The 144,179-nt window shown below is 39.2% G+C and overlaps 1 protein-coding gene across 2 annotated transcripts; it reads left to right on the top strand.

Moving 5' to 3' along the window:
- Positions 1-30,974: 30,974 nt before the first annotated feature.
- On the top strand, positions 30,975-97,854 carry LOC149236762 (uncharacterized). Of its 2 annotated transcripts, XM_089461620.1 has the most exons (4): positions 30,975-31,128; positions 33,164-33,472; positions 97,091-97,157; positions 97,497-97,635. In XM_089461620.1, the coding sequence occupies exons 1-3, from the start codon at positions 31,025-31,027 to the stop codon at positions 97,107-97,109; spliced, it is 432 nt and encodes a 143-aa protein (XP_089317746.1). In that variant the 5' UTR covers positions 30,975-31,024; the 3' UTR covers positions 97,110-97,157; positions 97,497-97,635. The 2 variants fall into 2 exon arrangements, with proteins under 2 accessions (XP_089317746.1, XP_089317745.1); XM_089461619.1 differs by lacking the exon at positions 97,091-97,157 and having other exon boundaries at positions 97,497-97,854.
- Positions 97,855-144,179: the final 46,325 nt, after the last annotated feature.

Below are 144,179 nucleotides of genomic sequence, written 5' to 3'. Positions count from 1 at the left end.
GCTCAACCACTTGAGATAACCCCAATTGACACACACACACATGTACACATAAACATGATGAATTTTTATAATTTATATGTTTAGGTTAAATATATATTAGGGTGAGTAATATGCTTAAGGTATATTACAATCTCCTATTTGAGACCTTTTACAAACATAAAGTAGCTCCATAGGGTCTTCCTTATCCCTTGTGGTTGGTAATATTTTCATGGAACATTTTGAGACCATGTCCTTAAACTCTTGGCATCTTAAGCTAAAATGTTGGTTTTAATTTGCTGATGATACTTTTGTTATTTGGTCTCATGCCCATTCCTCCCTCATTTCCTTTTCCAACCATATTAACAACATTTCACCCCATATTCAATTTATTATGGGAATGGAAAAGTATAGTTCTTTGCCCTTTCTAGATATCCTCATCTCTTACCTTCATAATGGCTCCATCACACACCAATTTTATAGTTCAAAGACCCATATTGACTAGTACCTTCATGCCCAATCCCATCATCATCTAGACCAAAATACCATTGTTGTAAAAACTCTCACTACTTGAGCCCTTTGAATATCCATACCTTAATTATTGGAGAAGGAAAATGGCCCTTGTGGCCAATGGTTACTCTATCTCTAAAATCAACAAAGCTTTCTTCTCTACCCACAATCCTAAATCAAAAAATTATCCTTCCTCTCTAGCTCGAGCTCCCCTTACTTTGCCATATATCCAATGCTGTAATGATCATATTTTTAAAATTTTCTCTAAAAAGAATAACAAAAGACACTTTAAACCCTACAAAACTCTTAAATAATTATTTTTAACTGCCAAGGATAAGTCATACATTGTGCTTGGCATGAGAGTTTATCAAATTCCTTGCTTCCATGGAAAATCATACATTAGCCAAACTAGAAAATCAATTAAACCTCATCTTAAATAACACATTCTTACAACAACCCACAACCATATATATTAATTAGTTATTCCCAAGCACTCCTATAAATCAAAACACCTCATTTTCTTTGGTCAAACTAAAATTCTTGTCTCAACACCCTATTGTTTTTTTTGCATCATTTGAGAGGCTCTTCAAATTCAAAAACACCCTAATAATTTCAATGAATAAGACAGATATAAACTAAATTGTCCTTGAAACCCCATCATTCATCACCTTAATCACTCAATCTTTCCTATTTATATTTTTATTTGGCTTTTCTCTTCTCCCTTCTTATCCTATAGGGGATTGTTATGTTGGCATTATGGCTAAAGTGTTGTCCTTGATGGCAACCCATTCAGGTGATAGATCACAGTACTTCAAGTCAGCAGCAGAGATTGATGATCAGCTATCAAATATTGAAGAAAATAAGGGGTACGCAGGTACACCTTACATAAGGTGCGTACACGCAGGTCGGAGTTACATAGAGTGCGTACATACCCGCAGGTCAGCCGTTCAGGAGGTGCGTACCCCCAGTGCACACATTTCAAGGCAAAGAAATTCACATGTGGGGTTTTCTTATGTTTTACTCTTGGTATTTAGCCGACGGTATTGGGTTATTATGGTGTCGGCTCGTGGTATTGATCCATGTTTTAAGGAAGAGCTTTCCTATATAAAGCAAAGGAGATCATTTGGCTTGAGCATGTTTTTGGTTGAATATCTTATGAGGGCTAGATTTGGTCTAGATCTAAAGAAGGCGAATCTACTGATGGACCGAGATCTCTTCGGCGCATGTTCAGATCTGTAGATCTGACTGTCTGGGTTATTCTTGAAGTCTTGAAATCATCTATGCCCGAAGGTACGCAGGTACAGTGAGAGAAAAGTGTGTACATACGCAGGAACGAAGCATTTCAGGTGCGCCGGTACGCAGGCACAGAAGGATTTCAGGTGCACCGGTACGTAGGCACAGAAGGGTTTCAGGTGCGCCGGTACGCAGGCACAGAAGGGTTTCAGGTGCGCCGGTACGCAGGCACAGAAGGGTTGCAGGTGCGCCGGTACGCAGGCACAGAAGGGTTGCAGATGCGGAGGTCCGCAGGCAGTTCAATGGACTCAGAGCGAGGTACGCAGGCTAGCAGTTGAGCAGGGTGCGTACATAAGCAGGCTAGCAATTGAGCAGGGTGCGTACTGTAAGCAGGCAAGCAGTTGAGCAGGGTGAGTACTGTAAGCAGGCCAACAGTTGAGCAGGGTGCTTACGTAAGTAGGCGAGCAGTTGAGCAGGGTGCTTACTTCTCTTAAAATCTTTATTTATCATTGTTGTGTTCTGGGTTTGGTCCTATTATTGTTGATTTGGTTACTACAGTTGACAGGGTGATTCTCTTATACTTGATGATTATTTGATGCTTATGGATCCAGTTTGAAAATTTATGAAAAGTGGTCCTTGTAAGAAAAGAAGTAGGGGGTTGTAGCTCCCTTCCAGGAGAGACTGGAAAACGAGAGAGAGAGTTGTAGCTCTCTGCAGGTTGTAGCCTACGTACTGGTAAAGGACTGCACCAGTACAAAACCATTGTAAAAGGAGTTTCTAATTTGAAAGAAGATAGAGACATATTGCAGCAGGTGGTTTTCACCCACATTGGGTTTCCACCTTACATCTTGTGTTCTTTGGTGTGACTATCTGTTTTCTTTTGTTCATGCTCATTATTTTATGGTACTGACATGCAAAAACAATTCAAAGAACAAATAAAGAAGATTTATTAAAAGAATTAGATAATACTGATTCACCCCCCCTCTCAGTATTATTTCCAACAATTGGTATCAGAGCAGGTCCTTCAGAGAAGCTTGATCGCTTGAAGGTAGATCGTTCATCATGAGCAACTACGAGAGAGAAGCATCAATCAGGCCACCAGTTTTTGATGGGACAAGCTTCAATTATTGGAAGGCAAGAGTTACTGCCTATCTTCAATCTCTTGGTACAGAAGTTTGGGACATTGTAGAGACAGGCTACGCTTTTCCTTCAGCTACTCCTACAGATGCAGCTGAGAAAAAGAAGTATGAAACAAATGCGAAAGCAGTCAGTACTCTATTAGGATGTATATCTCAATTCAGAATTCATGAAGGTAATGCACTATAAATCCACAAAAGAGATATGGGACAAAATTGTCACGAGCTATGAAGGAGATGAACAGGTAAAGCGTGCTAAACTTCAAACTCTCAGAATTCAGTATGAGACTCTCAAAATGTATAATGATGAAAGTGTGGCTAACTATTTTCTTCGGGTAGATGAGGTTGTTAACTGTATGAAAAATTTGGGTGAAGAAATAAAAGAGGCTATTGTGGTTGAAAAAGTTCTAAGATCATTGTCCCCCAAGTTTGAATCTAAAGTATCTGCAATAGAAGAAAAGGAAAATCTACGAATTCTTACTATGTCTCAGCTACATGGAATTCTAACTGCTTATGAAATGAGAAAGGGAGGTCCATCAGATAGAAGAGAAGCTGCTTTCAAGGCATCAGGCAAAGGAGATTATTATGAAGCGAGCCACGCCCCAGAAGAAGAGGAAGAAGAATCAATTTTTGTCAGAAATCTTCAAAGGGGTTCTGGAAGGTTCAGAGGTAAGTTACCTTTTAAATGCTTTGCTTGTGGAAGAGTAGGTCATTATGCTGCAAAATGTCCTTATAAGGATAAAGGAAAGGAACCTGCTAGATGGAACAAGAAACAGAATGCAAATAAGAAAAGCTACTACACTCATGAAGATAGTGATGGTCTATCAAACAGTGATGAAGATGAACAAGGTAATGAATATAAGTTGTTAATGGCATTTGAAGATGATGATTATATGGATGCTATAGATGTGGATAACCTTTATGATGAAATTACTAGACTCAAGAGATGTATAGAAGAAAAGAACATGATCATTGATACTCTACAATTTCAAATTGATGAAAAGGAAAAACATCTTGAAAAATTAGAAGGTGAAATTGTTGGTCTTAGAAAAGAGATTGAGAAAACAAAAGCTATTAATCTCAAGTTTGTCAAAGGATCTGAAACTTTGGATGAGATTATCAATGTGCAGCGGTCTCCACTAAACAAGACAGGTCTGGGCTATAATGGAGAAACTTCTCAAGCATCCACCTCAAAAAATTATCTTGATGCAGCAAGAAGAAATGAGCAAAAGTACAATGAAGATCATCAGGTAAAGCAGGGACGAATTACAAACAGAAACTATCAGGGGCAATCCATCTTAAGGGTGAACAAAAGCTACAACCAGCCACAGGTAAAATCTTCTCAATTTGGTTCAAGAATAGATGACAATAGAAATTACAATCAATTGGCTGGTAGATTCGATAACCGTAGAAGTTTCTTCAATGGACAATGCTTTTCTTGCCATAACTTTGGTCACAAAGCAGCTCAATGTGTTGCATATAAAACGATCATGACTAGGGAAGCTCAAAAACAAAGAAGTATGACGGGGATTACAAAAAGGACCTATAACAACTTTTCGGTTCTTGAAAATGAAGTTGAATGTTCTATTTGCAATAACTTTGGTCATGAAGATTCTGAATGCAGGAGCAGGTTTCAGCAGAAAAAGGAACAAGCCTCAAGCACCAAAACATGGAGAATAAAGGAACCTCAAACAGAAAGATGTGGGATAGCATTTTATGCAGATGGACAGGAAAATCTATGGTACATTGACAGTGAATGTTCGAAGCATATGACAGGTGATAAAGAAAAACTTGAGTCTTATTCTACTCTAGAAAAGGGAAAGAAAGTCTCTTTTGGAAATGATACTCCTGCAACTATAAAAGGAAAAGGCATTGCTCAGTTAAAAGAAAAGGTCAAGGCTGGAAATGTTTTGTATGTTGATGGATTGAAGCATAATCTTCTAAGTGTCAGCCAGATGTGTGATCAAAGAACCGAGGTTATATTCAGATCAAATGGATGTCTTGTTCGTGATCTTGATACAGGTAAAACAGTGATCAAAGGCAAAAGAACTCCAAATAATCTGTACATATTTGAAGAAGGACAACAACAATGCTATCTAAGCAAGGATGATGAGCACTGGTTATGGCATCGGAGGTTGGGACATCTAAGCTTTTCACAAATAAGGAAAGCATGCAAATATCAGGCAGTTCGCGATCTTCCAGATATCAAAATTCCTGACAACACCATATGCAAATCATGTCAGTTTGGAAAACAAACCAGAACTAACTTTCCAGAGAAAGAAGGATCAGCTAGCATGCCTCTTGAGCTAGTACATACAGATACATGCGGTCCTTTCAGGAAAAGAACACCTCGAGGAGAAGAATACTTGATATTATTCATTGACGATTTCTCCAGGTTTGTCTGGTTAGGACTTATGAAGCACAAAGATGAAGCATTCGAAAAATTCAAATCCTTCAAAGCCTTGGTTGAAAATGAATCAGGTCACAAAATTAAGTGCCTCAGATCCGACAGAGGTGGGGAATTTACTTCAAATGAATTTTTCGATTTCTGTGAAGAACATGGGATAAGAAGAGAATTCTCTACAGCAAGAACTCCTCAGCAAAATGGAGTTGTGGAAAGAATGAACAGAACAGTCCAACAAATGGCTCGTGCTATGCTTGATGAGTCAGGAACTCCCGCAACTTTCTGGGGTGAAGCTGCACATGCTGCAGTTTTTATTCTCAACAAAACAAATGTCCGGGTGAACAGCACTCAAACTCCTCATGAGCTCTGGAGTGGTAGGACTCCTTCAGTAAAGCACTTCAAAATCTTTGGGAGCAAATGCTATATCAAGAATACTGATGAGCAGCTTGGCAAACTTGAACCTAGAGCAGATGAAGGCATTCTTCTTGGTTACTCTCCACATAGCAAAGCATACAAATGCTACAATAAAAGACTTGGCAGAATTGTTGACAGCATTGATGTAGTGGTTGATGAGAAGGGATACATTCCTAGGCAAGTACATCATGAAGACATCGAAGAAGATGAAGGCTACCCCCAACGACAGAATGATGAAGAAGAAGAACCTCAAGAAGAACCAGAGGAACAAACAAGAATAGAAGAAAAGACTCCATCCAGATATGTTCAGAAGAACCATCCAGAATCTCAGATTATGGGGCAGAAAGAAGCAGGTGTACAAACAAGAAGAACAGTTGCAGAAGCTTCAAGCTATTTGGCATTACTCTCCTCTACTGAACCACAAAATGTGAAAGAGGCATGCAAAGATGAATGTTGGGTGAAAGCAATGGATGAAGAACTTGAGCAGATCGAAAAGAACAACACTTGGGAGCTGGTTCCTAGACCAAAAGATAAGAATGTTATCGGGACAAAATGGGTCTTCAAAAACAAATTGAATGAAAATGGAGAAGTAATTAGAAACAAAGCCAGACTTGTTTGTAAAGGGTATGCGCAGCAAGAAGGAATAGACTTTGAAGAAACCTTTGCTCCTGTTGCAAGACTTGAGGCCATCCGAATGTTCCTTGCTCTCTCAAGTTTTCAAAACTTCAAAGTATTTCAAATGGACGTGAAATCAGCCTTTCTGAATGGAGACTTGGAAGAAGAAGTGTACATTGAACAGCCAGATGGGTTCATTCTTGGAAATGATCCAAATCTTGTATGCAGATTGAAAAAGGCTCTCTATGGTCTCAAACAAGCTCCAAGGGCTTGGTACTACCGTTTGGACAAATATCTTCATCAACAAGGCTTTTCAAAAGGATCGGCAGATAGCAATCTTTATATAAAAGTTGAAAATGACAAATTGCTAATACTTGTTGTGTATGTAGATGACATTATTTTTGGGAGCAATGAAGAAGCTATGAGTCAAAACTTTGCCTTGGTCATGCAGAAAGAATTTGAAATGTCCTTGCTAGGAGAACTGACATATTTCCTTGGTTTGCAAATCCAACAAAAAGAAGGAGGAATCTTTTTATCTCAAACCAAGTATCTCAAACAGATTTTGAAGAAATATGGTATGGAAGATGCAAAACCAGTATGTACACCCATGGTCACAGGATGTAGCCTCAGTGCAAATGATGAATCTGCAGCAGTACATCAACCAACCTACAGATCTATGATTGGAAGTTTACTTTATTTGACAGGTACCCGCCCAGACATCATGCATGCAGTTGGAATAGTTGGAAGATTTCAGGCAAATCCGAAGGAGACTCATCTTCAGGCAGTGAAGAGAATTTTCAAATATCTTCAAGGGACTCAAAATTATGGCTTATGGTATCCTAGAGATACAGATCTTACACTTCATGCTTATACAGATGCAGATTGGGCCGGAAGCGTGGATGACAGGAAAAGCACAAGTGGTGGTGCGTTCTTTATGGGTTCCAGACTGGTATCTTGGTTCAGCAAGAAACAGAGTTCGATTGCCTTGTCTACAGCTGAAGCGGAATATGTTGCTGCTGCATCTTGTTGCACCCAACTCCTTTGGATGATGCAGACTTTGCAGGATTTTCAAATCACTTGTACACCACCAATCCCCATCTTATGTGATAACACAAGTGCAATCAGCATCTCAAAGAATCCTGTTATGCATTCAAAAACCAAGCACATACCAATCAAGTATCATTTTCTCCGGGAACAAGTGCTTGAACAGAAGGTCAAGTTGGAGTATGTTCCTTCTAAGGAACAAGTTGTTGATATTCTCACCAAACCATTGCCCAGGGACACTTTTGAATACCTCAGGCAAAAGCTGGGGGTTGTTGATGCATCATCTTATTGCTGAACCTCTTCTGATTGATGGTACAGGTTCAGGGGAAGCATATAATGCATTGTTGGCATTATGGAGGATGTGCAGAAGGAGATCTTGGAAGTAGCTGCAATATGTCTCTATCTCTTTCATGGTGGATTATGGTTCTTCGTTGCAGATCTGGTTCATATTTAGGGGGAGCATGTTCTTAGGGGGAGCATAACCCTTTGCCCTTGATGTCAAAGGGGGAGAATGAAGCTGAAGCTTTGAGGTTGCCATCAAGTCCAAAGGGGGAGATTGTTGGCATTATGGCTAAAGTGTTGTCCTTGATGGCAACCCATTCAGGTGATAGATCACAGTACTTCAAGTCAGCAGCAGAGATTGATGATCAGCTATCAAATATTGAAGAAAATAAGGGGTACGCAGGTACACCTTACATAAGGTGCGTACACGCAGGTCGGAGTTACATAGAGTGCGTACATACCCGCAGGTCAGCCGTTCAGGAGGTGCGTACCCCCAGTGCACACATTTCAAGGCAAAGAAATTCACATGTGGGGTTTTCTTATGTTTTACTCTTGGTATTTAGCCGACGGTATTGGGTTATTATGGTGTCGGCTCGTGGTATTGATCCATGTTTTAAGGAAGAGCTTTCCTATATAAAGCAAAGGAGATCATTTGGCTTGAGCATGTTTTTGGTTGAATATCTTATGAGGGCTAGATCTGGTCTAGATCTAAAGAAGGCGAATCTACTGATGGACCGAGATCTCTTCGGCGCATGTTCAGATCTGTAGATCTGACTGTCTGGGTTATTTCTGAAGTCTTGAAATCATCTATGCCCGAAGGTACGCATGTACAGTGAGAGAAAAGTGCGTACATACGCAGGAACGAAGCGTTTCAGGTGCGCCAGTACGCAGGCACAGAAGGGTTTCAGGTGCGCCGGTACGCAGGCACAGAAGGGTTTCAGGTGCGCCGGTACGCAGGCACAGAAGGGTTTCAGGTGCGCGGTACGCAGGCACAGAAGGGTTTCAGGTGCGCCGGTACGCAAGCACAGAAGGGTTGCAGGTGCGGAGGTCCGCAGGCAGTTCAATGGACTCAGAGCGAGGTACGCAGGCTAGCAATTGAGCAGGGTGCGTACATAAGCAGGCTAGCAGTTGAGCAGGGTGCGTACTGTAAGCAGGCAAGCAGTTGAGCAGGGTGAGTACTGTAAGCAGGCCAGCAATTGAGCAGGGTGCTTACGTAAGCAGGCGAGCAGTTGAGCAGGGTGCTTACTTCTCTTAAAATCTTTATTTATCATTGTTGTGTTCTGGGTTTGGTCCTATTATTGTTGATCTGGTTACTACAGTTGACTGGGTGATTCTCTTATACTTGATGATTATTTGATGCTTATGGATCCAGTTTGAAAATTTATGAAAAGTGGTCCTTGTAAGAAAAGAAGTAGGGGGTTGTAGCTCCCTTCCAGGAGAGACTGGAAAACGAGAGAGAGAGTTGTAGCTCTCTGCAGGTTGCAGCCTGCGTACTGGTAAAGGACTGCACCAGTACAAAACCATTGTAAAAGGAGTTTCTAATTTGAAAGAAGATAGAGACATATTGCAGCAGGTGGTTTTCACCCACATTGGGTTTCCACCTTACATCTTGTGTTCTTTGGTGTGACTATCTGTTTTCTTTTGTTCATGCTCATTATTTTATGGTACTGACATGCAAAAACAATTCAAAGAACAAATAAAGAAGATTTATTAAAAGAATTAGATAATACTGATTCACCCCCCCTCTCAGTATTATTTCCAACATGTTATATTTAATAAAAAAAGCTTCCCTAATAGTCCCATTCACCCCATTTTGGTCTTATTTTCCACCTAATATAATCATTCTTTATTACTATTATTTTTATCACTTTATTTATTTATTTTTATTAGATCCCTTAGGCCTTATCAACCTTTTATTTTTGGTCTCCTGATAACTTTTAATTCCATTCATTGTAATGTCTTTATTTTAATTGTATAATCATCTTCATTAATTAAATTTCAAATTTATAATCATTTTCACTAAACTAATTTATTAGTTAATCAATTATTCAATTCATTAACATCCCTTTTCACCAATGATAATTGTTTTTCCTTAAACTTTATATTACATCTTAGCACTCTATTTTGAGCAGTCGAGCTTTAGTTATCCTTGATGATGAGTGGAGTACCCACTCAAAACATTGGACATTTCAAAACCTCCTACACAATATACTTCCAAATAGTTGAAGCCTCTAGGGATAAGGAAGATCCCATGGTTGTACCTTCTATTTGTACAAGATATCAAAAGGGGGACAAAGTTTACCATTAAACTATTATAAATCGGCCATTGATGGACAAATAGTGGAAAGCATAGATTTGCTATGCCGAGGTTGACATAATAACAAGGAGGCCCTATTATCCACTAAACATTAATGACCGATATTTGAATTGGGGTGGAAGATGGGAGAACTACTTTGATAAGTCGATGCCAATCAAAGGTGATGGTTTGGGATAGATGTGGTTAAGCACTTCCATTTTCCTTATAAGGATAAGGTCTAGTGAACATTATGTCACTATAGGTGTAATGGGTTCCCTCGTGTCTAGATGATTGGGTCTTGGTTGTGAAGTAGATCCAATTAGAGGGTGAGTTACACATTTGTAGGGTAACTACTAAGGTTTAGGCTTGGGGGGCCTCACGAAGGGGACTTGTTGCACTACTATAAATGGTGAATTACTGTGTCCTTGTTGGGTGATATTTTCCCCTTATGTGGGATTAACACTTGGATTACTTGCTAATGAATTAAATGTGTTGAATTCAAATATTTCACGTAGTGATAGGTGATGCTAAGCCCTATGTTGGGACGTGGAATTGGCATCATTTTTACCTTCATTTGTCCATCTTTTTCACCATATTTACCCCTATAGTCATACTATGTTACTCCATTAATTTAATTTTTGACTAATGTATGCAAATCTCTTATGTCATCATATATTATGAAGTTCTGCTTGTATTTTGATAAGAGGTTGAATGTTTCGAGCGATTTTAGTAATAATGTTGACAAAGTAGTTATTTCAAGATAGTCTAGATGGTTAGAGTGCTGTTGTTTGTATGTTATGTTGTTTCTCTAGGTTTTGTGCACCTAATACTCCAAGATGAGACTCTATTGATACTGCTACTATGGTGTTGATAACTTGTTTCTGTAACACCCTCCTCCCACATTTACCCAAGTTAATCGGTCCGTTGGGGTAAACATGTGACGAGAGGTTACTACAATCTGATTCAACCTCCTAGGTCACCTTAAGGAAGTGGAACTGACACAACACAACCAATTTGACCTTCTGCACACACCACAAAACCTACAGGAGCCAACCAATCCTTCAAGATGATAAACCCTTACAAAAAATTGACATTTCACTACCCTAGAGCCTCAGTCCTTCCCATGACATGAGCATGCATGCGAATGGGGCCCTCTAGTTTCTCTCACAGCATGGACATGCAAGCGAATGGGGTTTTTTTTAGCTATTTTTTAGCATGTTACCCCAGATTCTATGCCACTTTCTCACGGTCAGGACTCAGGCCACTGCCCAAAACTCCATGAAAATTTTAGGAATGAAAAGTAACATCGAAACAATGATACAAATGAAAATGCTTGATTGGAACCCTACTAGCCATGACAAACATTTCGTAAAAAATGTCAAAAATATGCATTCTATAGGTCATAACAACAAATTTGAGCATAGGGGTCTCATACTTATTTTTGGGTGTGTGTTATATTATTTCCACGACTAGCCCTGCCTTCGTTGCGTCGGCCGTAGTAGGGGGGTCACGGGGGGGTGGAAGCCCCCTCTATCGAGGGGTTTGCAAGGGGGCGGTAGCCCCCATGAACAGGGTTAGGGGTAGCGCCCCGAGATTTTTTCTTTTGACCCTATATTAGGTGGGCGAACCTACCTATGGTTTTGTGTAACAAATAAAATATATAAATAATATAAATATAATGTAAATGATAATAATCATAAATAATTATTAGTTAATTAGTAATTAGGTTGAAGAGGCATGTCTAAATGAGACATGACTCTTCATGAAGAGACACTTGCTTGGTATATAAGCAAGCCTCTCGTTCTCATTTGTAAATCATTATCATTCTTATTCACATATTTAATATAATATTTATATCCTAAATGGATATCTTGACATTCCAAGTCTGTTGGAGTAATTAATTTGTAGAAGGAACTTTGTTCGCTTCATGTGGTATCAGAGCAGTTCGGTCCTCTAGGTTGTTTAACCGGTGCACAAAGCTCGTTCTCCGATCCAAGTCTTTGGCTATTGACTCTTCGTCAAATTTATTGCTGTTGCAGTTCAAGCTTTTCGCTAAATATTTGGGAGTTTCTCCTTTTCTCCGTTTTTCTAGGCCTTTGGCCATATATATATATATATATATATAACCAAAAACAAAAAAAAAAGTAAAAGAAAAAACAAAACGGATACAAAATCTCATACCAAGTATATTTAAAACTTTTTACGTGGAGAAGCCGTGGTTTTAAAAACAACCCATGGTAATAGCCCATGGTATTTTAAAATTTAAAGAAAAACAGGGATACAAAAGCTCTGACGTGAAAGGTAAATATTACTTTTTACAATTTAAAAACAACCCATGGTATTTTAAAAGTTAAAGAAAAAACAGGGATACAAAAGCTCTTACGTGAAAGGTAAATATTACTTTTTATAGGAGGTTTTAAAAACAACCCGTGGTAATAGCCCATGGTATTTTAAAAGTAAAATAAAAAACAAAAGGGATACAAAATCTCATACCAAGTGATATTTAAAACTTTTTACGTGGAGAAGCCCGTGGTTTTAGAAACAACCCATGGTAATTGCCCATGGTATTTTAAAAGTAAAAGATACTTTGATAACATTGGAGAAAAAAGGTGTGATATAAATAATTTTAATCGTTCAAATCTAAAGATTGTTACCGTACCAAGAGTCACGTCTCATCCAGATTCTCAAAAAAAAAAAAACAAAAAATTATTATAATTATAAAAAAGGATACTATATAAGCCTTATATAGTTACATATAAAAGGAAAAGTGGGTCTCAAAAAAGTATATATAAATTTTATATAATTATAATTTTATAATATATATAAATTAAAATTATATAATATATATAATTTATAATTATATATAAAAAAAAAATTATTATTATATAAAACAAATTTATTAAAAGAGTGAACAAAAAAGAAGAAGAAAAGGAGAATATTTGAAAAATATATATAGAAGAAATAAGTGATATTTTATAATAAAAATAGCTCCAGTTGACATATTGTTTACGTAAAAACATCAAGGAAAAATGGAGACTAGTAATGAAAGGTTTCCTGAAACCCGTAGTACGTGTGTTTGCACACTATTTAACATCAAAGGATCACTCGCAGGAAGAGACATCATAATCTCTATCAGTCCTACTGAAAGAAGTAATTATGTTAGTCCTAAATGTGCTAATCAATTGGTGATTCCTGGATCAAATATAGTTGAAACAATTTTTTTTGGCAAACAATACGATATAAGCAATTTACACCTAAATATTGGAGATTATACTTTTACCTCTCAATTCACCGTGCAAACCCTATCTTTTAACGACAGTGACATTATTTTGGGATCACCATGGATGAAAACTCTAGGTTCCTTTATTCTAAATACTAAGGAAAAGTTTTTAACATTTTCTTACAAGAAGAAGAAAATAACGCTCCAAGATGTTACACTGAAACCTAATTCAGTAACGCCAGAAGATATATCAGATATTTCAAAAGTAATTTCTCAAGGAGGTAAAAAATTATTACAAAATATGCAAAATGAAATTGACAAAATCACTATTGACAAAAATGAAGAAGTTTATCGACTTAAAAACCATAGTGAAAATTGCTGACACAAATTAAGAAACTTAAGAAGGATAAGAAGTCATTAGAAAACCAGGTACAACAACCTATCAAGAAGGAAGCATCAAATGTAGGAATTCAATTTCATGACAAAACAACAAATATCGATTCAGTGAATGTCACAACTCAGGAAGAAGACAAGCAAGTTGAAGAAAAGACGCGTGTGGATGTTGCAGTTCAAACAATGAACATCCCCAATGAATGTTTCATAACCAACTCAACAACATCTTCTCCAGAAGAAAATATAAAAATTGTCGCATGCCTAGTAAGGAGAAATCAAACCAAAAAAGTTCCATATCGGCATCCGAATCATGAGAATAGACGAATCAACCATGCTACATATTTGAACCAGTCAGAACCGAAACAACAAACTGATGTTCCAGATAATAGTGATGTAATCTCAATCTAGTCTTATGCTAACAAGTCGTTACAAAATTCCAGTAATCAGGATCCCTTCTCAGTGTGACAATTTTGTTTGTCACTAAGAAGATCATATCAACTTGTATCGACGAGGATGACTATTCCGAGACAGAAAGACTTTCGAAGCCGAAAAAGAGATCAAGCCTTTTTTCATCGACAAGCTTTGAGGACAAAGCTTTTTGAGGAAGGAGGCAATGTAACAAATAAAATATATAAATAATATAAATATAATGTAAATGATAATAATCATAAATAATTATTAGTTAATTAGTAATTAGGTTGAAGAGGCATGTCTAAATGAGACATGACTCTTCATGAAGAGACACTTGCTTGGTATATAAGCAAGCCTCTCATTCTCATTTGTAAATCATTATCATTCTTATTCACATATTTAATATAATATTTATATCCTAAATGGATATCTTGACATTCCAAGTCTTTTGGAGTAATTAATTTGTAGAAGGAACTTTGTTCGCTTCATTTTGTACACGGGCTTCGCACATGGTTTTGGCCATGATGGTTTTCTTCCCATGGTATTTTGTAGATCCGATCAAGGGAACTACGGTTATGTTCTAATCCAAGGTTAATGGATTGGGGTTTATGAATGCTTCAGCATGTATATATATGTATTGTAACATTGAAAGGAATATAATCAAAAATCAATATGGTAGTCTTGATTTTGGGATCCATGAGAAAATATCTATGTATTTGTTTTGTGTTTCTTGCCATTGTATATTTTCTATTTTTTTTTAATTCGTTTGCAAGTAATTTTTGTATAGGGTTAAAACCTACACTTATCTCAGAATCGCTCAAAAGCATTGATATCTCATAACATTAGCTGCATTATCATCTATTAGGCCATATATTCATTGTACATTCATTTACAAATCAAAACATGATGAGCGCCATACATAATCATTGTCATAAAACATGCTCATAACCAGCATATAACCAACAAAAATAATAAGGATACATCAATCATAAATGCCTCATATGAACCAATAATTTTTATCATACAATACCAAGGAAAGGAACTCTTATTAATGAATGTAAAAACCAACCTGGTGTGGGACTATCATGTTCCACCCAACCGTAGATTAGATGAACCAAATATTGCTTTCAACCAATCACCCCCGTGCCATATTCCAAGCATGAATGTGGGACTTATAACCAAAATCAACTAGGTCTTCCCGAGGCTACACCACCTCACCCTCAACAATGGAACTGGGCTTTACCTCAGTCCCCACTGGATCACTAAGGCCATAAACAATAAACATATAATACCAGGCTTTACCGTAATCCTCACTGGATCACTAGGCCAAAAAAAATCATGGATGCCACCAAATATCTCCACCTACACCATGAGGAATTTGTCCTCCCAAACTCTCGACTTTACCATGCATCCCGCCATTATCATTCAAGGGATTCCTAGGCCTACGAGGCCTCCACCCTCTGGGATTTACCATGTATCCCATCCCGGGATTCCTAGGCCCAATCAAGGGTACTCACCACTGAGATTTACCGTGTATCCTGCCATTCATCAATCAAGGGATTCTTAGGCTCAATCAAGGTGTTCACATTCAGGATTTACCATGTATCCCATCCTGAGATTCCTAGGCCTTTTGAATAATCCTGGGACCACCCCACTCAAATTTTAGTCCATCTGGTAATCCAACTCAACCAAAAATATGAGAACCCATCACATCATGACTATCTGGAAATGGCACAACTAGGCTTAAAAACACTGTCACACCTGGCAAAACCCATGCCTATGACAACAAGAGAACTAAGAACACACATTTATAACCATGCATGCCAAATATAGCAAGGAAATCACACGTGCAAATTGATACCTGCAAATAATCCCGCTATAGCTGCTAGATCCTACTCTTCCTTGCTTGATCTTTGCTTCCTCTTGCCTTCTTTGGCTTTCTTGATCCAATGCTGAAGTGATCCAAGAAAACTCTAAGTGTCCAAGAGTGAGAGAGAGATATAATAGAGAGAGCTCCAAAATTGAACTGACTAAAAGCCATGAACTGATCCTCATAAGCCTTTTTATTAATGTGGCCTCTATTTTCTTCATTTTCCATTATTTTCCTTCATTTCCAACCTCACATGCAACCTATGATCTTTCACCTTCCTTTTCTCCTAGTTTCCATTATTTTCATAAATAAAATGTCAATTAATGCCATTTTGCCTTTCCAAAACCTTTGCCATTGCATTTTCCATAATAAACCAAATGAACACCCATACTAGGATGTCTTGACCAACATTTAGCTTGGAATAAGTGTCCCATAAACATGGTTATTATTTTGCCTTTATTAACTTTTATTACATGGAATTTTCACTAGGGTTGTTACAAAACCCTCCCCCTCGGGGGAACATCACCCTCGGTGTTCAATGACACCTACAACCAACAAGACTGTTGAAAGCAAAACATACTGCCTATGGAGCTTTATAACTTAACTCGATGCAGTATTTACAATGATCAACTTGCTAAGATGCAAAACAACATGGAAACATAACTATATGACAACCATAATGACATGACACCTATACCACTTATTGGAGCTTTATAACACAACTCATGGCAATATTTACATCCATATACATATGTACATATATCAAAAACATCATAACAAACATATATCAAGGACATTCACTCAACCAACGAATAGAGAAGCATACATAGCCCGCATTTGATCCGCCATCTTCCATGTAGCTTCATTGGGCCCAAAGTGCTTCCACTACACTTTAACCTTCTCGATTACTCATTTCCATAGAATGAGTGTCTTTCTCTACAATATACACTGTGATTCAAACTGAAATTCTTCTTCTGGCTCCACTTGCAACACACACCAGTCAATCACATGATCAACATCTTTAACATACTTCTTAAGAAATGACACATGGAAACCATCATGGAATTTCATTATTGGAGGTAGTGCAAGTCGATAGGCTACTGGTCCAATCCTTTCGGGAATCTTGAAAGGTCCACAAAAACAAGGTGTCATCTTGGCACATGACCCAATCTGCAAGGAACTCTTCTTGGGCTTAATGCGCAAGTACACTTGTCCCCCAACCTGAAACTCCTTAGACAACCTGTTCCAATCTACATATCTTTTCTACCTATGCTATGCTTCCTTTAGATTCTTATTGATTACCTGTATTTCTTGTTCCATCTCTGCTAACATATTTAGTCCAGTCAACACCATGTTCACTAGATCACTCTAATTGATGGGAGTATTACAACTACACCCATAGAGTGCCTCGAACAGACTCATCCTCAAGACTCCTGGTAACCATTATTATAAGAAAACTCAGCCAATGGAAGATACTCCTCCCATATCCTCTGTTGGTGCATCACATACATCCTCAACATGTCCTCCAATATCTAGTTGACCCTCTCTATTTGTCCATTTTTCTGTGAATGATAAGTTGTGCTGAAGGCCAACTCTGTATCTAAACTTGCAAACAACTCTTTCTAGAATCTAGAAGTGAACTTAGCATCCCTTTTTGACACAATATTTTTTCAGAACACAATGCAATCTGACCACATCTATGATGAACACCTACGCCACATCACTAATTGAATACGTAGTCTTCACTGGAATGAATTGTACTACCTTAGTAAGCTTGTCCACCATAATCATGATGGAATCATGTTGTCTAGATGTCCTAGGAAAACCTGTAATGAAATCCATGGAAATTTCCTCCCATTTCCACTCTGGAATCAACATCGGTTATAGTAATCCACTTGGGTTCTTACACTCTTCCTTCACCTAGCCACAAACTCTGCTACATCCTTCTTCAGGTTTGGCCAATAAAAGAACTTCACTCCGGTCAATGTCTTCTGATATCTTGGGTGTCCTGAATACGGTTTCGCATGAAACTCCCTTAAGACAATCTTCTTGAGTTCACTACTGTCTAGCACATATATCTTGTCCCTAAATTTGATCAAGCCATTTGTTGAGAGATGATAGTCCGCATCCTATGCACTTGTACATGTACTCTGTTGTAACTTGTGCCTGAGCTCCATGTACCTGTTATCCTATTGACCTACCTGTAAGATTTGATCCTGTATATCTATCCCATAAGAACTCATAAATGCAATGTGATTTACCTATACCCGCCTGCTAAGAGCATTTGAAACCTTGTTCTCTTTACCCGTTCTCAAAGTCAAACTCACTAATCGTGACCAACCATCTAGCTTGCCTGGCATTAATATTCAACTAGTCAAACAAATATCTCAACCCACTGCGATCACTCATCAATACAAACCTTCTGCCAAGAAGATAATACCTCCACATCTTCAACACATGAATGATCACTGTTAAATCAAGATCATGAGTCAGATAGTTTTTCTCGTGGTCATTCAGTTTCCACAACTCATAACATACTACTTGTCCCTCCTGCATAAAGACTCCACCAAGTCATCTCTTCCAAGCATCTGTACACACTACAAACTCTTTGTTCAGGTCTGCAATATTTAACACTGGAGCATTTGTCAACAACTGCTTCAACTGTTCAAAACTTGTTGCACACTCCTCTATTCATTCAAATTTCTTACCTTGCCTCTGCAGTGGTGTAACAGGATATGCAATCCAGGAAAACTTCATGATGAACCCCTATAATAACCTGCTAACCCCATAAATGATCTTACATCTTCCACATTTCTAGGAGCTACCCACTCCATGATAACATTTATCTTCTCTGGATCCACTGTTATGCCTTCCTTGGAAACAACATGTCCCAAGCAATGCACCTCTGTCTGAAAGAAACTGCATTCACTGAGCTTAAAATACAACTGATGCTCTCTCAACAATCTCAATACTGCTGCTAAATGGTCGACACGATCTTCCTAATTCTTAGAATATATAAAGATGTGATCAATGAATACAATAACAAACTTGTCCAGATAAGGACGCGAGAGACTATTCATCAAGGACATAAAGGTAGTTAGAGCATTAGTCAAACCAAACGGAACTACAACAAACTCATAAAGCCCATACATGTTTTGGAAATTTGTCTTGTAAATGTCCTCTTCCTTGATGTGTACCTGGTGATATCTGAATCTCAGACCAGTCTTTGAGAACATTGTTGCTCCCTTCAACTAATCGAACAAGTCATTAATCCTCGACAACTGATACTTGTTCTTTATGGTCACCTTGTTCAATTGCATGTAATCAACGCATAACCAGAGAGTACCATCCTTCTTGTTCACAAACAATGTCTGTGCACCCCAAGGTGATACAATTGGCCTAATGTATCCCTTGTCAAGCATTTCCTTCAATTGCAACTTCAGCTCTACTAACTCTGGAGTGCTCATCTTGTAAGGTGCCTTTGATGTTGGTGTTTCCCCTAGTAACAACTCAATTCCTCTGCATCCTCATCCTCCTTACCTTTGTCACTAGAGATATGTACTACAAATAATACACACCCTTTTCTACGACTACGTTTTGCCTGCATAACTGTCACCATCCTAACTAATGTTGCCTTCATCTTACCATGTAAGATTCTTTGCTCTCCATTATCATCCAAACAATCAATGGATTTGTCATAAAAATCCACCTTGGTCCTATGCAGATACAACCAGTCCATACCCCGCAACATACGGTATGATCCCAATGACAATACATTCAAATGTTCTGATGTGGGCATACCATTCAATTCAAATGCACAAGCTCTTACCCAATGATGAACTCTCTTCTTTGTACATGTATCCAACTGTACAAACTAAGATTTTTCATGCACTTCGTTATTAAAACCACACTTATCCACCAAGTCAAGACTAATATAACTATAATTAGATTTAGGGTCAATCAAAATAGAAAAAACTTGATCACAAAGCTTACTGTCCATCTCAATGATAGATGCATGGTGATCTGCCTGCCCGTTATCCAGCATTGCATAGATATGAGGAATGCTCTACCTAACATCCCCAACAGTCTTCACCTCATGTGCACTGTAAATCGGAGGTCTACCACCTTGATACTGCAAACAATATCTCTGGAGATGCTCTTTACCACATATCCAACACACCAATCGTTGGGTACCATCACCTCTATTCTTATTTTGTGACCCATTTCCCTGTATAGCTACGTTGAACTTCTTGTATGCTGAAAAATTCTCTTCTCGTCTTCATTCTGAGGCCTTGTTGTTTTCGGTTGTCATTTACCTTTACCTTTTTCTTTTCCTTTCCAACCTTGCTAAGATTTTTTCTTACGTTTTGATTGCTCATAATAGTGCTTCAATTTCCCAATAACTTCCTCCAATCACCGAGGCTCATCATACTCAATCCAATACTTAAATGCTAATGGCAATCCACTGACAAATCTATGAAATGTAGCTTGTTCATCTTTAAGACATGGTACATACCTCAATATCTCCAAGGAATTGGTTGTATACACCTCATCTGTCATCGATCCCATTTTTAGCTCATAGAATTCCTCGGCTTTGTTGTCGTAGTACCTCTCTGACAAATAATTCTTCCTGAAAAGTCTCTTGAGTTCATTCCAACTCAACTCTTTTGTCCTGGTGTCTTTGACCCACTTCACATCTTTCCACCAGATGTCTGCTTTACCTTTCAAGTTGAAGATAACCCTTCATAATATTTATGTAATTATGCAACTCAAAGAACTTCTTCATCCCAACTAACCAAGCCTTTGCATCCCCAGGTTTCTTCAAATCTCCATCAAAGGTAGGTGGCTTAGCTTTCTTAAACTCATCAGGAAAATATCCCTTGTCAGTCATGTAAGGATGATAACGATGACGACCATAGTGCCTGTCAGAACCAAAACTAGAATAGTACCTGTGTTCATTACCTCTCTGATCCAGAGTATCCAAGAACCTGCCATCTCTAACAGTGTCATCCCTATCTGACCTGTGCCCACCACGAGATCTATTGCCATATGCCCCATTAGTCCTATTCTCCTGTCCATGGCTGATCTGAAGTGACCCCTATCTCTCCAAGTCTGAAAAACTCTGAAGGATTGTTTCATTGACTTTTTCTTGTTTCTCATGTGCCTGCATGATTATATCATTATCTCCCTTGCAACTTCTTAATTCTTCCATCAAACTCCTTAATGTGTCTGCTATGTCAAAGAAAGCCCAACACCACACTGCTCATCTGATCCATAGGGAGAGTCTCGAGAACTGTAGTCTACCATCTTGCTAGTCATATTTAATCTCTTTCTTGCCAAACATACCACGCCAGCTAAACCAAAATATAAACATGATCAACATACCTCAATATAGTTCGGAGAGGATATCTCCTCTGTAAGATCCACTAGATTAGCACAATACATGTATAAACATAGTCATAACAACATATATATATATATATATATATATATATATATATATATATATATATATATATATATATCATCCTAACCATATTCCAGTCATCAATGCCAACCACGACCAACACCATGTATATGCAACAAGTACATAGACCACAAGTATAAGTAACACATATGCAACTGACATGAATGCATGACCAACGCACACTGCCCATCCAGTCCAAGGGGTGAACCATGCTCTGATACCACTCTGTAACACCCTCCTCTCACATTTACCCAAGTTAACCGGTCCACTGGGGTAAACATTTGACGAGAGGCTACTACAATCTAATTCAACCTCCTAGGTCACCTTAAGGAAGTGGAAATCACACAACACAACCAATCTGACCTTTTGCACACACCACAAAACCTACAGGAGCCAACCAATCCTTCTAGATGATCAACCCTTGTAACAAATTGACATTTCACTTCCCTAGAGCCTCAGCCACTCCCATGACATGGGCATGCATGTGATTGGGGCCCTCCAGTCGCTCTCACAACATGGGCATGCAAGCCACTGTGGTTTTTTTTAGCTAGTTCAGAATTCTATGCCACTTTTTCAGGGCCAAGACTCAGGCCACTGCCCAAAACTCCATGAAAATTTCAAGAATGAAAAGTAGCATCGAAACAATGATACAAATGCAAATGCTTGAACAAAGACTTGACTGGTCCCCTACTAGCCATGACAACAATTTTGTCAAACATGTCCCAAATATGCATTCTACAGGTCATAACAACATATATGAGCATAGGGGTCTCATACTTATTTGAGAATCACTAAGAAGCATTGATGCCTCATCACATTAGCTGCATTATCATCTATTAGGTCACATATTCATTGCACATTCATTTACAAATCAAAACATGATGAGATCCATACATCATCACAGCGATAAAACATGCCCATAACCAACATATAACCAACAGAAATAACAAGGATATATCAGCCATAAATGCCTCATATGAACCAATACTTTTTTATCATAAAATACCAAGGAAAGGAACTCTTATTAATGAATGCAAAAACCAAATTGGTATGGGTCGTTCCACCTGACCGTAGATTGGCTTAACCAAATCTTTCTTTCAGCCAATCACCCCGTGCCATATTCCAAGCATGAATGTGGGACATATAACCAAAATCAACCAAGGCTTCTTGAGGCTACACCACCTCACCCTCAATAACGGAACCAAGCTTTACCGCAATCCCCACTGGATCATCACTATGCCATAAACAATAAACATACAATACCAGGCTTTGCCACTATCCTTACTTAATCACTAGGCCAAAAACAAGCATGGATGCCACTAGATCTCTCCACCTACACCGTAAGAAATTTGTCTATCCCAAACTCTCGGCTTTACCTTGTATCCTGCCATTATCGGTAAAGGGATTCCTAGGCCTACGAGGTCTCCACTCTTTGGGCTTTACCGTCTATCCCATCCCAGGATTCCTAGGCCCAATCAAGGGTACTCACCATTGAGCTTTACTATGTATCCCGCCATTCATCAGTTAAAGGATTCCTAGGCTCAATCAAGGTGTTCACATTCAGGATTTACCGTGTCACTCAACCAAAAATATGAGAACCCGTCACTCTTGATCTTTGCCTCCTCTTTCCTTCTTTTCCTTTCTTGATCCAATGCTAAAGTGCTCCAAGAAATCTATGAGTGTCCAAGAGTGTGTGTGAGAGAGAGAATAGAGAGAGAGCTCAAGATAATTTTATACTAGTCATTAAAATCTCTTAGTATAATGAAATGAGATATTTGAAACTAATTTCAAAAAAACAATTTAAGGCATGTTTGATTGCACATTTTTTGTATACTGAAGAACCCAAATTTTGTGCATCCTCGATATATTGCTTCATTGCTTTCATGAGTGGCTACCATATATTTTTCTTTTATAGTTGAGAGTGCCACTATAGACTGTCTCTTGCTCATCCAACTAATTGCTCCTCCAAATAGGTTTAACACATTGTTGGGCCTCAAAATGGTCCCTATTTTCACTCCATTATTCACCAATATCTTCACATTTTACCTTCATGTCACCTCCATTCCACCTCCACATCATTCCATTTACCTCATTATTGGGTTATAACCAAGCTTTTCCAAAGTTTATTAATTCTTAACATTTTTAAGTGGATTTATGGCTAAACTTTAGAAAATAATATGCTTATACTTATACCTAACAATTGGAATGAGTTTGTTGACATGTGTAGGTTCCAAGGAAGCTTCCAGGGCATCTTTATGTGGCCTTGAATGATCAAATTCGAATTTGATAAGATAAGACTCATGGAAAAGATCATGATCTCATGGAGAAGATCATGGACCTCATGGAGGAAATCATGGAGGATAGGGTTATGTGTCTAGATGGTTGAGAAATGTATGGAACTAAAAGAGAGAATAGTGGATCATCATTATGAGTTTGTTATCTCATCTCATTGTATAAATAGGAGTACCTCCTCCATTCCAAAAGGAGGATTCTTGGAGCATTATATCCAACTTATGATGGAATAGAATAAAGATTCATTTTGCATATATTTCCATTATGTAGTTATAGATATAAGTTGTACATATATTTCCATTATGTAGTTTTAGATATAAATTGCCTTAGTGTAGTATATGGAATAGCTTGTCACTTTGTTCTTAGGAGAATTGAGCTCACTCTAGAAGGATCAAAGGAACATGTTATTTCATATTAGATCTTATTTCATTTAATTGCTTAGATGTTTGAGGATTTGTTTGTGATTGATGAATGAGTTTTAAATTAGAATCTTATCAGCATATGAGAGAACAACCAAGGGTCTAAGTTAGGCTCTCTCTCTATTTGATTTGCATGATAATTGAAATTCATTCTTTTGCTTTTATGTTTCAAGTATCATATGAGGAGATAACCAAGAGTCTAAGTTAGGCTCTCTCTCCATTTGATTCACATGATAATTGAAATTCATCCTTTTGCTTTTATGTTTCAAGTTATTTCATTTCTTATGCTTATGAATGACTCTTAGTTTAGTTTGGATTAGTACATGAGAGGACAATCAAGAGACTAAGTTAGTCTCTCTCTCTACTTGAATCTGAACAATAATTAAGTTCATTCTCTTGTCTTCATTTCAAGTTTTTAGTTTCATGTAATCAATGATTTCTCTATGATACTGTAGGGAAGGACAACCAGGACCTCCTTAGTTAGGAGCCTCTTCCCTTGCATATTATATTGAATTGTAAATAATTTAGCTAGACATAGAGTTAGTTGCCTACTCCTGCATATATTTTGCTGGCATCATCACAAGCTTACGAGTTTCCCTGGTCGATAATTTAATGAAGCAATTTAAGCCCAATAAATTGCCCAACACACATACCCACTTATAGATCTGATATGATCTAGATCTCTAGCCTAGTCAACATCAACAAGTCCATGTATGTCCAACACTCTATCTAATTGATCCAGGTGGATATTTGTGGCCACCTGCCTATTCCACTTGGACCCCCGCCATTGTTTCTTTCAACTTCCTTAATTGTAGCAAAGGCAATGGAAAAGGCTTTGGAAATGCAAACTGGCATTTTTGGCACATTTATTTATGAAAATAATGGAAATTAGCAGAAAAGGAAGGTGAAAGGCCATAGGTTGCATGTGAGGAGAAAAATGAAGGAAAATAATGGAAATTGAAGAAAATAGAGGCCTCATTGATAAAAAGGATTCAGAGGATCGGTGGGTAGGCTTGGTCAGTGTAACCTTTTTCCAGTTCAGTTTTGGAGCTCTCATTCTATTCTCTTTCTCCCATACTCTTGGATACTTAGAGTTTTCTTGTAGCACTAGTGGAGAGTGTGGTATACTTGGATGCTTGGAGCATGAAGGCAAAGGAAGAGCATGAAAGTGCAAGAGGACATCGGGATTAGCAACTACAATGGGTTTTGCTTGCAGGTACCGAGTTGCATGTATGTTTTCCTCACTAGTTTTGACATGCATGGCATATGCATGTGGTTTCTTGGTTATGATCTGTCATTGGCATGGAGGATTGCTTGGATTGATAGTGGATTTGCCTAGTCTTGCCATTTCTTGGATAGCCATGGTGTTGTGGGTTCATTTCCTTTTGTTTTCTGGTTGATCCTCATGTTCCTTTAGCTATGGGTTGAGTTAATACTCCTGGAGCCTTGGTTGGACAAATGCTTTGGAGCCCTTGGTGGGTTGAGTTACTAGTCCTGAAGCTTTGGTTGGATAAACACTCTGGAGCCTTGTAACAACTTGGGTTGAGTTATGAGTCTTGGAGCCTTGATTGGATAAACACTCTGGAGCCCTTGGTGGGTTGAGTTACTAGTCCTAGAGCCTTGGCTAGACAAACGCTTTGGAGCCCGACAATAGCTGTGGGTTGAGTTATTAGTCCTGGAGCCTTGGTTGGACAAACACTTTGGAGCCTGACAACAACTGTGGGTTGAGTTACTAGTCCTGGAAGCCGGGTTGGAACAAACGCTCGGGAGCCATGGACAACTTGGGTAGAGACCGATCTAGTGATGGTTTGTGATGTCCGATAGTGAGGTGGAATCACTATTTGATGGGTTGAGGTGGTTTGGTCTATGGAAGCCATGGTTCGGTTTTGATGGATTGTTCCATGAGATCCCACATTCATGCTTGGAATATGGCACATGGGTGATTGATTGAAGAGAGATTTGGCTCAGCCAATCTACGGTCAGGTGGAACGTGGTAGTCCCATATTGGGTTGGCTTTTGCATTCATTAATAAGAGGTTCTTTCCTTGGTATCTTATGTGTAAATGTACTTGTTTATATGTGGATTCTATGACTGATGTATCCTTTATATTTATGTTGTTATTATGTTGGTTATAAGCATGTATTATGACAGTGATGATGTATGACTCTCCCCATGTTTTGATTTGTAAATGAATGAACAATGTATCTATGACCTAATAAATGATAATGCAACTAATGATATAAGGGAACAATGCTTCTTAATGATTCTTAGATAAATATGAGACCCCTATGCTCAATTATGTTATTAAGACCTGTAGCTTTCATATTTGTGATATGTTTGACGAAATGCTTGTCATGGCTAATAGGGGCCCTGTCTAGTCCTTGTTGATGTTTTTGCTAATGTATCTTTGTTCCACTATGAAATTTCATTTTTGAACCTGTCATTGAGTTCTAGGCAGTGATCTAAGGTCTAGGCCTGAAAAAGTGGCACAAATCCCAGAGTCGCAGGCACAAGTATGAGGAGAAAAGTCCCCAGACACATGCATGCCTTGCTGTGCGAGCGTCTGGAGCCTCCCAGACGCACCTTTGTCCATATCAAGGGAGTGTCCAGGGGTTTGATGCATTAAAACTTCAGTTGGTCTTAGGGTTTGGTTACCTGAGTGCTTGGGAAGGATCCTGGGAGTTCTATTGCTGATGTGGAAGGTCTATGTTAAGTGTTCCGCCTATTCCACTTCTTTAACTGACACATAGGGAGTCAAATCATATCATAGTAACTTCTCATCACATGTTTACCTGGTTGGCTGGTTACTTGGGTAGATGTGGGAGGAGGGCGTTACAACATCTAAATATTTAAGTTCATTAATATGTTTAAGTTAAAATAACTTCTATTATCTATTACTTTTTGCATAAGACGCAAGTATTAATCAACAACACTACATATTACACTTGTTTAATATGTATAGAGTCATCTTCCCCTTCTTCTTTTCCAAAATTATCCTTGAGTTTGATTCATTGATTCCATTACGTTATTTATGCATCTAATCTTTTTCTTTTTTCTTCTTCTTTAACTAAAATAATTATCATTTGCATTAAAAGAAGGTTGCAACTTTATCATACAATGAATTAATACAAAGTAAAATTGGAATGTGTGATATTAGGGATTCAAAAAGACCCAAAGTTTCAAAATGGTTGCCTACTATTTGAGTAGTTCTTATAGTTTTGACAACATAACTGAAAAGCGTATTTGTGTATAGATTAATAAATTAAGTTAGTAATAAGATTTCCTTAGAAAACATAAAGAGACCTAAGTTTAGAAGAAAACATGCCCACTAAAGGCTTCTTGGTTGATGTTTGATTGAAGGTTGAGTTCGAGGGGTGCATTTTCATATGCCAAGTCTCTATGCAAGACTAAGAGCCAATTTATAAACCATGACGAAAGTCTACTTCCAACTTTATAATTTGCTTGCTTTGATGAGTCATTACTGCTGATAATTCAATGTTGTTTGATCTCTAAGAGTTATTTTGAGTTGTAATCTTGCAACTACAATAAGAGAAGGCCACTTGAAGGTCTTTAGTTTGGTGAACACTCCTCCATTGGCTTCAACACACCTAAGAAATTTAGATGGGATACAACCAATATAATGCTTGTGACTCTCCATGCTTTTTGAAGTCTTGTAGAAGGACCCAAAGCCATATCCAAAAATAATAATGGTAGATTCCAGACTTGAGACAACAAAAAAGAAAACAAACCATAAATTTCATAACCACTAACACAGTCCCAAATGACTTGATGAAGTAGACATGAACGAGACTGCAATGGCTTATTAAACATGAGAAACGAGATAACTAAATTAAACCTTTTAAGCCAAACCATATCGTTTATCCAAATACACTAACATAACTCAACAATTATGAGAAATAAAATCCCACATTTAACACAGATAAACATTCTATCATGTTTAATGACCATCCTTTTGCAATGCTTAAATTAATGATGAAAGTATACAATAAAGTGCTTGAAGTTAACATCTCATTAAGCCAAGGTTGATCCACTAATATTTTAACTCCAATTTCTTTAATAATTGTTTAATAACCATCCTTTTGTAACACTGGACGACGTGATGAAAGTATACAATGGAGTGCTTGAAGTTAATCCTCTCTCATCAACCCAAGGTTGATCCACCACTTATCTTTTAATTTCAAAAATGTCAATATTATTATAAGATAATCACATATCAAAAACTTTTGCATGGAATAGAAGATTATGCGATTTTAGTTTTTAAGTAAATGTGAGCATATCACTTTATTGAGTCGAGAGGTTCATTTTACAACCTAACATGATGTGTAACTTTGTCGTCCGTTATCAAAGTTGAAATTGTTAATTTATGAAGATTTAAAAAAAAATTCACATTGCCAATGTTTGGTCGACGCGTTTCGAACCAGCCAGTGTGGTTCATCTTCAGAACAAGATGAAGAGACAGATCTCAAAAGAAGGTTAAATAGGAAGATAGGTCATCCTAACGGTTAGATGGAAACGACTAAATTTGACCAGGAAGGGAAAATTATATTGTTCACTAATTAATTAATTAATTTATATATTATTATAACTTAACCAAAGAGCTATATTTGACTAGGGGAGGTAATTATTTAATTGGTTTAAATATTTAATAATTATTTATTTATCTAATTAATTTCTTCATTCCATTGTTTATTTGATATCTGACTTGGAAGAAATAACAAGTATTATAAATTGTTAATTAAAAAAAAATAAAAAAATGAACAAATAAAAAAGATATTACCAAAAAAAAAAAACAATATAGGTTAACAAGTTATGGATCACAGATGCTTGAATTCGAAAGTCGAAATTTTTCTCATGTTGGTCAAAATAAAATTTAGAAAAAAATCTAAAAATATATATATATTTTTAATAACTATACAAAACATTTAAATAATGTCCACTAATATAAAAAATTGCAAGTGAAGAAATTAGATCCCTCTTGGCTCATATTAAATCCGTATTTAAGATGGATCTATACTGATATGCAACAATAAATACGTCATTTTCAATAACATCTCTACACCTTTAACTTTGACAACAAAGATAAACCAAAAGTATATATACATTGCAAACACTTTTTTTTTTCTAAGTAATATTGTTCTATTGATATGGTACAAAAAGAAGTTACAGAGAGGCTTGACCTCAAAGTTGTTGAGTATCAATCATCACCAAAAAATGAATCTGTTTGTTTTGCACTGCCCCAACATAGGGGAAACCAGTCCATTGTACCATAAACACTGCCCCAACATAGGGGAAACCAACCCATTGAACCAGAAAGAAAACAACACCTGGGTATACATTGTTTTTCCAAAAAGACAGAGAGAAAATGCATGTCTAGAATAAAAAAAATAGGAGTCCTAAAAATACTGCTCAGACTTAGACACATCCACCTGGCAGAAAGAAGCAATAACTGGTTGCCAAGCGTCAAGTTGGTGGATCCTCCGGGGCTGGTTCCTCCTCGATCCTACACGCAAATTGGTACCAGTCATCATCCGTGTCAGACACGCCACGTCCCTGAGTTGGTGGAGCCTCCTCAGCGCCACCTGTGCCCATCTGCGTTTCAGAAGTGTCATTCGGTCTGCTTCCCGAAGCCTTCGTGCCATTATGCTTGTCGTCCTCAGCTGATGGACCGCCAGCTATAGCCTTGCCATGCAGAGCCGCTCTGCCTTCGTTTTGTTGCCTATTGCCAGGAATGTTGATTCCTCGGCTGCCTGAAGCCTCCCTGCTCTGCTTGCCCTTGAGCCTAGACGGAGGAGCTTGCGGCTCAGACTCTTCCGCAAAGGAAATTGTTACAATAGCAGTGATTATAGGCCGATTTAAGGTGCTGCGGAAACAGAACTGGGTGCTGTGGGGAGCAGGATAAGGTGGAAGAGGGAAATTGTAGAGCAGACTGCTAGGTCTCTCCCTTCAATGGCTTGGAATCTAGCACGACCCCTGCCACTTCTGGTATTTGGGTAGCGGCGAGAGGGAAAGTTGAGAGGATTGAGCGTATCAGTGGAGGAGTCAGGGGAAACGGTGGCAGAGCTGGTCGAGGCCGGCGTGCGGATGATGCCTCCGCGGGTTCCGTCGCGTTTGTTGCGCATATGATGCCTAATGCGAGCCATAGCAGGATTATGAGTTAAGTTGACAGCAAAGGAATTAGAAGTATTTCGACGCGGAGAGTGAGCAGGGGAGGTCTGGGCCTGGTCTAAGATATAGAGGCTGGAGTGAGAGAAATGAAATCTGTTGCCAAGATCCAGGCAAGGAAGTAACCAGCATCGACTGCCGGTCACAGTGCGAATGCAAGGTTCAGCAGCTTGCGGAGGGCAGACGCCATGGAGCAAAGGAGGAATTGCATACCATTCTGCAGGGGCCATGGCTATGAGGGAGATGAATGTGTCTCGGCTTTCGGATTCATTTATTGCCTTCTGCAATGTGTTATGAATTCGCTTGAGGTTGGTGCTGGGGACGATGCTGGTAGCCATATGGCTCTCCTATCCGCCGACCGACCATCTAATCACATTAACTAACAGGATTGACACCAACATCCGAATTACATTACAAACACTTATTTTAATTATTGTTTTTTAATTACTTAAATACATATGACAAAGAATTTATCCATAAACTATCTTTAACTTCGTGAAACTTAAAATAATTTATTTATTTCTTTCTTTCAATCCTGTAGTGACATCAATAAATAAATAATTAGAATTACTTTTTAAAGACATAAACCACCACCACCCACGGTTCCTCTCTATTTTATAATAAATTTATTTATAAAATTAAGAAATTTGAATTTTTATTAATACAAAGGTTTCATGGATATAAACATTCATGGCTGCTTGCACATATTGCCCACTACTTACCATTCCCTTCACGATCAAACCACGGTACCGTTACTCTGGGTTAAACACCCACGGGCTTGTCCCGTCATCCAGCCCTGTTTGCTTGTCGTGCCAGGCTTACTATTTTCTCAAATTCAGTTATCTGGAGAGCAGCCATCATGTCTCTCGTGGATTATGCATCTTCTTCCGATGATGACATTGAAGAAAACCAGCATGAACAAGAACAGCATGGGCAAGGCTCGACCTCGCGACCTTCCCATCAGTAAGTAGTCCTATGCTATTCATTCCATAAGCATTTCTTTGAGCGCGTTTGCCTTAAGCGGTATGCTGTATATTAAACCCTATGTTTTAGCTGGCACTAATTGAATTTCAGGGTTCTTATTTAATAATTAATGGAATATCAGTTGGTCAACGTTAAATTCAGTCCGAAATTATACCCACGTGGTTTAGGGTTTTTGTTGTGCCCGGTAAGGACTGGCAAGCGTGGCACCGATTTATCTTGTATTACAGGGTAATCTATTAAAATGTCAAAATTTTTAGTTTACTAAAATCCATTACAGATCCTTTTTATATTTAAATTCATTAAAGATTTTACATATATTTTTTTTTGGCTAATGGCATTTACGACTGGTCCTGATGATGAACCACACTTGTTGGTTCAAAAAGCGTTGGCCAAAAAATTCTCTCATGTGATTCTACAGAAAGACTTTGTTTAAAATCAAAGCAATTACTGTTATAACTTTATATTTTAAAAAAATCATTACAAATAGTTCATATATCTTTTTCTTCTTCTATTATTATTATGTATCCCAGAGGAAACCAGTAGTTTGTTTGACATATAACTATTAGTAAACTTCTGGAGTTTATGGTTCATTTTTCTTTTTGTAAAGCAGTTGGCAAACAAGAGGATTTGAACTTTGGATTTCTCAGTTTTCACAGATTTCACATTACTTCAATCACCAATTAAACTACACCAGAAATAATTTATATAACTTGATCTAAAAATATATTTAATTAAATATCAAAACTTCAAACATGTTTTAACATCATGTATTGTTAAAAAAAACACACATATTTTTTAACCAAAAAGCAAATCTTAATGATTTATTTCCTCAACCTGAAAAACAGTGGGGTATATTTCAATTTTATTTTTCGACGACAATGACGAATGAGGTGAATGAGGATTCTCATATTCATTTCTTAGTTTGTGTTTATTGCATCCTATAGCCTGTTAGTATTTCTTAGCCTGTTTCATTTTATGGAGCGTAATTTATCTATTGTAGCATATAGTTATTTTTGCTTAGTATGAAGATGTTTATTATGCAACTCTCTGTAATTTTCATACTCAGTCCAATGTGTATTCGCCATATTCAGCACAATATGTATTTTTTGTGCAGAATGTTTAGTGTACTTTGATGTCTTCAGAACAGAAACAACTTTTGTTAGAAAGTTCTTGTGATATGAAGAGATGGTTACTCTTGAAAGTATAACTCTTATATTTGAATTCCTAAAAGTACTCCAATTCTAGATCATTTCTCTGGCTTCCATACTATAGCATGCCATTTCAGTGGTCATGTAGCCAATGGAACCTCTATTGCAACTGAAATACAAATGGAATTATAGTACATAAAATAAACAGAGAAACAATGGTGGCACCTGCACACCCAGGGGTGGATTACACTGCAAATCTGAGTAGTGGGGGAAAACATCTCCAATAAGCACCAGCAACTAGTTGATTTATATTGACAAAATGATAAGAGATACATTTGAGAAGGGGAGCCCCTATTTATACCAATAGAGTTTCAAAAACCCTGATTCAATGCAGAAATCGTGGAAAGAGTTATCAGGTCCTTATTATATAAAGTGGCCTATGTTAATATAACTTGATTACAAAATCTTGAGCACAGACACTAAATAACCCATGTTCATAGAGTTTAATACCGTTTAAGGATGCTGTGGTTAGGTACAAAAGTCATGCAAGCCTGTCCCTTTTAAATATAATGTATACTTAAAAATCATGAGCAGACATACAAAGTATCTCATGTACATAAAGTCTAATACCTACCAAGGATATTGTGGTTAGGCAAAGAACAATAATGTGAGGCTTTTCCTTTTCCCTTTGAGTTCTGTACTCATTATTTTGGCATTGCTGTCTTTTGAACTCATGAACGTAGAATATATGAGGATAAAAACCATATGTGAGCTTTCCATCTCTATTTAATGGCTAGTGACATCTTATAGTTTTGGGTTGACTGTCTTGCTATTTGGAAGCTGACAAATGGTGTTGATATGTATAGGAGCCAGACAAGCTCATTACATGGGCAGCAGTCAGAAGCAGGAGAGAACTCTATAGAATCAATGATAGAACTCCCAGATGCTTCAGAATTGCTTAAGTCACTAGCTGCACCAGCTAACCAAACAGGCAGTGACCATTCTTCTAGGGTTGTTACAGCTATGGCTGCAAGTGCATCAAGGAAAAGGCCAGAGACAAATGGATTCGCAGCGTTATCACCACACAGAAAGCTTCCAAGAGGGAACCTGCCACCTTCAAGGATTCCTCCTGATACTTCGGGAGGTCTTTTGATTCCACCTCAACTTAGGGGGAGGTTTGTGTGTCTACTTAAGAATTCTGTCTGTGGCTGATTTTATATTTCCTTTGTCAAGTTGTGATTGAGTGAGAATTTTATTGTGCTTTTTCAAGCTTTATTTTCCTTTTGTGTTATGATAATTCTATTCAGTTTCAGTTATCATTGTAGTTTTTGCTGCTTGCATTGCTTTTGGGTTCCTGTCTTAGACAAATAGAGTAGGTGGCGTAACTGTAACGTCAATGCAAGGTCAGCTTACAAAATATTCAGGATAACATTTGTAAAAGTATAGAATATATTTTCAACATGCATCTAGTGTTTGATGGGGCTATTTAGAATCTAGATTTTAACACCACAGGAAAAGATCACCCAATTCTCTTGAAAACCCATGAAATGTAGATAGAAGCATTGCAGAGAAGTTGAAACCCTTGAGATATGGTATGAATGCCACTACGGGATGAAGGAATTTCTTCTTGTCTCTTATTGCAAGGCAACCGGACATTAACACTGATATTTACAAAATATGATGAGCTCAAGTGATTGACAACCAAAGTGTTCATGAAAATGCTTCAACTAGATAGTCAGAAGTTGCTAGCACTAGATCTTAAAGCCCAGGATCCAATATTATTTTCTTGTAACCGCAGTTTTGTGCTGGTTCATTTCTCTTAGCTTCCTATCTCCTTGATCATTGTTTGAAGCTCCCAAGAAGTTCCTTTAGCTCTTGAGGGTTAATTTCTTTCTTAGTCAAATGTGGAGATGTACATTGTATAATGTGGTTTTCATGGCATTTTTTGCTCATGGTACTTTGTTAAGGTCCCATCCTAATTCCCCTGGTTAAGGGAGTGGGTTGTTACTTGATGTATAGTGGCTATCTTTATTAAATAAGGTCCATTAAGACGTTAAGAGTGTGTAATCAATAATGTAAGGTAGCCTCATTAAAGAAGGTTCACTATGTAGTTGATGTAGCCTCATTAATGAAGGTCGACTAGGTGGTTGGTTGGGACAGATAAAAACTATTTATAGTAGTAGAAGCTATGTAATTGGGTGCCAAGTGATTATTATTTTATTCGAGCTTTGCTCGGTTGAAATTCTCCCCTCAAAGAGGCAAATGAACATTGCTTCCTATTCAAAATAGCAATAAAGGTTTGCCTATTGCTATGGCTTCAATACTTTGGTGTTGTTTTATTTGCTTTCCATAGTTGCATTTCTACATTTCTATCACTATTGCTTGACTTTTCTATTTTAGCTATCAAGATACACCACATGCAGTATCATAACACTTTCTTGTGCAAGCATGCACCTAACTTTTTGGTGTCTTTTTTAATAGGTTAAAGATATGTTCAATGTCTTGAAACACAATGATTTGTCATTTAGAGGGTGACACTATGATTGCTAATTTTAGACCCAAGGAATACAAGTGGTGTCACTTGGTTTAATGTCCTCATGGTACTTTGTTAAGGTCCCATCCTAATTCCCTTGGTTAAGGGAGTGGGTTGTTACTTGATGTATAGTGGCTATCTTTATTAAATAAGGTCCATTAAGACGTTATGAGTGTGTAATCAATAATGTAAGGTAGCCTCATTATAGAAGGTTCACTATGTAGTTAATGTAGCCTCATTAATGAAGGTTGACTAGGTGGGTTGGTTGGGAATCGGGATAGATAAAAACTATTTATAGTAGTAGAAGCTATGTAATTGGGTGCCAAGTGATTATTATTTTATTCAAGCTTTGCTCAGTTGAAATTCTCCTCCTCAAAGAGGCAAATGAACATTGCTTCCTATTCAAAATAGCAATAAAGGTTTGCCTATTGCTATGGCTTCAATACTTTGGTGTTGTTTTATTTGCTTTCCATAGTTACATTTCTACATTTCTATCAATATTGCTTGACTTTTCTATTTTAGCTATCAAGGTACACCACATGTAGTATCAAAACACTTTCTTGTGCAAGCATGCACCTAATTTTTTGGAGTCTTTTTAATAGGTTAAGGATATGTTCAATGTCTTGAAACACAATGATTTGTCATTTAGAGGGTGAAACTATGATTGCTAATTTTAGACTCAAGGAATACAAGTGGTTTCACTTGTTTAATGTCCTCATGGTTAGAGCGGGATAGATAAAAAATAATTGTAGTTGTAAAAGCTATGTAATTGGGTGCCAAGTGATTTAGAGGCCACCCCCTCAATGAGGCAAGCAAATATTGCTTCCTATTCAGAATAGCAATAAAGGTTTGCCTATTGTTATTGCTTCAATACTTTGGTGTTGTTTTCTTTTCTTTCCATAGTTACATTTCTGCATTCCTATCAATATTGCTTTGACTTTTTTGTGTTGGTTATCAAGGTACACCAAATGTGGTATCAGAGCACTTTCCCGTGCTAACATGCACCTAATTTTTTGGTGTCCTTTTTTAGAGGTTAAAGATTTGTTCAATGTCTTTAAAGTCAATGTTTTGTCATTCAAAGGGTAAAACTTCAACTGGTAAGCATACACTCAAGGAATACAAGTGGTGCCACCTGGTTGGATGCCCTTGTACACCTTTGTTGGTACTTGGTGAGTAGTACCACATTAGAAAAATATATGGATCCAATCTTCCATGAAATCTTGGGTAAATTGGAAACCTAGTAGATGAATTTGAAACCATCCTTACGTAAACTTTTGAGTTGTCTTATTGCTATAGTACATCTAGCATGGTACTTAGGGGGATCACACTCACATTCTAGGGAATCAAGTAGTTCAACTAAGGGTATGGTTTTATACTCCACAATGCTTTGAAATACCAATTCAATACTTTTGTTGGAAACCCTTAGGTATATTAGAGAGTTATAGCACTTGACACTCCTTTGCTCATAGGACCTTACAAATCCTAGCCTTTGCAACATAGCAAGTGTAATCATAAATTGTAATGTAAGGAATTTGAGAATTTTGTAATACATTAGTACTTAGGCAAGAGTAAATACTCTGACAAAAGTAAAAACGATCCCCTTGTCAAACTAGACCATTGTGTGAGAATTATTTCAAAAGATTCCTCTGACGTTGTTAATCACATCAATATAGCTCTTGGGTAACCCTTTGAGTGGATATTGTGGGCCTAGGTTGGACTTTACCCTTACTGATGGCCTATCTTGGTGGCATCCTCTTATAACGTTGATAGTAACCATTTAGGTGGTCACAATAGTCCTTGCGGTCTACGTAGTCCCATGACACACTAGAAGCACGTCTGTAATGGGCAATAGTAATGTTGAAGTAAAATGCTAGCAATCAAGACCCTTACATAGTGAGTCGATGCAACCTAAGACCAACTTTAGAACCACATGACTAACATCAACAAGCAACTCACTTTATTTAGATAAACTTGACAAACTAGAGGGTATGCATGGTGGTTGTCAATGTTCGATGGGTGATGACCCTCACAATTGTAATCTCTTTCTAGATCATGCCCCCAATATGATTCATTAATTACATAAGTTTGATTTGAATAAGTTTAATGGATCCGATTTGATAGGATGGTTTTACTAGATGGAGTGCTACTTTTCCTTCCATGCTATAAAATATGACACTTTGAAACTCAAAATAGGAGTTGTATATCTAAATTAGGAGTGTTGGTAGTGGGGGCAATTTCATAAGAAAGCATCTCTGGTATACATTACTTATAAGTAGTTTGTGGAATCTGTTTTTGTTCGCTTTGAAAAGGATACTATCTTATAGGGAATACTTACTAAATTGCGTCAAACAAGCATGGTGGAAGAACATATTAGAACAAGAATGTGATTGATGAATTTTTCAAGTAATGTTTTATAAGTGGTCTCAAGGTTTGAAAAATCAAAGCACACATTATGATGAATTAGCCTACTACATGGTTGGAGGCTTCTCAGCTAGATTAGTGTGCAGAGTTTGTGACATACACCTAGTCGAAATGCCAAAACTTTGGTTCAAAACCAAACTCAAATTTTGTGGCACATTAATATTTTGTTCCACCCCTCAAAGTCCACAAGTTGGTGTGGGCAGAAATAGTGAAATGTTAACTCAAGTATCTCTATTATAAATGTGATGACAAATATTTCCTAGGGGTTAAATCTTTGATGTTGAAGTCAATGACTTGATTCCTGAGGAAATCACACATATGGAGGACATTCCCATCCCATACTAGCATTGTGATGAATCCAAATCTCCCATCGTGCATTGACAGGCATTCAACCTCTATAGACATTAAATTTGGTTGGATATAACAAGCATAGGAAGGTGAATGTCTTTATGGATAGCAACAACACTCACTGTTTCATTCACCACTGTATTGTTGAAGAAATATATTGGTATATCCATTCTAGTAACAAATTCCAAACCATGGTAGCAAATGCGGGATCTATGAAATGTGATAACTGTTGGAAAATCAAGGATTTTGCAAATTATTACTTGATAATTACTTGTGATGTTAGTTGGCTTTTCATTACTTATTATTCTTCATTCATCAAGTAATTACCAAAACAATGAAGATCACAACGAAACAAAAGTACACAAGATATAGGCTCCAAGCCAGGGCAAAACCCCTAAGGGGAAAACCCAGAAAGAACGCTTCTCTTCTTATAGAATCTTCATACAATGAAACTTCCAATACCCAAAGACCAAAGCCAAGTCCTTAATCCTCCCAATCACTAAGTCATCCCCCAGCAAGATCTTCTTTAAGACAACTTCCAAACTTTGACCTTCTGCAGCTTCGCTCTAGAATTTCAACCCTGTAACTGCTCCTCGAAATTTCGGCCCTGCAATTTCGGCCTCTTGCAACTGCAGCTACCCAGAAACCCTAACTTCGCATGTGTGAACAGAGAGAGAGAGAGATTATCCCAAGAAACTTCGCTTTCTTCTTCCTTCCTTCATCCTTCTAGCTCTTTTTCTCCTTTGCTATTGCAGATCGAACTTGTGATAAGTGAGCGAGACAAATGAGGTTGAGCTCCTTGTATTTATAGCCTCCTTGAGGGGTCGAATAGCCCTCCCTTTAGGCCGATTTGTCCTTGGCTGAGGCCGACTTGGTTTTGGAGGAATACATGGCTTTTTCTTGACAAAATAAATATTTTTCTTTGTTACAATGAGTCCAAATGGGACTATAACACATGACATAATTTCTTCTTTGTCCTAGAATGACCTAGAAAGACCTACAAGCATGAAGAACATGCTTTTGACCTAAACTTGAGCATGAAACCCATGCTTTATATAAAAATAATTTTTTCTTTTCTTTCTTTATACCAAATATACAATGTCATGATTACACATAGGTCATTATGAAGACCGAACCTAGTTAGAATTTCCAACACTCCCTCTTAAGTAGGGAGGTATTCATAGTCCCATCATGAAGTACAAGGAATCTCATCCTTGAAGCATTATCATAAGATGAGTTGGATTTATAAGCCATCTTTGTCAAGCATATATACCTATAACCAACATTGTCGTTGAAGGCCTTAACTAAGACATCATGCTGGGAGGCTTTACCTGAGCTGCTACACTACCTCTAAGGCACATACCCCATTTGGAAGCTTCTGATGGCCTACCTAAAGATCACTTAAATGGGAAGTCCGGATCTAAGGGAGGAAGGAAAGGCAAATGCCTTGTTTGTAATAAGTTCAGCCATTATGCGAAGAGGTGTTTGAATGGTAGGGACACATCACTTGATGATGATAACAATCATTCCAGGGACATCTTCAATGATCGAAGGAATGATAGGTAATGCAGGTCATCAAGGAAATAACCGACTCTTCAAAGAAAGCAAGGAACCCCAGGTATGAAGAATCAAATGTTGTTTCTAATGAGATAAAAGAAGCGTTATCTTATATTGGCCCTCTCCTTTAGATTCTGTGGGAATCTGGCCTATTGATTGTAGTGCTTCAAGGCACTTCATCGGATAGAAGGGTGATCTCTCTAATTTAGTAGAGATGGAAACAATTGTGGGATTATACTTGGAGTCGATGCCACCTATCTCGGAAAGGGTGTAGGGAATGTTACCCCTCAATTGAATGAGGGTAACTCGATTCATTTACAGAATCTCTTTTATGTACCTGATCACAAGAAGAACCTGGTGTCCATTTCGGCAATGGAAGTCAAAGGTTTTAGGGTGGCATTCATCGATGGAAAGGTACGTGTTTGAAAATAGAATTTTCAAAGATACTTTTTCTCATGGGTTCAGGGTTGGCAATTTGTATCAAGTTGCAGGATGGTCCATTGGGGATCATGTCAATTGGCATATCTCATCTATAACACCGGAGGTCTACTTATGGGGCCCTACCCGATGTGAGTCAAATGGTGACAGGGATACCTGAATTCAAGAAGAGCATGAAGGTACATGTCCGAGATGTACCGAAGTAAAATCTTACAAGGGGACCATTCCCCTCATGTAGCAGGTCCACAGGTTTGGAACAACCCGAGGAGTTTGAGATTCATGATCAGGAATCTCATGTATACAGGTGGAAGAAAGCCCTCTATGGCTTGAAGCTAACCACCCCGGGTTTGATATGAGAGGATTGATAGCTGTCAGATGAAGCTGAGATTCACTAAGAGTGAGCCCATCCAAACCATTGTTTAAAGGTTGTGGATGATAGACCTCTCATACCGGCACCTTCTGAGGACGACCTATTTTTGAGAGGTGCAGACCCTCTCACTTGCAGAAGTAAGAGGGAGTTGGATTCTGGATGTGGAATGGTAAACTGCAAGCCAGTGACTACCTCGAGGATCTTAACTTTCAAAAGTTATATGGTGGTGATGACGGACCAGATTTGGGAAATGCCTCTGAGTTTCATAAACTCATTTGCATTGATGTTCTTGGTGAACTTCCGTTTGGATATATGTTTTGCAGTTAGCATGGTGAGCTCATATTTGGTTGAGCCTCACTGGATTGGTGCCAAGAATCTTCTGAGATATCTTCGGGGCACAATCTCTCATGGATTGAGATACACTGCCGGAAATATGAAGCTGCATGATTATTCGAATGCTGACTGGGCAGGCAGTGTGGAGGATCACTAGAGCACTTCTCAGTGCTGGTTCTCTTTGGATTCTGCTTCGATATCATGGATGAGCAGGAAGCAGAAGTCGGTTGCTATAAGCACTGTCGAGACCGAATACATAGCTACGAGTATGATCTCGTGTGAAGCTGCCTGGTTGTGGAAGCTCTTCAGTGAGCTGTTTGTACACATGATGAATACCATTGTGATTCTCTGTGACAACCAGGGGGGATTCGATTGTTGAGGAATCCTGTATTTGATGATTGCTCCAGCAGATAGACATCAGATACTACCTTATCTAGGATATGGTAAGTCGATGAGTGAGGAGGCTCCATCACATTGAGATTGATGTATAGGTCGCAGACATTTTGTCAAAGCCCCGGGGAAAGGTCAAATCTGTGACTTTCCCGAACGACTTGGAGTCGTTGAGAGACCTTCGTATAAGGGTCCTGCATGTTGCATGCATTAAGCTCTGGGAGCTCTGGGGGGCTTGGGGTACTTATTGGAGCAACACACAACCATAGGGCGACTCACCCTCCCCTAATGGTGCACTGTGTACAGGGTGAATAACTCAGCCTTCCCTTGTGATACCCCGAGGCGACTTTGGGACAAGATGATTCATTCTCCTATGAGCCAGGATGATTCGTTCTCCTGTGAGCCAGGATGATTAGTTCTCTTGTGGGACATGATGATTAGTTCTCCTGTCGAGGCATCCTACCCATGCAGTCTCAGACTCATGGGAAGTACCTCTCATCTGATCAATGAGCAGGGAAATGGGGTTAGGGACCATAGTAGTACTATCGATGGACGCATCGTTGTATCTACCTGTTGTGCCCTACAACAACCCCCCATTTCATATCATTCTTATTTTTCAAAAATTAACATATGGAATGGGTCCCTTTTAAAATTTTGGCATCAATGCTTGCATGTTCAAAAAAGGCCGCATAATCAAATGAGCTTTCATGTACTTAAGCCTTTTTCGGACATTAATGTTTCAAATAACAAACAATCTTTTATTATTGCGATAAAGCGATCGCAAGATCGCATATCGCAACAACATGAGAGATGCATTCAAATGGCATTTTGGTTTCCGCCGATGCGATATCGCTATCGGCGATCGGCAATGTTACATACACACCAAGTAAAGGCACATAACTCATGTCCCGATGCGACGCGATATCGGCGATCGGTTATCGGCGATACCTCATGTGAAACCGCCTTGTGATTTAAATCCCGACCCGATGCGATATCGCTATCGGCCGTCGCGCACTTCGGTAAGGCATTCGGTTCCTACCCCCGATGCGATGCGATATCGCAATCGGTAACCCCAAACCATTGTATATGCGCCTACTTCTGTTTCCATGCGCTAGCCCGATGCGATATCGCTTATCGGCTATCGGCACGATCTTTTGGTAATAATTGTGCAGCACCTAATCCCCGAAGCGATGTGGTATCGCTCATCGGTGGTCGGCAGTCTTAAAAGCCATCACTTAAAAGCTTTAATTTTATATTCATATCCGGTTGACAAAGCACGAATCCCAAAATGCCGTTAATACAAGGGATAAGGTAATGCGTGGGTATTTAAAAGATTTTGCCCCTTCGATTAATGAGCACCTGCGTTTAACCGCCAGAATATCTGTTGCACGCTTAAGTGAGTCATTCACCCGGATAACGGTATAATTATCACATTTAATGAGTAGTAGGCCTCAAATCACCATTAATGCATCTGCAATATACTCTTAGCGATTGGATCCACAGCCACTTTTGAAAATTAATCTTGGCACGCTTCAAATGATATATCTATCTCACTGTGTAGCGTCATTGTTATTATGTTGTTACGATTTCTCTTGCAATTGTGTAGAATTCGTCTTTTGAGAGAAGCTTAAGCATGATGGGGAAAAGATCCAAGAGGGCTACGGGCTCTACTGTTACACCTGTAGTAGGTCAAGCTGCTGCAAATAGCAAGAAAGGCCTCGTTTCAGACACTACATGCACTGGTCTTAACAAGACTACATGGCAGGGCACATATAATCTATTAGAGGCCGAACAACCACAAGTTTCAGTGACAGTAGCTACTGCGGACCCACTCAAAAAGTCCGACGCAACTCTCAAGGAGTTGGCCGATTCCTTTCTTCACAGAATAGCTGCTAGAGAGCAAGTCCTTCCCTACACTGATGTAGTGCGATGGGCAATTGAGGAAATTCCAATCACTGACAGAACGTTCCACACAAGAGACGGACGAATTTTCGGGTCGTTCAAGCCAGAGCACCTGAGGGAAATGTATCATTTGCCTGAGCCAGAGAAAATCTACAACAAAGACTTCGTGGAGAAGTTTGCAGCTGAAAACGATGTACCATCTGAGCCCATTCGGGATTGGAGGCAGAACCCGGCCAAACACAAGCACGAGAGCTCGGGTAAGTATTCTGTTGATTCCTTGGCTTCTCCCTATTGCTATGCGGGAATTATGATGTGTAGGCTATGGGGATTACATGATTCTGCCAATTTCGATATAGAAATGGTTCCCCTAATGGAAGCAGCTGTTAATAGTTTTATCATGGATTGGGCCACCATTCTTTCTGATAAATTGACTGTAGCTATTCGGGATTTTAGAGCTAAATTTGTAGTCACCGAAAGGAAAATCCCCCCATTTTATTATAGCGCCTACATTATGGACACATTGTGTTTTAACAAACGATGTACCATCTGAGCCCATTCGGGATTGGAGGCAGAACCCGGCCAAACACAAGCACGAGAGCTCGGGTAAGTATTCTGTTGATTCCTTGGCTTCTCCCTATTGCTATGCGGGAATTATGATGTGTAGGCTATGGGGATTACATGATTCTGCCAATTTCGATATAGAAATGGTTCCCCTAATGGAAGCAGCTGTTAATAGTTTTATCATGGATTGGGCCACCATTCTTCATGATAAATTGACTGTAGCTATTCGGGATTTTAGAGCTAAATTTGTAGTCACCGAAAGGAAAATCCCCCCATTTTATTATAGCGCCTACATTATGGACACATTGTGTTTTAACTCTGAGTTTCCCATCCTCGGTTGGAGATGGACCACCCAAGACCCTTCGCCCATTCATTTGTATCATCGGAAATTATGGAAGTCCTCTTACAAGGACCATTTGTATCAAATTTGCAATGGTTTTATGGTTCCCATTCATTATTCCATTTTTGATCGGCCTATTCCCAAAATCTCCTATCTCGCTTCCTTCGACTTACCAGCTATCGCAGGATGGTTTGGAGAAGAGCACTTTACCTATATTAGGGTTTATGGAAGCCAAGCCAAACCGCATGTTCTCCCTCTATATGTTCCAGACAAACTGTTAGCCCGAGAGATATCCTACCAAATTATGGCTGAGAGTGTAACCCAAACATTCAAAAAAGAGAAGAAGAGGGGCTGGCCCTCTTTTCCCTTAAGGATGGGTGTTTTTACTCTGCATAATCTCCAACATGCAGAAAAGGAGGCTATAAAGATGCAAGCTTTATCCCTGCCCACTATGCCAGCCAGACTCTATGATCCACATAAAACTGCTTACAATGCCCTAGAACAGGCCAAACTGACTAAGATTGACCATCAAGAGGATGAGTTTGATGACCTGTTCAGAGCTGCCGATTCAATAGGCCAAACCAAGCAGCTTGCCAAGATGAGATATAATGATGAGAGTTTAACTGAGTTCAATAAACTTAGAGAGCAGAGGTTGCAAACTCTGCCTCTAGATTTATTGTCATTAACCTCAGCGTCCTCCTCAAGCGAGCCTGGTCAGAAGCATACAACCCAATCTCCTGTTGTAAATAAAGAACAAAATAAACAACATGAGGAAAGACAAGAGAAGCAGCAGGCAGAGAAGCAGAAAAAGGAGCAAATGGCTAAGCAGCAGAAAGAGCAGAAGGAACAAGAGCAGAGAAAGCAGAAGCAGATAGAGGAACAGCGGAAGAAGGAAGAGGAAGAAAAACAAAGGAAAGAACTGGCAGATAGGCAGAAAAAGGAATTAGCAGATAAGCAAAGAAGAGAGCAAGAAGAGAAACAGAGAAAGGAGTTAGAAGAACAGCAGCAGAAAGAGTTGGAGGAGCAAAAGAGGTTGGAACAAGAAAAGGAGAAGAGTAAATCACAGACCTCCATAGATCCTGAATTGCTGAAACAATGGAATCAATTCGATTCCATTATCAGTGGAAAGGAAGGCTCCAAAGACGCACCAGACACCACTTCTTCTCAGGTTCTATGCGGAACCAGCGGCCCACCCATTTCAAAGGATCTCGAGGTAATCACCAAAGACCCTTCCGATCAGATTGTGCTCCAGGTGGAAGATATTCCTCCCCTGGACGTTTTCTACAGCCCGAGGCTCAAAGCAGTTGTTAAGCGCTCAAGGAAGAGACGAAGGCTTGATCAACCTTCCATCTTTCCTGAGCAGACAGTCACAGGGAATGTAGTCTGGAAGGAAGAATTGGACCCCTCTGATGATCTTACCAAGCTATCGCAGTATGCGGGAGCTTATTCTGCAGCAACTATAGATAAAGCATCAGAGGTAAGTCTTTTGTTAAAGACTAAGGACCAAGAGATTTGTACATTGCAAGCAGAAGTAGCCGAAGCACGAAACAAGACAGCACAGGTAGAAGAGCAGTTGCTGGCGCAACAGCGAGCAAACAATGTATTAACCCAGCAACTGCAGACTGAAAAACAGAGGATTGATCAGAGTGCAATCCAGAAGCAGAAAGAATTAACGGAGGCATTGGCACAATTGAGAGAGGCAAACGAGCTAATGACGAAGTCAAAGGATGAGCAAATCGCTCAATTATTAGCACAGCTCGAAGATATCAAGGGCACTAAGAAAGTCGAGAATTTCAGAGCAGAGGCAGCTCAAATAAATAATGCATTAATCTCTCAGGTTAGACTCTTGTGCCAACAATTAACTGAGGCTGAGCCATTATGTGAAGTATCTACAGCAGTATGTCAGCAGATTGAAAAAGCCAGCAATGAGCTAGATCAGACCGAAGAAACCATAACTTCATATCTTGATTGGCAAGATACTGATATGGGGAAAGAAGCAAAATTGCCTAGGATCTATGAGCCATTCAAAGACATACTCTTCACGGAATGGAACACTCAGATGATGAAAGCGGAAAGGGCAGCTTCAAGGTGTAAAATGATTGCCAACAATATGATTGATTTGGTCAACAATACACTCTATTGGGCCAACATGATCTCTCAGTGTACACCTGGAAGCATACCCACGACGAACATAATTGAACAAACAAATTATCATGGACTGGAAGAAAGGAGAAAGTTAATCGCTGGAGTAAATACTTTAACCTCCGACGCATATTGGCACTTTCTAATCAAGCCGCACACTCAAAGGTCGGCTCTTAAGTGTTTAACAGATGCTCTCAAGTGCCTAATCCCCGACTTTCAAGATGCCACATATGATGCCCAGCTCACGTCGCGTCTCAACACTCCACCGGAAGTACAGCCAATGCTTACGATATGTCAGTTGAGGTTTAAAGGCAAAGAGCCCATCGAATGAAGCATTGCTGCCGACTGCCAGATCACCAAGAAAGATGGAAAAACATTTATTGATGCCAATTTCATAGTTGTTCAGTTTTTCTTAGATATTTAGATTAGATTAGTATTTATAGACCCTTTCATTGTTTTGGAAAGGGTCGTAAAATTTTGTAATAGACTTAAAGGCTGAAGTTTGCACTACTGTGCTTCAGCCTATATTCTTTTGTGAAACTCGACCAATAGTCCTTTATTTGACGAGAAGGCTGTTTTATGCATTTGTGCACTATTGTCTCTTGTCTGGAATGCTTTCTAGTTTGAAGAAAGGACTGCGACATAGCGATTTATATAATGGATTGTTGAGCAGCTTACATGGTACTTTTATCTGCATCTGTCCTCTTTCTTTTCATATGAATTGCTGTGTTATTATCTTTTGCTATTGTTGAATACGTGTATGCGCTGTAACAGCAAATCTTCATTTCATTCCACTATTGGATGTTTTGTGATATGCCTTTCTTTTAATCATGCATGTAGCAATGATATGAATGACAATGTGTAGTAATTCGCTATTATCGCTCTGCATAACTAATTATGCAGAGCAATCTTAAATGGTTTAAGCATCTATGCTTTAGTGTTAGAGTCATCTATATGCCTACCTTAAAGCACAGATTATCAAACGCTACGCTTTGAAAGATTGATAAGTCCCGGGATTAGATTATAGTTAATATATATTTCGCTGATAGTTTTAGTTGTTTATTCATCACTATCATACCTCACAAGTTATTCATCCATCCCACTTTTATCTATTATTGGGAAACTGGTCCCATTATCCCCAGTCGGAGCCACTATCCCAAACGGAAAAGGAGCTGCTTTCAAGGTCCGGACCGGGTGGTTTCCCCTTTGTTGTGGCAGCGATTTTCGAGGCCTCAACACTACCGTACTCCCTATGCTAGGATGACCTCCATTGATCTGGGATGAGTATGAGTGGTTTGAGACACTCTCTTGTGATATTGATTTGGGATCAATAAAACTGACTTCGGGTCAGTGAGAGTGATATGACACACTCTCTTCATATAGAACTGACTTCGGGTCAGTAGAGAATGGTATGAGATATTCTCGATCAATTCTTCTTCTTCATGGTTCAACAGAGCAGAGTAGTGCAAGGCACTGATGGCAGAGATAGTACAATTGAACATCTGGATCAGCAGATGGAGTTCTCCCTAGTTGAGAGGGAGTGTTAAAATTGGCAACTAGGGCCAAACTCCATGTGGGTCATCTTACTTATGGCAGCTGATATTTTTCTTGGATCCCTCTCATCGAGAGGTGTAGGATTGATCTAAAGATCATCCGATTCCGATAAGTATTCATGGAGTTATGAATTTATTTGTGTTATAAGCCAATTCATCAAGGTCGGCTAGCAACCAAATAAACCCCACATGTGCTCAACGTTTTAGTATAAAAGGAGATGACTTGAGAGTCATTTCTCACACACACTTCTATCTTGATTTCTCTCCACTTGTCTTGGGTTTTAGTGGAAGAGAAATCTAGGAGTGGAAGCCCTAGACGTTGGAGGAAAAGAGGCTGCCCTAGATGTAGATAGAAGGCAGCCCTAGACGCAGATAGAAGGCATCCCTAGTGGAAGGCAGCCCTAGACGCAGATAGAAGGCATCCCTAGTGGAAGGCAGCCCTAGACGCAGATAGAAGGCATCCCTAGTGGAAGGCAGCCCTAGACGCAGATGGAAAGAAGCCCTAACGTTGTCCTAAAGAAGCCCTAACGATGTCCTAAATAAGCCCTAGATGCTATCCTAAGGAAGCCCTAGTCGCAGTCCTAAGGAAGCCCTAGCTGCAGTCCTAGAATACCCTAGACGCAGTCATCTAAATGAGGTCTGTTCACAGTGCACACGGGGATAGGCCGCATTTCATAAAGGAAATTCTGGGCCAGATTTGAGGATGGTTAGGGACTGTTGTGTGCCCTAACCAGTCCCAGAAATTACAGCAGTAATGAAGTGACAAACAACAACGTTTGTATGGTGGGTTGGCAGGAAAGGAAGATGGGACAACAAGGTCGCACGGTGCAGCAAAGGAAGATGGGACAGCAAGGTCACACGGTGTTGCAAAGGAAGATGGGACAGCAAGGTCACATGGTGTAGCAAAGGAAGATGGGACAACAAGGTCACATGGTGCTGCAAACACAAATGGGACAACAAGCAATCATAGGAGCAACAATGGCGCAAGTGGGACAACTTTTAACTAGTGCAACAAAGCATAGGACAACAAGGTACATAGTGCTGTATAAATGCATGGGACATCAAGGTACATAGTGCTGTATAAATGCATGGGACAGCAAGGTACATAGTGTTGTATAAATGCATGGGACAACAAGGTACATAGTGCTGTATAGATGCATGGGACATTAAGGTACATAGTGTTGTATAGATGCATGGGACAACAAGGTACATAGAGCTGTATAAATGCATGGGACAACAAGGTACATAGTGCTGTATAGATGCATGGGACAACAAGGTACATAGTGTTGTATAAATGCATGGGACAACAAGGTACATAGTGCTGTATAGATGCATGGGACAACAAGGTAGATAGTGCTGTATAGATACATGGGACAGTTATGACATGGCAGCAAAGGTACATGGGACAATGGCAAGCATGGACATCATGACAAGCATGGTGCTGCAAGCACATGAGACATGCTGTATGACAACATGGTTATGACACATGGGACAACAGTGCAACATAAGGTGCAATAGTATGATGTGTACAACATGGTCATGAGGTCCAGCATTGTGATGATGGGTGCAACATGGTGCAGCACGGTGAGGTGCAGCATGATGACGGTATGCAACAAAATGATAGGTGAAAGAGTCACCTTGGAGAATCAGTTGAAGTAGCATGTCTTCAACTGATCTCATGTATCATCTTCTTAGAGATGATCTATGCTCTTATCTAGATAAGTCAAAGTGTTGACTTTTGTTGTAAATGTACTATCTCTCTCTCTCTCTGCTGAACTATTGAAGAACATATAAGAAGAATTGATCAAGGGTTTACCCACATTGGGGTTTGTCCCTGGCTAGCGCCACATCTTGTGTCCTCTTGTCTTGGCTTGTCTTCTGCGATTTATGTTTATGTTCTATCTGCAGTTTACTTTAATACTAATGTGATTGCTAATCTGGAAAAGATATTGAGCTAACTGTGAAAATTGAAATAAATTGCTCTAAGCATAGAACATACCTAAAATTAACATCCATTTGATGGATGTTCCATCCCATAGTAGCAATTAAAGAAACAAGTGATATGATTGTTGTATATCTAGCTGGAGGAACAAAGGTTTCTTCATAATCAATACCTTCTTTCTGTGAGAAGCCTCTTGCTACAAACTTTGCTTTGTACATATCAATGCTCCTATCCGCAACATGCTTTATTTTATATATCCATTTTGAAGTGACTATAGATTTGTCATTCTTCATAATTGACTGGTATTCTTCCTGCATCGCATTCCTCCATTCTTGATGTTTTGTTGCATCTTCATAGGAGGAAGGTTCAGCTTCAATGAGCTTCGTCATATATGTTGCATATCCAGAATACCTTTTCGGCTTTTTACTTTCCCTAAAGGTCCCCTTTGTTGTGTGTCCTTTTGCTTCTTGTAGAGTAGTTCTCAACCAAGCAGGCCTCTTTCGATTTTCAGGAACAATCACTTGTTGGATAGCCTCACTAGGACCTTCAACATCTTCTTGAGTCGGATCTTGATCATCATTGTCCCTCAAGATATCCTCAAAGATAGGTATCTCTTCTTCTTTAGAGTCGATTGGAACATCCAGATGACATCCCTGCTTACCTCAATCCGACGATCCTCCTTAATATAGATTCTGTAAGATTTTGATGAAGCACTATACCCAACAAAGATGCCCTTCATATTGGTAGGATTCAACTTATTCCTTTTGTCCTTTGGTATATGTATATAAACAGGGCACCCAAATATTCAAAGATATCCACATTCAACTTCTTTCCTGTAAATGCTTCTTTCAAAGTCATGTTGTTGAGAATCTTGTGAGAACTTTGGTTTTGCAAGTAAACAACTGTCACACATGCTTCTCCCCATAGGAATTGAGGGAGATCTTATCATGTAGCATGGCCCTGACACATTCTTCAATTGTTCTATTCTTCCTTTCAGCCGCACCATTCTGTTCAGGATTATAGGGAACAATGAGCTCCCTCTTAATCCCTGCTTCCTTGCAAATGCTATCAGTTCTTTGGAGGTATATTCTCCACCATTATCGAATCTCAGAATCTTGATCTTTCTTTTAGTCAGATTCTCCACTTCATTCTTGAATTCTTGAAACTTCTCAAATACCTCATCTTTGTTCTCGAGAAGGTATAATCGAGTCTTCCTTGAAAGATCATCAATGAAGGTCACATAATATTGATGCCCACCAAGAGACTTCACTGCCATAGGACCACACACATCAGAGTGTATGAGATCCAAAACTTCCTTTGATCCAGAATCACTTCTTGCAAATGGCTTCTTCATGTTCTTGCCTAGAGCACAACCCTTACAAGTCCCTTCGTATTCTTCCTTCAATTCGGGGATGCCATTGACCATTTGATTTAGAGATGGCAAAATCTTATAATGAAGGTGTCCATACCTTCTATGCCATAGTTCAGAAGGGTTCACATCCAAGTGAACTATGGCTTGAGATAGAGGTGTAAAGAGTCTATATAATGTTACCTCACGAATCCCAATCACCCTAACATTATCAATACTAGAGCCCTTACCCCAAACCAAAACCTCACCATCAACAAAAGCAATTCTATCACCCGTATCCTCTAGACAAGAAATAGAAAGTAAGTTTTTCTTCAAACCTGGAACATATAGAATGTTGTTGAGGTGAATACTTCCGCCAGATTTGAGCTCAATGAAGTAGATCCAATCCCTTTCAATGGATAGCTCTTCTTGTCTCCAAGTTCGATTGAATGAGAGGAGTATCTTTTTAATAAAGTCTGGAGTTGGCTGCATTCTCTCGTCATATGTCTGGAAGCACCACTGTTGATAACCCATACAATTTCATCCTTGAAAGTTCCAGACAAAGCGGAAAATAAACTTCCATCCTTCACTTCTTTTGCTAGCATGGAGATGATCTTTACGATGTAACCCTTGATGGAGATAGCGAGATTCCCAAGGAGCTTGAAACCCTTCTTCATAACCCTTGCCATAGTGCCAACTAGGATGTGATCTTCAGTCTCCTTCTTGCACCTTAGCTTTGATACCATGTTTGTTAAATTATGGTATGTTCTATGCTTAGAGCAGTTTACTTCTTTTCTTCTTATTAGCCACAGATTAGCAATCACATATACATTAAGTAAAGTGCAGATAGAACATTAAACGATCAACAGAAAATAAGCCAAGACAAGAGACACAAGATGTGGCGGCTAGCTAGGGACAAACCCCAATGCGGGGAAACCCTTTGATCAAATCTTCTTTTATCTTCAATAGTTTAGCAGAGAGAAATATTACAAAATCAGAATTCTGTAATTTAATATCAGCAGCAACAAACCCTAGATCAACAAAGTCAAACTTGGTCAAACGAGTTGAATTTGACCTCCAATATGCTTGGTCAATTTCCGGTCAACTAGCCCTCGAAGAGCTTGAAGAAATAGCCCCAAAAACACAGTCAAATTGTTGTTGACTGAAGTCAACTTGCTGCCCAAAACTAGGGAGGTCAACGCTGGTCAAACCTATGGACAAATTGCCTCGATTTTTGTGCCAAAATATGTGGCCTGCCTAGGAGAGGCAGCCAAAACCGCACCCTTGATGAGTCAACGCTTGGTCAACGCAGGTCAAAGAGACCTTCAACAACTTTTGCGTCCTCCTTTCAGCGTCCTCCTTGCCCTAATGCGTCCTCCTTCTTCCCACGTGTGAGCTGCTCCTTGTATAACCCAAAGCTAAGGAGAGAGAGAGAAGAATGAGTGAGATGAGATGATGAGAAAATGAATCAACCTCTCTTGTATTTATATGATTCACTGGGCATGTGTGCCACACATTTAACTACTGGCTGACCTTGACAATTTGCCAAGTAAATACAAATAAATTCATATCTCCATAAATACTTGTCGGAATCGGATGGTCTTTAGATCAATCCTACACCTCTTGACAAGAGGAATCTAGGAAAAATATTAGCTGCCATAAATGAGCTGACCCACATGGAGATTGGCCCTAGTTGCCAATTTTAACAATGTTGGAAAATCAATGGTTTTGCAGATTATTGTTGACTTTCCTTACTTGATAATTACTTGTGATGTTAGTTGGCCTTTTATTACTTATTATTCTTCGTTCATCAAGCAATTATTAAAACAATGAAGATCACAACGAAATAAAAGTACACAAGATATAGGCTCCAAGCCAAAGCAAAACCCCTCCAAGGGGAAAATCCAGAAAAAATGCTTCTCTTCTTATAGAATCTTCTTACAATGAGACTTCCAAGGCCTAAAGACCAAAGTCCTTAATCCTCCCAATCACCAAGTCAGCGCCTAGCAAGATCTTCTTCAAGGCAACCTCACTCTAGAATTTCGGCCTTGCAATTGCTCCTCATAATTTTGGTCTCTTGCAATTGCAGCTACCCAAAAATCCTAGCTTTGCACGTTTGAACAGAGAGAGAGAGAGAGAGATTATCCCAAGAAACTTCACTTTCTTCTTCCTTGCTTCGTCTTTCTAGCTCTTTTTCTCCTTTTCTATTGCAGATCGAACTTGTGATAAGTGAGTGAGACAAATGAGGTCGAGCTCCTTGTAATTATAGCCTTCTTCAGGGGTCGAATAACTCGCCCTTTACGTTGACTTGTCCTTGACTAGGTCTTGGAGGAATACATGGCTTTTTCTTGACAAATTAAATATTTTTCTTTGTTAGAATGTATCCAAATGGGACTATAACACATGACATAATTTCTTCTTTGTCCTAGAAAGACCTACAAGCACGAAGAGCATGCTTTTGACCTAAGTCATCTAACACGGGGGACACGGGACACGCAAATTCGAGTGTCTGACAAGAGGCACGTAGACCCCCTGGAACAAGACACGTTATATATTTTTTTATTGCATATATATATATATATATATTAAAAATTAATACTAAATAGATATTTCAATGATTTCATATTACACAAATTCTTATTTATGATACAAATTCAGACATAGATCTAGATTCTACATTTAAATTTGTAACTTTGTAAGTTGTACAATGTAACATTATGCATACAAATACAATTGTGATAGATTCATCAATGATCCAATAGGAGAAAGACAAGAAACTATAGTTTTCTCATTAAGTCATCAAAATCAAAATCTGTTACATAGGTAGTAGGTAATGAGTCCCGAGGATTCCTGACTAGCAATGCTAATGACAAATAGAAATAACAAATAAAAAACAACTACAAGGTAGTAGGTAGCTCATCAATCATCATCATCAAAATCAATATCACTGTTATGGTCACCACTACTCTCGTTTGCTGCATCTTGCTCCTTTGTATCCAATGTAATCTCTGCATCTGCTGGTGTGGAGGATGACCCTTTCAAGAGTATCACCATCATCAAGAGTGACAGGATCTAGCATTGGCTTGTTAAGATTCAAGTTGGCCAATGCCAACTCAAAACTGTTGTCCAAACCCATGTCATCATGAAAGACATCCCACATCTTTGTCTTTCCCTTCAACCACTCATCCGTCTGCATGTAAATAAGATGTAGGTTGGTGTGCACATACACCCTTGTCTCTGCCCTGGATTGCTCAAGCTTGCTCTTCTTGACACTATACAAATTCCCATATGTTCTCCAATTCCTCTTGCAACAAGAGGAGGAAGTAACCTAAGAGAGGAGCTTCATTGCTAATTGCTGTAGAGAAGGGCTTGTTGCCCCATGAGTTGCCCACCAAGAATAGGGCTTCTTAGCCCCCCTGTCTCTAATCACATCATAGCCTGCAAATCGCCTAGTGCCAGTGGAAAACTCTGCAAAGGCATCTCCCACCGCATCAAGGGATGCTCTATCTTGAAATATCCGCCTTAATGCATCCTTCCTTCCCTGTGAAATTTCACCATCCATGTGAGGAGGGAATTTGCGGGAAGGTCCACCATTCAATCACTCATGGCTATACTATTTTGGGTTCAATGAATGAGCCAAACAATGCAAAGGTGTGCAATTCTTGTCCCATCTGCTGACAAGAATATCCTATATGGTGGTGAAGAAGGCCTCCGATGATGTCTCATACTCAGGGCACTCACTCTGTAAAATAATGGTCCTCACAGACTCAATCATGGAATCTCATCCCTCATAAAGCTCTCCTAGGATTGGTTGGTCTATATTTGCAAATCATAGCAAATCAATGATAGGGTCCATGATCTTAATAGTGAGATCTACCCTCTCCCACCAAGCATCATCTAACACTGTGTCCTTGACTCTTTTTGAGGTTACTTGATCTATCTTTCTCCAAAAAGACCAAAACTCTGAAATAAGCATGGCCCCAAGAGTGGTCTTGACCTCCCTCAACCTCTTCAACATGATGAATGAAGAGGCAAACCGTGTATCTGCAATCTTCAACAATGATAGATAGGTGTACTCGTAGATTGTGAGGGCATTAGTACGATTTTGTACAAAGTTGCGGAAATGTCGTGCATCCTCAATAACACTTCCAATCCAAGGCACATCAAAAGCAATAGTTTTAAGTGCTAAATTCAAGGAATGGACAATGCAAGGTGTCCAAAATAGTTGTGGATATTTAGCTTCCACAATCATGCCATCAACCTTGCAAACAGATGCATTGTCTGTAATGATTTGCACACAAGAATCAACAACACCTACATCTTCAATAACTTTAATGAGTGAGCCAAACAATGCAAAGGTGTGCAATTCTTGTCCCATTTGTTGACAAGAATATCCTATATGGTGGTGAAGAAGGCCTCCGATGATGTCTCATACTCAGGGCACTCACTCTGTAAAATAATGGTCCTCACAGACTCAATCATGGAATTTCATCCCTCATAAAACTCTCCTAGGATTGGTTAGTCTATATTTGCAAATCGTAGCAAATCAATGATAGGGTCCATGATCTTAATAGTGAGATCTACTCTCTCCCACCAAGCATCATCTAACACTGTATCCTTGACTCTTTTTGAAGCTACTTGATCTATCTTTCTCCAAAAAGACCAAAACTTTGAAATAAGCATGGCCCCAAGAGCGGTCTTGACCTCCCTCAACCTCTTCAACATGATGAATGAATAGGCAAACCGTGTATCTGCGATCTTCAACAATGATAGATAGGTGTACTCGTAGATTGTGAGGGCATTAGTACAATTTTGTACAAAGTTGCAGATATGTCGTGCATCCTCAATAACACTTCCAATCCAAGGCACATCAGAAGCAATAGTTTTAAGTGCTAAATTCATGGAATGGACAATGCAAGGTGTCCAAAATACTTGTGGATATTTAGCTTCCACAATCATGCCAACAACCTTGCAAACAGGTGCATTGTCTGTAATGATTTGCACACAAGAATCAACACCTACATCTTCAATAACTTTAATGAACAACTCACCCATATATTGTGCATCCTTGTATTGTCCAAGTGCATTCACTGATTTCGAGAAAATTGGTCCATTCAAGGAAGACACCATGAAGTTGATGAGTGGGTGGCATGCTGGATTTGTCCATCCATCAGAAACAATACTAACCCCAGATGTTGGCCATTCTAATTTAATAGGCTCAAGCATTTTGTCCACCTCTTTCTTTACCTTAGTCAACAATGTGGTTCTAAGCTTCTCTGACCCAGGAGGCACATACCCTCATGGAGCCCCTTGAGTTAGAGCTCGACACATCTCAAGAAATAAAGGTGATTGTGCAACATTAAAGGATATGAAGTTCAGATAGAAAAATAAGGCAATGGTGATATCAAGGTCTTCTCGTCTCTCTTTCTGAAATATCTTGCCACTGGACCAAGTGCCACTGCCTTTCTTTTTGTTGCTTGACCTACACCCCCACAAAACTCTCAAAATGAAATGTGCTATTGCTTTTCCTCAAGAGTGGAAGGGGATCCTCATTCTTATTTTTTTTTAGATGATGCAACCACCCTTGCCACACTAACATTGGCCTCTTTTTCCATTTCTTTCCTCTTAGCTGCAAACACATTTGCACATGCTCCAATTCCACAACCTGGTAAGCCCATCAAATGAGCTTTCACATGGAAATTAGTGCTCTTGAAATGATTGTCGCAATCACTTCATGTCCAAGAAACATTGCCTCCTCCGTTTAACTTGCTGCCTGGCCCTTGATCTCTTGTGACATACTTCCACAAGGGATATTTACTTTCTTGAGCTTGCTGTTTTTCTAAATTTATTCTGCCCTCAACATTTGAAGCTGATGTTGCAACCCCACTTCTAATAGAGGGAACACTTGCAGACCCTTATGAAATTGGAACAAGATGGGGAATCACCAATGGGGACATTCTTCCCCTTCCCTGTTGCCCTTGGTTGAGACATGAATGTTGTAAAAAAATAAAGAAAAAATGCACAAGCATGTAAACAAAATGGGCAGGCAAACTGATGTAGCAAAAATGGAAGCAAAATGCACTTACAGGTTGCTTGAATCACCTCCAAAACGCTCCCAAACCCTTTGCTAGTTGCTCCCACACGCCACAATAAGAGAGAGACACAAGAATGAGGGATAAATTGGCTCAAATCGGGCTTTTAAAGTCGCGCGACACGCTTTTCAGAGGGACACGTGTCTCGAAATCAGGATTCAGTGGCTCGTCGAATCCGATTCGCGTGTCCAACGAATCCCACGTGTCAGGACACGCTCAAGCCTCGAATTGGACACATGTCCATCAAGAATCGTGTTCGACACGTGGGATTCGAGACATGGGGGGGGGAGGACGAATCCAGTTTCTTAGCGTTTGACCTAAACTTGAGCACAAAACCCATGCTTTATATAAGAATAAAATTTCTTTTCTTTCTTTTTCTTTCTTTATACAAAATATACAATGTCATGATTACACATAGGTCATTATGAAGACCAAACATAGTTACAATTTCCAACAATAACAAGTGTGACAATGTGAAACTCGAAATGGGTTATTATTCCTTGAAGCTTCACATGTTTGCCATTGAAATGGAAGCCATGATATTGTTTTTGGTGTAGAATGGTTGAGAACAATGGGTCCCATTACCATGTGTTTCTTGGAATTATACATGGGTTTAAAAGGATGGGTATTGTTACACTGTCAAAGGTCTCAAAGCAAGTTCTCCAGAAAGCATTAGTTTTCACTTTGTGGAAAGGCTCTTGAAGAAGAGACATTCAAGCATTATTGCACGATATAATGCCAAATAAGTCCTAAAGAAGGCATCCCAGTTAGTTCATATTCATTTGTAGGTGGTTTTGGACAAACATAAGCTGACTTTTGAACTTGCCCACGGACTACCATCGTCATGTGGTGAGCATGATCATAACATTCCATTAATTCGCCAATGTGTACCAATATCATGATCCTTTTCCACATAAATTTGAGATTGAAAAGATCATTCAAGGATTGTTGGAAGCAGGTGTGTTCCGTCATGCTACCAACCCTTGGTCCTCTTTGGTTGTCTGGTTCTAAGAAGAAGGCACTTGGCACATGTATCTTGACTTTCACTCTCTTAATTAATTGACAATCAAAGATAACTTTCACATTCCAATCATTAATGACTTCTTGGATGAGCTACATGGAGCACTGTACTCCACTAAAATTGACCTCCATTTTGGTTATCACCAAGTTAGAATGAAGCGAATATTCCTAAAATTTCTTTCCGCAAACACGAAGGCCGTTACGAGTTCCTAGCGATGCCTTATGGTTTTAGCAAAGCACCATCCACTTTTTAGAGCCTCATGAACAAAATCTTTTGATTCATTTTGCACCATTTTGCCTTGTCTTCTTTCTTGATATCTTGATATATAGGAAAACCTGGGAGATAGATGTGGCACATATGGATTAGGCCTTACAAATCCTCCACAATCATCAACTATTCATCAAATGTTCGAAATGGGATTTCGGCACATCAAAAGTGGATTATTTGGGTCACATTGTGAGTCGAGATGAGTACTGTTGATCCTAAGAAAGTGGAGGGAATGAAAGAGTGGCCATGCCCCAAGATTCTCAAAAGTTCGTGTGGATTTCTTTGTCTCACTAGTCACTACAAGAAATTTATGTTGAACTATGGTAAAATTGTAGTTCCACTCACCACCTTGCTCGAGAAAAATTCCTTCGAATGGAGAGATATTCTAAAACATGCCTTTTAGTGTTTAAAAGATGTTTTGTGTACTACTCTTTCCCTAGTCATGATGGATTTCAATAAGATTTTCATCTTAAAATGTTTTGCATCATGCAAATGTATCGGGGCAGTGTTAATGCAAGAGGGACACCCATTGTAAACAATTGTGTGATTATTTTTTGGGTAAATTGATATATGAAAAGGAAATTATTGGTACTCTTCTTTGAATTGATATGTGGCATCCTTACTTGATTGGAAATTGTTCCTAGATTAAGACAAACTATTGTAGTTTGAAATACTTCTTGGAACAAAGGTTGTCATTACGAGAGTTGCAAAAGCAGGTCACGCAAATGTTTGGCAACAATTATGAGATCATCTATAAGAAGGGTAAGGAAAACATGCTCGTCAATGCTTTATCTTGGATGTATGAGGAGGATGGCTCCCTATTTGCTTTCTCTTTACCAACGTGCAACTGGATTGAGGAGATACGTTAGAAATGGTTCACTAATGCCAATATTGTGCAACTTTTGCAATAGCTACATGCAAACCTATTACCTCTCAAACCTGCTGTTAGGTCCTTATAATACTAGTGTAGAAGGCTATAAACTCCAACATGGAAAGTTAATTCTGAAAATGACCCTAAATCTTCGTGTACTGTCTCCTAATCGAGTCATTTGGGATTCAGAAGTTAAAGAAATAATAAATAAAAAGATGGGGAGAGGAAAAAAGTAAAAAGAGAGAGAAGAGAAAAAGATGTTTAATATGCCTCCTACGTTATCCATGCCCCCTTATTATTATTGTTAGTGTAGCCCCCTATTGTTATTGTTGGCCCATGTAGCCCCCATATTGTTATTGTTGTGCCCCATAGAAGCCCATTATTGTTATTGTTGTGCCCTTACATTATTATTTTTATGTAGGCTGATTATATTGTGATCCCTTAGACTCCTATATATACCAAGAAGGTCTTATCATTTGTATCATCCAAGAATTGTTCATTTATGTGATGTAAAGGAGGTTTCCCCCTCGAAAAGGCTAATTTTCAAGTTGTTGATCTATCTTTTCTTCTATTTTGTGATTTGGTGGCATAACATTTGGTATCAGAGCATTGGATTTTAGGGTTTCACATCTTCAAACATGTCATCTTGGCATATTTGCTATAACTTTTTTTATATGAGGCTTCAGAAGTTGAAATTTTGACCACGTGGAGCCGAAATCTTGGTGAACTTCGTGTACGAATTTTATATCTTGGTTCGCTATATTTTCTGAGATATGATCCAAGGAAGTTAGGGTTTTTGTAGGCTCCAAAATTCAATCTCAAACAGGTGACCTAGGGAAATTCGTCATAACTTTCTCTATGAGAATCGGATTTGAAATTCGTAAAAATTTAATGAAAGTTTACGGAATGTAATTTTTCGTGTATCATTTTCAAGGTCGAAGGTTGAAACAGTGACATGTGGCATTCCCTACAAGTTCACTCTATTGAACCAGTCCATAATTAGGTCATCGTGGGAGATTGGGCATAACTTTATGTTGAAGAATTCAATTTCGGTCTGACTTGTGGCATTGGAAAGAAGACTCAGAGGGACACCATAGGACGAAATTTCAGACCTTGGAGAGCCAAAATTACATAGAGACAACAATTTCAATATCGAGCTCCTAAAAAGCAAGAAAAATGTGTGTTTTTTTTTAAATTTTGCATAACTTTTGTTTGAAAAATCAGTTTGAAGTGATTCAGGCACAGTGAAACATAGATATTGTTGTTTGATTCCAAAATGCCTCAAAGCAAAAAAATGGACACACCTAGTAAGCAACTAGAAAACTCTACTATGACATGTGAATAAGAGGAAGAAATTCAACATGATATATCAAAATTATGAGACCAAGTGCAACAAATTTCGCTCTCGCAAAGAGTAACCAAAAATGAATTGGAAGCGATGATGAATGTTAAGATGGATGGTTTAGAAGTAAAAATAAAAAGGGACATGGAAGGTTTGAAGGATGGTTTAAAAGAAGATGTGGAAGTAATGATGAATGTCAAGATGGAAGGGTTGACAAAGTTGCTGCAAGAAAGGCTTCCCAGTGGTGACAAGGTAATCCATGAAAATCATGATGAGGACAAAATGAATATGAATTATGATTTTAGAGACTCCAATGTTGGGTTTAAGACCCACCACATTCCAAAGATTGATATGAGGAAGTTTGATGGCAAGGATCCGGTAACATGGATACTACAGATGGAGCAATATTTTGATCTCCATGATGTGCAACACACACAAAAGGTACGCATTGCATCTTTATATTTAGAACCCAATCAGTTTGTATGGTATCGATGGCTTTGTTCTCGTAAACCACTTGTCACTTGGTCAATTTTTACGGAGGAAATGATAGCACATTATGAGGATACAAAGAGCAACATCTTCTTTAGCCAATTGATAAATCTCAAACAAAAGGGTTCAATAGCGAAGCACATTGAGGACTTCCAAAAATTGAATATCAGGGTAACTAATATTCCAGAGGAGCATAAGATTGATGTCTTTATAGGGACTTTAAAGGATAACATCCAACATGAGGTTTGCCTTTGGGAAACTGATTCATTGGAGAAGTCATTCAGGGTGGCCAGAAAATTTGAAAGAAAAATGATGGCAACATAAAGATGGAAGTGTTGCTGCTCCTAGCCTTCCACAACCTACAAGGTTGACACCACAACAATTGGAGGAAAAAAGAGTAAAAGGGATTTGTTATAGTGGTGATAACAAATACACTAAAGGTCATAAGTGTGTTGAGAAGAAATTATTTTACATAGATTGTGAAGAGGAGGAAGAAAAGGAACACGAAACATTAAAGGAGGAGGATATACACCAGATACCAACCCCAGAGAAAGAAGAAATGAATCCAGCCAAATCTCGTAATGCATTGGAATAAATTACCACTCCAACTCTCAAGATAGAAGGATATATCAAGAAGAGAAAGGTAATAGTGCTGATTGATTCGGATAGTACCCATAATTTTATTCATTGTAAGATAACTAAGGAATTGAATTGCTTTCTATATCCAACACCAAAGTGTCAAGTGATGGTTGCAAATGGAGGAACTATAAATTGCTCTGGAAAGTGCCGCCATAATATCAAGCTAACCATGTGTAATGTGCTATATTAATTTTGCCCTAAATTTCTTCAGACGTTAGGGTTTTTATCAACACTTGTTTCATTCATTTACTCTCATCAAAGTATTCTTTTGTACTTAGCATTTCTCAATAATGCAAACAATTGATTAAAGTGCACATAACAATGAAGGCATTCCACAAATATTAATTTCGTCATTTTTTTAAACAACGGACCCACAACGAATAACCACAGGTATATCTAATTCATCGAAAGTATTAACAAGCGTTATCTCAACCAAACATTAATTGTTATCAAATTCCATAAGATTGGCGGACCCACAGTGGTCGCAAATGTCAATAGATAAGTAAGGTATTACCCAAATTAGCAGTTCCACAAGTCGCAATTCGTTCACAGATCAACAAAGTCCCTTAACTAGAAAATTGACCATAATCTAAATAATCTAGCTAGACAACTAGCCATAGTCAGGATTTCCTCTGCAATATTTAATTTCTTCGGAGCTGGTAGTCTTTGTCCTGTTAGAGTCTCCATGTGGCAAGATTTCAAACTCTTAGGAGTGGTTCCCAATATAGGAAACCTTTTCGCCAATGCTTCCGACGTACACAACAATGATTCTGTTCTTTAATTCCAAATGCTGGTTATTAATCCCTTAATATGTTCGACGTCCCAAATTGAGATGACATTGTATCCTCCTCGTTTCTTGTGCCAGAGTCGATCTCGATTCCCACAATTAAATCTTCAATGTTGTATTGGATTCCTGCTCGGGCTATCCCTTCCGTAGTTCTTAATCCAATGCCAAGATGACCAAGCCAGTGGTTTAGTTATACAAATTCTTGTGACGTTAAGAAAGAACCAATCAAGAATTCAACTATCTTTCCAAATAACAGAGGATGATTCCCAAAATTGTCCAAGCGATTTGCTAATGTCTCAAGATTTCCCTGTGCCAGAACAAATTGGAAATAGATTGGTGTCAATTAGGGAGGAATCTTTCACCACCGAAATTGACAATAGAAATGGGTCTCAAGACTTCAGAGCTAATGCTCAAGAGAAACATATAAGTTGATCCACAATGATCCTCCAAAATGAATCCAAGTCTCCTTTATTTATAGACTTCCTTAAGGGGTTTCACTTTCTTAAGTGGTTGAGTGTGTCTTACTCAAAGCCCCAGATTTGGGTTTTTCACCCAACTTACTGAAAACTCGCCCACAATGGGGGTTTTGGAGTTTTATCCCCCTTTTTGAAGGACTATAGCCTGCGGGGACAAATAGGCTATTATGTCCATTGGTCCTCAATTGGTTGAGGACATCACAGCCCCCCTGCCCGAAATTGCTTGCCCTCAAGCAATTGCAAATTCGGGTGTTGTAGAATCCATTCTCCTTCCTATGTCGCGTCCTCCTCTGGTAAATTCTTCCATCTGATGAGGTACTCCAGAATTACCCTTCCCCTTAACTTCTTTTCTTGAACGACCATGATCGTTTCTGGAATAAATTCCAATTGTCCTTCCTCATCTAATGGTGGCAACTCAATAAAAGTGGTGACCTGCTGGTCTATAGCCTACTTGAGGCACGATACATGAAATACATTGTGGATTCTGCTATCACTCTGTAGCTCTAACTGATATGCCACTTCACCCACTCTTCGGAGAATTTTGTAACGCCCATAAAACCTTAGCTTCAACTTCTCTGCCCTACTCTTCTTGAGTGTAGATTGTCGATAAGGTTGCAATCATAGGAAAACAAGATCCCCTACCTCAAAACTGCACTATGTTCGACGCTGGTTTGCGTACATCTTCTGTCGATTTTGAGCAACTTGAATATTCTCCTTGAGTACCCTAAGAATGTCCTGACTCTCCTGTATCCAATCCTTGGCAAGGGTTGCCTTGCTATCTCTGAAGATTCTATCAATGAAAGAGGGTGCATCATACCCATACAGAGCCTTGAAGGGTGTCATTCCAATGGATAGGTGGTAGGTGGTGTTGTAGCAATGCTCCCCAAGGTACAACCACTTGATCCATGCCTTTTATTGACCTGTCACATAGTTGTGCAAATACCCCTCAATCCATTTATTTACAATTTCCGTTTGGCAGTCAGTTTGCGAGTGATAGCTGGTGCTAGGGGTTAATTCAGTTCCAACTATTCTGAAAAGTTCCTGCCAAAATGCGCCCACCCATGAATTTTCTATCACGGTCGCTGACTATGTTCTTCGGCAACCCATGTAATCTAAAGACTTCTTTGAAGAAGAGTTTTGCCACTTGCTTGGTCGACTAATCTTTTGAGATAACGAAGAAGTGTGCGAATTTAGTCAATCTGTCCACCACAGTGTATATGTAATCCTTTCCCTGTGCTTTGGGTAATCCTGTGATAAAATCCATCGATATGCTTTCCCATTTCTGTTCTGGAATGGGTAGAGGTTGGAGAAGACCTACGGGGGGTGTATGCTCGACCTTATTTTGCTGACATGTCATGCATTCCCTGACGTATTTCATCACATCTTCCTTGAGTCCCTTCCACGAGAATCACTCTCGGATCTGTCGGTATGTCTTGAAGAACCCCTGGTGTTCAACCGAAGGAATATCATGTGTAACCTTCATAATTTTCTCCTTAAGTGTAGATTAGGGACCAGATATATCTTGTCTTTATAGTAAATGACATCATCGACTATTTTGTACCTGCCATCTTGGATAATCTTGTCGAAAAGCGTGCAAGCGAACTGGTTTGTAGCATATTTGGCGGAGAGGTGCACCTTCCAATCTTCTGTGAGCTTTATGAGGGTGCAGGCTGCTAGTTTCCTGGAGAGTGCATCAACCACCACATTTTTCTTCCCTTTCACATATTCAATGTCAAAATCGTAAGCTTGAATTTTGCTTACCCATCTCTGCTGTCGTTCATTCAAGTTCCTTTGTCCCAAGAAATGTCCGGTTGCATTAGGACGGCTCCTATTCCTTCTTCGAAAGCATCGCACTCTAATATAAATGGTTGGCCAAAGTCAGGAAGGGCTAGTACTGGACATGAGCTCATTATTTCTTTGAGCTTGTTCAATGCCTTGTTAGTTGCTTCTGTCCACCCGAATGCCCCCTTGTTTGTCAAATCTGTTAGGGGCGCACTTAGTTGGGAGAACCCCTTAACGAACCGCTGATAATCGCTGTAGAGCCCAAGAAACCCTCGTAACTCTGTTAGTGTCTTAGGTGTAGGCCAATCCACTATTGCTTGAATCTTTCCCTGGTGGACCTGTACCCCCCTGTGCGTTGATCATATGCCCTAAATAAAGAATCTTTGTCAACCCAAACTCGCATTTGGATGCTTTGGCATGAAGGGACTATTCTTGCATGATGCTCAAAATTTGATCCAGGTGTCTCAAATGATCGTCTCACGCCTTACTGTAGATGAGGAGGTCATCAAAGAATACCGACAAAAACTTTCTTAGCTGCCTGTTGAAATTGCTATTCACGCATGATTGGAAAGTGGCGGGGGTGTTAGTTAGCCCAAATGGCATGAACAATAATTCAAAGTGTCCATGTGGCAACAAAACGTTGTTTTAGGCACGTCTTCCTCCCGAACTCGAATTTGGTGGTACCCGGACCATAGGCCGATCTTTGAGAAATATTCCGCTCCATGTAACTCCTCCAGTAATACATCAATTTGAGGAATGGGGTACCTGTTTTTGATGGTCTTCTTATTAAGTGCCCGATAGTCAATGCACATTCTCCATGTGCCATCCTTTTTCTTCACCAAAAACCACAGATGATGCGAATGGGCTTGAGCTGGGTTGGATATGTCTCATAGCTAACAATTCTTGGATAGTTTTTTCTATCTCGTTTTTGAACTTCTTTGGATGCCGGTATGGTGTGGTGATCACAGGCTTAGCTCCTTCTTCCAACTCAATAGTATGCTCAAATCCTCTTTTAGGAGGCAATCCTGGAGGAATGTCATAAAAAACTGGAGCGTGCTTGTCTAGTACTTGTTGAATATCAACCTTGTTTTGCGGTTTATCATTGCCGAGAGTCTTTTGGGTCATAACCTTACATTCTGTTGTGTATGCTATATCCTCGTGCCTAAAAAGGGCTTCCATCCTTTTGGTTGAAACGACCTGCGGCCCGCCATTTGACATGCCTCTTAATACGACCTTACTGCCATTTGGTGCTCTAAATTCCATTTCCAATGCTTGGTAATCCATTGTGTGTTTGCCCAATGAATATAACCATTGAACTCCTAGTACCATGTTGAGGTTTGCAAGATCTATTACATAGAAATCACTGGTAAAAGTATAGTTACCAAGAGTTACACTCAAACTTGGGATCATTCGTGTGCAATCCAAGTTGTACCCATCCGCAACTATCACATCCAAGCCCTCAAACTCTTCGGTGGGAAGTCCCCTTTTTGCTACTAGTGCTGCATCAATGAAGTTGTGCATGGCTCCTCCATCAATTAGTGCTGTGATGTGTTGTCCCTTGATGACTCCCCTGACCCTGAAGGTGTAATACTTGGGCATGCCTGAAAGAGTTGCAATCTTGACTTGTGGCCGTGTCTTCTTTTCTCTGTCGAGGCTTTCCTCTTGTGGCGGTCCTTTGGAGCTGTCAGGGTTTTCTTCATCCCTTGCTTCCTTCTGTGGTGGCTCTTCATCGGTACTTGGAGTGGCCTCTTCTTCTTCTTCGTCGTCAGAGAGTACTTCGATGTAGTGAATCTTCCCCTTTCCTAAACAATGATGACCAAGTTCCCATGGTTCCCTACAAGTGAAACATAACTTTTTCCTCCTTAGTTCGCTTCAAGTTTCCTCATCTAGTTTGTCTCTTTTGGGCCCATCACGTTGGAAGGGCTTCTTTTCCTTATCTTTTGGAGGGATGAAAGGCTGGACGAAGCCTTAGCCTTAACGGCTGCATTACCCAAGTCTAGAGTCTTCTTGATGACTTCTTGAAGAGTGGTGGGATTGAATGCTTTGACCCATCCTTGTAATGGCTCAACTAATGCTTCAGTGAAAAGCATAACTGATCGCTCTTTAGATATATTTGTTACCATAACTGCGGTGTGTTCAAATTATGCAATAAACTCTTCATGTGACCTTGTTTGCTTCAGTAGTGCCAGTGCTCTGAAGTGGATTTTTGGGTTCTTTCGGTCGAATATTTCTATCAGTCTTTGTGTAAGACCTTCATAAGAAGTGATGTTAGGATGTCCCAAAGTTACTAGACCATGATACTACCACTCATGTGCTTCCCCTTCTAAGTGTAATGTGGCAAATTGAATTGCGTCCGCCTTAGCCATAGGATTGACCCTGAATTAGGTGTCCAATTTTTGCACCCAAGCCCTTGCTGTACATTTAGGTGATCCATCAAATGAGGGTAAAGGAAGTTTACTTACCTTACATGCTAATTCTCCATTAGGTTGTTCTTGGGGTCTATTCTAGTACCAGAAGTTACTGTATTCATTGAAAGACATAGCTGCTTGAGTATTTTCTTCCAATCGTGCATAGTCTTGAGCATAAGTGTTTAGGAGTTGATTTGGCTCAACTGCTTCTTGGCTTGCTGGCACTCGATTGTCTGTAAATTGAGGTAGAAGTGGCTGACTATACCCCTTGCTGTTGGCTTGATTGACAGGTGGGACGAGATTATGATTCCCACTTCCTTCAGTTGTAGTCCTATTGGTGGCAGCGACATTCGGCTGGCCGGTGAGGTGAGCGATTAGCACCGCAATTTGTTGTTGCCCTTGGGTCAAGGCTTGAGCTATCTGCTGCTACCCTTGAATCATTTGCTGCCCTTGCTGGTGCAACTGTTGATTCATCTGCTGCTGCCCCTGTAACAATTCTTGTAGTAAGATACCAGGGTCACGTTCTACTCTGTCCCCCATAGTAGAATGATGGTTGTTCCTCCTTACAGTGACGTTACTGGTGTCTTCAGGAAGCATAAACTACCATTCACCACAAGCTGGTAGGATGCTTGTGCTCTGATACCATTGTAATGTGCTATATTAATTTTGCTCTAAATTTCATCAGACGTTAGGGTTTTTATCAACCCTTGTTTCATTCATTTACTCTCATCAAAGAATTCTTTTGTACTTAGCATTTCTCAATAATGCACACAATTGATTAACGTGCACATAACAACAAAGGCATTCCACAAATATTAATTTCGTCAATTTTTCTTTTTGAACAACGAACCCACAACGAATAACCACAGGTATATCTAATGCAACGAAAGCATTAAGAAGCATTATCTCAACCAAACATTAATTGTTATCAAATTCCATAAGATTGGTGGACCCATAGTGGCCGCAAATGTCAACGGATAAGAAAGGTATTACCCAAATTAGTGGTTCCACAAGTCGCAATTCGTTCACAAATCAACGGAGTCCCCTAACTAGACAATTGAACATATCTAATTAATCTAGCTAGACAGTTGACCATAGTCAGGATTTCCTCTGCAATATTTAATTTCGTCAGAGCCGGTAGTCTTTGTCCTGTCAGAGTCTCCCTGTGGCAAGATTTCAAGCTTCGAGGAGTGGTTCGCACTACAGGAAACCTTTTCGCCAATGCTTCCGATGTACACAACAATGATTCTGTTCTTCAATTCGAAATGCCGGTTATTAATCCCTTAGTATGTTTGACGTTCCAAATTGAGATGACGTTGTATTCTCCTCGCTTCTTGTGCTAGACTTGACCTTGATTCCCATAATTAAATCTTCAACGCTGTACTGGATTCCTGCTCGGGCTATCCCTTCCACAGTTCTTAATCCAATGCCAAGATGCCCGAGCCAGTGGTTTAGTTAGACAAATTCTTGTGATGTTAAGACAGACCCAATCAAGAATTCTGCTATCTTTCCAAAAGGTGTTCCAAATACCAAATGATGATTCCCAAAATTGTCAAAGCGATTTGCTACTGTCTCAAGATTTCCCTGTGCCAGAACAAATTGGAAATAGATTAGTGTCAGTTAGGGAGGAATCTTTCACCACCGAAATTGACAATAGAAATGGGTCTCAAGACCTCAGAGCTAATGCTCAAGAGAAACATATAAGATGATCCACAATGATCCTCCAAAATGAATCCAAGCCTCCTTTATTTATAGACTTCCTTAAGTGGTTGAGTGTGTCTTACTCAAAGCCTCAGATTTGGGTTTTTCGCCCAACTTACCCAAAACTCGACCATAATGGGGGTTTTGGGGTTTTATCCTCCTTTTTGAAGGACTATAGCCTATGGGGACAAATAGGCTACTAAGTCCATTTGTCCTCAATTCGTTGAGGACATCACACCATGGGGCGATATGTATTGAATAGTCCAATGCTTTCCATTCCAATGAGTGGTGCTGATGTTGTACTAGGAGTCCAATGGTTACAATCTTTAGGGACGATAGCTTTTAATTTTCAAGAACTCTTCTTGAATTTTTTTGATAAAGAAAGGAAGTTGAATTAAGGGGTATCGCAAGGAAACCAGGAAAAATAACCAACTCTAATGGCATGACAAAGCTTCTGAAGAAAGAACAACGGGCATAGTTGCACAATTATGCTTACTAGAGGTTCAAACATCGAAATCATCTATTTCTCCAGATCTCCAAAAAGTTTTGGACAATCATTCCAAGGTATTTGAGATTCCTAAAGGCCTCCCACCTATTCGTGATCATGATCATGCTATTTATTTGATTCCAAGAATTGTTCCTCCAAACATCAAGCTTTACAAATATCCCTATGCCCAAAAGAGTGAAATTGAACGTATGGTTTCCATGTTTCATGTTTAAAGAAGGTTATAGGTGACAAGCTCCCAGTTCGAACAATATTGCCAAAACTTGACGAAGAAGGAAAAATCATATTTGAGCCTGAAGCAGTCATAGAAACAAGAACCTGATAGCTATAGAATCGATTAATTTCAAAGTATCTCATTAAGTGGAAGAACTTACCCGCACACAAGGATAAATAAACAACCATGCACACAAGGATGACGATGGAAAAGATCTATTAGGAGCCCAACATACCAAGGGACTGCACTCCATCACGGGGTGCAAGAGAACTCTAGAATCTCTAGTGGTTGTTGATATGCATGATGTGCTTGCAAATAAAATGGAAACATTGGAATAGGTGACATGATGGATCCAACATTCACATCTTTGTCACCTTCAATACAAGTCTCTAATTCAAATTTATTATTAACTTGAGAGTGTTCATATCTAACTACTTGGTCTCAAGAATCTCTACAAATAAGGCATGAGCCAAGATGACACAACGAACATAACAAAGCATGAAATGACATAATGCTTGCAAACATCGAGCTTGTTCGTCCTACCCTACAGTACAATAGGGAGATATAATGCTAGCTGTAATAAAAACACTATTGTATCCATTCAAGCATCTCATAAAATGCATGAAATCTTCCCTTGTGTTTGGTTATGAACCAAAACAAGGATACATCAAATATCATTTGAGAATGTGCTGGAACCTCCGTCACTTTATGGCTAGAAATGGAAGTGAACCGTTGAAGATATGAGAAGACATCAAGTTCACACCATGGTTGTTTTGTGCTGCTACATGCATGCTCTATCCAACGTTGGATAGGGTGGATGTAAATATTACCTTTGTGTTGAAATTTGTAGCTTCGTAGGTACTGCCACCACCCTTGGGGTACTGGGTTTGTGAGGAGTTGACCCACAAAATGTGGTTTGTGGGGTGCTTACCCAAGTGGTGGGCAAAAGACCCAAGGATATTGATCGTTTAATCATTGAAAGCATGAGGCACACCCTTGAAGGGCTAAGGGTCACCTAGGGCTTCAATGGTGAAGGCAAAGGTCAAATGAAATGAATTTTATTCCTTAAGGAAATGGTGTTTAAGCATATTTGCTTAGGTCGGCTTGGTTAAGTGATGAGACCCTTGGCGAGGAATGACACCACCATAGAACACTATAAGAAGGGATGAAAGATGGTTCGTTTGGCATAGATTCAAGAAGCATCTTCTCAAGAGATTTCTGCCCAAGAAGGAGAGTGAAAGCCTCAGGTAGCCGCTGGCCTTAAAGGAGGGACGAATTGGTGCATGTGTGGTCTGTTCAAGTCTGAAATGGAGGCCGAGTATGCCCAGGTTTGAGGATGGTTTGGTCTGATTATATGTGCCCTTGTTGTAGGTCTGTTCTGGCAGGTTTGGAGGTAGTTTTCTGTGTGGTTCGTGCCCTAGTTAGGGCTTCTTCTATGCATGAAAGTTCTGCCCTAAAGTCTGTCCAGATTTCTGTGTGAATACACCCTAGACTTGTGTGCATGGGAAAGAGAGCTGAGACCCTAAGGAGGTGAACTATACGCTGTAGATCCTCAGTCATTAGCGCAGGGTTCTGTGGTGGTATATGATCCTTGAGAGGGCCAAAACATGCTCAGATTGTGCATAGAAGTGTGAACAGAGGTGCGAGTAAAAGGGCAGAAGCTAGGGCTGTCATGAAGTGAAGGAATTAGGGAAGAATCGTGGAGAAGAGTGTTGAAGGTTGATGAGTAAAAGTCTGTCCACTAAGACTTGTTGGACAGAGATAAATGGCAGCCCTAAGTACAGCGATTTGAGGTGCAAATCATTGTTGTGAGGACTGCACATTGTGCCCTAGATCAGTCATCTGGAAGTGTGTTGACTCTTGAGGGAATGTGTGAGGGTTGGTTTGAGTTCCCTAAGTCAGTGACTTTGGTGGAGCAGAGTTGTTGTATGAGGGCAGTATCGTTGAAGACCCTAACAGCAGTCATTCTTGGAGCAGCAAGAGGGTTGCTAGAGGGCAGATTTGATGAGCCAAGGTTCAGTGATCTTTGGAGGAGCATAGACCACTGTTAGAGGCAGTTTTGATGAGCTGAATATGCAAGCCATTCTGGAGCAGCTGAAGAACTTGTGATCAGCAGTGGCAGAGGCATTGGAGCAGCATTACCTTCTACAAGTATAGGTGGCAAAGGACCTGCCAGGTGTTCAAGGTACGTGGACTGAAAGGGCTGGTGTGAGCGCTCCTTCAGCATGTAAGTCAAGTGTGTCTTGTTGAAGGGCAGATTGATGGTCATGTGTTGTTGACATCAAGCCCTAGTCTTTTCCTTGTATCGGGGCTAATTGTAAGGGACATAATCCCTTGTACGAGAGCCCTATGTTTGTTGTATTAAAGTTGTAATATAACAAGTTTTGGGTTGCAAAAACTTCTTGTGTACTACATTGGTTCACTGCTGTACATTTTCCGCTTCTCAAAGTGCTTTTGTTGTGGCAATTTACTGTGTTTGTGATCGTGATTTAAACACAGACCTGATTCTGAAGTGTCGAGGAAAAATCAACGTCTTCATGCCCCACAACATGCTCCTCCAATGGCTGATATACATGCTCCAACAACCGTCCAACTTTGCTGCTATATATATTACCTATGATAGCCTCGAACAACAAGGGGCTAGAAGGTTGTAATGTCGCAGGGTAATTTTGCCCTTAGGGTTCTGCCTTAGACTAGGGTTTTTTCAAACAATCAGGAAAAAAACCTTATAACAACAATGTACATTATAAATCAGTAGGTATCCCTTTTATGTATGCGTGAGTATAGGAATTTCCACAGCAATATAAGTTTTTTAACCAATCCAAAATAGATTAGGGCTGACTGCCTAAACATTAAATATGTCCAATCCAAAATTCCACCAGTACAGAATTCCGTTGCAATTTCACAATAACTGTAACTATGCTATAACATTCAACCCAAACACTTCTATACTATTTCCCTATCTACTGTGTTGATTCTGCTTACTGCATCAGGGGGCTGAGTATCCTTCTTGGTGTACATCTGCAGAGAAGGTTCTAATTGCTAATTGCTAGTTAATTCCTGTCTCAGACTTGCTTTCTTGAATAATACCGCAATGGTGCCCTGCTTGATCAATTGAGCCTGTACTGGTTCCAAGGTCTGCATGACTAGAATTAGGTGCTGCCGCTCAGAGAGACCATAACAGTCTCAAAATTAAGTTAGGGATGGGTTGCTGCCCCAAACACCTTCAGAAAGGGGACCGCCCTTCAAAATCGTGCTGTAAAATTCTTCCGATATTGTGGTACAACTAATTTATGCTTTGTTCGTTGACATTTGCTTCAGGTAGCCCGGGAGGGTTTCTTTGGGTAAGGATTCGTCCCTCAGATATGCCCACCTTATCACAGAGTTTACTGGTTGTGCCTCAGGTGGATTCGTTAGAGAGGCCGCATTTCTGGACTTGCCTCAGAGTATGTGGCCAGATCTTCCTTGGTCGCTCCAAATGGTTCCGTCCTATGTTGATCAGCTGGAAATCTCAGATCCAGTCTATTTGCTGTGCCTCAGCCTCAGGTGAGGCTGCAAGCTTGGACTGGCCTTGGTGCCTTAGGGTTGATTTCTGCGGTGTGATCCTTCCTCAACCAGATTCGGTGACCAACCAAAACTCAGAGAATTTACACAAGAGACTTCGCTGTTTGTGTAGAGAGAGCCTTGACGGTAGCCCTTCAAGAATCTGGATGATCTTCGCTATCTTGTAATGGACCTAATGAATAGCCTGAGACAGATTCTTCCTTGTGTGCTAAAATCAAACCAGAACTGCCCCAACAAAATATGATGTGCCAAAACAAGAAAATATGTGTCTAGGTAGGGTGGGACCAGCTCCACCGAAACTAGACAAAAGATTAGGTAGGGTGGGATCACCTCCACCGAAACTAATCAAGAGGAAGGGGTTCAATAATAGAGTTTAGGCCTCTGTGATCCATATCAAGTTAGAGAAAGATTCTTCGGCGAAAATCACATGGAATCTCATTTGTCGACGCGTTTCGAACCAACTAGTGTGGTTCAACTTGTCCTGACGATGAACCACACTAGTTGGTTCGAAACGCGTCGACAAATGAGATTCCATGTGATTTTCGCCGAAGAATCTTTCTCAAGAGGAAGGGGTGTTAAAACCCTTAGAACCTCAGCTCAAGAAAACAGAGATATCCAACCTAAATCGACGATGACAAAATGATTCCAACTCCTTTATTTATAGATTTCCTCATGGGGGTTTCTCCTCTTTAATAACATGTGAGGGGTTCATGCTAAGATATGGGAAACGCTGCCCCCAACCCCCGGAAACGTCGTTTGGTGTTTCAGATACTGAAACTCATATGAAATGGCTTGGAAACGACATCGAAACGTTTCCGTCACGTTTCAGTTTTTCGGAAACAACCATCCCAAGGTCGGAAACGTATCAAAGGAGTTTCAAGAAATTTGTATTCGTTTCTGGAAAATATGGATACGTACGAAAATCGTGATATGTATTTGTATTTCCAGAAATGTATCGTGCGAAAATGTATGCTGCGAACGGATTTTATGTTTTTGGTTTTGGTTTTTTGGCTTGGCCCCTTCTTAAGCTCTTTGGCTTCTTAACCTATTTCATGATTCAACGTTTTATAATTTATCATTTCATCGTTGCCTAGAGCCTGGAGGAGCCGTCGAGCCGGAGCCATCGCTGAGATCATTTGCTTGAGTTGACTTGGAGTTGGATGAGCTGAAGAGACTGTCCGCCGTCACCGCATGGAGTTGGAGATGAGACCATCGACAAGAGCATAGAGTTACTTAGTATTTGCCTATGTTCATTGAAATGCCTCAGTATTTGCCTTTCAAGTTTAAGTATTTGCCTGAACTCTGAGGACGGAATGAGGCATATAAATTTGGTCGTTTGCCATTGTAAGAATTTGGTTGTTTGCCATAGTTATAGGAATTTTTGAATTTGGTTGTTCACCCAAGTTCCAGGAATTTTTATAGGAAAATCAGCTGCACAGACCCCGGGGCTTGAGGCTTGTCTTAGTTGTTGACTGTAGTGGCACTATGGCATGTGTCCAGACTCCACTGTCGTTCTCTGTTTATATGTTTAAACCTTAATATGACACTCACCCCAATACATTGGTACCACTCGTCGCTCAACACAACATCAAATATGAAATATGCCCCATCATATTAGATAAAGAACATAAGTAATTTAGATAGGGGCATAGCCGCATAAGTCACTTTGAACTTCCAATTGTGGGTTAATGTATTGTTGGGCTGTACAGTGTATTTATCACCAACAAATTGTTGCTTGTTTGAACCTCATGCAATAACACCTCCATGCAAAGAGTATTGCTTTCTACAGTCCAAGTGACTCTATAGATTGGTTGCTGTTGGATCATGTATATGCCATTACAATGATTTTAGGACTGTGTATTTGCTGGTCTCTTGAATTGATTACTACAACTAGAGATCAATCGCTGGTTTAGTGACTCTTTATTCCCAATGCTCTTGCCCAACATCTGTTGACTCCCACAGCTTGAATCTTCCCTTAATCAACTTGATGGGATGGTTCTCTTGTTTGAATGTTGTGGGGGACTTTTGATACAACCTATTAAGTTTGAAGCACATCCTGCACGGAGAAATTGAAAATTATCAGAATCAATATTATATGTGAAAGGCCCAAAATCCTTTTCTGTGACTGTGTTATTGCAACTGACAATGCTAATAGATGTTGACAGTTGGGAGTGCGCTTTGTGTTTTTTAATTTTTTTTTACAGTTAAATCTAAAAATTCTTTGAGTTTGAATTTGTAATTAATTTTATTTTGCAGTTTCCATGTACATGATCATCATGGCAACTTCAAGTTCATCCATTCATAATGAGGAACAAGAAATTGAATTTTCCCTTAAAGTTGATCCAAAGTCACCACTTTGGAATTATGTAACTGTTGTAGGGAATATCCAGGGAAGGGGATCATTGGTATGGAGTTGTAGTGTTAAATTAGGCAATTAGGGTCGAATTCCATTTTGGACAGCTCATTTAATGGAGATCATTGTTGCATTAAATTCCTCTTTCCGAGAGGACCAAAATCGACCTAAAGATCACTCAAATCGGGCAAGGAAAGTGTGTTTTTGAGTTAAGCCCCTTCATGTGCAAATTGGCAAGGTTGGCTACACCATCATGTAGGCTCATAAAGCCCAATCGACATGTCTTTTCACCTTCATCAATTCATATAAATACAAGTGACCTTCATCTTCATTTGGCACTTCATCATCACACACATATCTTATCTCACCTTTTCCTATTGGTTCGTACAACTTAGAGAAGAAAGGAATTTCTCACACGTGTGAAGGACAAGGGACTGTTTTTTGGGCCTAATTACAGAGCTGTTGCAGGTCAAATTACAGAGCAGTTGTAGAACGTTGAGCAGCGTTGACTAGGCACATTGACCTATCATTTGACTGCGATTTTTCCACCAAAATTTTGATTTTTGCAGGCCACATCTTTTGGCACCAAAACCGAGAAGTTCTGGGCACTTTGATTGAGGCTGACTGCAGGGCTAACCACAGGTTTGACCACAGGCAGAAGAGCAGACTTTGACCGAGTTTGATCATCTGTGTTGGGACTGTTTTGACTATTTTTTGACCAGCTTTAAAGGCCAAATTTGACTGGCCTAGACTGAGTTGCTGAAAGGCTGATTTGACCATGAACTGTTGACTGGTTAGGGCATTGACTGCTGCTGTTGACTGGGACAGATCTGCACTTGAGTTGACTATTGTTGACTCTCTCTCTTTCATCTCTGTTTTGGATAGTTGATTGGATATTGGACATTGCAATTGATATTGGATGTTGTAGTCTCTCTGCTGAACATTTGAAGACACTCTAATAGAACAAGATTTGCAAGGGTTTTCCCCCTAGTGGGGTTTTTCCCTGGTCATTGACCAAATATTGCCTCTTATCTCTTGGCTGTCTTTCATTGTGCATTTGTGTAATTGTTCTACTTCTATCTACTATTGCTCTACTATCATTGGATAATTGAAGAAGTGAAACTGTTAAATTGGATGCTATTGGATATTGTTGAAGTAATAGTTGCAGCATAGAACAAATTGATGAAAAATTAACATGGTATCAGAGCTTAGGTGAAGACAAGCCCAAGAGACATAGAGCAAGAGCATCCATTTTCTAGCAGCTGATCAAGGAAGGGAATAATCTTTTGGTAAAAATGTCTTCCTCTTTCTTCAAGGAACATGAGAAGTTGGGTGACTCATCTAACTTTGCTGCATGGAAAGTCAGGTTGGAGATCATAGCTGACAACAATGATGTTTTGGACTTCATTCAAGGAAGAGTACTTGAGCCTCCGGAAAATGCTTCCGCTGCTATAAAAAACAAGCATAAGAAAGGTGAGTTAAAAGCAAAGCAAATTATAGCTGATGGTTTACAAGATAATCTACTTGTGTATGTTGGAAATTTGAGAAGGTCTAAGGACATGTATGATAAGATAGTTGGCATGTATGAAGTCAACAATTTGAATGAAATCATCTCTTTGAAAGATCAACTTAAAGACACGAAGATGAGAAAAGGAGAATCTGTCTAATCATACATTATGAGGATATCTCGTCTTAGAGATCAATTGCAAAGAGTTGGGGAACCCAGACCTGATAGGGAATTGGTGATTGTAACTCTTTGAGGCCTCCCTCCCATTTGGGAAACCTTCATTACTACTATAAGTAACAACAATAGCTTCCCGTCATTTGATGAACTTGTTGGAAAGCTCACTCAAGAAGAATCAAGGATGATATCTAGAGGAAGAATTCAAGGATCAAATGAAGGAGATCCCTTTGCCTACATTGCTCAAGGAAAGAAAAATAATGCAAAGAAAGGAAAGGGAAAGCCATCTAAATCTAAAAGACCTCCTCAATCTAATCAAGATTCCAAGAATTCAAGAAGGCGAGATAGAGATGTTGAGTGCTACAATTGTCATCGAAGGGTCACTATGCTCGAGATTGTCCCGAAAAGAGAGATGCTCCGAGAAGGAACTCTTCAAGGTCCTACAACAATAACCTTGGCTTCAAAAACAAAAGGTCATATGAAAGAAGAGATGATAGAAGAAATGGAAGAAGGAATGAAAGAAGAAGAAACTCCCCTGATAATCGTGATGATAGCTATCGTCCTCCAAAGAGGTCAAGAAACTCCAGGTACGAAGGTAATGCTACTAATCAATCTGAATATATTCGTATTTCTGCATTAGCTAGTTCATCTCCTCTAGATTCTTGGGATAGTTCGCTGTTTGGTAGTGGGGCCTCTCATCTCTTCTCTAGATATAAGGAGGTTTTGTTAATTTTAGTTAATAATGGTATGTTCTATGCTTAGCACAATTTACTTCAATGTTCCTTAGCAGCCCAATAACAATTTCCAATAGCAATCACAATAATCACATTGACAGTAAAACATATAGAACATAAAACAAAATGCAGAAGACAAGAGGACACCAGATTTGGCGGATGCCAGGGAAAAACCTCAATGTGGGGAAAACCCTTTGATCAATTCTTATTATTATTAAATCAAAAGTTCAGCAGAGACAGAGAGTACAAATGTTAAATTGACTTGCCCAATACAAAACAACCCTGTAAATTTCTGCAGTCAACTGCAGTCAAACTTCAGCGCTAACCAAAATGTCAACGCTAGTCAAAACAACAGCAAATTGTCCCCAAACAACTCGGTCTTCCTCAGTCAAACTCGGCCTGATCAGGAGGATAAATTCAACCCAAAACAGCTCGGTCAAACTCAGTCAAAGGAGAGAGAAAACTGTTGTAATTTTTTGCGGTCAAACAACAGTCAACCTTGAAGTCAACGTAGGTCAAACAACCCAAAATTTCTTGATTTTTGTGCCCAGAGATGCGGCCTAGAAAAATTGAACCTTTGACCCCAAAAATGCAGTCAAACTCAGTCAGCAAGTCCTCGGTCAACGCTGGTCAAACCTGTCCCAGAACTTTGAAATTTTCGGTCTGCAATTTGTTGAGAATGCAACAAGATGATGGATTTTAGTGGAAAGAAGTCTCGCCTTCACTAAGTGGGCCCGCAAGGTATTTTTGGCGCAAAGTCTATTTTTAGACATATGGATCATGGTCTATGATTTGTAGGATGCTGTTTATGGATGATTGGTCATGTTGGGAAAAATAGATGGACTTCTATTTTTGGTTCACAGCGGAGTGATCAAAGTCTATTTTTAGACTGCCAGGCTAAAAATAAAAATAGTCAAATATTATTAGCCCTTAGTAATATTTGGACTCTAAACATTATCTTATTCTCTTGGAGCACTTCAATTCGAGCTACAGATGTGGCACATGCAGCTGAAAGAAGGAATCACGTGGTTTCTTATGTGTTAGTTGAGCTATTGCATGGAGGACTTCAGTTAGAACTCATGCATGTGAGTTCCGTGGAGTTGGATGTGGAGTTGATGGAGTTGTGTACAGTTGAACTAGTTGTATTCAGTCTAACTGGAGAATACACTAGTGATGAGTTGTGTGAATTGATTGTTAATTAATTCACTAATTATTAACTCATAAAGTAACTAAAGAATACATCAGTTAACTCAGTGCATGGACAGTTCAATAGAGACAGGTGTTAGAGGTAAGTGAAAGGGTGAGTTGTGACTATCAGTTGTGCATGAGATTTGCACAATCATGGATTGAGTATGCCCATGAGGATTACACAGTATATGCCCAGTGAAATAGCCTGTGCTCACGTGATTTTCACTTGGTATTGTGCAATAGAGGCAGGGAAAGCAGCGGAGGAGATTTGAACCTGTGACTTGTTCGGATCTGAGCTAGTTTTGTGTGTAACAGGTGGAGATAGTGCTGGATACTTGTGAGGAGTATTGTACTATGTAATGTTACATGTTCTCAATCATTAATATACAGATAGTGTGGGGTTTTCAGCTGTAAGCTTTCCCCGGGTTACATACTGTGTTAATGTGTGCATGCGATTGATGTTTCATTGTTTTTGATGCTGCTAAATTGATGATCAACATAGAGGAGATTATGTATTGTGCCTGTATTCCACAATAGTGTATAATCGAGATAATCTCTTTGAATAAGTGTTTATTATTCAAAATTTCTACATGGTATCAGAGCTGTTGATCATCAGATCTATTATTCAGAAAGTGTTTACATCTTATTTCTTCAGGCAGAGTCTGTAATCGGGCTAGGTAGCCTCTGGATTCATCCTTCCTTTGGAAGGTGAGATACTCGGTAAAAGCCCATATAGTCAATCTCTGTACGAGAAATAATTTGTTCTCACGAATCTTAGATCAGAGGTGGTTGATTTTGGAGCTGGTGGAATTCGAATTTGTAGCAGTGTTTTCTTGGTATCAACGTGGCAATGTCTTTCAACGGATTGCGATTGGAGTATGCTCTTGAGGGCAGCTCAAACTATATTGCATGGAAGGACAGGATGGAGGCAGTGTTGGATGATAATGGGCTAAAGGATTTCATAGAGGCTGATGTCCCAAAGCCTACTGATGCTACTCAAGTTGATGCTTGGCAAAAGAAGACAGCAAAGTGTCAAAGGATTCTGTTGGAGGACGTGAAGGATCACATTGTGTCCAACCTGCATGGAAAGGCTTCTCCATACTTGATGTGGAAAGCGTTGACAGATCTATTCCAAAGCAAGAGCGATCAGAGGAAGCTGGCGCTCAAGGATAAACTCAGAAACATCAAATGTGAGAAGGGAGACAGTATGCCCAAGTATCTTACGGAGTTCACTCAGTGCAGGGATGAGCTAGGAAGTGTGGGGGTGATTGTCGATGATGAGGACTTGGTGAGCTTGGCTCTCCTTGGTCTTCCGAAGAGTTGGCATTCCTATCAGGACTCTGTCAATGGTCGGGAGAAATTGCCAGGATGGGAGAGACTTTGGTCAGATCTTGTGCAGGAGGAGATCAGGCGGAATACCAGGGACGGATCTTCATCAAAGGGACTTGATGAAGAAAATTGCACTTTGGCTGCCAAAGCAAAGAAGGGGAAGAACAAGAAAGCTTCTCATTCCGGTGCGAAAGGCAAGAAGCAGGACATGTCCAAGGTGAAGTGCTTTCACTGTCACTAGCACAGACACTATGCCACTAATTTTCCGCAGAAGAAGAAGAACAAGCAAGCTGCTGGATCGTCAGCAGGAGAGGCTCTAGCCTCGTAGTTTGAGCTTGATTTTTCATTGATCGCATGCTTGGTTTCAAGTGGGATGGGATCGGGGTGGTTCTTGGACAGTGGTGCGTCTTTTCACATGACAAGAGATTGAGATTTGTTTTCTGATCTGGAGGAGAAAGATATTGGAGTGCACATCGAGATGGGCAATGATGGTAGATACAGTGCGACTGGTATCGGTACCATTTCTTTTGAGAGGGAGTCTGGTAAACCCTTCGTATTGAAGGAAGTGATGCATGTTCCAGGATTGAAGAAGAATCTTATCTCTGTGGCGATGTTAGAAGACAAGGGATATGATGTTGTTTTCAGCGAGGGAAAGGCTTTCCTGTGCAGCAAGACAACTGGAGAAACTCGGAAGATAGGGGTTCGAGTGAGGAACCTTTATCAGTTGCATGTAGATGGTTGCGCAGTAATGGCATGCAAGGCAGAAGGATTGGTGAGCCGGGATGATGGCGAGCTGTGGCACAGGAGATTGGGTCACCTTCACCATGGAGCCTTGAAGATACTGTAGCAGATCACTACAGGGCTTCCTAAAGGCACTCTTGCGCAGTCAGATTAGTGCAAGGGGTGTACTTTGGGAAAGTTTGTGAAAGCCACCTTTCACGAGAAGGATAGTCGCGCCACGACGATCCTTGAGAGAATTCACACAGACGTGTGTGGACCTTTCTCAGTAGCTTCGACAGCAAAACACAGGTATTATGTGATTTTTGTTGATGATTTCTCTCGTAAGTGCTGGATCTTCTTCATGTAGAAGAAGAGCGAGACATACTCAAAGTTCTGTGAGTTCAAAGCACTGGTCGAGAAGGAGTCGAGGAAGAAGGTGAAGGCTCTTAGGAGCGATAATGGTGGTGAATACATCTCTGGCGAGTTCAAGGACTTTTGCAGTGCAGAAGGGATTCGAAGAGAGCTCATAGCTCCCCATAACCCACAACAGAACAGGGTTGCTGAGCGGAAGAACAGAACGATCGTGGGTGCTGCACGGGCGATGTTGCATGATCAGGGCCTACCCCTTCACTTGTGGGCGGAAGCATGCAATACAACAGTTTATGTGCAGAACTGTTGTCCTCACAGGATACTTGGCATGAGTATACCCGAGGAGGCTTATTCTGGTAAGAAGCCTAATCTTTCTCATTTGAGGATTTTTGGTGCTAACGTTTACATGCATGTGACGAAGGATGCCAGGAAGAAGTTGGAGCCGACCGCAGAGGTTGGGATATTTGTGGGGTACACTGATACGCCCCACAACTATCGTGTGTATTTGCCAGACAGTGGTAAGACTGTTGTGCGACGAGATATAAAATTTCAGGAGGAGAAAGCCATGAAGTGTTCGCTTGAGAGGGAGCTACACTTGCATGTAGATGAGGAGCTATTAGTTCCTAAGGATGAGCTTCAGGACGTGGATCAACCACAGGACGAAGTTCATGGAGTGGAAGAGACCACTCATGCAGTGCCAACCATCAGAGGGCGAAAGCGCTTGACAGAAGCTGAGTGACTGGCTCAAGATGCAGAGAAAGTTGTAGGACCACCTACAGCCCAACGCAGGCAGAGACAGTCACCTGATCGGTACACTGGATACATGGCTCTTATGAGCAAATGTGTTGTGACTGAGCCATCCTCTTTCGAGGAAGCTGTGGAGGATCCCGCATGGGTAGACGCCATGGTGGAAGAGTATGATTCGATTGTCAGAAACAGTGCATGGGAGATTGTCCCAAGACCGGAAGGGAAATCAGTGGTGGGTTCGAGATGGATCTACAAAGTTAAGCAGGCAGCTAACGGGAGTGTGGAGAAGTACAAGGCAAGATTTGTTGCCCTTGGCTTTTCACAGATAGAGGGGATCGATTATGAGGAGACCTTTGCACTTGTCGCAAGGTATTCTTCCATACGGACGATTCTTGCTCTCTCAGCGTAGATGGGATGGCACATTCATCAAATGGATGTGAAGACTGCGTTCCTCAACGGAGTCATTGAGGAGGAGGTGTACATAGAACAACCCGAAGGTTTCGAGATCTTCAGCAGCGAGTCGCATGTGTGCAGGCTCAAGAGAGCGCTGTATGGGTTGAAACAAGCACCACGTGCTTGGTACACACGGATAGACAGTTATTTCATCGGACTTGAATTCTCCAAGAGCGAGGCAGATCCAAACCTATACCAGATTGTGGTGGAGGGTAAGTTGCTTATCATTGTACTTTATGTAGATGATTTGATTCTAACAGGTGATGAGCTGTTGATACTTTCATGCAAGGATGACCTTGCCAAGGAGTTTGAGATGAAGGACTTGGGCCTCCTTCATTATTTCCTGGGATTGGAAATCTGGCAGCGCAGTGATGGACTATTTGTTTCTCAGGGTAAGTATGCTCAGGAGATACTGGAGAAGTTCAACATGCATGGTTGCAAGCCTGTTGATACTCCTCTTCCTGGAGGTTGGAGGAAGGAGGATGCCACTTCAGCAGAAGAAGTGGATGCCACTGTTTATCGACAGTTGGTGGGGTCGCTTATGTATCTGGTCAATACACGACCCGATATATGCTATGCTGTTAACCAGCTTTCACAAGCTATGGTTAAGCCAACCAAGCTCTTCTGGAAGGCAGGCAAGCATGTATTGCGTTATTTGAGAGGCACATCGGGATATGGATTGTGGTACAGACAGGAGGATGAGGTGAAGCTATGTGGCTTCACGGATGCAGATTGGGCAGGGAGCCCAACGGATAAAAAGAGCACATCAAGAGGGGTCTTCAGTATCGGGTCGACAACAGTTTCTTGGTACAGCAGGAAGTAGAGATCCGTGGCACTCAGTTCAGCAGAGGCCGAGTATATGGCAGCAAGTTTGGCTGCATGCGAGGCTATATGGATGAGGAAGATTCTGGTCGGTTTGTTCGGTTCTCACTTGGAGCCTACTGTGATTTACTGTGATAACCAGAGTTGCATTAAACTCTCGGCTAATCCTGTATTTCATGATAGATCTAAGCACATTGACATCAGGTACCATCATATCAGAGATTGTGTGCAGCGGAGAATCATGTTACTTTCATACATTCCAACGGAGGATCAGGATGCTGATATCTTGACGAAGGCGCTCACCAGGAGCAAATTCGAATACCACCGAGGCAGGATAGGGGTTGCTGATAATCCATATCTTGTTGAGAGGGAGTGTTGAGAATGCAACAAGATGATGGAGCTTAGTGGAAAGAAGTCGCCTTCACTAAGTGGGCTCGCAGGGTATTTTTGGCGCAAAGTCTATTTTTAGACATATGGATCATGGTCTATGAGTTGCAAGGTGCTGTTTATGGATGATTGGTCATGTTGGGAAAAATAGATGGACTTCTATTTTTGGTTCACAGCGGAGTGATCAGAGTCTATTTTTAGACTGCCAGGCTAAAAATAGAAATAGTCAAATATTATTAGCCCTTAGTAATATTTGGACTCTAAACATTATCTTATTCTCTTGGAGCACTTCAGTTCGAGCTACGAATGTGGCACATGCAGCTGACAGAAGGAATCACGTGGTTTCTTATGTGTTAGTTGAGCTATTGCATGGAGGACTTCAGTTAGAAATCATGCATGTGAGTTCTGTGGAGTTGATGGAGTTGTGTTCAGTTGAATTAGTTGTATTCAGTCTAACTGGAGAATACACTAGTGATGAGTTGTGTGAATTGATTTTTAATCAATTCACTAATTATTAACTCATAAAGTAACTGAAGAATACATCAGTTAACTCAGTGCATGGACAGTTCAACAGAGACAGGTGTTAGAGGTAAGTGAAAGGGTGAGTTGTGACTATCAGTTGTGCATGAGATTTGCACAATCATGGATTGAGTATGCCCATGAGGATTGCGCAGTATATGCCCAGTGAAATAGCCTGTGCTCACGTGATTTTCACTTGGTATTGTGCAATAGAGGCAGGCAAAGCAGCAGAGGAGATTTGAACCTGTGACTTGTTCGAATCTGAGCTAGTTTTGTGTGTAACAGGTGGAGATAGTGCAGGATACTTGTGAGGAGTATTGTACTATGTAATGTTACATGTTCTCAATCATTAATATACAGATAGTGTGGGGTTTTCAGCTGTAAGCTTTCCCCGGGTTACATACTGTGTTAATGTGTGCATGCGATTGATGTTTCATTGTTTTTGATGCTGCTAAATTGATGATCAACATAGAGGAGATTATGTATTGTGCATGTATTCCGCAATAGTGTATAATCGGGATAATCTCTGTGAATAAGTGTTTATTATTCAAAATTTCTACACAATTCTGCCCAGAAACTTGTCCTCCTTGCCACACGTGTGAGAGAGAGAAGCTACCTAATGTTGTACGAACCAATCTGATGAAGAGAGAGAAGAATGTGTGAGTGATGAATGTGCCAAATGAGGTGTGAGGTCTCTTGTATTTATACAATTCGTTGTGGGTGAAGAGACACACCTACATGATGATGAGGCCGACCTGAACAATTTGCACATGTGTGGGCATACATTCAAAATCACACTTTTGCTTGTCCAAATGAGATGATCTTTATATCAATCTTGGACCTCTTAAAAAGAGGAATCCAATGCAATCATCATCTCCATCAAATGAGTTGTCCTAAGGTGGATTTTGCCCTTAATTGCCAATTTTAACACTCTCTCTCAACTAGGGAGAATTCCACCTACCAATACATCTGTCGTGATCATGCCATCCCTGTCATCTCATCTCTGCTTAGCTGAACCATGAAGAAGAATCGATCGAGAGTGAGTCAAAAGACCTTACCACTCTCCACTGACAAAAGTCAGTCCAGAGGTAGAACCTCAAATGATCCTAGATCAAGTTGTTGAACACCATGTATCCTAGACATAGGGAGGATGACAATACACGATGCGTCCATCAATAGTGCTATGGTCCCTATCCATGTTTCCCAACTCATTGGCTAGATGAGAGGTACTTCCCATGAGTCCCAGACTACATGGGTAGGATGTATGCTGGGGCATCAACAAGAGAAGGTGAACCACTCATCCTGCTCATATGCCGTAGGAGAAGGTGAACCACTCATCCTATGCATATGTCAATCGTAGGGGAAGGTGAATCACTCACCCTACACATATGTGTCACGTAGGGGAAGGTGAATCACTCACCCTACACAAATGTCACCATGGGGTATCATAGGGGAAGGTGAACCACTCACCCTGTACACAACGCACCACACAGGGGAAGGTGAACCACTCACCCTATGGTCGCTCATAGCTCCAAGAAGTACCCCAAGCCCCTAGGAGCTCCCAAAGCTCAATGTCCAACTCAAGTGGGACCCTCATGGGAGGGTCTTTCCATGACTCCAAGTCTCTCTTGGAAGGTTAAGAATTTGACCTTCCCCAAAGGCTTCGTGAGGATATCTGCGACCTGCTCATCAATCCTGATGTGTTGGAGCCTTATTGCTCCCCGTTGTACCATATCCCGGATAAAGTGGTACCTGATATCAATGTGCTTGGAGCGGTCGTGGAACACGGGATTCTTTGAAAGGCGAATCCCACTCTGGTTGTCGTAGAAGATCACGGTGGTATCTAGCACGTGCTCAAATAGCTCATTGAAGAGCTTCCTCAACCAAACAACTTCACAACAGGCCATACTAGCTGCAATGTATTTAGCCTCGACGATGCTTAGTGCAACCGATTTCTGCTTCCTGCTCATCCAAGAAATTGAAGCAGACCCCAATGAGAAGCAACATCCATACGTGCTCTTATGATCCACCACACCGCCAACCTAGTCAACATCTATATATCCATGCAGCCTCAAATTCTTGGCAGTGTATCTCAGTCCATAATAGATTGTGCCCCAGAGATATCTTAAGAGATTCTTAGCAGCAATCCAATGTATGTGATGAAGCTCGACCATAAATTGACTCAACTTCTTCACAACGAAGCATATGTCAGGATAGAAGCTTACCAAGAACATCAGGGCCCACACAAGTTGTCTATATTCGGAAGGATTTGCCAATTCAGGCCCAACAACACTTCTTGAAGTTGAGTTCCATTGGAGTAGACACAGACTTGCAATCCATCATCCCACATCTCTTGAGCAACTTCACAATGTATTTTTCTTGAGAGAGGAAAATATCGCCTGACTTTTTCCAGACCTCGAGGCCTAGGAAGTAGTGCATCAGTCCTAGGTCCTTCATCTCGAACTCGAAAGCCAACTCCCTCTTGCATTGATAAATGAGAGGGTTTGCACCTGTCAGAAAGAGATCATCCACTTAAAGGACTAGCATGAGAGGCATGTCATTCTCAAAATTGAAATATAGGTTAGGGTCAGCGTTACTCCTTGTAAATCCCAACTTCATAAGATAGCTATCAACCCTCTCATACCAAGCCCAAAAACTCTATTTTCTTCTTCCCAGCTTCTCTCCTTCTCCAGCAACTTCACACTCTTTTCTAGCTACTGCTTCTTAGAGATTGAACTTGTTGATGATGCTCTCCAAATGAAGTTGAGTTGCTCAATATATAGGCTTCTTGTGAGGTCAAATTTCCCTAATCCAGGCCGACTTGGTGTGGAGGTGACAAATTACCTTTTTGACTCAAAAATAATTCTTTTTTACATGATACAAAGGCCCAAAAAGGCTCTAATAATAATGACAATGACTCTAATGACTCAAGATAAAACCTAAAAGACCTTAATGGGGACTTTGACCTAGAAAACATTGACCCAAGCATGAAACCCATGCTTTAATAGGTCATTTTCTTTAATAATAAATTTTCTTTTGATAAGTACAATTATGAAAACCAAAGCTAGTTACATTCTTCAATAGAAGCGCGGGAGCGGGGATATGCACAAGTGAGACTTATATAAGCAACCCCAAAATTTAGGGAAATTTCGGGGAAACGGGGTCGGAGTCATAAAATTTATAAAATTATTAAAAATTTAATATATACAAATAAAAAATAAAATCCCAATAATATGTCAATAATTAAATGGTAAATCTTAATTATTATGAAATGTACATCTAAATTGAAATTCATCATTTCGTATTAGACTCTTGTGAATTATCATTTCTGCAATGTACATCTAAAAGTAAATTGAATTCATCATTTGACATTATGCAATGTTCCATCTAAATTCATCATTTGGCATTATGCAAGGTACACCTAAAATAAATTCATCTTTTGACAATTGGAATTAGCAATGCACATCTACAAGTAAATTCATCATATGACAATGACATTATGTTGAAGCCTAAAACAATGTTATTAGAAACGGATCAGTAGACCCCCTGGACCGAGAATCGGTCAAAATTGGATCGGAACCAGTAAAAAACCGGACTAAAAAACTAGTCAACCGCTCATGAAATATTCAAGTTTTAAAGAAAAACATATATATTCATGTGCATCCATATGAATCCAAACCATTTATACACAAATAAGAAAAAGTTCTCATTTATGTAGCATGTAAGGGTGCACATAACCAAAATAACACTAAGTGCAGTCCATCTCTAAACTGAAAATATATCAACAAACAAGCTCCACATGGCCTCTATATCATCAAAATCATTGCTTATGTTGGAACCTTCGTCATCAACATCACCCTCTAAGCATTAAAATAATATAGAAAAAGCATAGCACGTCAAGTCAAGATTTTGTTTGAGTGATGGGTACATTTTTTAGTTGGCTCATGATAGAGGAGCTCGATAACCAATGCCACTAACATCAAGATACATAGAGGGCTTGGCGCTCTTGATTAAATAGTAGTTCCATACCCTCGTACATGACAAAATTCAATGGAGTGTTGCAATCCCCCCAATCTTAAAATCCTGGAAAACTGTTAAGTTTATGGGATTTTGAGTGAGATCTAGAATTCTACTTTCTTCGTGTTAATTTTAGGATAACAATGGTATGTTCTATGCTTAGAGCAATTTTACTTCAATTTTCTTTATTAGCCCAATATCATATCCAATATAGCAATCACATCAACATGATAGTAAAACGCAGATAGAACATAAACAATAACAGTGGAAGACATTCCAACACAAGAGGAGACAAGATATGGCACCAGCCAGGGACAAACCCCAATGTGGGGAAACCCTTGATCAATTCTTTTTATAATTCTTCAAAAGTTCAGCAGAGAGAGAGAGAGTACAATTTACAATATTCACTTGCCCAAACTGATCAGTCAAAACAACAAAAACAAAAAGCCTTAAGCAGAAAGTCAATGCTGGTCAACAGGGCTGAAATTGACTTCCAAAACAGCGCGGTCAACCTTGGTCAACTCGGCCTCCAACAACAAGATAATGCAGCCCAAAATAGTCTGAAAATAACTAGTCAAATCTGGTCAACAAAAGTCAACGTAGAAACCTGGATTAGGGCAGTCAACGTGGTCAACGCAACTGCCTCGGTTTTTGTGCCCAGAACAACAGCCTGCCCAAACAAAAGTATCCCTCACAAAACCGAAGTCAAACAGGGTCAACGCTGGTCAAAGTCAGCCTCTTGAAATTTTGGTCAAATCTGGCCAATGTAGCGGCTAGAAAAGACAGTCTTCCTTTCGCACGTGTGGAGAGAGAGAGGCCCAGAAATCTGTACCCAATCAAGATGAGAGAGAGAAAGATGAATGAGATGAGATGCCAAAATGAGGAGGAGGCACCTTGTATTTATATGCAATGTTGAAGGCTGGAGGAGGCTAATTTGATGGCTGGCCGACCTTGACAATTTGTCCATAATCAAAATAAATTCATAACTTCATTTGTACATGTCAGAATGGGATGATCTTTAGATCAATCCTACACCTCTCGGAAAGAGGAATCCAAGAAAAATATCAGCTGCCTCATAAGAGCTGTCCAAAGTGATGTTTGGCCCTAGTTTCCAAATTTAACACTCCCTCTCAACTAGGGAGAACATCACCTGCCAAATTGTTTGACAATCTGTATCATCCCTGCCACTGCTCTGCTCTGCTGAACCATGAAGAAAGGAGAAATGATCGAGAATGTATCATACCATTCTCCATTGACCCAAAGTCAGTCTCCAACAATAGAGAGTGTGTCATACCACTCTTAATTGACCCGTAGTCAGTTTCCATTGATCCTAGATCAATATCAACATCCTAGCATAAGGAGTACGGTAGTACACGATGCGTCCATTAGTAGTACTATGGTCCCTATCCTCATTTCCCTACTCATTGGCCAGACGAGAGGTACTTCCCATGAGTCCCAGACTGCATGGGTAGGATGTGCTGACAAGAGAAGGTGAACCACTCACCCTGTACATCGCACACCAATAGGGGGGGGGTGAACCACTCACCCTATGGTCGCTCATCGCTCCAAGAAGTACCCCAAGCCCCCTGGACCTCCCAGAGTTCAACATCCATCTCATACGGGACCCTCCTAAGAGGGTCTCTCCACGACTCCAAGTCGTTCACGGAAGGTCAATAATTTGACCTTTCCTAGGGGCTTCGTAAGAATATCGGTGAACTGATCATCAGTCCCAATGTGTTGAAGCCTTATTGCTCCCCATTGTACCATATCCCAGCTATAGTGGTATCTGATATCAATATGCTTGGAGCGGTCATGAAACACAAGATTCTCCGAAAGACGAATCCCACTTTGATTGTCGCAGAATATCATGGTGGTATCCATCACATGTCCAAACAGCTCACTAAAGAGCTTCCTCAACCAAATAGCTTCACAGGAGGCCAAACTAGTAGCAATATATTCAGCCTCAGCAGTGCTCAAGGCAACCGACTTTTGCTTCCTGCGCATCCATGATATCGAAGCAGGACCTAGAGAGAAGCAACATCCAGATCTGCTTTTACGATCCACCACACTGCCAGCCCAGTTTGCATCAGAGTAACCATGGAGCCTCAAATTCCTGACAGTGTACTCAGTTCATAAGTGATTGAGCCCCGAAGATATCTCAAGAGATTTTTGGTAGCAATCCAGTGTATGTGATGAGGCTCGACCATAAATTGGCTCATTGTATTCAATGCAAAACATATGTCTAGACGGGAGTTCACCAAGAACATCAGGGCCCCTATGAGTTGATGATACTCAAAAGGATTTCCCAAATCGGGCCCGGCAACACTTCCGCATAACTTGAAGTGAAGTTCCATCGGAGTAGTCACGGACTTGCAGTCCACCATCCCAAATCTTTCAAGTAGCTTCACAACATATTTTCCTTGAGAAAGGAAAATCTCCCCTGGCTTTTTCCAGACCTCCAACCCTAGGAAGTAATGCATCAGTCCTAGGTCCTTCATATCAAATTCGGAAGCCAACTCTCTCTTACATTGATGAATAAGAGGGTCTGCACCTGTCAGAAAGAGATCGTCCACATAGAGTACCAAGATGAGAGGTCTATCATTCTCAACCTTAAAGTAAAGGTTTGGATCAACTTCACTTCTTGTAAATCCCAACTTCATCAGATAGCTATCGATCCTCTCATACCAAGCCTGGGGTGCTTGCTTCAACCCATAGAGGGCTTTCTTCAACCTGCATACATGTGTCTGACGATCTTGAACTTCAAACCCCTCAGGTTGTTCCACATAGACTTCCTCCTTAAGTGAACCATGCAAGAAGGCAGTCTTGACATCCATCTGATGAAGATTACATCCTTGTGAGGCAGCAAGGGCTATAATCAAATGGATGGTGGTGTAGTGAGCAACCAGTGCAGATATCTCATCATAATCTACGCCTTCCTTTTGAGAGAAGCCTCAAGCAACGAATTTGGCCTTAAACTTTTCAACACTTCCATCAGCGCCGTGCTTGATCTTGAAGAGCCATTTCGAGGTGACAACGGATTTGTCCTTGGGTCTAGGGACCACATCCCAGACATCATTCTTCATAATTGACTCATACTCTTCATTCATTGCATCCTTCCAAACTTGGTGTTTGGCAACTTCTTCGAATATGCAAGGCTCAGATTGAACAATGGTGCTCATAACAGTTAAGTACCCTTGGTACCTATTCGGCTTCTTACTTTCACGAAATGTCCCCCTAGGTGCAATATGTCACTCGGCATCTTCGAGAGTCTCCCTAAGCAATGAGGGTCTCCTTTTCGAGGAGGAGGGCTCATGAGAGGGTGGATCAATGGGATCCATTGGTCCTTCAACATCGGGCATCTGCTCATCCTGCGATTCTCCCTGCTTTCCAAAATATTCTTCTTTGTCCTTCCTTGGAAGAGGAAGGTCACTAATCTTCCCAAGGGCAACATCCTCATCGAAAGTGACATCATGAATTATCTCCACTTCTCTTTGACCAGACACATAGATTCTATATGCCTTAGAAGTTTCCTTGTAGCCCACAAATGTTCCTTTCTTCCCGGAAGCATCCAATTTACTTCTCTTTTCTTTCGGCACATGAAAATATACGGGGCTACCAAAAATTCTAAAGTGAGAAACATCAAGTTTCTTACCGATGAAAACTTCTTCGGGAGTTTTGGAGTCCAATGCTTGATGAGGGCATCAATTTTGAACGTACACAACAGTGTTGGCAGCTTCTCCCCATAGGAACTTTGGAAGTCCTTGATCATGAAGCATGGCACGAGTGGCTTCTATAATGGAACGATTCTTCCTTTCAGCAACACCATTTTGCTCAGGATTATATGCAATATTAGTCTCCCTCTTAATGCCAGCTTCCTTGCAATAGTCATTGAATTCATTTGACTCATACTCGGTTCCATTATCGGTCTTCAATATCTTGATCTTCTTTTCTGTTTGATTTTCCATCAAGGCTTTGAAGGCACGGAACCATGAGAATATTTCGTCCTTCTTCAAGAAATATATCCAAGTTTTGCGAGAGAAGTCATCCACAAAGACAACATAATATAAATATCCTCCTAATGATGTCACAGGCAACATACCAGATAGATCAGAATGAACCAATTGCAAAATGTCTGTGGTCTTGCTATCACTTGAGGGGAATGGTCCCCTTGTATGTTTTCCCTCGGCACATCCCTGACATACACCTTCATGCTCTATTTTGAATTCGGGCATACCTGTAACCATCTTCCTTGCATCGGGTAGAGCCTTATAGTGAAGATGAGCAAACCTCTGGTGCCATAGTTCGGATTGAAGAGATGTGTCGCAAGACATGGCTCCCAGTGGACTTCCTCCAACTTGATATAAACTATCAACCCTGAATCCAAGAGTAAATGCTTCTTTGAAATTTCTTTTCCACACACGTACCTTTCCATCGATGAATGCCACCTTGAATCCTTTGTCTTCCATCGCCGAGATAGACACTAGATTCTTCTTTAGATCAGGTACATATAGTACTTCTTGAAGATGAATGGTGTTACCTTGATTCAATTGAAGGGTAACATTCCCAACTCCCTTCATGGGATAGGTGGCATTGTCTCCAAGGATAATTTCCAAATTTGTATCCTTCTCTATTAGATTTGAAAGAGCTTCCTTGTACCCGGTGAAGTGCCTTGAGGCACCACTATCAATCAACCAATTTCCCAAAGTATCTGGAGGAGAGGCAGTAGAGAGGGCAAATATAAGATAAAATTCCTTTTGCTTAGAATTTACAACATTAGACTCATCATACCTGGAGTTTCTTATTCTTTTAGAAGCTTGATCATTTCCAAGTTGACTAGCGGAATCATTCCTTTTCCATTTGTTGTTGAACCTGCCATTCCTTTGATTGTTGTTGCCGCCCCTGGAATGATTGTGATCATCATCATGAGATGTGTACCTTCTATTTGGACACTCCCTGGCATAGTGACCAAACTTGTTGCAAACAAAGCATCTTCCCTTCCTTTCATTTTGAATTCCAGTCTTCCTTGACTTTGCTTCTTTGAACCTGCATTGTTCTTCCTCTTGGCATGAGCAGAGAATGCGGTAGGATTATTCCTATTCAAAGCCATCTCCAATTCCATCATCCTTGTTTCTTCTTGAGAACATCTAGTCAACAATTCTTCAAAACCTGGAATTCTGTCGTTATTGAGAATAGTAGTGTTGAACACATGCCATTCGGGAGGAAGACCTCCAAAGGCAATGAGAGTGAGCTCTCTGTCAGCAATAGCTTCACCAATCGAAAGAAGATCATTTTTGATCTCGGTAATCCTCATAAAGTAGGATTGAATATCTTTACCTTTTCCCTTCGTTATATCCTTCAACTTGTTCTTGAGGAAAAGAATTTGATTTGCATTGCTAGATTTGAACATGCCAACCAACCTGTCATATATCTCCTTTGATGTATTCAAATCAGAGATGTAAGCAACTAAGTGCTTATAAATAGAATCCCTGATGATCTTCTTGGCTTTGACTTCACCCTTTTTGTACTTTGTCTTAGCAGCAACTGGTGCCTTTGAAGGAGGTTTCAGAGTCTTTCCCTGCACATAATCCATGATATCTTGCTCTTCTAAAGTCAAATCAAGAGACATCTTCCATGCATGATAATCAAACTTATCATGAAGGTTATCATCAGACTTGAAGTAGGATGTGGAGGCCATTGATACTTGTTCTTGATCAGTGATTGCTCCTCTTAGTGATTTCTCTTCACTCTTGCTTGGGCTTTGTCTTCACCTCAGCTCTGATACCATGTTAATTTTAGGATAACAATGGTATGTTCTATGCTTAGAGCAATTTTACTTCAATTTTCTTTATTAGCCCAATATCATATCCAATATAGCAATCACATCAACATGATAGTAAAATGCAGATAGAACATAAACAATAACAGTAGAAGACAAGCCAACACAAGAGGACACAAGATATGGCACTAGCCAGGGACAAACCCCAATGTGGGGAAACTCTTGATCAATTCTTCTTATAATTCTTCAAAAGTTCAGCGGAGAGAGAGAGAGTACAATTTACAATATTCACTTGCCCAAACTGATCAGTGAAAACAACATAAACAAAAAGCCCTAACCAGAAAGTCAACGCTAGTCAACAGGGCTGAAATTGACCTCCAAAACAGCTTGGTCAACCTTGGTCAACTCGGCCTCCAACAGCAAGATAATGCAACCCAAAACAGTCCAAAAATAACCAGTCAAATCTGGTCAACAAAAGTCAATGCAACAACTTGAATTAGGGTAATCAATGTTGGTCAACGCAGGGGTCAAATTGCCTCAATTTTTGTGCCCAAAACAATGGCATGCCCAAACAAAAGTCTCCCTCAAAAAACCAAAGTCAAACAGGGTCAACGCTGGTCAAAGTCAGCCTCCTGAAATTTCGGTCTCCTGAAATTTCAGCCTCCTGAAATTTCAGTGAAATCTGGTCAACACAGCAGCTAGAAAAGACAAACTTCCTTTCATACATGTGGAGAGAGAGAGGCCTATAAATCCATACCCAATCAAGATGAGAGAGAGAAAGATGAATTAGATGAGATGCCAAAATGAGGAGGCACCTTGTATTTATATGCAACATTGAAGGCTGGAGGAGGCTAATTTGATCGTTCGCTGACCTTGACAATTTGTCCATAATCAAAATAAATTCATAACTTCATTTATACATGTCTGAATGGGATGATCTTTAGATCAATCCTACACCTCTCGGAAAGAGGAATCTAAGAAAAATATTAGCTGGCTCATAAGAGCTGTCCAAAGTGATGTTTGGCCCTAGTTGCCAAATTTAACACTTCGTAATATGAAATCCAATGAGGTCAGAGCCACTCTCAAACATCTTGAGTCATTTCATGGTAATGTTAAAATATTAAGTAAAATGATGATAATGAAAGATAAAGGAGAATGTCACTTTTACCGTGAATTGCATAGCATTAGTAGGTCAATATGGTCAAATACTAGGCTTCCCCTATCATAAATCATTGCCTTTTTGAAAAAAAGTTGCGTCCAAAGGGTCCTTGGTAGCAATGTACAAAGCCGACGTCCCCCTTGCGTCCCCCTACCCACCCTACAAGGGAAACACATTCCCTCAATGGGGAAACGTTTCCCCCGATGTTACCCTCGTTTTCCCAAAAGGGGGATGTGGGGAAACGTTTCCCTAGGAGTTTCCCCATCCCAAGAGTATGGGGGAGTGAGGGGGCGTGCTCCCCACCCTAAGGGACGTGTCCCTATGGAACACTAGAGCTAACCCCTAGTCTTAACAACTCAAGCAAGAGTGTTGCTAGATCCAATTTCCAATGCATGTAGAAATATATGTTGCTATTTAATAAGAATATAATAATTGATGATGATTATAATGAATGAACGACTTGGAGTTTATATTGCCCTAAAGGGCTAGATCAAGGTGAATGGATGTGACCTTTAGGGGTCCGAACTAATAAAAATTAACAATAACAATTGTTTAAATTGGGTTAGAACATGTTCTCCCTCTTTGAGATGCTTTGTCCTTGAATTGGGATTAAGGACTAATGCTAGAGATCAACTTCGGCCACGCGTTAACAACATATCATATTCTTTTTCTGGTACATGAAAATAGACAAATCTGTTTCTTGAGCAACAGTATGTTGTACATGCAACAATGATATGAGAAATATAGAGTAGAGGATGATGCAACGGAAATGGTACAATATAGACAATAACATGTCTATATTGTGTTGTCTAACCCCTAGTCGTAACAACCTGTGGAGCTAACCCCTAGTCTTAACAACTCAAGCAAGACTGTCGCTAGATCCAATTTCGAATGTATGTAGAAATATATATTGCTATTTAATAAGAATAAAATAAAATAATTGATGTTGATTATAATGAATGAACGACTTGGAGTTTATATTGCCCTAAAGGGCTAGGTCAAGGTGAATGGATGTGACCTTTAGGGTCCTAACTAATAAAAATTAACAATGGCAATTGTTTAAATTGGGTTCAAACATGTCCTCACTCTTGGAGATGCTTTGTCCTTGAATTGGTATTAAGGACTAATGCCAAAGATCAACTTCGACCATGTGTTAACAACATATCGTATTCTTTGTTTGGTACATGAAGATAGGCAAATCTGTTTCTCGATCGAGCAACAAGTATATTGTACATGCAACAAGGATATGAGAAATATCGAGTACAGGATGATGCAATGGAAATGGTACAATATATACAATAACCCGGGGAGTCAACTAATACTATTGTAGATCCATCTTATCTTCCGAGCTATTAAGCACTAAGGGATCTAAAAGAAATTGAAGCACAAACGTCTTCGTGCTTAAAATATTGGGGCTATGATGGATCTTTTTAATTTTTTTTTTAAATTTTCGAATTATTCTTAGTGTTGGCCTTTTTAATGTTCTTTTTTATTATGATGGTCATTTTTTAAAAACTTTTACATTGTGGATCTCAATTTTCCTTTCATTATGGTTTGTTAGTACTATATTATGTTACATTACACATCTCATCCATTCTGGACTGTAGAATTCACCTTGCTTCTCTCAGTAAAATCATAAGTTCTTAAAAGAAAGTTGCATTGTTCCTCTGTGAATCATCACGGGTTGGAGAGGTAGTGACCTAAGTTCTTAAAAGAAAGTTGCATTGATCCCCTGTGAATCATCACGGGTTGGAGAGGTAGTGACCTAAGTTCTTAAAAGAAAGTTGCATTGATCCCCTGTGAATCATCACGGGTTGGAGAGGTAGTGACCTAAGTTCTTAAAAGAAAGTTGCATTGATCCCGTGTGAATCATCACGGTTTGGAGAGGTAGTGACCTAAGTTCTTAAAAGAAAGTTGCATTGATCCCCTGTGAATCATCACGCGTTGGAGAGGTAGCGACCTAAACTTTGTCAATGTATGTGTTTCCACTTGATTCATCTTCAGACATGATGATTTGAACTTCTATTTTATTGTCAACATCGAAAGTTGTCCAGAATAGTTGACATTGCCATGGTCATTGATTCATTCGTCAATACTTTTCTTCATACGTGCTTACGTTTTATCTAATGGATTTTCATTTCAGGCTGTTGACTCTTGAATTCTAGGATTTCTGTTTTCAGATATCGTTTCAATGTGTCTGCAGGGTATCTAGTGACCTTTAGAGCAGTTGCATAGGCAATTGGTGAATCCTCCCGCTTCTCTGTTTTCAAGTTAGTAAACTGGATAATGATTGTTGAGATTTATCTTCGCTCCATTCAAAACCAAAGTCATAATCATTTGCATTGAAGTATAAAGGGTTTTATTTTAGTATCAGCCATTGCCAATATAGGGCAAGACATATGTAGTCATTGGGCACTCGAACAAATACGCTATAGAGAGACCGGGAAAAAATAAAACATGTAGAAATCAATGTACTAAGTTATTTTCATTTAGCAGTGTAAATGATTATTAAGCAATTCTTTGTGCCATATGATCATATTATTGAATCATAGTTTTTTAGTTTCTAAAGATTTTTATGTTTCTTTCTACGATGCTTGGTCTACCTGCAGGAGCAATGTTGTAACAGAAGATATTGACAAACTATTTGTGAGGAAGAAAAAAGCTCACGATGACAATAGGGAAGAATCGATTGTTCAATAACTGTACAAAGATGCATCTTTCATTAAACATATCATTATTAACAATCAAGTTCTGTATTACTAGTTTCTGATACAACGGAAGCTGCTAACATGATGAAAAGCTCAAGAAACATGTGTCCTTTGAGCCATGATCATTCATTCAAGAGATGTTATCTGCTCGCATAAATGATTGGCAAAGTTTTGTGGGCTTACAATGCAGAGGGTAACGTTGTGCCATATGATCCACGCAGTTTCTATTCTTATATGCAATGTGTTTGTTACTGTGATTTGTGATGTTTTTGAGATTATTTTGGCAGAGGGTGTTTTTTGATTTCTGGAAATCTCAACTATGTCTATTATTTCCGTTCTCTGTCATTTAGTTGAAAGTAGTAAGAAAGCTTGGCTTCTATGTTGCCCTTGTCAAGAATGCAGTGACTTTTTTTCAAGGTGACAAAACTTATCATAACTCAGGTGTCAATCAGCAGTGAGGACAGTTATCACTGATTGCTATCCATGAATGTGGGCTAACTCATCAATATCATTCAAGGAAAACTATGCCACCTGAAATAACCTACCATTGTTATGTAATAAGGTAGCCTTTGGATCTTGGGCCATTAACCTGTTTCCTTAGAAACATCCAAAAAAGGTGAATTGTTATCCAATCAAAAGTATTTCCGGGTCTTATTCCAAGACCAAAAATGCAATGACTGTGTAAACTCTACGTCCATATTTAAACTCTAATTTTGATTTTGTGTAATGTCTATATAGTTCGATATGATTGTGTAATATTCTAAACATGTCGACATAGTTTTATATGATTATGTGCTATACTCTAGACATAAATCGTTGTTTCATATTGATGAGGGTTACCTTTGTGCTTCCAAATAATCACTTCATTCGTTCTTATAAACATATAGCTAGCTAGTGTAAGCACAGTCTTAGAATAAAATTTGAATCCGGTCCATTCAAGTCCAGGTTTTGGCATTATCTTTGGACTCTGGAAGAGCTACAAAGATGTAACATAGATGAAGAATGTTTTTGATCTTTCTTCGGATGAGAGAAATCCATACATTCCCTTTGCAAAAATAGTTGCTAGGGCAAGAAATACAACATAGTATATTAGTTGGATTTAATATTATGCGTTGTATATTTTATAGATGAGGTATACCTTGTTGTTTGCCATGGAGCTGCGCCTTGAATTTGTTTCTTGCTATATCCGGGGTGTTTATCATATTCGGATACAGATGGATAAGTACTAATATATTGCGATAGCGATGTGAATAATATAAAAGGCATGTTGCTTCGGCATTCTATAGGGTGCAGAATTTTACTAAATAGTTTTATGTGAATTTAGAATGAATAATTTAATCTGGCAGCAATAATTTATAGATGTAATCGTAAATCGCTGATACACAACCATGGTAAATATTTGAACTTGTTGACTTTATTTATGTTTTTATTAAAATTTTAAAATTAAAATGTAAAGATAATTCTTACAATCTGGAAATACTTGTGATATATTTTATTAGACCAAGGTGGGTAGAGAACACATAAATGCATCACGTGATATAAAGTTAAACCTCCCTTATTTTGAATGATTTAAAAGGCTCTTTTATTGTAACAATAGGTTTTATGATTCTTCAAATTTGGAAGTCATATTGAAAAAGTGGGGTTTGTCGTCTTTCACATTTTGGAACTAACTATGAACAAATGGGCTTGTGTTCCTTCAAATTTGTTAAAAAAATTTGAATACAAAATAATTTTGAAAACAATTTTATAAGATTGAAAAGCAATTTACAGCTAAAATATATGAGCTCTAAATATTTGGGAGTTTGTTAAGAGGAAAATGTGTTTGCATATGACATACAAGTCTTTTCTGCGATGCACTTGTACCAACTTATAAGTAAGATCTTTAATAAAAAGATTCAATGTTATAATATTAGTAATCTAGGCGACAGAAGTCTTCTCCACTTCACCTCACTTGATGGCTACATCTTTGTGGAAAATTTTAAGTAAATATATATCATTTATTTTTGTCAATCTACAAGTACACACACCCGCATAGAGTGATTTAGTGTTGTAATAATAGTAGTCTAGGTTATGGAGAAATGTCAATGATTCAGAAAGATGTGCATCGTGACAATGACATCCATTTCGTGGACAAATGACTTCGAGAATGTACTCTTTGCAAAATCCATTTTTAAGGAATAGTAATCTATTGCTCGAAGTTGGATACCCATGTTTTCTCTTGATTTCCCTAGGCCCTTAAAAATGCATGTGTGGATTAAAGTGTCTTCCTTGATGAGTTGAAGGTGCGAGAGACTTAAATTAAGATTGTTTGTATTGAACAATACATTAACGTTGGATTACCAAATCCTACACACAAATCTTACACAAACTAATGGAGGGTGGCATAAATTTGCATTAATGGAGTTGTAACATGATAACTTAAAAAACCACAATTGTTCTAAAGGTAGGAAAATCTTTACAACGAACAAAAGCTAGTTATGGCATCCCTTTAAGGTACACCATATGTCATGGCACAAGACAATAACAAATACTAAAGCTTAAATTTGAAATTGGGAATGAAATTTCAAGACAAAATCATGGAATTGCAAGATGAACCATATAAACCAAACCTTCTCCTTTGTAGGAAATAACATACTCTTGATTAGGCTTAAGGGGTGTTCAATAAAGAAATAGTAACATTATATAATGTGCTAGTACTAGATTTGGTGAATGCACGTAGGGTATTCCAATCTTTGTTAGAGACAACCATTACAACTCTTTGAGTTCATAAATATACATGAAAATGAAGTCAATGAAGAAACAAACGAAAGGGGTGGCTAGAAGACTACAAGTGGGATCAAAATCCTTGGTATTTTTTTAAGAGGCATGTTCAAGCATATAGATAATCATTCCATTTAAGAGAGTCACTTTTGCTAAATCAAGATGACGTGAAAATTTTACAAGGAATCCATGGATGAGTTGCTTCCTTGTTAAGGACAAATGACTCGATCTCACTTGGAGATGGAAGAACTCACTATTGAAGAAGAAACAAAACTTATGTTCAAGAAGCATCCAGGAGCGAAGGAGGACCAATAACATCCATTTCAAGTTAAGTCTAACTAGTGAATTGAAATTAAAATCTTCTAATTTTGAATGTAAGAATTTTCTTAAGGCCTTGGAAAATCAAACATGGAAATAAAAAGGTAATAGCGAATTAAAACTCTATAGTTGTGATTTTAACGTAATGCCATCATTTGGAAAGTGACCATGACACCATTGTGATTAATATTGAGGTGTCTATTTTAAAGTTATTGCTCAATCACTCCACGAAGCAATGAACAAGCAAAAACAAAAACAAAATATGTTTTAAAGGGCTATTGATGATAATGATATATTGGGTCTTTCTAACTACTATTCACGTAGTCTATCAGTACCTATATTGGATTCTATACCAAGCAAACAAGCTTTGATACGTTTGCGTTTGGATGAATATTATTCAAGAAAAAGACTTCCCATTGTTCTTGTAATACTTGCACACAATTTGAGAGGTAACAATGGTATAAAATATTTCCACACTTAAAGGAAGCTTTAGTTCTTATGATTTTTTAGGTTGTAGGAGGGTCATTCCTCGTCGTTGTAGAATGTTTAGCCAAGTTAGGGAGTCACATGAGAGAGTTATGATATCACTTCTTAGTGCAGTGTATATGATAAAGGAGGAAGTTGATAGTTTAGGTTGGATTAATGGTTGTAATCCTCAAGTAAGATGCCATTATTGAAGCCAAGAAAAATGTTAATTTTTCAATGTTCTATGTTACAATCACTTCAACAAATTCTTCTTTCAGTAGCAATCACTTTTTCAAATTTATTTGAATCACCCAATAACAAAGCAATTGTAGATAGAATAGTAAACAATATGCACAACAGAAGACAACCAAGATCAATAAGACATATTTTTGGTCAAAAACCAGGGAAAAACCCCACAAGGGGGAAAACCCAACCAAATTATTTTTCTATTAGATGTTCATTAAATGTTCAGCATATATACATAGTCCAAGTACATCCAACAACTAGTCAAAGGTCAAAGGTTTGACTTTTCAAATCAACCAATCTAATATTCAGTGAAAGATGAGTCAAAAAGTCAAATTTGGTCAAATATCAATTTTGCAATTTTCAACCTATCAACATCAAAGTCAACAGTAGTCAATGCAACCTGAATCAGTGAAAGTCAAGAGTCAAATCAACTCCAAAGATTTCGGTCAACCCAACAATAAATTTGGCCTCTTTTGCTTAGTCAAACCCAGTGAAAATAATCCAAAAAATTTGCCCACAAATCAGTCAAGGTCAACAGTTTGACCTGTGAAAACCCTAGCTTCAAATCTGTGGTTAAAGATGGTTAAAGTACCCAAAAAAAATTCAGTCTTCTCCAGAACAGATCCAAAAATCAGCCAAACCAAGGCAATTCTCCCAAAGTCAACATTGGTCAAAGATGCAAAAAACAGAAAAGTCAACGTTGTCAAATCAGAAACTCTCTCTCTCCTTCGCATGTGTGAACTTAGACCTTGTAATTTTGGAAGAAATCAAACCAAATGAAGAAGGAATGATGTGTGATGTGATGCCTCCAAGTAATGCTAAGTGAGGTGTATTTATATGTGGTATTGGGGGTTGAATTTCTCTTTTAGGCCGACTTGTACTTTTTTAGTTTTGGACCCACATTACAAATAATATTTTTCCATGTGCAAATTTATTTTTTCCAAGGGAAAGTGGAGTCTGCTTAGGGTTTGCTAGGCTTCCCAAATGGGGAAATTGCTCCCTTAGCGGCCAATTTTCAACACTCCCTCAGTTAGGGAGGAATTTGTGACTGCATCATAAGACTTCTCATCTTAGACGTACATGTCTCATCATCATCATCACTACATCATATCATATGTCGTCTCTACTCACCCTTGCTCACCTCTACTCCTCTGCTGAATAATGATGTCTTAATTTAAAGAAGAAGAATCATCATAGGGGAGATTAATTTGCAACCTTATATCCAAAGATAATAGGCAAGATACCACTTACCATGAGAGGTAAGGATCACACACAACCTATTGTTCGCTGATCTTCCCACCTTGATCCTCAAGAATCAAGTGGTAGAACACCTGCATCCTGACCACTGATACCACTTGCCATAAATGGCAAGGATTAGACACATCTTAAATCTCCTCATCCATTGGCCAGATGGGTGGCAATCCCGATAAGGCCAACTTGTGGGTAGGATGCATATTGGGGTATACTCGGTCAAGTCCCGGACTTGACAATAGGCTATACTACTTGCTATAGGTGGCAAGGATCATACATGCTTCGAGAACATATACAACTTGCCATAAGTGACAATGATCATACACACCCTCAACCCCAGGAGCTCTTCGGCTTCGTTCCCCTCTTGGAGCTCAAAAAAAAGGGGGGAAGAGCATAGCTCAGTGTTCTCGATCATTCGTGACCACTTCCCGAAAGGGTCACATCCACTAGTCCAAGCTGTTCTCTGAAGACCAAGAACATTCCTTTCGACAAAGGCTTGGTAAATATATCAACTATCTACTCATTAGTCGAAATGTGATGGAGTCTTACAACTCCCCTCTGCACCATATCCTGAATATAGTGACATTTGATCTCAATGTGCTTGGACTTGTAGTGGAACAAGAGATTCTCTGAAAGCCGGATCCCACGTTTGTTGTTGCAGTATATCACAGTCGTATCCAGTGCCTTCTCAATCAACGCTCCAAAAAGCTTCCTTAACTATATTGCCTCACAGTTAGCCATGCTAGCAATAATGTACTCAGCCTCAGCATGCTAAGGGAAACACATTTATGCTTCCTGCTTAGCCAAGATATCATGGCAGACCCCATACTAAAACAACACGCTAATGTGCTCTACCTGTCAACAACGTTTTTGACCCAATAAGCATCAGTGTATCCATGAAGTCTCACGTCTCCGACAGTGTATCTCAATCCAAGATTGATAGTCCCATGTAGATATCTCAGCACATGCTTAGCAACAACCTAGTGTGCATGTAGTGGCTTCACCATAAATTGACTCAGAGTGTTGACAACAAAACATATGTCCAGTCTAGTGTTCACCAATAACATTAGTGCCCTAATCAACTTCCGATACTCTGATGGATTTTCCAAATTAGGTCTTGCAGCTCCACCACATAGCTTCTTGTAAATCCAAGCTTCATCAGGTGGCTATCAATGTAGGCATACCAAGCCCTAGGGGCTTGCTTCAATCCATTAAGTGTTTTCTTCAGCGTGCACACATGAGTCTTCCTGTCATGCTCTTCAAAGCCTTGTGGTTGCTCCAAGTATACCTCTTCCTTGAGATGCCATGTAGAAATGAAATCTTCACATCCATTTGGTGAAGTGTCCATCCTTGGCTAGCAGCGAAAGCAAAGATATATCAGATGGTAGTATATCGAGCAACCAACACAAAGTTCTCATCATATTCCTCTCCCTGTTTATGGGAGAATCCTCTAGCCACAAACCTCACCTTGTACTTTTCAACACTTCCATTGACAACATGCTTGATTTTGTAGATCCACTTTGAAGTCACAACAGATTTCCCTTTGGGTCTCAGAACCACTTCCCACACATCATTTTTCACGATGGACTCATATTCTTCGGCCATAACATCCTTCCATAAATTTCACTGCATTTTCAAAGGTGCATGGTTCAACCTGTATAATGTTTCTCATAGCTATAACATATCCATGGTATCAACATGGCTTCTTGCTTTCCCTGAAGGTTCCTCTCGCAACAACATGTCTCTCAACATACTGTAGAATGTCACAAAGCTATAATGGTCTCTTTCTAACAGGAGGATCACACAAAGGGGCATCTAAGGGGTCCATGGGTTCCATGGGATTATCAACAAGATCAGGCTTTGGCTCAGGCATAAGAGGCTCTTCTTGTTCATCCATGGCATCATACCTTCTTCCAACATTGGCAGTGGTAGGTGAGTCCCTTGCTTTCCCAAGGGCAACATCTTTGTTAGTTTTTGTAGCATCAGATGTGTTGTAGCCACGAAATTTGGTGGAGAGGCTAGAATACATGTATTCTCCAAAACCTAGAAATCATTTATGGAAATTCCACCTAGAGATGACTTAATTAAAATAATTAATCTTTTTTCTAATGGTGCCTAAGTCTAAACTTAGGAAAACTAATTAATTAAATAATATTAATTAAGTCATGGTAGGAATCTTTTAGAAGAAGGCATGGATCGAGTTCTAGTTAATCTTAGCCAACGATTATGGGTTAATATTCGTTGTTGATGTGTCAATGATAGATTATAAGAAGAAATTCGATGGGGGTTGGAGAACACACTTGAGACACCAAGGAATTTGATTTTGTTGGGAAATCGATCTTCAGAGTAGAAGTTGTGTGTTGTCAGAGGTGATTCAATAATATTGAAGTAGTAAGAGAGGGGCAGGGATAGTAAGGATGGGAGGAAGATTTTCTAGTCCGGTGAGTGCATAGCCGAGAAACAGAGAGTTCCACAGAGATGCAACATAGTGCTTCAAAGGGGAAGCTGTATTTTGTAGGGAGAAGCAATGATTCAGTGCCAAAAGCCGGAGTGGGAGCCCGATGGCCAGGAGAGCATTTTCCAGACAGCAACTGATCAGTTAACGAGAGAGACACTGGTCCAAGTTGTGTGACACCGAATTGCGTAAGCTGACACAGGGATTGCTGAGAGGCAACATATAGAAAATCATCTTGAGCCAAGGTCAGTGTAGGATCATCGATGAGAGTGAGATTTTTCTCACTAGACTTTGTCAGTCATTTCTCTGTATGGATTGCTATATTTGAGCATCCATAGATTTGTACTCAGATTTACTACTGCACAATAATAAAACCCTCAGCTGCTGCACCGGTTTTCCCAACTTGGGTTTTTTCGGGGACATTGGTGCAAAAATAACTGTGTACATGTGTGTGTGTGCATATATTCTTCCAACATTATTTTTCTTTTGTTGTATTTTATTTGTGAAGTCTGCAGTGTATTAGTTTCAATATTTACCGTAGAATAAAATAAATAATTTGTTCCATTCATTAACAAATAAAAGATGTTTAATCAGTTGCTGCAATAGGATTCAAGGTTTCCGAATTTTCACATGGTATCAGAGCATGAATTGTAAGCCGGAGAGCTCAACAGCAGAAAGAAGGAGCAATTTCGAATCTCTACAGAGGAAGCAGATCGAAACCCTCAAGAGGCAGCGCAATCCTTTGGCCAGGAAGGTTGGGTTTTTGAGGAAAATTTATTTCTCTGAGAGAGTCGACAAAGAAAATAATATCTCCAGATCAGAGCTTACCAGAGGCAAAGGGAGACACAATATTTTCCTCGCAGAGCAGATCTTCAGTTGGGACACAATTATTTTGCAGCAGTTTGCTAGTGCAAAATAACGTTAGGAGGAAGGAATAACACACATTGAGGGAATTATTTTCTCAGGGGACTTCTAGCCCAGAAGTTTGAATTTTCCTAGCAAAGCAGCAATAATTGTGAGCAGATTTTCCCACTCCAGCAGGGGGTGTGAAAATCTAGTGAGCAGCTGCGCAGAGGAGAGGAGGAGGAATTCAACATTTTTTCAGAGATGGCATCAACATGGCTGAGAGATCAGGATCGATTGGAGGGAGACTCTAATTATGTGATCTGGAAGGCAAGAATTTCTTGTCTTCTAGATGAGTATGATCTCAAAGCTTACATCGATAGTGTGGTAGCTGTATCTGCAGATGCAGATCTGCTGAATGCCTACAAGTAAGAGACGACGGAAGCAAAAACGCTGATTCTCGATGGGGTTTGAGATCACGTGGTGTCTCACATAGATGGAAAATATACTGTCTGATAGATGTGGGAGGCACTTGCTACGCTATACAACGGATCTTCCAAGTAGTGGAAGATGTATCTTGAGGAGAAGCTGAGATGCACAAGGATGCAGAAAGGGGAGTGCATAGACCCCTTCCTTAATAGTTTTCAGGATATTCGAGACGAACTGTCTGAAGTAGGGTCAACGCCCCAACATACAGAATTGGTGCGGTTTGCTCTCAACAACGTTTATGAAGAATGACATGTCTTCGTCTAGAGTATATTGGGCAGAGAAATGTTGCCAGACTGGGATCGTATGTGGGCTAATCTGCGACAGGAGGAGATGAGGCAAGATTTGGTGAAGACCACTATCATTGGCAATAGTAGCAACAGTGGGAAAAAACAAGTAAAGGAAGAGGAGAATGTGGCCCTCGTATCAAAGGGGCAGCAGGAGCAACAGATGAGGAAGATGGACGTTTCCAAGGTGAAATGCTTCAGATGTGGTGAGCTTGGCCACTATAACACTCAATTTTCTCTCAGAAAGAAGGACAAGGAGGAGAAGCAAGATCAGCAGGTCGCATCTACAAAGATCGATAGGATGTCCTCCAGATTGGATGAAGAGTTTACCATGATCGCCGAGATACCTCCACGAGTGTGGTGGTGTGATTTTTTTTGTAGCCCCAGAGAGCTACATGATGAGAAGGATAATTGAGGAGGCCCAACTCATGAATAAATACCTTGCTACGGGAACCCATAGCATGCAGTAGCAGGATGGATTACTGGAAGATGGTGCAGTTAGATGCCAAAGTGACAATTGTAGTGGCTAGTAGTGGTCAGATATTGGGCATCACAGTGCAGAGTTGGCAAAAATGCAGTTGGCGGTCAGTAGCAACCCAGAGGCTTCAATGACATTGCATAGACTAACCACAATCAAAGACTCAAGAGACAGATGCATCATACTAATCACAGTCGATTCAATATTTTGGATTCTTTTCAATTGTAGTTGTTGCAGTTGTAGCAACAACGAATGGAGAGGGAGTTGCAGTGCAGATGCAGTGTTGGCAGTAGTTCAGTAAGGCCAACAATAGCACAGATGCAACGTATATTAGAGTTGTGCAGTCGCTGGTGGGTAGCAGCAGCCATACATCAACAACGTGACATGAGGTGGTGCAGAGACAGGGTGTTGCTTCAGTGGGTTGCAACGCTAGAACAAATTCCTCGCTAAGAGGGAGTGTTAGTTTTTGTAGCATCGAATGTGTTCTAGCCACAAAATTTGGTGGAGAGGCTAGAATACATGTATTCTCCAAAACTCAGAAATTGATTATGGAAATTCCACATAGAGATGACTTAATAAAAATAATTAATATTTTTTTAATGGTGCCTACGTTTAAACCTAGGAAAACTGATTAATTAAAGGGTATTAATTAATTCATGGTGAGAATCTTCTAGAAGAAGACATGGATCGAGTTCTAGTTAATCTTAGCCATCGATTATGTTTTAATCTTGGTCGTTGATGTCTCAATGAGAGATTATAAGAAAAAATCGATGGGGGTTGGAGAACACACTTGAGACACCAAGGAATTTGATTTTGCAAGGAAATCGATCTTCAGAGTAGCAGTTGTGTGTTGCCGGAGGTGATTCAATAAGATCGAAGTAGTGAGAGAAGGGCAGGGATAGTAAGGCCGGGAGGAATATTTTCCAGTCCAGTGAGTACATAGTAGAGAGACAGAGAGTTCCACGGAGAGGTAGCGCAATGCTTCAGAGGGGAAGCCATATTTCGCTCGGGAGAAGCAGTGATTCAGTGCTATAAATCAGAGTGGGATCCCGAAGTACAGGAGAGTCCATTTCCAAGACAACAACTAATCATTTAGTGAGAGAGACGCTGGTTCGAGTTGTGTGACACAGAATTGCGTAGGATGATGCAGGGACTGTGTAGAGGCAACATAGAGTAGCTCATCTTGAGCCAAGGTTAGTGTCAGATCACTAGTGAGTGAGATTTTTCTCACTAGACTTCTGTCAGTCATTTCTCTGTATGGATTGCTAGATTTGAGCATCTATAGATTTATATTCAGATTTCCTAATGCATAATAATAAAACCTTCAGCTGTTGCACCGATTTTCCTAAGTTGGGTTTTTTGGGGACATTGGTCCAAAAATAACTATGTACTTGTGTGTGTGTGCATCTATTCTTCCAACATTATTTTTCTTCTGCTGTATTTTATTTGTGAAGGCTGCAGTGTATTAGTTTTGATATTTACTGTAGAATACAATACATAATTTGTTCTGTTCATTAACAAATAGAAGAAGTTTAATCAGTTGTTACAATAGGATTCGGGGTTTCCAAATTTTCACATGGTATCAAAGCACAGATCGTAAGCCGTAGAGCTCAATAGCAAAAGGAAGGAGGAATTTTGAATCTCTGCAGAGGCAACAGTTCGAAACCCTCAAGAGGCAGCACAGTGCTTTGGCCAGGAAGGTTGAGTTTTTGAGGAAAATTTATTTCTTTGAGAGTCGACAGAGAAATTAAATTTTCTTGATCAGAGCTTACTAGAGGCGGAGGGAGACACTGTATTTTCCTTGCAGAGCATGTCTTCAGTTGGGACGTAGTTAGTTTGCAGCAATTTGCTAGTGCAAAATAGCGCCAGGAGGAAGGAAGAGCACACACTGAGGGAATTATTTTCTTAGGGGACTTCTAAGCCAGAAGTTCGAATTTTCCTAGCAAAGGAGCAGTAATTGTTAGCAGATTTGCCCACTCCAGCAGGGAGTGCGAAAATCTAGTCAGCAGCTGCGCAGAGGAGAAGAGGAGGAATTCAACATTTTTTCAGAGATGACATCAACAACGCTGAGAGATCAGGATCAATTGGAGGGAGCATCCAACTATGTGATCTGGAAGGCAATAATTTCTTGTCTTCTAGATGAGTATGATCTCAAAGCTTACATCGATAGTGTGGTAGTTGTACCTGCAAACGCAGATCCGCTGAAGGCCTACAAGAAGGAGATGGCGAAAGAAAAAATGATGATTCTCGATGGGGTTCGAGATCACGTGGTGTCTCACATAGCTGACAAAGATATAGTCCGACATATGTGGGAGGAACTTGCTATGCTATACGAGGGATCTTTCGAGCAACATAAGATGTATCTTGAGGAGAAGCTATGATGCACAAGGATGCAGAAAGGGGAGCACATAGACCCCTTCCTTACTAGGGTTTAGGATATTTGAGGCCAGCTGTCTGCAGTGGGGTCAATGCCCCAACCTACAGAATTCGTGCGGTTTCCGAAGAATGGCAGGTCTTCGTCTAGAGTATACTGGGCCTAGAAAAATTCCATACTAGGATCGTATGTGGGCTGATCTGCAATAGGCGGAGATGAGGCAAGATTTGGTGAAGACCACCATCACTGGTAGCAATAGCAACGGTGGGACAAAGCAAGTAAAGGAAGAGGAGAATATGGCCCTCGCATCAAAGGGGTAGTAGGAGCAACACAGGAGGAAGATGGACGTTTCCAAGGTGAAATGATTCAGATTTGGTGAGCTTGGCCACTACAACACTCAATTTCCTCTCAGAAATAAGGACAAGGAGGAAAAGTAGGATCAGTAGGCCACATCCGCAGAGATCGACGGGTTGTCCTCCGGATTGGAAGAAGAGTTTTCCATTATCATCGAGATACCTCCAGGAGTGAGGTGGGGTGATTTGGTTTTGTAGACCAAGAGAGCTACAAGATGGGAAAGATTCTTGAGGAGGTCCACCTCATGAATCAATACCTTGCTACGAGAGCCCATAACATGCAGTAGCAAGATGGATCAATGGAAGATGGTGCAGTAAGATGCCAAAGTGATAGTTGTAGTGGCTAGTAGTGGTCAGACACTGGGCAATGCAGTGTAGAGTTGGCAGCAGTGCAGTTGGCATAGAGTAGAGTCAGCAGCAACGCAGAGGCTTCATTGACAGCGTAGAGACTAGAAAAAGTGATAGAATAAGGAGACAAATGCATCATAATGGTCACAATTGATTCAGTATTTTGGATTCTTTTTCAGTTGTAGTTGTTGCAATTGCAACAAAAACACATGGAGAGGGAGTTGCAGTGCAGATGCAGTGTTGGAAACAGTTCAGCAGGGCCAACAACAACATAGATGCAATGCATATAAGAGTTGCATAGTAGTTGGTGGACATCAACAACCAGACATCAACAACGTGACAGGAGGTGGTGCAGAGACGGGGTGTTGCTTCAGTGGGTTGCAACGCTAGAACACGTTCCTCACTGAGAGGGAGTGTTAGTTTTTGTAGCATCGAATGTGTTCTAGCCACAAAATTTGGTGGAGAGGCTAAAATACATGTATTCTCCAAAACCCAGAAATCGTTTTTGGAAATTCCACCTAGAGATGACTTAATTAAAATAAGTAATATTTTTTAATGGTGCCTAAGTCTAAACTTAGGAAAACTGATTAATTAAAGGGTATTAATTAAGTCATGGCGATAATTTTGAGTTCTAGTTAATATTAGCCATCGATTATGTTTTAATCTTGGTCATTGATGTTTCAACCAAAGATTATAAGAAGAAATTCGATGGGGGTTGGAGAACACACTTGAGACACCAAGGAATTTGATTTTGCTGGGAAATCAATCTTCAAAGTAGCAACTGTGTGTTACCAGAGGTGATTCAATAAGATCGAAGCAGTGAGAGAGGGACAGGGATAGTAAGTCGGGAGGAATATTTTCCAGCTCAGTGAGTGCATAGCAAAGAGACAGAGAGTTCTGCAGGCAGGGAGCGCAGAGCAGAGAGGCAACACAATGCTTTAGAGGGGAAGCTGTATTTTGCTGGGGAGAAGCAGTGATTCAGTGCTAGAAGCCAGAGTGGGAGTCCGGAGGCCAGGAGAGTCCATTTCCTAGACAACATCTGATCAGTTAGTGAGAGAGACATTGGTCTAAGTTGTGTGACACAGAACTGCGTAAGCTGACGTAGGGATTGCGTAGAGGTAGCAAAGAACAGCTCATCTTGAGCCAAGGTTAGTGTCGGATCATCGATGAGAGTGAGATTTTTCTCACTAGACTTATGTCAATCATTTCTCCGTATGGATTCCTATATTTGAACATCCATAGATTTGTACTCAGATTTACCACTGTATAATAATAAAACCCTCAGCTGCTGCACCGATTTTACCAAGTTGGGTTTTTTCAGGGACATTGGTCCAAAAATAACTATATACTTGTGTGTGTGTGCATCTATTCTTCTAGCATTATTTTTCTTTTGTTGTGTTTTATTTGTGAAGGCTGCAGTGTATTAGTTTCGATATTTACCGTAGAATACAGTAAATAATTTGTTCCGTTCATTAACAAATAGAAGAATCTTAATCAGTTGCTGTAGTAGGATTCAGGGTTTCCAAATTTTCACATGGCATCAGAGCACATATCATAAGACGGAGAGCTCAATAGCAGAAGGAAGGAGGAATTTCGAATCTTTGCAGAGGCAACAATTCAAAACCATTAAGAGGTAGTGTAGTGGTTTGGCCAGCAAGGTCGAGTTTTTGAGGAAAATTTATTTCACTGAGAGAGTCGATAGATAAATTAAATTTTTCAGATTAGAGCTTACTAGAGGTATAGGGAGACATAATATTTTCCTTGTAGAGCAGATCTTCAGCTGAGACACAGTTATTTTGCAGCGGTTTGCCAGTGCAAAATAGCGTCAGGAGGAAGGAAGAGCACACAATGAGGGAATTCTTTTCTCAGGGGACTTCTAGCCCAGAAGTTCGAATTTTCCTACTAGGTCAGCAATAGTTGTGAGAAGATTTTCCTACTTCAGCAGGGAGTGTGAAAATACATTCAGTAGCTGCGCAAAGGAGAAGATGAGGAATTCAACATTTTTTCACAGAGGGCATCAACATGGATGAGAGATCAGGATCGATTGGAGGGAGCCTCCAACTATGTGATATGGAATGCAAGAATTACCTGTCTTCTAGATGAGTATGATCTCAAAGATTACATCGATAGTGTGGAAGCTGTACCCGCAGATGTAGTTCTGTTGAAGACCTACAAGAAGGAGATGACGAAAGAAAAAATGCTAATTCTCAATGGTGTTCAAGATCACGTGGTGTCTCACATAGCTGACAAAGATATTGCTTGATAGATGTGGGAGGCACTTTCTATGCTATACTAGGGATCTTTTGAGCAGTGAAAGATGTATCTTGAGGAGAAGCTAAGATGCGAAAAGGGGAGCACATAGACCCCTTCCTTACTAGGCTTCAGGATATCCAAGATCAACTATCTGCAGTAGGGTCAATGCCCCGTCCTATCGAATTGGTGCGGTTTTCTTTCAATGACGTTTCCGAAGAATGGCAAGTCATCGTTGAGAGTATACTAGGCAGAGAAAAGTTGCCAGACTGAGATCATATGTGGGCTGATCTGTAGCAGGAGGATATGAGGTGAGATTTGGTGAAGGCCACCATCACTGGCAGCAACAACAACAGTGGGGCGAAGCAAGTAAAGGAAGAGGAGAATGTGGCCCTCGCATCAAAGGGGCAGCAGGAGAAGCGCAGGTGGAAGAAGGACATTTCTAAGGTGAAATGCTTAAGATGTGGTGAGCTTGGCCACTATAGCACTCAATGTCCTCTCAGAAAGAAGGACGAGTTAAAGCAGGAACCACGAAGATCGACAGGTTGTCCTCCAGATTGGAGGAAGAGTTTTCCATGATCACCAAGATACTTCTAGGAGTGAGGTGGGGTGATTTGGTTTTGTAGCCCAAGAGAGCTACATGATGGGCAAGATTCTTGAGGAGGTCCACCTCATGAATCGATACCTTTCCACAAGAGTCCATAACATGCAGTAGCAGGATGGATCAGTGGTAGATGGTTCAGTAAGATGCCAAAGTGACAATTGTAGTGGGTATTAGCAGTCAAATATTGGGCAACGCAGTGTAGAGTTGGCAACAATGTAGTTGGCACAAAGTAGAGTCAACAATAGCGCAAAGGCTTCAGTGACAATGCAGAGATTAGTAGCAGTCATAGACTCAGGAGACAGATGCATCATATTGATCATAGTTGATTCAGTATTTTGGATGCTTTTCAGTTGCAGTTGCAGCAACAACAGATGGAGAGGGAGTTGCAGTGCAGATGCAATGTTGGCAGCAGTTCAGCAGGGCCAACATCAACACAGATGCAACGTATATCAGAGTTGTGCAGTAATCGGTGGGCAACAACAGCCAAACATCAACAACGTGATAGGAGGTGGTGCAAAGACAAGGTGTTGCTTTAGCAGGTTGCAACGTTAGAACACATTCCTCGCTAAGAGGGAGTGTTAGTTTTTGTAGCATCGAATGTGTTCTAGCCACAAAATTTGGTGGAGAGGCTAGAATACATGTACTCTACAAAACCCATAAATCGTTTATGGAAATTCCACCTAGAGATTAATCTTTTTTTAATGGTGCCTAAGTCTAAACTTAGGAAAAATGATTAATTAAAGGGTATTAATTAAGTCATGGTGAGAATCTTCTAGAAGAAGACATGGATAGAGTTCTAGTTAATATTAGCCATCAATTTTATTTTAATCTTGGTTGTTGGTGTCTCAACGATAGATTATAAGAAGAAATTTGATGGGGGTTGGAGAACACACTTGAGACACCAACAAATTCGATTTTTCTGGGAAATTGATATTCAAAGTAGCAGTTGTGTGTTGCTGGAGGTGATTCAATAAGATTGAAGTAGTGAGAGAGGGGTAGGGATAATAAGGCTGAGAGGAATATTTTCCAGTCCGATGAGTGCATGTCAGAGAGACAAAGAGTTCCACAGAGAGCAGCGCAGTGCTTCAAAGGGGAAGTCGTATTTTGTTGGGGAGGATTAGTGATTCAGTGCTAGAATCCAGAGTGGGAGACTGGAGGCTAGGAGAGTCCATTTCCCAAACAAAAATGGATCAGTTAGCAAGAGAGACGCTGGTCCAAGTTGTGTGATGCAAAAATTCATAGGATGAAGCATGGACTGCTTAGAGGCAGAAGAGAGAAGCTCACCTTGAGCCAAGGTTAGTGTCGGATCACCTGTGAGAGTGAGATTTTTCTCACTAGACTTCTGTTAGTCATTTCTTTGTATGGATTGTTAGATTTGGGCATACATAGAATTGTACTCAGATTACTACTGCATAATAATAAAACCTTCAGCTGCTGCACTGATTTTTCGAAGTTGTGTTTTTTCGGGGACATTGGTCCAAAAATGACTGTGTACTTGTGTGTGTGTGTCCATCTATTCTTCCAGCATTATTTTTCTTTCACAATATTTTATTTGTGAAGGTTGTAGTGCATTAGTTTCGATATTTACTGTAGAATACAATAAATAATTTGTTATGTTCATTAACAAATAGAAGAAGCCTAATCAGTTGCTGTTGTAGGATTCAGGGTTTTTGAATTTTCACAATCTTCATTAAATGTCACATCCCCACTAAACTCTATATTTCTTTTACCAAGTACATATATTCTATAAGCTTTAGAATTTTCACAATAACCAACAAAAGTACCTTTCTTTCCTGAAGCTTCCAGTCTCGTCCTCTTATCCTTCGACACATGAAAGTAGATGGGGCAACCAAAGATCCTTAAGTGTCCAACACCAGGCTTTAGACTTGTGAAAGCTTATTCAGGAGTCTTGTCACCCAAGGTTTGATTAGGAGTCCTATTTTGAACATAGACAATAGTGTCAAGAAATTCTATCCTTAGAAACTTTGATGAGTTTTGATCATGCAACATGGCTCTGGATGCTTCCATAATAGTCCTATTCTTTCTTTCAGCTACACCATTTTGTTCGGGGTTGTAAGGTATGATGGTCTCGTTCTTGATTCCAACTTTATTGCAAAAGTAAATGAATTCATTTGAAGTAAATTCTCTTCCATTATTAGACTTGAAAATTTTGATCTTCTTGCCTATTTGATTTTCTACTAGTGCCTTGAAGTCCTTGAACTATCAAATGCTTGGTCCTTGTTCTTCAAGAAGAAAATCCATGTCTTGCAGGATAAGTCATCCACAAAAATTATATAGTACAAGTATCCACCAAGAGAAGTCACCAACATGGGTCCACATAGATCATAATGTATAAGTTGAAGTATTCCATTTGTTCTACTTCTACTTGAAGGGAATGGTCCCTTCACCTTCTTTCCACTTGCACATCCTTGACAAACTCCATCATGATTTACTTGAACCTCAAGCATTCCTGAAACCATCTTTCTCACCTTAGGCAAGGCTTCATAGTGAACATGAGTGAATCTACGGTGCCACAACTCACATTGATGAGAAGTATCATGAACCAAGGCTCGGATAGGTCTCCCACACACTTTATATAGGCCTCCATTCCTAGTCCCAAGTGTAAAGACATCTCTCATGCTAGTTCTCCTTTTCCAAGCAAGGACGTTCCCATTAATTAATACAACCTTGAAACCCTCATTAGGGGAATTTTGAGGTCTAAAATGGGTCTCCTATGGAAATTATAAAATAATAATGGAAATAATAAAATAAGATTAGATTACATCATCAAATTTTAGAGGGAAAAAAGAAAAAAATGTTTTTTCAAATCGTATTTTCAACTTATCTCCCTATGGATTTAATCAAGTTTCGAGTGGAAACACTCGTTGGATGTAAAATTCGATTCCTCATCCAAGGAGTACCCATATTTCATATTTTCGATGGGCCCCGCTACACGAAAAATGAGAAATACATGAAAAACGTGATTACAATCACACTTTTTCATGTATTTCTCATTTTTCGTGTAGCAGTGTCCATCGAAAGTATGCAACATGGGTACTCCTTGGATGAGGAATTGAATTTTTTATCCAACGACTGCTCCCACTCAAAATTTGAGTAAAACCTTAGGGAGACAAGTTGAAAATATGAGTTGAAAAAAGTAGTTTTATTATTTTATTATTTTTTAATCTTTTTAATTTTTTACTCCAAAAGTGGTGTATCATCCCCCATGGTTGACATCATCATATTGAATCCCATTGGTTCTTATAAATTTTATTTTGGTTGTACATTTTTCTTAGGAGGCCCATTTTAGACCTCAAAATTCCCCTAAGTGTATTCCATGGTAAAAATTGAGACATGGTTCTTCTTCAATCTCGGCACATACAAGACACCATAGTTCAAATGAAAAGAAACATATCTAAACCCCTTCACAAGATAGGTAGAATTGTCCCCAAGTATTATCTACAAATCATAATCCCTCTCAATCAATTTTGAGAGGACTTTTCATAGCTAGTGAAATGTCTAGAAGCCCCAACGAGCTATCAAAAGAATCTGAAGGAGAGGAACTAGAAAGTGAAGAAACGAGAAAGTACTCAGATTGAGTTTCTGCTGCATTATTATCATACCTTGGATTTCTTGATCTCTTTTGAGGAGGATGACCTTCTTCACGAGCAACAAGAGCTTCTCTTCTTCTTCTATTGTTAGACGTGTTGTTGTTGTAGCCACAATTATTGTTGTTGGACCATGGAGCACTTTCATTTTCCAGACAATCTTGGGCATAATGACCATGCTTGTGGCATTTGAAACATTGGACTTTTGGCACCTCCATTTTAGATCTTCTATTAGAGTTCTTCAATGCCGGAGCAGGGTTTCTCGAATTAGATGGCCCTACTCTTTCTTTCCTCTTCTTGGCTTCGACAAAGAAGGTAATGGGCTCTCCCTCTTCATGCTTTTGAATTCTGCCTCTAGGTATCATCCTGGACTCCTCTTGAGTGCATTTTCCCAACAACTCATCAAATGAAGGAAGCCTATCATTGTTGCTAATGGTGTTAATAAATGTATCCCATATCAAAGGAAGACCTCCAAGAGAAATTGACACCATATCTCTATCAAATACAATCTCACCGACAGTCAAAAGTTGATCCTTGAGTTGAGATATACTCATGAAGTATGGTTGAGTAGTCTCACCCTTTTTCATCTTGATCTCCTTGATGGATTCTTTAAAGCAAGAATTTGGCTTAAGTTGTTGACTTCATACATCCCATTAGCTTGTCATACATTTCCTTGGACTTCTTCAATTTTGAAACATAAGTGATCAATGATCTCTTAAAGAATCAATAATGATTTTATTAGATTTGATCTCACCTTTCTTGTACTTGGACTTTACAACAACAAAAGCACTCTCCAGTGGCTCAGGTACCTTGCCTTCAACATATTCCATAACATTGTTCTCTTCCAAAGTCAAATCTAGCGTATCCCTCCATGGAGAAAAGTTTGATGAGTCATTCAATTTCTCCTCAATATTGAAGTATGAGGTAGACATATTGACCAAGTCAAATGAACCTCACAACAAATAATATCTCTTCAAAGGGGTGATTTCTCTTGTATCTTCACCTCAGCTCTGATACCATGTTATTTTTTCAATGTTCTATGTTGTAACAATCACTTTAACAAATTATTCTTTGAGTATAAATCAATTTTTCCAATTTATTTCAATCACCCAATAACAGTAAGCAATTGTAGATAGAAAAATAAACAATATGCACACTAGAAGACAACCAATATCAAAGAGACAAATATTTTTGGTCAAAGACTAGGGAAAAACCCCACAAGGGGGAAAAGTAAACCAAGTTCTTCTATTACATGTTCATCAAAGATACATAGTCTCAAGTACATCCAACAACTATTGAAAGGTCAAAGCCTTGAATTTTCAAGTCAACCAATCCAATATCCAATCAAAGATGAGACACAATTCAAATCTGGTCAAATATCAATTCTGCAATTTTGAACCTTGTCAAAGTCAAAGTTAACAACAATCAACGCAACCCTAACCAATCAAAGTAAATGGTCAAATCAGCTCCAAAGAATTCAGTCAAGCCTACTATCGTTATGTGATTTTGAAGATTGGGAAGACAAAAGTGACAAAATATACATCAAACCACTTATGAGTCAAGGATCTAGCCTTCCTAGACTCAGAGAAGGATCTCTCTGTATATTTATGATTTAACTTTGATTTTAGTGTTTAATGTATTAGGCTAGATATTCAAAATAAAGAGATTGCTTTATTGATTGTTTGTTTGTTCATTTGGTTGGGGAAGATCATCCTTGAATATTTTCCATTGGGCTATGGAGTCACAGGCTGGGTGGTAACATCAATTTTCTAGAGCATTTACAAGGCAAGCTAACTGTCTTTACTAGATCTTAGAATCAAAGTGAGAAATGGAATGACAGAAAAATGATATCAGTCAGGATTAAAAATAATTTAAGTATTTTTTAATCATACTTCAGAGGAAAACATTAAGATTGTAAACACAGATAGTAGTAAGGTGCTCCAACAACATATCTTAAACTATAATTTCTGCTTTACAATAAGAATCAAAGATGCATGAATGGATAAAAAAGGATACATTCAACATAGAAAGGAGGACATCACCAGGTCAAAACAGGTCAAGTATCTTGCAAATGGTCCTTTTTATTGATGCTTCAGCTCGAAAATTACAATGCTCCAAACAAAAAAGATAGTTTCTATGACTTCAGTCCAACCCCTAATACTCCCAATACATGGAGTCTTTAAACAAAAACTACAACGATTTGCCTTGTAAACTTGGCAATCTACTATTTATTATAATGAAAGGAAAAATGACTAATGTAACCACGAAGTGGCCACACTGAGAAAATTGGGATAGGTGGTCCTCTTTTTTAGGGATGCTGTTGCTCGAAATATTAATTTGACTGTAGTGGTTATGCTGATGTGGCTGGTGCTGACTCAGGTCTGTGCTGGCACTCTAATCGTCCTTCTCCCGTTCCTCCTAATAATCACATAGTTCACTCCATGCTTCCTCATTTGGAATTTTGATTTTAGTTAATCTTATGTATATTTCGTTAGCCTCAGTGTACTTAGCAAATGTTGGTTTGACCAGAAATACGTGCTTCAGTTCATCCTCAATGTAAATTATATTGCTGATAGCTCCCAGCAATGCCTTTTCTATTATGCCGCCTTTGATGTTGGAAATATTTACAGCATCTATGGCTATGCCTTAGATTTTCTTGACATAATCCCCTCTGTCCATGAATTTGTCATTTATGACAAACAAAGATGAGAGACCTTTCTGATGTAAAAGATGCATTTTTTTAAAGAACTTGTTGACTTTCAGTTCTAGAACTTGACATTTTTCTTCTAGCTGCACATTTAGGATCTTGTTTGTGAGCACCTTCTTGACTTGTAGTATAGTCTCTGTTCTATCTGCCACTCCCAACTCTTCCAGCTCATACTTGTTCCTTGCATTCAAAAATTTGATTATCCTGTTAGCTGTTGCTGGCATGTCTCCCAATTCTACATTGGTAGCTGAAATGGATTCTCTAGCCTTCTCCACTAATTATTTCTGCTCAAAGATAATTTGGATGCTAGGCCAAATTTCATTCATACCATTGATTATATTGTGCCAAATAATCTCCTTAACTCTCCCTAGAGTGTTTCCAATAGATGATTCTTTCTCTGATTTTTGTAGTGCTTCAATTAATGCCTTTGCCCTTTGCATTTCCACCAAGTGATTGCTTTCAACTCTTTTGATTTGATCTTGCAGCACACTGACTTGGGTTTCCAGTCTTTTTATCTCCTCAGATTGCAGATTCATGCCTTCCAATGATCTGGCTAGCTGTTCTGTATTGCTTCCTGCTCCTGTGGCTGTACTTGCTGGAGTGGTTATGGGAGGGGCTATTAGAGGAAGGGCCTCCATTGTTGTGCTGGCCATCTGTGTTGCCTTTTCTTTCTCTTGCACCATTTTTTCCATCTCTACTTCCATTTGTTTGATCTGGAGAGACTGCTCCACTATTAATTTCATCATATCAGCCTTTTGGCTTTCTGTCTCCTCTATCTCCTTGGTCAGTGGATCATGTGTAGCAGGCATCTTGAGTTGCTTCTTCAAAGCTGCAATATCTATCTCTTTTTTCTTTATTACTTCTTCAACTACTTTTATATCTGAGGGATCATACCCAATCTTCACTACCAAGTCTTCCAAAGACTTAATTTTATTGTCCTTTGACTGTGATGAAATCCTTTCCATCTTCAACTGGGATTGAGCGTTTGATAGAGCCACCTGCATTTTGAACAAGTTCATAGAAGTGTTGGTTAGAGTGGATGAAATCATTTCACCTGTTTTCTTGTGCATTTCCAGCTGATCAATTGGATGGAAATTTCTGGCATCAAACTCAAAAGAAGTTTGCTTGTAATCTGCTGGGGTTTTAGGCTCTGCTATCTGTGCTTCCAAAAATTCCATATGCATTTTTCCCTTTTCTGAATCAAAGGTAGAGAGGAGTCTTCCTTGTGAAGTTTCACTCTGCTTCCAAAACTGAGCATAGGTGTTCTTTTTCAATATTTCATTTATGATTTTGATTTCTCTGAATGTATCAAAGACTGTCTCTTCTTTTTCACCAGTTACATTTGTAGATGAGGACACTTGATGAGACTGTTGCCTTTCTGAAATCGGAGTGGCAGGAAAAGATTGCCCTCCAACTGGGGATGAATATGGAATATCAATTATGTTGATCACTATTTGCTGGGGTGATCCTTTGTCTATGTCCATATGTTTTTTAGGCTTCTTCCTATATTTCAACCTGAATTCCTTAATAGAAGTATCAATCCCTAGTGACTGATCTTCTCTAGATATTTTCCCTGTTATTCCTTGTTCTTGTTCTTTTCCTTTTTAGTCCGCTCGTCAGTAGTTTTTTTTCCTGTTGTCTTGGAGTTTGTGCACTGGAAGAAGATGTCACTTGTTCTTCGGCCTCCTACAACGTATCAGGCATCCACTAAATCTGGTTCATGTATTTTTCAATATCAGGCCTTTGAGTGTGGATATATGTTGTTGACTTGTTTTCTATCCTCTTCTTGGAAATGATACCCCATGGGTCATAAGACCATGTGAAACTGTGGGTAAAATTTATTTCATTCAGTCTTCTATCTGCCTCCTTCCCTGCTGCTCTGCTGTTACAAATGAAGGGACCAATTTGAGATTTGATCCTAAACTGGGACTTTTTCTTCGCTGATACAAAATGCACTTCATCTACATTAATCATTTGTCTAATGTATTCTAGTGCAAATATCCTCATGGGGAGGAACTTTGGCAGCTTTTATGGGGCTAAATCACAACCATACACTCTTAATTTAGTGTAATTTTGGTACAAGTACCAACCACCTGTTTTGGCTTGGTCTGACAGTTGCATGATTCTTCTTATCTCCTCATTAATACTAGGTTCCACAGTCCCACTGAGGAGGCTCATTGCTGGGTGAACAAACATCTCCACAAATGTCTCATAGCTGAAATATTTTTGGTCTTTCATCACCAACGTTGTCCAGAATATCACTGAATGGGGTTCACCTTCTTCATTCATTTTTCTCACTGTAAACTGGAACATGTCTGCCTGAAAATACACAAACATATATACCACTACTGAGGAATAATGAAACACTTCATCTGTGAATAAATTGACAAGCTGCCCATGGATGGAATCTGCTAAAAATTGGCTAAAATTGAAGAGGATAGAGGGCTTGGATTCTATTGACAAAATAGACAAGAAAGCTATGATAGCTTCATCAAGCCATTGATCTGAATAATAGCCAAGTAAATAGGAAAGAACAGTGACAATGTGTCTAGTTCTGTAAGGGAAAACAAAGGAGGAATAAGGAGGATTCTTTCTTGGCAGAGGTGTGTTCTCAGTCATGAAAATTTTTAATGTTCTGGTTCTGTTAGAAAAATCAAGCTTTTGATACATTTCAGTGAGGACCTCATGGGAAAAGGGAGTAGTTCCTTCAATAATCGGGGCCTGCATCATTTGCATAATTTATTTGACATCAATTGTAAATAAAATATGTCCTGTTGGGGCCATCACTGCCCTTTTCTGTGGATTATAACATGAATGACATTTCCTGATCAGTTTTGGACAACTGTGTGTTTTAGGAAAAATATAAAAAGGCAGATTAGTGTCCCAGAGGCCTATGCCATCCATCTCCTTTACAAAATTGTCCTCCCACCAACAATATATGTCAAACAAATCAAACTCTGAGAGTGTTTCATTGATCTTGAAATCCCTGTCTGCAAGTGGTAGGTGATCCAAATCCAATGGTGGGTGCACCATTGGATTACATACTTTTGGTTCCTTTTTCTTTGGTGCCATGGCTTTCTTCTCTGAAAGTTGTCCTGTGATGAATTTATAATAGAAGGGGATAAGAAGAAATTGGAATTCAGTGAGGGAGAAAGAAAAGTGATTAATCAGAGTCGGGATTCGAGAAATGGAATTTGTTATCACTGCAGGAAATAAGTCCTCCTGCAACTGCACTGCTATTTGTTGTCTGCACTGCGCGCTCTCTGTGTATGACTGAATGTAATTTGCACTTGATAACAAAAAACAACAGTTAAAATTCTAAAAATGGCGTGAACTGGCACTTTTATGGATTTGGAATGATGTTGTTGGATTGGCTTGACTTGGCACAGGTCCGTTGGCTAACGGTCCAACCCATTGGATTGCTCAACGGCGGGAACGGAGGTGATAGGGCAGATGGCACGAGTTTGTGTCGTGAGGTGGCGGGAGCGACAACGGTCATACGACGAAGTGGTTTGAGTATCGAGGTAAACCAATTTTCTGGGGGGCTTGAGAGTGGTAAGCAATATGAGAGGAGGGGGGTGTGAACTCGTGAGGGCGCGATATGTAAGCGGTTGGAAATTGATGACTTCGGACCCCCCCCCGGGATTAACTTTCGGAGGGTGAGGGGGGGCTAGAAAAGAACGAGGGTCGTTGGGTCAGACGGAATGTGCGGGGATGTAGTGATAGATGGTGGGCAGATTAGATGGGATGTGACATGTGAGCGCGTGGTGGGGTAGGGAATAAATGAGGGGTGCAGACTATAGGCAAATATGGGTATTGAGTAAAGTTAGGGGGTAATGATATTAAAACAATATAATACCCCTCCTTTTTGATTTCTTCCCTCGAATTTAGAAAAACAATAGGGTATTTCTTCCAACCTTAGGAAAACATTGGGATATGTCTTCCAATCTTTAAAATAAATTTTCGTGTCTTTCTCTTTCCTTGAATTTTCTTCAGTCTTCCTACCCTTATTCCCCTAATCTAGCATTTTTTCTTCTTTTTTTATTTATTTGCAGGGTGCACTTGGACTTGCAGACCCTTTCTCTTTTTAAATTCTAACCTACTCTATCACTTATTTCTCCCCTTGGCCCAGATTAAACAACTGGACCAATTTTATTCTACCTACCTACTGATTTGCCAAGATTAAACTGTTTGGTAGATCTTTATTTTCTATCCTATCGACATAAATTGACATTTGTTCAATCATGCTTAGACTGTATGATTTGAACAACATTTGGGGTTTTATTTTTCTTCTTTTTATATACCCTCTTTTCATTTCTTTTCTTTTCTCTTTTTTTTTGTGAAATCAATTGAATATTGGAATCTATGAACAATTTGAAATCTGCAAACTGTGAAATACTCAATCACCTTGAGATCCTATAAATTATAGGACCCTAACAGTGGCTCCAGCTGGGGATGGCACTTCTCAGCTTGAAGTGTCAAGAACACATGACCAATAGCCTTTAATTCTTCATATTTGCATTGTCTTCAATCTGATTTCTTTTTGTCTAATGAACTAACCAACTAAAAATCTGAAAACTGTGATATTTACAATGGAATGAGGGAATCTGTGTGCTCATGAAAAGTAATGTTTCAACATCCTGCCATTGATAGGACCTCCTGGCAATTCTGTTCCATCCAACTCCTTGTGAAAAAATGCATTATTTCCTCTAAACGCAGGAATGATTTATGGGCCTTTCCAAAGATTTTCAAATTTACCATGTTTCCTTTTGTCTTCTATTCTTGAGTCCCATTTTAACACTTTGTCTCCCATGTTGAAATCATCAGTCTTGGTTCTTTTGTCAAAAATCTTCTTTATATTTTCCTGGACAACTTGAGAGTTCTATCGTATACCTCTTCTCTGGACTGCTGCAATTGGATTGTCTGATATATCCTTCTTTGAATATCATTTGGTTCACTTTGTACCTCCTAAATAATCTTCATAACTGGCAATCCCATGGAAGAAGGGAAAACTGCATCTATTCCATACACCAGTTGAAATGGGGACATGCAAATGGATTTCTTTGTAGTGAATCTATCAACCCATAACGCATAGATCAATTTGTTATGCCATGACTTCTTATTGTCCTTCAGTATCTTCTTAATGATGTTTACCAAAATTTTGTTGGAGGATTCAACCAACCCATTACCTTGAGGATAATAAGCTGTTGAATGACCCAAAGAAATATGGTACCTATGACAGAAATCCACAATTTTTTTGATTTGAAAGCTGTAGCATTATCAGTGATAAGTTTCCTAGGACAGCCAAATCTGGAAAGAATATTGGTTTCAAGGAATTTTATTATAATAGAATTAGTGGCAGCTCTTGAAGGAGTGGCTTCTATCCATTTGGTAAAGTAGTCTATGGCAGTTAAGATCCATTTGTGCTGGGCAGAGGATGAAGGATGAATTTCACCAATGAAATCCAATCCCCACTGTTGGAAAGGACTTTCAACAGAGATGGGTTTCAGGGGAAAATGTAGTAATTTTCACTTTCCTTCAAAGATTTGGCATTTATGGCAAGCAGTCACCATCTTATGGGTGTCTGGGAAAAGTGTAGGCCAATAATAACCAGCTTTAAGGATTTTATTAGTGGTTGTTTTCTAATAAAGATGGCCTCCACAGTCACCTTCATGAAATTCCTGCATAACTTTGTCAGCATCATCCTTTAACAAAAATCTGAGTAAGACAACTCTAACATCTTTCCAATATAATATACCATCAATAATGCAAAATTTGACTGCTTTCAACTTAAGAAATCTAGCTTTTGCTTTAGATAATCCAGGAGGAGCATTTAAATTGAAAATAACATATAAGAGGTCTACATGCAAGGGAGAATTCAGATATACCTCATCTATTGGTGGAGTCGCTAGTTCATCAAGCTAATCCAAAGCAAAGACCATGTTGATGTCTAATGCATTGAAATTTAATTCAACCATCAATTTGGCTAATCCCTGTCCTTTTATCAACTTGGTGGGCTTGATTTCTATATCATATTCCAATATCACAACTATCCATTTGCCTCTTTTCCCATCTGGTCCATTTTGAGTGAGAATATCTTTGACCACTACATTAGGCACATAAGCAATGATATGAGAATGTAAAACGTAAACCCTGAAATCTTTTATTGCTTTGATTAGAGAAAATGCTTGTTTTCCATGATATTGTACTTCAGAGAAGCATCTCTCATAGATTTTCTAAAGAATGCTATTGGCTGTTCACGTCCTTCATTGTTTTTCTGTAATAACACAACAACAATAGTATGTTCAGATGCAAAAGAAAATATAATGAAGTCTTTAGTGAAATCTGGGCTGATTAAAACCGGTGCTTTTGTTAATGCATGTTTGACTAGATCAAAAGATTGTTTGGCTTCAATATTCCATTTGATTTTCGTTGTCTTTTTTGAGAATATTTTCTATATTCTTGAGTAGTTCAACAAGATTTGGCATGAATCTTCTTAAAAAATTGATCTTTCCAATAAAAGACTGAAGTTATTTCATGTTTATTGGATGATTGATTTTTAGGATGCCTTCAATCCTATTGGGGTCAATTTTGATTCCATATTTGGAGATGATATGGCCTAAAAGCTTTCCTTCTTCAAGACCAAATAATTATTTCTTAGGATTGAGTGAGATACCAAACTTTCTGCATTTTTCAAATACTTTCCTTAGATGTGCCAGGTGTTCTTCATCAGTCTTTGAAAATACAATGATGTCATCAAGATAAATCACAATGAAATGTCCAATCTCTTCTGAAAAAGCAATGTCCATTGCTCTCTGGAAAGTAGCACCTGCATTCATTAATCCAAAAGGAATTTTAACATACATGAAAGTTCCCCAAGGAGTAGTAAAAGCAGTTTTATCTTGATCATCAGGGTGCACCAAAACTTGATTGTAGCCTGAAAAACCATCTAGCAAGGAAATCCTACTAGAACCCACTACCCTTTGTAATATGTGATCCATCTTTGGTAAGGGATAGTTGTCCTTAAGGGAAACCTTGTTTAAATTCCTAAAGTCAATGCACAGTCTTATCTCACCACTTTTCTTTCTTGTAGGCACAATATTGGATACCCATTTAGAATATCTAATTGGGACTATGATCTTAGCCTCATACATTTTCTTGATTTCCTTTTCCACCAAAGGCATTAGGACAAGGTTTATCCTACGCAATTTCTGTTTGAATGGTTTTTGATCTTCTCTGATTGGAATTTTGTGTTGTATAATGCTAATATCATAGGATTTTAAATCCTCATAGCTCCAGGCAAATACATCTATGAATTCTTTGAATAGAGCTATATACTTTCTTTTAGCCATGAGAGGTAGTGATTTTGACAATTTTATAATTTTGGGGTTTTGCTCACTGCCTATGTTGCATTCCTCAATGTTTGTTCCGGTTGGTTCCATTTTTGGCTTTGAGTTGTAGTACTTTGAATTCTTCTTTTTCTAGATCTTTATGTATTTCAGTTTTATGTACATTCTTATTTACAGAAATTTTTTGATCAGAAACAGGAGGTTGCTCTATATCAACATGTGCATCAGTTTGACGGTCTAGTTCATCCTCCAGATCTATGATGCTATCCTCAAATTCATCCTTTGATTGTAGAAAACTCTCAATCTGTTTATCATTTCCAAAAACTTGCCAGTATCTCATGTTATCAGGCACTGCAGGACAGTGCTTCACTTCAACTGTGTATTGTTTATTTGGATGAGGTAATTTGCAAGTGCTGGCTGAAAAAGCTAATCCGTTTGCCAGGGCATTCTAGAGCCTAGGGATTACAAAAAGGTCATACTCTTCAAAGGTTTTAAGAAAATCAATCACAACATTCTGGTATTCTCTCAATCTAGGGTGTTTTGCTGAGTATTGTCCTTTTTGTTTGATGATGAGTTTAGAGTCTCCTTGGATAGAAATGATTTTAGCACCTACTTTTTTAAGCAACTTCAAGCCTAATAATAATGCCTCATTCTGCTATGTTGTTTGTTCACAAAAAATTCATTTTATAAGTATGACCTTCAGCCTGATTAGTTTTTAAATTATACAACCAAACTCCTGCTCCTGCTCCTGCACCTGTTTTACCACATGAGCCATCAAAAGTCATATTCCAAAGGGGTTCTGCAAGATCCTGTTGGATAATGGGTGTTTGAGTGTCAAGTCCTTCACTGAGATCACTTTCTGCCTGCTTGACTTGTGTATCTATGTCTCCATCATTGTCATTTTACAATATGAAGGAATCAAGATCAGTATGGACATAGTATAGGGGATAGTTGTCTGGACTTTCTTGGTTACTCAGCATGTATTTCATTAAGGTTTCTCTATAAAGTCTCCTTGGTTGGCCAAATACTGGTATTGTGGCATATTTCATATCCATTTGTAATGTTCCTTGTAACTTAGCTCCCCAAGATCTTGATAATAGCATACCATACTTAGGAGGAATGTCAGCTACTACTATATCCATCACTAAACTTTTTGCCTGGTATCTGGGCTAGCGTGACACAAAGGTCCTTAATGAGACCTAGACATCTAACCTTGCTAGAATCAAATGAACATAGATCTTTTTATGGTCTAGTGACTTTAAGTCCAAGTTTCTCCGTAACAATATTTGGCATGAGATTATGTGATGCACTTGAATCCAACATTGCATTATGAAGAATCTTGTCATGAATATTAAGGCTGACATAGAATGGATGAACACCTCTTCTTGAGGTTTGCCATCAACTTCTGGTCCAAGCAAAAGTTCAGGCTGGTCATCATTCAAATTCACTGTATCAGTGTTTTCCCCTACATTGAGTGCTTTTAGAACCTGGGGCCTATACACATTTTTGTTTACCAGTTCAGTAAGAGGAATAGAGATCTTGAGTTTAGCAATTTCATTCTCAATGTTGAAGGGTGCTTGGTTTTTAGGCAAATTTGAGAAATCAATCCTTTCAGCCACAACCTTTATCATGAGTTCTGTTTGTTGACTTGTAGTAGGCATTCTAGATTGGACAACTTTTGTTGAAACATCAATTGTTTTCTTAGCAATATTTTCTATGTTTCTCCTTTCTGGATTGTTTTCATTTTTCTTAGAGCGTTCAAATGTTTTCTTGGGATCAGCCTCTAAAGTTTTCTTGGCAGAGTTATTAGAATCCTTTCTATTTGATTTATCATTGTTTTTATTTCTCTTGAGATTATATTGTCTGTGGACTCATAAGACGGCATTCTCAAATCCATGTTTATAGTCATCAGATTCTTCAGATTCCAGTTCTGTTTGAGTTAATAAAAACAATTCATGTTCTTCTTGTGTAAGAAAAACATAACTATCTTCATTGGTTCCCATTAAATTAATATGATTTTCCTCAACTTCTTCAACTACACTTACACCTTCATCAACATAATTTTCTTGAAACGGTGGCCTAATTTGTTGATCTGAACCTCTTTGATCTCTTTGTCTACTTTGTGGAGTGTTTCTCCTAGGGTTTGGATTTCGGTTCTGTTAGACAGGTGGATTATCCCTAGGAACATTCCTATCATTTATACTTATTCTCTCCATCATTCTTTCCATAGTCCTTACTAAGGAATCAATTTTGGCTTCTGCTGCAGAAGTTGAAGCTTCTTCCTTAAAAGTCACTTGTCTTTTGGTTCTCATCCTGGCTCTTTTTTATCTTGTAAATTGGCCTCTACACTCACAACATCTCTTTGCATTGCTTCTAGTGTTGGAGAATTTATTTCCCTAAGCTGGTAAGACATATCCATATCAAAACCATTTGGGAACTTTATCAAGGCTAAATCCTGGGGTGGTTTAACATTTACAGGTATTGCACTATAAGTATTGTTGAATCTAGCACAATAATCCTGTACACTTTCACCTACCTCCCTTTTAATATTTTCATATTCTGATAGAATCTGTAAAGGGTTCTTCTTGACTTCCCATCTATTATGGAAAGTTTGGTGGAATGTATGGAGATCATTTATACTATTTGCGGGCAAAGATTTAAACCATTTTCTGACTTCTCCTCCTAAAATTTGAGCAAACATTCTGAGGTTAATACTTTCGTCATCTACCTCTTACATGTAAAAACAATCATTCATTTTGTCCACATGTTGTTGGGTTGTTAAAGGACCTGTCCCATCAAATAGTATGATTTTGGACTGATAGTCTTGTGGCATATTAGCCAAGGGGGATGGTAACACCAAAGGAGCATACCTGGAAGCCATGATTGGTGGTGGTGGTGGAGGACCACTTGAAGGAAGTTCAACGGTGGATGAAGGAAGTTGAACAGTGGATGAAGTTGGACTAGTGCTAGGTGGGAATGAGAGTAAAGGAATTCGAGCAACTATATGTCGAAGGATGAAAGAAGGGGTAGGAATTATGGAGGCAGTAGGACTGGGTGACTGAATATATGCAGGTTGAGATGTGAAGGAGGAAGCTGCTAGGTTTAAAGCAGTTAATTCTACTGACTGTTGAAGGTAAGCATCATCAATTTCTGAGGTGAGATCTGTCACTAGATCTTGAAGTGTGTCAAAATGTTGTAAGAGCTGAAGATCTGATTTAGTTTGTGAAGAAAGTTCTCTCATTGGGATTTTGGGTAAAATTGATGGATCAAAGATAATATGATCTTTCCAATTCTCTGATTTAGTCCTAAATAAACCTTGTTCAAAGTGTAATATCTTGGAAGGTACCAAAGTTTTTAGGGAGTGAGTTGGCTCTGTGAAGAAATCTACTGCTTGTCTGACTCTCAGTTCTAGGAGTTTTCCTTAAGATCTTTTCAAGATTGTCTACTATGGTAGGAGGATTGGAATATGGATAGGATCTAATAAAGATTCTTTGAGGAGCCAGTGTTCAGATCTAAACACAGACCGACTGAATATACAAAAATAGAAAAGGAACCAATCTTAGAAATAAACTTATCATACAAAGCTATTTAACTGGGTACTCTGAATTCGAATGAAAGATAAATTTTTCAATGGTCCCTAGTATGGTCGCCAATATGTTATTGTTCTGTGATTTTGAAGATTGGAAAGACAAAAGTCACAAAAGATACATCAAACCACTTATGAGTCAAGGAGCTAGCCTTCCTAGACTCAGAGAGGGTTCTCTCTGTATATTTATGATTTAACTTTGATTTCAATGTTTAATGTATTAGGCTAGATATTAAAAATAAAGAGATTGCTTGATTGATTGTTTGTTTGCTCATTTGGTTGGGGAAGATCATCCTTGAATATTTTCCATTGGGCTATGGAGTCACAGGCTGGGTGGTCACATCAATTTTCCATAGCCTTTACAAGGTAAGCTAACTGTCTTTACTTGATCTTAGAATTAGAGTGAGAAATGGAATGATAGAACAATGATATCAGTCAGGATTAAAAAGAATTTAAGTAATTTTTAATCATGCTTTAGAGGAAAACATTAAGATTGTAAACACAAATAGTAGTAAGGTGCTCCAACAACATATCTTAAACTATAATTTCTGCTTTACAATAAGAATCAAAGATGCATGAATGGATAAACATAGATACATTCAACATAGAAAGGAAGACATCACCAGGTGAAAACAAGTCATGTATCTTGCAAATGATCCTTTTTATTGATGCTCTAGCTTGAAAATTACAATGCTCCAAACAGAAAAGATAGTTTCTATGACTTGGGTCCAACCCCTAATACTCCCAATACATGGAGTATTTAAACAAAAACTACAACGATTTTCCTTGTACACTTGGCAATCTATTATTTATTATAGTGAAAGGAAAAATGACTAATGTAACCACGAAGTGGCCATGCTGAGAAAAATGGGACAGGTGGTCCTCTTTTTTAGGGATGCTGTTGCTTGAAATATTAATTTCATTGTAGTGGTTCTGTTGATGTGGCTGGTGTCGACTCAGGTTTGTGTTGGCACTCTAATCGTCCTTGTCTCGTTCCTCCTGATAATCACATAGTTCACTCCACGCTTCCTCATCTGGAACTTTGGTTTTAGTTAATCTTCTGTATATTTCGTCAGCCTCAGTGTACTTAGAAAATGTTGGTTTGACTAGAAATACGTGCTTCAGTTCATGCTCAATGTAAATTAAATTGCTGATAGCTTCCAACAATGCCTTTTCTGTTATGCTGCCTTTGATGTTGGAAATATTTGCAACATCTGTGGCTACGCCTTGGATTTTCTTGACATAATCCCCTTTGTCCATGAGTTTGTCATTTAAGACAAACAGAAATGGGAGACCTTTCTGATGTAAAGGTTGCATTTTTTTAAAGAACCTGTTGACTGTCAGTTCCAAAACTTGACATTTTTCTTCTAGCTGCACAATGAAGCTCTTCTTTGTGAGCACCTTCTTGACTTGTAGTATAGTCTCTGTTCTATCTGCCACTCCCAACTCTTCCAGCTCATACTTGTTCCTTGCATTCAAAAATTTGATTATCCTGTTAGCTGTTGCTGACATGTCTCCCAATTCTGCATTGGTAGCTGAAATGGATTCTCTAGCCTTCTCCACTAATTCTTTCTGCTCAAAGATAATTTGGATGCTAGGCCAAATTTCATTCATACCATTGATTATATTGTGCCAAATAATCTCTTTAACTCTCCCTAGAGTGTTTCCAATAGATGATTCTTTCTCTGATTTTTGTAGTGCTTCAATCATGCCTTTGCCCTTTGCATTTCCACCAAGTGATTGCTTTCAAATCTTTTTATTTGATCTTGCAACATACTGACTTGGGTTTCCAGTCTTTTTATCTCCTCAGATTGCAGATTCATGCCTTCCAATAATCTGGCTAGCTGTTTTGTACTGCTTCCTGCTCTTGTGGCTGTACTTGCTAGAGTGGTTATGGGAGGGGCTCTTAGAGGAAGGGCCTCCATTGTTGTGTTGGCCATCTGTGTTGCCTTTTTTTCTCTTGCACCATTTTTTCCATCTCTACTTCCATTTGTTTGATCTAGAGAGACTTCTCCACTATTAATTTCATCATATCAACCTTTTGGATTTCTATCTCCTTGGTCAGTGGATCATGTGTAGCAGGAATCTTGAGTTGCTTCTTCAACGCTGCAATATCTATCTCTTTTTTCTTAATTACTTCTTCAGCTACTTTTATATCTGAGGGATCATACTCAATCTTCACTACCAAGTCTTCCAAAGAATAAATTTTATTGTCCTTTGACTGTGATGAAATCCTTTCCATATTCAACTGGGATTGAGCGTTTGATAGAGCCACTTGAATTTTGAACAAGTTCATAGAAGTGTTGGTTAGAGTGGATGAAATCATTTCACCTGTTTTCTTGTGCATTTCTAGTTGATCAATTGGCTGGACATTTCTGGCATCAAACTCAAAAGAAGTTTGCTTGTAATCTGTTGGAGTTTTAGGTTTTGCTGTCTGTGCTTCCAAAAATTCCATATGCATTTTTCCCTTTTCTGAATCAAAGGCAGAGAGGAGTCTACCTTGTGCAGTTGCACTCTGCTTCCAAAACTGAGCATAGGTGCTCTTTTTCAGTATTTCATTTCTAATTTTGATCTCTCTGAATGTATCAAAGACTGTCTCTTCTTTTTCTCCAGTTACATTTGTAGATGAGGACACTTGAAGAGACTGCTGCCTTTTTGAAATTGGAGTGGCAGGAAAAGATTGCCCTCCAACTGGGGATGAATCTAGAATATCAATTATGTTGATCACTGTTTGCTGGGGTGATCCTTTGTCTATGTCCATATGTTTTTTAGGCTTCTTCCTATATTTCAACCTGAATTCCTTCATAGAAGTATCAGTTCCTGGTGACTGATATTCTCTAGATCTTTTCACCGTTATTCCCTGTTCTTGTTCTTTTCCTTTTTAGTCCTCTCTTCAGTAGTTTGTTTTTCCTTTTGTCTTGGAGTTTGTGCACTAGAAGAAGAGATCACTTTTTCTTCGGCTTCCTGCAATGTATCAGACACCCACTCAATCTGGTTCATGCAGTTTTCAATCTCAGGCCTTTGAGTGTGGATATATGCTGTTGACTTGTTTTCTATCCTCTTCTTGGAAATGATACCCCATGGGTCATAAGACCATGTGAAACTGTGGGTAAAATTTATTTTCGTTTAGTATTCTATCTGCCTCCTCCCCTGTTGCTCTGCTATTACAAATGAAGGGATCAATTTGAGATTTGATCCTGAACTGGGACTTTTTCTTAGCTGATACAAAATGCACTTCATCTGCATTAATCATTTGTTTAATGTATTTTAGTGTAAAGATCCTCATGGGGAGGAACTTTGGAAGCTTGTATGGGGCCAACTCATAGCCATACACTCTTAATTTAGTGTAATTTTGGTATAAGAACCAATCACCTGTTCTGGCTTGGTCTGACAATTGCATGATTCTTCTTATCTCCTCATTGATCCTAGGTTTTGCAGTCCCACTGAGGAGGCTCATTGCTGGGTGAACAAACATCTCCACAAATGTCTTATAGCTGAAATATTTTTGGTCTTTCATCACCAATGTTGTCCAAAATATCACTGATTGGGGTTCACCTTCTTCATTCATTTTGCTCACTGAAAACTGGAACCTGTCTGCCTGAAAATACACAAACATATATACCAATACTGAGGAATAATGAAACACTTCATCTGTGAAGAAATTGACAAGCTGCTCATGGATGGAATTTGCTAAAAATTGGCTGAAATTGAAGAGGATAGAGGGCTTGGATTCTGTTGACAAAATAGACAAGAAAGCTATGATAGCTTCATCAAGCCATTGATTTGAATAATAGCCAAGTAAATAGGAAAGAACAGTGACAAAGTGTCTAGTTATGTCACGGAAAATAGAGGAGGAATAAGGAGGATTCTTGCTTGGCAAAGGTGTGTTCTCAGTCATGAAATTTTTTAATGTTTTGGTTCTCTTAGAAAAATCAAGCTTTTGATACATTTCAGTGAGGACCTCATGGGAAAAGGGAGTAGTTCCTTCAATAACCGGGGCCTGCATCATCTGTATAATTGACTTGGCATCAATTGTAAACAAAATATGTCCTGTTGGGGCCATCACTGCCCTTTGTTGTGGATTATAACATGAATGACATTTCCTGATCAGTTCTGGACAACTGTGTGTTTTAGAAAAAATATAAAAAGGTAGATTAGTGTCCCAGAGGCCTATGCCATCCATCTCCTCTACAAATTTGTTCTCCCACCAGCAATATATGTCAAACAAATCAAACTCTGAGAGTGTTTCATGGATATTGAAATCCATGTCTACAAGTGGCAGGTGATACAAATCCAATGGTGGGTGCACCATTGGATTAAATACTTCTGGTTCCTTTTTCTTTGGTGCCATGGCTTTCTTCTCTGAAACTGTTCTCTGAAAGCTGTCCTATGATGAATTTGTAATAGAAGGGGATAAGAAGAAATGGGAATTCAGTGAGGGAGAAAGAAAAGGGATTAATCAGAGTCGGGATTTGAGAAAGTGAATTTGTTATCACTACAGAAACTAAGACCTCCTGCAACTGCACTACTGTTCGTTGTCTGCACTGCATGCTCTCTGTGTATGACTGAATGTGATTTGCACCTGATATCATAAAACAATAGCTAAAATTCGAAAAATGGCGTGAACTGGCACTTTTATTGATTTGGAATGATGCCGTTGGATTGGCTTGACTTGGCGCAGGTCTGTTGGCTAATGGTCCAACCCATTGATTGCTCAACGACGGGAACATAGGTGATAGGGCGGATGGGACGGGTTTGCGTCGTGAGGTGGCGGGAGTGACAACGGTCATACGGTGGAGTGGTTTGAGTAGTGGTATGAGAGGAGGGGGGTGCGAACTCATGAGGGCGCGACACGTAAGCAATTGGAAACTGTTGACTTTGGACCCCCCGGGATTAACTTTCGGAGGGTGAGGAGGGGCTAGAAAAGAACGAGGGCCGTTGGATCAGACAGAATGAGCGGGGATGTAGTGATAGATGGTGGGTAGATTAGATGGGATGTGACATGTGAGCGTGTGGTGGGGTAGGGAATAAATGAGGGGTGCGGACTATAGGCAAATATGGGTATTGAGTAAAGTTAGGGGGTAATGATATTAAAACAATACAATACCCCTATTTTTTAATTTCTTCCCTCGAATTTTGAAAAGCAATAGGGTATTTCTTCCAACCTTAGGAAAACATTGGGATATGTCCTCCAATCTTTAAAAGAAATTTTCGTGTCTTTCTCTTTCCTTGAATTTTCTTCAGTCTACCTATCCTTATTCCCCTAATCTAACATTTTTTCTTCTTTTTTTATTTGCAGGGTGCATTTGGACTTGCAGACCCTTTCTCTTTTTATCTCTTTCTTCTTTTTACATTCTAACCTACTCTATCACTTATTTCTCCCCTTGGTCTAGATTAAACAGTTGGACCAATTTTTTTTCTACCTACCTACTGATTTTCCAAGATTAAACTGTTTGGCAGATCTATATTTTCTAACCTATCAATATAAATTGAAATTTGTTCAATCATGCTTAGACTGTATGATTGGAACAACATTCGGGGTTTTCTTTTTCTTCTTTTTATATACCCTCTTTTCATTTCTTTTCTTCTCTTTTTTTTTTATGAAATCAATTGAATATTGGAATCTATGAACAATTTGAAATCTGCAAACTATGAAATACTCAATCACCTTGAGATCCTATAAATTATAGGACCCTAACAAAGCCAACAATAAATGCAACCTCTTTTGCACAGTCAAACCTAGTCAAAATAGTGCAATATTTTTTCCGACAAATCGGCCAGTCAACAGTTTGACTTGCAGAAACCCTAGCTTTAGATCTTCGGTCAAAGTTGGTCAAAGTTCCTAGAATTTTTTTGGTCTTCTTCTCCTTCAATTCGACCTTCCAGAACAAATCCAAAAATCAGTCAAACCAAGACAAATCTCCCAAAGTCAACACTAATAAAAAAAATAAAAAATAGAAAAGTCAACGCTATTAAATAAAAAACTCTCTCTCCTTCAAACATGTGAACTCAGACCCTGCAATTTGAAACGTAATCAAACCAAATGAAGAAGGAATGATGTGTGATGTAATGCCTCCAAGTGATGCCTAATGAGCTGTATTTATATGTGGTATTGGGGGTCGAATTTCTAATGCGGGGCCAAATTTTGAGCTCGTTGAAAATCCCACAGTGCCCAGATCTGCTCCCTTAAAGGCTCTTCCTTAACCCAATTTAGGGTGATAATTACCCTCTTTAAAGCTTCCTTAAATTCAAAGAGAGGAGCTGTAAGGGTGGTGGAATTCCACAAAAAACCACTGGATTCAAGAGCTTTGGCTATAGCCACCAGGGTCAAAATCTCTCTAAATATACGTGAATATGCACAGCTCTAACTATAAGTAGAACCAACATGGCCTGGACGTTCTGAATAAAAAAGTGCGTGAGAGGAATGACCCCCGAAACTTTTCCTTGTGCGAATACCTTTAAACCTTCCGAGACAACTCAACAATTACGTTGCATGCACATGACGCATTCTCTCGGTAATTTCATTGGTTGTTCATTTTCTGCCTTTCCACTCGAGCCATACCTCCGCTAGGGTATAACCCTCCGGGCGGGACCCACTTACTCCTCCACTTAATAACTTTGACCCACTCTTGATAGATCGCTCGATGGGAAAAACCCTTATGGAAATTTTTGGGGTAGAACCTTCAGCGGGACCCACAATGCCATGTGAGCCCAGTCTCTAAATCCCACCTATTCCATAAGCCCTCCCCCCTTATTCTTTCGGGATAATGACTCCGTCCCAGCTTGTCACATTCTGTCTCCTGGCGCTGTCAATCCCATCTCTCGGCGTTGTCAATTTTTTCGGTCTCGGGGTCGGTTAAATTTGGCTAAAACAAAAATCAATTAAGTGTTGGGCTCCTCTGCATTCAACTCTTCCTTCTTGGCTCTCCGCTTCTCTCTCTGCTTGCCCCCTTTTCAAATATCTCTCTTTTATTATTCCAGCAATCACTGCAAAATATATATATATATATATATATATATATATATATATATATATATATAAAGGCCTACACTCCTCTGCATGAAATTGGAATTCAGGTTGATGGATCATTGGTCCTTCATTGATCAATGCTCAACGTTATCTCTTTGGAGCTTCAATTGTCCCAATTCTATCACAGTTCAGATTTAGATCTCTCATTGATATGAAAATGTGAATTGTTCTTGAGTTGTTCTTCCCTGCAAAATCCAACCTCGCACATACAATCATAAAATATACGAACACACAGGCTATTAAGTAGAATACAATATTGCTGAATAAATACAAAATTTACAGAAGGCCCACTCTGGCCTGATTTACATCAATTAGCCCTTTCTGGCCCTAAGTCAGATCTTGTGGCTTTACAAGCCTCTCACTTGCACACTCTCTCTACACTCACCCTAACTCCTTTCTAAGTATCTATCTCTAGTGTGACTATCTTTTACATACAAAGAGATTCTAAACTAATTCAGTTTAGATCCCAAGAATCCTCACCTAAACCCCTATTCGAGGATTCCTAGATCCATAACTCTTTCAACAATCTAACTTCCTTCATCTATTTCTAACTCTCAAAAATATTCTCAAGATCTATCCAGAGAAATAGATCTGATTACAAATTCATTCCTAAATATATATTTTTCTAAACATAGGAAACTGCAAATAATTAAATAATTGCATTCAATTAGGGAACCAACTCCCTTGGTAAATGAAAACCCCTAGGTCTACTCAGAATAATTTTGACTTGGGAGCGAAATGCTCTTGCATCAATTTCTCTTTTAGGATGACTTGTACTTTTTGAGATGTCTTGGACCCACATTAGAAAAATATTTTTCCATGTGAAAATTTAATTTTTCCAAGGGCAAGTGGAGTCTCCTTAGGGTTTGTTGGGCTTCCCAAATGGGGAAATTTCTCCCTCAACTACAAATTTTCAACAAATAAGGGAGTTGAAATTGTGGAAAATGGTCCAATATCAAGTGTGATAAGAAATCATATAAGAGAAGACAAACTTGAGAAATGGTTAATTCATTTCATGAACAAGAAGGAAGACCAATAAGAGATAGTACCTCAGGCCAACAAAGATTTAAAAGAGATTGAATGTGAATTAGTTGATCTCTAAGTAAGCCAAGAAGTGGTTGTTGCACCATTATGAGATTACATTGAACAATGGATCAAAGATACTCTAGAAGGTATAATGACTTCAAAATCACTGATTGATAGTTCTGATGGTTAAGTCCTCAACATCCATCTAGTATTTAACTTGAGGAGGTTTTCAACACAAAATTTCTTCATTTTCAAGCACTATAAGTAAATGGTCTAGTGGTCCCCTACTTTTTTCATGCAACTTAGTAAGCATTCAACCTTTTTAACATTGGAGTTTCCCATCTATTAAGGTTGATTCTTAATTGCACCTTCTTTTCTTTTCTAGATATTTTTCTTATTTATATGGCTCACAGGAGCCCCATCGCTATCTTTAAATGGAAATATGTATTTTAATTTCTTGTATATTACAAAGTCCTTAAATGGACAAATGTATTTTAATTTATCAGATATTATAAACTCTTATTTGAACATCTATATATGTATTTTTTTCAAAAAGGTTCGTCAAAGAACTACTAAATGTTCATTTATAATGCGATATTTTGACTTCGAATTATAAGATTGATATTTCAATTATCCAAATATTTTCATCCATATGAGCTCGAACACAATTATCTTTTAAAGTTCTCTTCAAATGTGTTCCATGGTTATTTTCATCTATCCAAATATATGATTCTTTACTTATAGTTGTGCTGGAAATTGATGATATTCAACTTTATTCAAGTTTGTATGAATGTTGTATCATATTGTTATGAATATCTAAGGCATGATCCTATCTAAAGTTCTTTTTTGTATAGTTAATTTTATATTATTTTATAAAAAATGAGTGCCACATCTATAAAAATTAGGAGTTAGAAATGTTCCCTCAAATGTTACCTTTGAGATTTTAAACAATTCCAATGATCAACACTTTTATACTATTCTTGATTTTCCTTGTCATCCATTTACCCACCAACGAGAATAAATTAACCAATGCCTTGCATGATCCATAAACTTCCATGGATATTCCATTGGATAGTTCATCACAATAGATTTGATAAAGATTTACTTAAAATATGAAAATCTATATTATGAGGGTTATTTTTCCTCAGAATTTTTGGATTTGTTAAATTACCATTTTTGCTTATGCATGCAATATATAAAAAGATAAAAATAGAGAACAAATTATACAATCACTCACAACACCACAATAACACAAGATATGACCTAGAAAACCCTTTCGAGGGAAAACCCAGTTGGAAGGTGAAGCTACTTTGCTCTCTCTTTCTCTAAATGGAAATTGTGGAAATATAAAGGAGTGAGAATTGTGGCCCACGGGATGCTACATAACACAAACTCTCTCTATTTTTCCTTCTCTAACCACTCTCAACACTCTGCGCAACTATTTAACAAAATACACTTGAATAGAATCAGACACCTTTTCCTCCTAGTGGCTTAGTTGTAACACAACCCAATAACCAATTATGATTTAAATTTGACCCATTCAGTTCTCACCATGAGTTACAATTTTGTTCTTCTGGAGTCTTTTATATCATGGTCATGTGGCTAGCTTCATTCCCATGAGTAATGGTGCTGATGTCGCATCCTCATGAATCATGGTGAACAAAACAAGAATGTCAAATTCTGGGTGGCATAACTTTTGCATACATATTGGATTTGAGGTATTTCTTATATCGCTAGAAAGGTATATAAGTGTTCAATAATTATAGGAGGTTTGACACAAATGAGACTTTTTAGACCCCAATAAACTTCATTAAATTCCTCAAACTACCTCTGGAAGGTTTAAAACCTCATTTCGCTAAATAGGATTGACTAGTAAAAATGGTCCTGTGAGTTGATTCCCTAAATTATCTTACTGAATGAGGTGAGAAAAGTTTCCCTCTAACTCTCCCTGGAGTACCATTTGGCCTTTCTTGGAAGTTTTCCTACTACTTCGACCTTGCAATTTTTGCTTTGTAGCTTCTATGGAAACCCTAATCCAGCCTCCTCCTTAGACCTTCCTAGAGCAAGACAACTCTCCCAAGGTCAACGAGGTGAATATAGGTTTTCTCCCTTCCAACTACAATATTTTTCACTTCTTCCCACTGCAACTCGGACTTGCAATTTCTGCCTACTTCTATAGCACCAGAAACCTTAGATCTTCGCACGTGTGAGAGAGATAGAGCCCAAAAAAAAGAAACTTTGTCCTTCTTCCTTCTCCAATACCTTCGCTCTTCTTTTATGCTCCTCCTAGCTTTAGGTTTAACTCTTTATTGATAGATTGAACTTGTGTGAGTGAGTGTGTATAAATGAGGTCGAACTTCTTCTTTATATAGCCTTCTTAAGGGGTTGAATTCCCTCCTTTAGGCCAACTTGATGTTCCTAGGGCCAACTTGTACTTTGTAGTTTCCAGGACTTTCTAGACTAAAAAATAATTATTTTTACAAATATAATTGCCCGGAAGGGTCTTATAAACATGACATTGACTCCTTTGACTCAAGACAATAAATCCTTGTACCTAACAAACCCTAGAATCACAAATAACATTTCTACCTAGAAGACCATCAATAATGAGCATGAAACCCATGCTTTGATAATAATAACTTTTTCTTTTCTTCTCTTGTTTATTACTTAGGATACATATTGAAATGAGTATAACAATTATGAAGACCAAAACTAGTTACATTTTCAACACTCCCTCTTAACTAGGGAGGTATTCATAATTGTACAACAAGTACAACATCATATCTCAAACTGAAGAGTCGGATTGATAAGCCATATTGTAAGCATTATCATTATGACCAACATTGTCTTTGAGACCTAAATAGACAAGCTCTTCTTTAATCAAGAGCATTATGCTGGGAGGCTTTACATGCGATACCGTTGTAACAACCCTGGAAAAATAATAACCACAGTTATGGGACTCTTATTCCAAGCTGAATGTTGGGAAAGACATCCTAGTGTGGGTTTTCATTTGGTTTATTATGGCTAAGGAAATTGGCAAAGGCAATGACAAAGGTTTTGGAAAGGAAAAATGACATTAATTGACATTTTATTTATGAAAATAAAGGAAATTAGGAGAAAATGAAGATGAAAGGTCATAGGGTGCATGTGAGGAGGAAAATTAAGGAAAATAATGGAAAATGAAGAAAATAGAGGTCTCATTAATAAAAAGGCTTATGAGATTAGTGGGTAGCCTTTTGGCTGTTTAGTTTTGGAGCTCTCTCTTTATTCTTTCTCTCTCACACTCTCGGACACTTAGAGTTTTCTTGGAGCACTTCAACATTTGATCAAGAAAAAGCAAAGAAGACAAGACGAAGCAAATATCAAGCAAGGAAGAGCAGGATCTAGTAACTACAATGGAATTATTTGCAGGTATCGATTTGCATGTGTGATTTCCTTGCTATATTTAGTATGCATGATTATGCATGTGTGTTCTTGGTTCTCTTGCTATCATGTGCATGAGTTTTTCCAGGTCAGTGTTTTCCATCCCAACCTTTCCATTTTAGGATAGCCATGGTGTGTTGGGTTATTTTGTATATGGTTGAGCTAGATTCCCGAATGGACTCGAAGATGAGTGGGGTGGTCCCAGTATTATTCACAAGGCTTAGGAATCCCAGGATGGGATACATGGTAAATCCTAAATGTGAACACTGCGATTGAGCCTAGGAATCCCTTGACTGATGAGTGGTGGGATACATGGTAAAAATCAGTGGTGAGTACCTTTGATTGGGCATAGGAATCTTGAGATGGGATACACGATAAATCTCAAAGGGTGGAGACTTCATAGGCCTAGGAATCCCTTAACTACTAATAGCGAGATACACGGTAAAGCAGAGAGGTTGGGACAAAAAAATCCCTTGCGATGTAGGTGGAGATATCCGGTGGCATCCATTCTTGTTTTTGGCCTAGTGATCTGGTGAGGATTGTGGTAAACCCTGTTATTGTTTTTTTTATTGTTTATGGCCTAGTGATCCAGTGGGGATTGCGGTAAAGCCTGGCTCTATTGTTGAGGGTGAGGTGGTGTAGCCTCATGAAGCCTTGGTTGATTTTAGTTATAAGTCCCACATTCATGCTTGGAATATGGCACAAGGGTGATTGGATGAATGAAAGATTTGGTTCTTCAAATCTATGGTCAGGTGGTATGTGGAAGTTCCGAACCTAGTTGGCCTAATCATTCATTAATCAGAACTATTTCTCCTTGGTATTTTATGAGCAAATGTATTGGTTCATATCAAGAATTTATGGCTGACGTATCTTTATTATTTCTGTTGGTTATATGCTAGTTATGAGCATGTTTTATGACAGTGATGATGTATGGCTCTCATCATGTTTTGATTTGTAAATAAATGTACAATGAATATATGACCTAATAGATGATAATGCAACTAATGTGATAAGGCATCAATTCTTCTTAGATATTATCAGATAAGTATGAGACCCCTATGCTCAGATCTGTTGTTATGACCTGTAGAATGCATATTTGTGACATGTTTAACAAAATTCATGTCATGTCTAGTAGGGGTCCAACCAAGTATTTTTTCAAGTATTTGCAATTGTATCATTATTTCGATGTTACTTTTCATTCCTGAAAGTTTCATGGAGTTTTGGGCAGTGGCCTGTGTCCTGGCCCTGAAAAAGTGGCACAAAATCTAGGGTTGCCAGCTCAGAACTAGTTGAAAAAGACCCCAGTCGCATGCATTCCCATGTCATGGGAGTGACTTAGTCTCTAGGGCAGTGAAGTGTCAAGTTATCACAAAGGTTGATTACTTGGAAGGTTTGGTTGGCTCATGTAGGTTCTGTGGTATGTGCAAAAGGTCAGATTGGTTGTGTTGTGTTAGTTTCACTTCCTTAACTGTACATGGGAGTTGAATTATATTATGTAGCCTCTCGTCACATGTTTTCCCCAAGGGACCGGTTAACTTGGGTAAATGTGGGAGGATGGTGTTACAGAGTGGTATTAGAGAATATTTCACCCCTTATATTGGATGGGCGGTGTGTATTGGTCATGCATTCATGTCAGTTGCATATGTGTTACTTATACTTGTGGTCTATGTGCTTGTTGCATATGCATGGTGTTGGTCATGGTTGCAGTGATGTCACCATGTGAAAGTGGATGGTGTGTTGTTGGATGTGTTTATCATGAGTATAGGTCGGTTATGCATTGGTTATGCATGTCAGTGTTTGTATGTATCATGTATGCATGCATGTCGTCCATATGTTGATTATGCATACATTGATATGGGTGTAGTTGTCATACATGAGGTCATGATGTGTGGTTGATATGGTCATGCATTGATGATTGGACTATGATTAGGATGATATCTATATGCTATTATGATTATGTTTATATTGTGATAATATGGTTGATCTCGTAGATGAGATATCTTCCCTGAACTATACAAAGGTATGTTAATTATGTTTATATTTTGGTTCAGCTGACATGTTATGCTTTGCAGGAAGAAAATAACAAAGATGAATAGCAAGATGGTAGACTATAGTTCCCGAGACTCTCCTTATTGATCAGATGAACAATGTGGTGTTGGGCATTCTTTTGAATTGGCATACACATTGAGAAAGGAAGAATTAAGGATTTTCAAGGTAGATAATGGCATAATCACGTAGGCACATGAGAAACAAGCAAATGTCAATGCAGTTATCCTTCAGAATTTTTTAGACTTGCAGAGGCAGGGACCACTTCAGATCAACCATGGATAGGAGAAT

This window comes from Pinus tabuliformis, chromosome 8, assembly GCF_031772625.1.
Source record: "Pinus tabuliformis cultivar Carrire ecotype Pingquan chromosome 8, CPIR1, whole genome shotgun sequence".
In the NCBI taxonomy this organism is placed as follows: Eukaryota; Viridiplantae; Streptophyta; class Pinopsida; order Pinales; family Pinaceae; genus Pinus; species Pinus tabuliformis.
Note: the sequence above shows the minus strand (reverse complement) of the source record. Positions and strands in the feature narration are given on the sequence as shown.

Coding starts and splice junctions, on each gene's coding strand:
- LOC149236762 (XM_089461619.1), top strand. CDS start 31,025: ATGTCTCTCGTGGATTATGCATCTTCTTCCGATGATGACATTGAAGAA. Junction 31,129..33,163: donor ACCTCGCGACCTTCCCATCA/GTAAGTAGTCCT, acceptor TGATATGTATAG/GAGCCAGACAAGCTCATTAC. Junction 33,473..97,496: donor CCACCTCAACTTAGGGGGAG/GTTTGTGTGTCT, acceptor GTCTACCTGCAG/GAGCAATGTTGTAACAGAAG.